The 104,969-nt window shown below is 49.2% G+C and overlaps 1 protein-coding gene across 1 annotated transcript; it reads right to left on the bottom strand.

Annotated features, from left to right (window-relative positions):
- Positions 1–4,316: 4,316 nt before the first annotated feature.
- Positions 4,317–96,784, bottom strand: tlcd2 (TLC domain containing 2). The gene is made up of 4 exons (XM_038813609.1): positions 96,308–96,784; positions 95,748–95,830; positions 65,912–65,994; positions 4,317–4,838 (listed from the first exon to the last, which is right to left on the bottom strand). The coding sequence occupies exons 1-4, from the start codon at positions 96,592–96,594 to the stop codon at positions 4,467–4,469; spliced, it is 825 nt and encodes a 274-aa protein (XP_038669537.1). The 5' UTR covers positions 96,595–96,784; the 3' UTR covers positions 4,317–4,466.
- Between the last annotated feature and the right edge of the window lie 8,185 nt (positions 96,785–104,969).

Raw genomic sequence — 104,969 nt, 5'->3', positions numbered from 1 at the left:
CACTGTGGCCTCACAGACTGCAGACTCCAGGCATAGTTATCGCCCCTTTCCCACTCTCTGGCACAAACAGATATGCACCTGTGGGTCCTCTGCTTTCCTAGTGCTAGTTTCCAGTGCCACAGTGCCAGAATTCTTCCCTCCTCACACTTCCACAATGTATGGGTGCTTTCTAGTCACCAATGTCTCAGACAATTTGGACAGCTGCTATCAAATAGTCAGGCGCCTACCAAAAAACTCTGCTTCTTCACATTCTAGGGCCCTCTCAAAATTCCACTCTGCCTAGTTCTAGATTGGAGTGCCCACCCATCTTTTTACAACTCCTTGCCTCGCGCCCAGTTTATCTAAATTTCCATGGTTACATTAGGTTGAATAGTCTTAATTACTTACATTACAGAATACCACGAGAGGTCCCAAATTAACTTACGCTAAAAAAATATTCTGCTATTGGGGGTAGTATTTCCCAGCTCTAGGTCCTGTTAGTAATCTCATAGGAAATATGCTCAATATTGCATTTGCATTATTTCCCTGCTTAAACTATAATAGTTCTCTGTCTAAGAATTTAATCCCGCAAGAAGACAATTCATGTATCCTTGAAACATTAAGGCAAAGATTTATAAAACGCTTATCTTCTAAAAGCGTCGAAAATTGATTAAGTAAGGTGGTGCTGAGGACAATTCCGTTTTACCAGTTTATCCTGATTTATCTGAACTGAAATTCACCAAATATCAAAGGCTTGTGACGCTTGTCTTAGTGTAAAAGGTAGCATTTAATTAAACAGTTAACTGAATTGCAAAACGTATTATAGTCAGTTCAATAAAGATAGGAATTTATTTTATTTATTCCGGTTTCCTTGTCTTTGTCCAATTGCATTCTTTGCACTTGCGTCATCATTGGGCTGATTAAATGAATACATTTTACTACTTGACCTCACATATGCATGGGTGCTTTTTTGACATATTCTGATTCAGAATGACACAAGATACAAGTTCATTTTTTAAAAAAAACCTTTGCGAAAGAATTTTGCTTGAAGGGTTTGGGAGCTTGTTCGTGTACACCAATCCCCAGAAGTGAATTTTCACAATATGTCTAAGGCTGAGATACATTACCCTCAATCTATATTGTCTCCATAAGACTGCCTCTGGGAATTGTACAACAATTGTAGTTCAAAAACATTGCAGGAGGGATGTAGAGGCAATACAGGGAACAGCACAGGTTTAGTATGGCAGTTAAATTGAGGCAGGTGCCAACTGCGCTACCTTCATATCCACCTCTGAGCTCACCCCCCTATAATATGTTGGGGTTGAGGGGAGGGGGGTGCCAGTGGTTGAGCGGAAGCCACCATATTCAAATAAATCATCATGGGTCAATTGAAGTTGTTAACAATCCAATTGACTATGATAATAATCTGCCCATACCATAATATAGCAGCGTGACAGTCATGTGGGAGTGGGCACATTATCTTCAAATGGGCACATAGACTGTTATCTTCAAATAATTAAAAAAGGCCCGGAAGAAACAGGTACTATCTTCGGGTGATTCCCTTTGTGGGTTGGGAGGTTATCCCCTCCCATTTTTACTATTCCACCTGTTCTATAAAACACAGAACACCCAACTTCAACCCTCCCTGCCCAAGACCCTGGACTTAGCTGGCTCTAGGCTCTATGGGCCTTCTTATTGGGCCTGTTTGCAGTTCCTGACAGCCCCCACTAATGCGGTCTTGGCACTGCCTGGACTGGTGGAGCTGCCAGCCAATCCGACTGGCTTTCCTCAGTGAGGAGCAGAAGCCCCACTGTCAGGCAATTTAGCCCGCTCATAGCGGGTTATAAGAACATAGGAATTAGGAACAGAAGTAGGCAATTCAGCTCTTTGAGCCTGCTCCGCCATTCAATCAGATCATGGCTGATCTCTTCCTGGTCTCACCTGTTGCCCATATCCCTTTAACCCGTTATGGCTGCAGGATGGGTTGGCATGGACTGAGTCAGCTCCATGATGACTGCTTCCAGGGGTAAGCCATCTCCCCCCAACCCCGCGTTCCCTGTAATATGCTATCCCATGTCAACTTTTTTTAGGTTAGGTAGGTGGTTAAAGGAAACAGGAATGTAGGATATGGAGGATAGACATGAACACAAACTGGCGGAGTCAAAGAGTCATCGGACTCGAAACGTTAGCTCTTTTCTCTCCCTACAGATGCTGCCAGACCTGCTGAGATTTTCCAGCATTTTCTCTTTCGTTTCAGATTCCAGCATCCGCAGTAATTTGCTTTTAGCTTGTTTCGGTATAGTAGTTTCTATGTAACTTAATGCAATCATATGGAGGATCTGTTATACCTTGAAAACTTTCTCCCTCTCCCACATTAATTTCAGCCTGAAATATGAATTGGCTCCACACAAACCCACATCTGAAACAGAATAGATTTCTTTTTTCTTAATTTAAATTTTAGAGTACACAATTCTTTTTTCCAATTAAGGGGCAATTTAGCGTGGCCAACTCACCTACCTTGCACGTCTTTTTGGGTTGTGGGAGTGAGACCCACGCAGACATTGGGAGACTGTGCAAACTCCACACAGTCAATGACCTGGGGCCGGGAACGAACCCGGGTCCTCGGCCTCGTGAGGCAACGGTGCTAACCACTGCGCCACCGCCCTGCCCCAAGTAGATTTCAATTCTGTAGATTTGGGCCCAAAGTTTAGATAACCATAAAACAGGAAGCAGTCTTTCATCACTCCAACAGCATCTTTTCTGCAACATTTTAAAATCAATAAACAGGGACCCTGAAATAGAAGAGAAGTGGACCTGACAAGATTTTCAGACTTGATACATTGAGAAAAAAAAATCAGAACTGCACCCAATCTCTATAACTTCAATGACATTACCCTCAAATGATCAGATTCGATGTTAACAAAACACGCAGCCACGTTCAGGAGATATGCAAACTGGTCTGACCAGGAGAGACCTCCCAGCCAATATCATAATAAGTACTTTCAAATTAACCGACAAAGTTTCTCAAATAAATGTTACACGCTTAATACTCTTGATTATGTCCTACACATTGTAAATTAGTCAAAATATCAAAATATAAAGTTCAAAAAGTGGTCTCAGAATTTTAAAATATATGAACATTTAGCACAACAAGGTTACTTTGTAAAAGGAAAACTGACAATATTTCTGTAACATTAAAAAGTAATCATTCTCCCAATACTGAAAGCTCTGTGTTGTCTGAGCCTGAATACTGTATAACAGTTTTAAAACTACTGAACAAATTATATCATGAAACCAGTCCAAAGAAAGAGTTGTGTGGTTATTAACATTATTTCAGTTTAACTGTATATGTAGATTATAAATATTTTAACAGCTCTTGAAGTTATGGATATTCAAGATGAAACTCTATTTTTACATATACCTGAACTTTGTATCTGCTTAGACTGTGTCCCATAGTGAATTGTCAGTAACATAGGATGTCTGTTTGACTACTTAAAATATGCCATCAGTTTATATAAAATTAAGTAACCCTCTATCAAATTTTTATATAAAATGAAGACATTTAGTAAATGAACACTGCACTTGGCTAGAACATTCAAACATTTCATTATTTTCAGAATACCTCTGCAGTTTCAATCCCCAGTTCTTCATTATTTAACGTGATTATGTTTAATTCAGCACATTTTGGAATCTCGCTGAGTCACTGGCATATGGAGGCATCTGAATTTATAACTGAGCAAATTGATTTTTCAGCATCAAACAAAGCCAATAAGGAACTATTTGGAATGTATCCCCTTGGGATGTGTTTCATAACAATCACTGTGACATTGCCCGATGCATGTGAACAGATGTAGGCCACTCTGCCCTCCAGCCTGCTCTGCCATTCAATACCATCACGACTGATCTGCTTGTACCTGCAACTCCACATTCCTGCTGACCCCCTCTTTTGAAATCAAACAGTTGCCCAAATAATTTGAAGGGAGGTAGTGGAAGATTACAAAATCTCCTGTAGCATTAAACGAGCAGTTAGAAAAAAAAATTAAAAATTTAGTTTCATTTTTTTCACATCGTCCGCAACATCATTAGAAATTACAAATATTAGGTACAGATTTCCAAAATATGAATGCATTTGAGCCCATCAAGCTATCGAGAATTCCACATGAATTGAATGGGACCAGTTAAATTCATAGAAGCGAACGGTCCCTCTTCTGCTTTTTGTTCAGTAAGAAGTCTTACAACACCAGGTTAAAGTCCAACATGTTTGTTTCAAACACTAGCTTTCGGAACACTGCTTCTTCCATAGGTGAATCACCTGAGGAAGGAGCAGTGCTCCGAAAGCTAGTGTTTGAAACAAACATGTTGGACTTTAACCTGGTGTTGTAAGACTTCTTACTGTGCTCACCCCAGTCCAACGCCGGCATCTCCACATCATGCTTTTCATTCAGAAATCCAAGCACCACGTTTGTGGATGGAATGCCATTGCAATTTTACTTTTCGCTCTTGCCTTCCCTGCTAGATTTCAGAAAATCGCTTCTTAGTAGCCGGTAAAAAAGCACAATATTCATCAGAGTCATGATGGCCATCCCCACGCTGCCAATGGTGTAGGTCACTAGGGGGACATTGTTGCGATTTAGGACCAGCCAGCGTGTCATCCAGGCCAGCGTGTTGATGCGGAAGATAACATACGTTCCAAGGTTGATTATGCTGTTGATGCGGAAGCAAGTGGTTTGGCACATATTGGCCATCAGAAGAATTTGCCGCAGGTGGAGGAAGATTGAGTTGATTTCGACCAGTAGGGCCACAACTGCAAACCCAATGTAGCTGCAGAGGCTTACAGAAGTTCCAAAGCAGGTGATTACCTAAGGAAATAAACAACAGTTCAGCATTTCAGGAAACAAGGAGTTCAGAATTCTGGAAGACTTCAGAAAATCCAAGAGTACAGGCCTTTCAAATCAATGGTTTGCTCACAACTCACATAAGTAATTTCTGCAATTTTTCCTCATTGTATTCATCGGAAAGATCAGTCCCGACAGTTGATTAAAAGGGAAGTCGTGAGATGTACAAGTTATTTCAAAATATATTATAGATAAGGGACTTTGAATTAAGCCGTGAATGTAGGAGCACTAGACTAAACTGGATTAACGTGAAATAGAAATCCAAATCAGAGATTTTAAAGCAGAAATTAAGAAGGAATTCTTGAAACAATTGATCTGGCAGGCTAATAGTAAAACTCATTGATGTTGTCCAAAAAGCCACATGTTACTTTGGGAAAGTACCGGAGAGACCAGGGCAGCGATCGAATGGCCTTGTCGTACCCGACTCAGGACCTCTCGCAAGATTTGTGACATGGGGATGCCTCGCTAGATTACAATAGGTCTCGTGAGACTTCATGACTTGGATCTCACCCTCATTTGGTGGTATCCAGAATTGTCTATTTAAGTGAGCAGTTAGGCTGACTTAAATATATCTGTTGGATTCTCGCAAGACCCATGGGTGAACACCCGTGCCTGTGAGAACTCGCCATGACACTATTTATCACTGGTCCACACAAATGTGGACAACATAGAACATTACAGCGCAGTACAGGCTCTTCGGCCCACGATGTTGCACCGTCCTGTGAAACCCTTCTAAAGTCCCTCTACACTATTCCCTTATCGTCCATATGCCTATCCAATGACCATTTGAATGCGTTTAGAGTTGGCGAGTCCACTACTGTTGCAGGTAGGGCATTCCACCCCCTTACTACTCTCTGAGTAAAGAACCTACCTCTGACATCTGTCCTATATCTATCTCCCCTTAATTTAAAGCTATGTCCCCTCGTGCTGGACATCACCATCCGAGGAAAAAGGCTCTCGATGTCCACCCTATCTAATCCTCTGATCATCTTGTATGCCTCAATTAAGTCCCCTCTTAACCTTCTTCTCTCTAACGAAAACAGCCTCAAGTCCTTCAGCCTTTCCTCATATGATCTTCCCTCCATACCAGGCAATATTCGTGTAAATCTCCTCTGTACCCTTTCCAATGCTTCCACATCCTTCCTATAATGTGGCGACCAGAACTGCACACAATACTCCAAATGCGGCCGCACCAGAGTTTTGTACAACTGCAACATGACCTCATGGTTCCGAAACTCAATTCCTCTACCAATAAAAGCTAACATACCGTACACCTTCTTAACAACCCTCTCAACCTGTGTGGCAACTTTCAGGGATCTATGGACATGGACACCGAGATCTCTCTGCTCGTCCACACTACCAAGAATCTTACCATTAGCCCAGTACTCTGCCTTTCTGTTATTCCTTCCAAAATGAATCACCTCACACTTTTCTGCATTAAACTCCATTTGTCACCTGTCAGCCCAGCTCTGCAGCTTATCTATGTCCCTCTGTAACTTGTAACATCCTTCTGCACTGTCCACAACTCCACTGACTTTAGTGTCATCTGCAAATTTACTCACCCATCCTTCTACGCCCTCCTCCAGGTCATTTATAAAAATGACAAACAGCAACGGTCCCAAAACAGATCCTTGTGGCACACCACTAGTAACTGGACACCAGTCAGAGCATTTCCCATCAACCATTACTCTTTGTCTTCTATCAGCTAGCCAATTTCTGATCCAAACTGCTAAATCACCCTGAATCCCATGCCTCTGTATTTTCTGCAATAGCCTACTGTGGGGAACCTTATCAAACGCTTTACTGAAATCCATATACACCACATCAACTGCTTTACCCTCATCTACCTGTTTGGTCACCTTCTCGAAGAACTCAATGAGGTTTGTGAGGCACGACCTACCCTTCACAAAACCATGTTGACTATCTCTAATCAAATTATTCCTTTCCAGATGATTATACATCCTATCTCTTATAAACCTTTCCAAGACTTTTCCCACAACAGAAGTAAGGCTCACTGGTCTATAGTTACCGGGGTTATCTCTACTCCCCTTCTTGTACAAGGGGACAACATTTGCTATCCTCCAGTCCTCTGGCACTATTTCTGTAGACAAAGATGATTTAAAGATCAAAGCCAAAGGCTCAGCAATCTCCTCCCTAGCTTCCCAGAGAATCCTAGGATAAATCCCATCCGGCCCAGGGGACTTAGCTATTTTCACACTTTCCAGAATCGCTAACACCTCCTCCTTATGAACCTCAAGCCCTTCTAGTCTAGTAGCCTGTATCTCAGTTTTCTCCTCGACAATTTTGTCTTTTTCCTGTGTGAATACCGACGAAAAGGCGAAATGGCACCTAGAGGGATCCCCTAGGCCATCAGAGGGCCTAGGGTGGTTGAGCTCTGGGCAAGGTGGTACCCTGGCACTCCCACCCAGCACCTTGAACTGCCATCTGGACCCCCTTGCAGTGCATTGAGGCAGGCGTCAATGTACTATCACAGCCGGTGCAGAGATTCAACCACCATCCTTCATCACCTCACGCTAGCCATCTAGCCAGCTGAGCTAACCAATCCTGATCACAAGATTAACCTTTGGAATTAACTACAACAGAAAGTGCTGGAGGCTGGGTTTTGGCATCTAACCAAGGCTGATGCACAGATTTTTGACCTACAACAGTCAAGGGTTATGAGAGCAGACAGAAAGTGAAGTTAAAACCACAATCAGACTGCCAGGCAATGACGATCTTCAACAAGAGAGAATCTAACTATTGCCCCATGACAATCAATGGTATTACCACTGATACTGTTACTATCAACATACTGGGGTTACCATTGACCAGAACCTGAACTGGACAAGCCATATAGATATGGTGGCTACAAGAGCAGATCAGAGGCTGGGTATTCTGCGGCGAATAACCCACCTGCCTCTCCTGGATGAGTGCAGCTCCAACAACACTCAAGAAGCTCAACATCATCTAAGAAGGCATGCCCGCTTGATTGGCACCCCATCCACACGCATTCACTCCCTCCAACACTGACGCACAGTAGCAGATGTGTCCACAATCTACACAAGGTACACTGCAGGAACTTACCAACTTAGACAGCACCTCCTAAACCCCCATATGTTCGTCGAGATAAAAAGACCAACAACGGTAGAAATCAAACATAAAATGCCAGAAAGACACAGCACAGTTAGCCTCCAAAGGAAACAGAAATGCTTGGAAATCTACATCCTTAACTTTTAAACTACTTTTCTCTTTCAGATTTCAATTCATTTTTCTGATTCCAACTAATTATTTTCCCCCAGTGTAATTTGCATCTGTCTTATTCCCTCGGGTGCAGCCTTGTCCCCCATATGTTTAAATAATTCCTGCATGTCTAACAAGCTCAGCTGTTGAATGGTAATTGTGTAGCAGTAGTACCGCTGTAGTCAATTAATTACAATATAACATTGGATCTCAGGGTATTTGCTGTGGGTTAACCTTTAACCTCCGAACCGTCCACAGCCCCTCCTTGCAGCAGCTGTGCAAGCCATTAAACGTTAGTTTGCGCCAACAATATGCTATGCATGAGAAATAAAACTAGTCATTTTAAACAGCCGCACAGCACTGTGACACAAGGGCGGTGGGTTCACGTTATTGTAGAGTATTCACTCTTAAAAAGCGTGGAACGTGCCCCCAAGCGTGGAGGCCTGGATCAATGATATGGCGGGGTTCATTAAATTGGAGAAGGTGAAATTTGCCCTGAGGGGATCAGTACAAGGGTTCTTTAGGCGGTGGCAGCCCTTCCTGGTGGAACGGTAGGGAAATAGGCCGGCAGCAGCAGCAACGGGGGGGTTTGGATCGGTGGGAGGGAGAACTGTGTACATGGATTTGTGGGATGTGGCGGGTGTTATCTCTTTCCCTTTTGTTGTTTGGGTGTTCTTTTGTTTTTTTTTCTTTTGTTTGTAGTTGCTTTTGAAGTTGGGTGGGTATTGTTCTTGGGGTGTTACCGCGGTTGTTTTGTTAATAGAGTTGAGATGTTTAGATTTTGTAAAGATTTCAATAAAAATTTTTTTTTTTTTTAAAAAGCGTGGAACGTAAATGTTAAAAAATTTCTAGAATGCGAATGGGTTTTATTTAATTAATTCATTAATAGCAGAAGTTAGCATTACACATTTCCCAACGAGGGGCCAGTCATTTTGCTGCACACACCCCAGATGAAGGTACCACTGGTTCAGCAGAAGGAAAATGGGTACTCAACAGCAGGAGAAATGAGGGAAGATTTATCTGGCTCCACACCCAAATGGAGTGGGTCACCTGGGCAAGGTAAATATCAGAAAACCGGACAGGTCAGATCAGTGGTCTATAAAGAAACTTGTCTGATGCTTCCAAACATTTCCTTCGACACATTATGAAATAATGGGCAGGAATTCCAGCTGTTTACGTCGGCAGGAAATTCCGGTCCCACACCGGCGCACGGGTTTCCCAGCGACGAGGGGTGCAGTCAACGGGACATCCTGCTGGAGGGCCGCTTCCGTCGGCGAATGAATGTACAGACCCTTTGGAACTAGTTTCTGAGGTCATACCGTCACAAAGCCAATGATTTCAGAATAAATCGACTTGTTCTGTTAGTCTGTGCGTGCAGCTTTTATTTAGCTGCAGATGTTCTACTTCAGCAGCGAATAGAGACAGCGGTTTGAATTTACAAAATCGATGGTGGTAGTGGGAGTTGGGAACATTCCCGGCGTGGCCCGCCTGCCACGGGAGAAAATGCATGCAAAGTTGCCATTTTCATTGCCACGGAAGGATGTGGGCTGGAGTCGGGCCAGCTGAAAAAAGTTTGGAGATAGCCACTGCTATGCCGGGTGTGGGGATGGGCTGTTTAAAAAGGCCTACCTCGGTGAAGAGGAACTTTGTTCAGGTTAAAATAAAAATTCAAAGGCCCTCCAGCCCTCACCCTCTAAATACCCCTCATCCAAACCACCAACCCCGTCTGGCCCCTCTTACTTGCTCGGCCAAACTCTGCACTTCCATCCAACCCCCATTGCTCCACAAACCACCTATGCCATGCAATGGCACTTCTACTTTCATTGGTCCACTACATAGAGTATAGAACCAATGAATTCGCTAAGACTGTAGGCTATGTTAAAAAAAAACATTAATATAGTAATACATTCATATCTTTCTACTATGTTAAAAAGTCATTTCACTTGGAAGGCAATAAAATTGTCAATCATCCAGACCCTTTACAGTATCAATAACAAAAAACGCAAACTTTTGAAACCATCTAACCTTGTGATAATAAATAATATGAAAATTACAGCAGAGATCAGAGAGTCTGAACTGTCAACCAAGCAATGACTTTCCTGGGGCGTAGGCATTTTTGACAGGAATTGGCCCGCACTCTTAAACGGTGCTCCGAAAATCCGACAGCCCAGGAATGGGGCTGGGAATCCCGGAATCTGTACCTGCCTGCTATTTTTGCAGGGTTCCCGAGTCATGTCGACTCAGTGGAAATCCAGGCCAGTGTTTCATACCAGCAGGCTTTCTATTATGACAGTAAGTATAGGTCTTTGGAAATTGTCACTGACCGGGTTATTATGGCCGTTATCAATACAAGTTTGACACTGAGCCACAGGACGAGGTATCAGGACAGATTAGGCAGAGTTGGTCAAAGAAGTAGGTTATAAGGAGCATCTCAACAGGAAAAAGAAGAGGGGGAGAGGTTTAAGAAATGAAGTCCAGAGCTGAAGGCCAAGCAGCTGAGAGCATGGCTGCCAGTGGGGGAGCAATTAAAATTGAGGATGTGCAAGAATTGGAACAGTGCAACAACTGTAACTCCAGACTCTTCATTACTGTAAAAGACTACGTAGGGCGAGATCTTCCAGCTGTTCATGCCGGTGGGATCTTATGGCCCCACCATTGGCGTACCCCCGCTGTGAGTTTCCTGGCAGTGTGGGGTGGATTCAATAAGAAATCCCACAGGGGATTTTCACTGTAACTTCATTGCAGTGTTAATGTAAGCCGACTTGTAAAGATTATTGACTGCCACAGGAGCAGAAGATCCCGTCGCTGGCCAACGGTGTGTCATCTCCCACTGCCGAGAAACCGCAGGAGGCCAGAGAACGTCATCCCATGACTGTATTACAGGTCACTGTGCTATCTGGCTGCGGGTGCAATGTTAGTTCATTAAGGTTTGGAGCTTTATTAAATGGGACCTCACTCCCCTTCCAAAACGAAACAGTGTGGAGCAAGGGAGAACAATACGAGGGACATTTGTTAAAGGAACATTTAAAAAATATATATTTTTATTCAACGTTTTTTGTGAATGAATCTTAAAGACAAAAGGGTAACTCAAAAATCCTGTGCTTCCAACATGAATATCCTGCTCCAAAGAAAAATGGGTCACCGGTTGGATCACAAAGTTGTGGTCCCACCTTCATGCACAGTGCCCTGTAGGGAGCAGGGAAACACTGGATGATTTTTTGAAGACACAGAGCCCACTACTTCTTCAGTACCTGCCTGCAAATCTCAGTTAAATCAAAATCAAAATCCGATACATCATTTCATGAATATAAGAAAAGGCTGCAGTTTTCCTGGAGGTTCCGCTAGCCCATTATGTGGAAAAATGAACGTTTCTTTTTTAGGCAGCAGTATGGTGAAGACCAAAATTGAAATAACTCAATTAACACATTAAGAAAAAACCTTTTAGACTGAAAAAGATCAACAAAGCAGTAAAAAGTGGTTACAAAGAAGGACAATTCTGACTGGAAAACACTTTAGGATATTCTAATGTTGTGAAAGATGCTATATAAATGCACGTCTTTCTTTACTTTCCAAATTCAGACCATTGTGTTAAATGGATTCAAGCCAGATTGCAAAGTATATGCAATAAGGCACAGATACTTTCTTTGTCCTCTGATCTCTTCACAGGATGCAGCATTAGAGATCGCTGCCTCCTAACTACTAATCCAGGGTTCCAGTGGATTCTCTTTACAATGTGATCTCAGTCTTTAATGAAACAATGCCCATCGCCACGGCATAATTAGCCAACCACAATCAACACTGTGTGAGGTCAACAGTGAAAGACAGTTGGTTCATACAACATGGTTGTCAGAGGGCAAGAATTTTCCTTGGAAAATGTTTTTAAACCTTTGGGGGAAAAGTCTGCATATTTCACACATATTGAGCACACATTGTTCATACACATCTGAAAGGCTTGAGTTGTTTCAACATAGCAAGGCGGTGAGGGTTTATACAAAGTAAACAGTGAAAATCAAAATCTTACTGAAGTTCTTGGAAAAAATATCACAGTCAAGTAGGAGGCACCAAGCGATGTTACAGTTTCTATTGGCGTTGCCATCCTAGGGTCATAGAAGCTGGAAGTGCCAATCCTTTTGGCTCATCCAATATTTTGGTACTTTTTAACAGAGCTAATGCAGAGAAGGCAAGCGTTGGGCTCAGCCTTATGGTGAAAGAAATCATTGAGATCGAAAAATGTCATTCAGAAACTGAGATTACAGTAAATCGAGTAGTGGTCAAGAGATGTTAAAGTCAAACATTAGAGATTGTAGGAGAAAGGCAAGACTGAGGGGAGGAGTTTCATAGTTTGGAAGCTCAGGAAAGGAGGATAAACTGCACAAGGAGACAATCAACAACCCTCAATTTCAACACAGACTTGTGCATGGAAATGCTACTAATTGCAGTAATCACCAAGAAAGCACAACAGCGCCTATACTTCCTCAGGAAACTAAGGAAATTCAGCATGTCCACCTTAACCCTTACCAACTTTTACAGATGCACCATAGAAAGCATCTTTTCTGGCTGCATCACAGCCTGGTATGGCAACTGCTCAGCCCAGGACCGCAAGGAACTTCAGAGAGTCGTGAACACCGCCCAGTCCATCACACGAACCTGCCTCCCATCCATTGATTCCATCTACACCTCCCGCTGCCGGGGGAAAGCGGGCAGCATAATCAAAGACCCCTCCTACCCGGCTGACTCACTCTTCCAGCTTCTTCCATCGGGCAGGAGATACAGAAGTCTGAGAACACGCACAAACAGACTCAAAAACGGCTTCTTCCCCACTGTCACCAGACTCCTAAATGACCCTCTTATGGACTGACCTCATTAACACTACACCCTATATGCTTCATCCAATGCCAATGCTTATGTAGTTATATTGTATACCTTGTGTTGCCCTATTATGTATTTTCTTTTATTCCCTTTTCTTCCCATGTACTTAATGATCTGTTGAGCTGCTTGCAGAAAAATACTTTTCACTGTACCTTGGTACACGTGACAATAAACAAATCCAATCCAATCCAATAAACATCACTGCATCTGAAGACAAAGTCAATGTGATTATGGTATGGCTCTCCTCGTGATCTTCAGCAGATAGGATACATCAGATTGATCATGTGAGTGGTACTACATGTTAGGCTTTTGCAACACTCATGACAAGGTTACTAATTTCACTATGTAGAATGTAGTGGCATGAATATACAATCAAGGACGGAAGAATAAATGCCTGTTGGAAAGCTCAGCACATACTTCTCGTAATGACAGTAACTTGACACAAAGTCAAATTCTCAATGATTTAGAACAATTCATTGCGCAATGTAGACATCTTCATTACATCACTTAAACTTCCAATCCAAGAAAATGAGATTCAATGAAACATTCTTATAATTTAGCCCATTTTCTCTCTTCCTCCCCTCAATGTGTTAACACTGCGTTGGGGCCACAGCCGAATCTGGTTGAAAGCAACTATCAGCTCTATACCTCAGACCTTGTTGCCGAATAATATCACCAACTCCCGGACTTCCGGTTGCGGCTATGCGGAGCTAAGCCGCACATTCGACAGCTCCCGCCAGGAACGGACTTTTGGGCTCTTTTAAGGGCCCCCAGCGGTACTTGCTCGACAGTTCCCGATGTGGGAAGGTGTCTGCAGCGGATCCCCAGTGGTCTATGGTCTTGACCAGGAGTGGGGCCAGTAAAATAGCGGTGGCAGCGCCCAAGAAAAAGCGGGGGAAGAGAATCAAGATGGCGGCCGGCGGAGGCCTCGAGGAATGGAGGCAGTGGGCACAGGTGCAGCAGGAGACTCTCCAGCGATGTTTTCAGGAGCTAAAGGTGGAGCTGCTAGACTCGCTGAAGGCGAATGCGGACAAGCTGATGGCGACGCAGGCAGCCCAGGGGGTGGAGATCAAGGAGCTCCGACAACAAGCCTCCGAAAGAGAGGATGAGGCCACGGCCCTCGCGGTAAAGGTGGAGATGCACGAGGCACTCCATAAGAAGTGGCAGGAGCGGTTCGAGGAGATGGAGAACCGGTCGAGGCGGAAACATTTGCGGATCCTGCGCCTCACGGAGGGGCTGGAGGGGTCAGACCTGGGGGCCTATGTGGTCGTTTTTCTGAACTCGCTGATGGGAGCTGGGTCCTTCCAGGGGCCCCTGGAGCTGGAGGGGGCCCACAGAATACTGGCCAGGAGGCCCAAGCCGAATGAGCCGCCACGGGCTGACCAAGAGTGCGTGCTTAGGTGGGCCAAGAAGGAGCGGAGCAGCAAGTGGGAGAACACAGTGGGAGTGTTCTACCAGGACTGGAGTGCGGAGGTGGCTAAGCGGAGGGCCGGGTACAACCGGACGAAGACGGTGCTCCACAGAAAGAGCGTGAAGTTTGGCATGTTACAGCCGGCGCATCTGTGAGTCACATTCAAGGACCGGCACTTTTATTTTGAGTCCCTGGAGGATGCGTGGGCCTTTGTGCAGGCCGAGAAGTTGGACTCTGACTGAGGGTCGGGGGTTTGTAAATAACTGTGTTATCTTTTGGTGGGAAGGGTCTCTGTGTTATACTGTTTTATGCTGTTTTAAGCTGGTTGTGTGTTGGTTCTTGGGCGGGTGGGGTACTGTCTTTAATTTGCGTGGGAGGGGTCAGGCAGAGGGAAAGCGCGGGCTTTGCTTCTGTTTCCCGCGCTGAGTGTGGATGGGGGCGGTGCCGGAGCTGAGAAGCGCGGGCTTTTTTCCCGCGTGAGAGCGGGAGGGGGAGGAGGAGGGTCTGCTGATGGGTCTGGGGGAGGAGACGTAGTCCCATGTTGGGGGGGGGTCGGAGGTGTGGTGGGAGTTGCCGGGGTCAGCAGAAGTTAGCTGGCTCACGGTAGTGCTATGGAGGGGGTGACGTGGCTGGGAGGGGGTCCTAGCCTTTTTTTTTGGGGGGGGGGGGGTAACCAGGTTGCTGCTGAAATGGCCAGGAAGGAGCTGGAGTATGCAGGGGGGTCCGGGGTGGGGGTTTGCCGCCGTGGGGAACGCGCCGAGCGGGGACGCTGGCCTGGGGCGGGCAGGGGATGGGTTATGGCTAGTCGGCAGGGGAGGGGGCAGGGAGCCCTCTGATCCGGCTGATAACTTGGAATGTGAGGGGGCTGAATGGGCCGGTCAAACGGGCCCGGGTGTTTACGCACCTGAAGGGGCTGAAGGCAGACTTGGCTATGCTCCAGGAGATGCATCTGAAGGTGGCAGACCAGGTTAGACTGAGGAAGGGTTGGGTAGGCCAGGTGATTCATTCGGGGCTGGATGCAAAAAATGGGGGGTGGCGATTCTGGTGGGAAAAAGGGTGTTGTTTGAGGTGTCAAAGGTGGTGGCTGAAAGTGGAGGGAGGTATGTGATGGTGAGCGGCAAGTTGCAAGGGGAGCGGGTGGTGCTGGTGAATGTCTATGCCCAAATTGGGACGATATCGATTTTTTAGTCCTGAGCAGGGGGCTGATTTTGAGGGTGGAGGATACCGAGTATTTGGCCATAGTCATTTCGGACCATGCCCCGCACTGGGTAGACCTTGAGCTGGGGGAGGAGAGGGACCAGCGCCCGCTCTGGCGCCTGGAGGTGGGACTGCTGGCAGATGAGAAGGTGGGCGGGCGGGTTCGGGGTGTATCAAGAGGTACTCAGAGGCCAATGATAATGGGGAGGTCCGGGTGGGGACGGTTTGGGAGGCATTGAAGGCGGTGATTAGAGGGGAGTTGATTTCCATCCGAGCCCATAGGGAGAGGGGAGAGCAAAGAGAGAGGGAGAGGTTGGTGGGGGAGATGGTGAGGGTGGACAGGAGATATGCGGAGGCTCCGTAGGAGGGACTGTTGAGGGAGCGACGTAACCTTCAGGCCAAGTTTGACTTGCTGACGACCGGAAAGGCGGAAGCTCAGTGGAGGAAGGCACAGGGAGCGGTGTACGAATATGGGGAGAAGGCGAGTAGGATGCTGGCGCATCAGCTACGTAAGCAAGACGCGGCCAGGGAGATTGGTGGAGTGACGGATAGGGGAGATAATGTGGTGCGAAGGGGGGTGGACATTAATGGGGTCTTCAGGGACTTTTATGGGGAATTGTATCGGTCCGAGGCTGGGGGCGCCGATTGAGCTGGAGGAGCTGGTCAAAGGGATAGGCAGCATGCAGTCGGGGAAGGCGCCGGGGCCGGATGGGTTTCCGGTCGAATTTTACAAAATGTATGCAGACCTGTTGGGCCCCCTGCCTTTAACGAGGCAAGGAGGGGGGGGCTTTGCCCCCGACAGTGTCACGGGCGCTGATTTCCTTGATCCTTAAATGGGACAAGGACCCCCTGCAGTGTGGATCATATAGGCCGATCTTGTTATTAAATGTGGATGCCAAGCTGTTTGCGAAGATCTTGGCCACAAGGATAGAGGACTGTGTGCCGGGGGTCATTCATGAGGGCCAGACGGGGTTTGTGAAGAGAAGGCAGCTGAACACCAATATACGTAGGCTTCTGAATGTTATAATGATGCCGGCAGTAGAAGGGGAGGCGGAGATAGTGGTAGCATTAGACGCGGAGAAGGCCTTTGATAGGGTTGAGTGGGGGTACTTGTGGGAGGTGCTGGAAAGGTTTGGGGAGGGGTTTGTCAGTTGGGTGAGGCTGTTATATGAGGCCACGATGGCGAGCGTAGCCACGAATAGGAGGAGATCGGAGTACTTTCAGTTGTACCGGGGGACGAGGCAGGGGTGTTCCCTGTTCCCTTTGCTCTTTGCGTTGGCGATTGAGCCCCTGGCCATGGCGTTGAGGGAGTCGAGGCATTGGAGGGGTCTGGTGCAGGGTGGGGAGGAGCATCGAGTGCCATTATATGCAGATGACTTGTTGCTTTATGTGGCGGTCCCAGTGGGGGGAATGCCGGAGGTGATGCAGATCCTTAGGGAATTTGGGGGCTTTTCTGGGTACAAGCTCAACCTGGGTAAGAGTGAGCTATTCGTCGTGCACCCGGGGGATCAAGAGGCGGGGATTGATAGGCTTCCGCAGAAAAGGGCAGGGAGGAGCTTTCGGTACCTGGGAGTCCAGGTGGCTAGGAGCTGGGGGACCCTACACAAACTTAACCTCACTAGGCTGGTGGAGCAAATGGAGGAGGTGTTTAAAAGATGGGACATGTTGCCGCTGTCGCTGGCGGGCAGGGTGCAGTCCGTCAAGATGACGGTGCTCCCAAGGTTTTTGTTTCTGTTCCAGTGCCTCCCCATCCTTATCCCGAAGGCCTTTTTTAGGAGGGTCAACAGGAGTATTACGGGATTTGTATGGGCGCATGGGACTCCGAGGTTGAGAAGGATGTTTTCGGAGTGGGGCAGGGATGGGGGGGGGGGGGGGGGCTGGCGCTGCCCAACCTCTGTGGGTACTACTGGGCAGCCAACGCAGTAAGATGGTGTGTAAGTGGGTAATGGACGGGGCAGGGGCAGCATGGAAGAGGATGGAGATGGTGTCCTGTGTGGACACGAGCCTGGAGGTGCTGGTAACGGCGCCGTTGCCGCTCCCTCCAACGAGGTATACCACAAGCCCGGTGGTGGCGGCTACCCTCAAAATTTGGGGGCAATGGAGACGGCATAGGGGGGAGGTGGGGGGCTCGATGGAGTCCTCGATACGGGGGAACCACCGGTTCATACCAGGGAGCATCGATGGCGGGTTTCTTGGCTGGCACAGGGTAGGTATTAGGAGGTTGAGGGACCTGTTTGTGGATGGGAGTTTTGCAAGCCTGGGGGAGTTAGAGGGGAAGTTTGGGCTCCCCCCGGGGAACATGTTTAGGTACATGCAGGTTAGGGCGTTTGCCAGGCGGCAGGTGGAGGGGTTCCCTCTGCTGCCCCCACGTGGTGTATGGGACAGGATGCTCTCGGGGGTGTGGGTTGGAGGGGGGAGGATTTAGGACGTGTACCACGTCATGCAGGAGGTGGATGAGACCTCGTTGGAGGAGCTGAAGGGTAAATGGGAGGAGGAACTGGGTGAGGACATGGAGGAGGGGACGTGGGTGGATGCCCTGGAGAGAGTGAATTCCTCCTCCTCTTGTGCGAGGCTCAGCCTCATACAGTTCAAGGTGCTGCACAGGGCCCACATGACCGGGACGAGGATGAGTAGGTTTTTTGGGGGTGAAGACAGGTGTGCTAGGTGCTCGGGGAGCCCAGCGAACCATGCCCATATGTTTTGGGCATGCCCAGCGCTGGGAGAGTTCTGGAAGGGGGTAGCAAGGACGATGTCGAGGGTGGTAGGATCCAGGGTCAAGCCAGGCTGGGGACTCGCAATTTTTGGGGTTGCCTGGAGCCGGGAGTGCAGGAGACGAAAGAGGCCGGTGTTCTGGCCTTTGCGTCCCTAGTAGCCAGGCGGAGGATCTTGCTTCAATGGAAGGATTCAAGGCCCCCAAGTGTGGAGTCCTGGATCAACGATATGGCGGGGTTCATCAAATTGGAGAGGGTGAAATTTGCCCTGAGGGGATCAGTACAGGGGTTCTTTCGGCGGTGGCAGCCTTTCCTGGACTTCCTGGCAGAACGGTAGGAAAATAGGCCGGCAGCAGCAGCAACCCAGGGGTGGGGGGGGGGGGGGGGGGGGGGGGGGGGGGGGAGGGGGGGGGGGGGGGAAGGGGGGAGGGGGGGTTTGTTTCGGGGGAAGGGAGAAATGTGTATATGTGTCTATTGACTATGCCGGGTGTTTATCTATTTCTTTTTTTTGTAGTTACTGGGGACGGGGGGCGTGGTTTGGTTTTGGGGGTTAGTGTGTTTTTCTGTTTGTTGTTGTTAATACTGGTTTCTTGTTATTTTTTGTTTTTGATATGTTTTGGAAAATCTCAATAAAAATTAGTTAAAAAAAAAAATCACCAACTCCCTGGAGAAACTCACTGAATCATCAGAGGAGGAGCGCTTCAACAAAACAAAGTTTTATTTGAAGCCTAACACTAACAACCCGCATGAATGTCAACTGCAATTCTCTATTACAATAACGGTTGTGGGCTTAAAGAGGGATCAGAATATCAAATTAAATTGGGATGCTAAATAAGGAATTCGACAACAAGTAGGTGGAATTTTCCCCAAATTGCAGAGTGTTGGGTCAGGCGAGAAAAGCTGTGAAACTAGTTGATTTCACGGATGCCTTTTCTCGCCCGATTAAACAGCACTCTGTGCAATTTAAAGGTGCTGCTGAGGATCACACTGCCAGCTGGGGAGGCGAGGCCTATACATGCCGGCAAAGCTGGAATTCTGAGATCAGGGGGCTATTTTTAAAAGGCGCCTAAATCTCAAAGTAAAACTAAAGGCCCCCCCCCCTCCTACCCTTACAGGCACCAGGACTCCATCTTCCCACAGATGTGCCCCACGCCCTTACGGCCCTCCATGAGGGATCAGAAACCCGCTGGTGATTGGCGAGGAACTGATTTGCATCCCGCTAGTGAGATGCGGATGAAGGTCCAACTGTCACCTTCCCTCCCTGTCTGAACCTCTGTGATGCCAGCAGGAAAACACAATGGTCCAGAACACGTCTCGAACAATGTGGTGAGCAGAAACTTACCAGTAGACTGTCTGGGGATTCCTCAGGAGTTTGCCTGGACCCTGGAATACCACATCAGTGGGTGAAGGGAGCATCTATCAGGTTGATTGAGTGCCATCGAGGAGGTCTATCTTCCAACCCCAGAATGTTCCCGCGGTCTATCTTCTTTCACAGGGGTTCCATCCTCTTTCTTCAATGGTGGGTCAGTGATGTTGGGCGCAATTTCAATATGCACCTAGATATGACGGCAGGATGTGCGTAATCAAGCCCACCCTGCCACGGAATATCGCAATAAATCTCTGGACGCATATTAATGAGGTTGACAATGATGGCAAGATCCACATCGCCACATCTTGCGAGATTCAACGGCCTCGTCCAGACACCAGGTCAGGTGCGAAGAGACCACTAAACTGTGCCCCTGGTACGATCTGGCCTCCGCTGTGGGAAATGGGATTTCCAGCACCTGCAGTATTTTGCTTTTATATTTAGTGACAAAAAGCAATCTTGTGAACCTTGGCCTCGGTTTATACTCTGGGCCTACTGACATTTGTCCCAGAATAACAGAAAACTGTGGCCCTTCAACTCAGTGGAATTACTGATATGTGGTCGGTTGTCAATTTGGCAGAACGGGCATGATGGGCACCACACAGACGAAAAAGTCTGCCAGCAGCTAAAAGTAACATCTCAAGAAATTTCACTATTCATTGGAGCTAATAATAACCGGGGACTTTTGATTGTCAGTAGTCTTGTTCATAGTTTTGGAATCTGGACTGTGTAGCCACACCTTCGGACAGTTTGCACTGCTGAAGGATATTTACGAGATTGGTCACATCGATTAACGAGAATAAAGGTTCTGGTTACGGTTACTATAGCAATCCTCAAACAGCTATTGGTTATGAACCTCAGCGATATATCACTTTGGAATCAAAGGTCACTCGATCATGGTAAATGATGCTTTCTTAATGATTTTGGCACCATAAAATGAAAAAGACAAAACCCAGACATTGTATGTAGCACTCATTGGCTCTGGTCCAGTACATGAAAACATTATAATGCACTAAAGCTTGTGATGCAGCTTTGATTGTAATTTCTTGGCAGATAGCTAACATTACCCAAACAAGCATTTTAAGTATTCATTGGCAACCAGAACTCTGCTCAAAAAATTGGGCGTCTTATTGCGCTAAACAGGCGGCAAAACTGAACACCAACGCAAAGGACATTGAGTTATTTGCTATCTATAATTTCTATTTCAAGTAATATCTTCGCATTCATGAGTCAAATACCTCAAACCCAGCCTCCCCCACCCATTCGTTGAACAGCCATTACAATGAGCATGATTCATAAACATGTCAATGTTGGACTTCCATCTTAAATTCCTTTGACGGAACAGGCTGAACAGCAGCACCTAGCGCCTGACTGCCTAATGGGGGTCACTCATAATTTATGCTGCGAGTTCACAAAAGTACTTTTGATGAAATTACAATGCGGAAATAAAATCACCACTGCTCCAAGAGAACGGAGATTTTTAAAAAAATCACTGTGGCCCTTATGTTGTTAAAATTACGTACCTGATAAAAATGTAAATGTACGGAGTAGACTTTCTGCAGCTTTTCACTGGTAAGGTCCGTGGAATCAGCTGAACCAACGCCACAGATTGTGGGACTGCTAAGACACGCGCGGGTTAGCCTCAAAACCAGTTACATCTGCGTTTGCTGTGATCTTTTACACTGGAGCTGGCCTGAAGTTAATGGCCTGAACTTTAGGCTTTTCGGGTGACCGTGATTGGCAGAACTGAAAGTGGACGTGGAATCCACTCCTGCCCGCAATTGTTCCCAACAGCGAATTCACGCTGGCTGGTCCATTAACTGCCAACCAGTGTGAAACGTGCGCTGAGAGAGGCTCAGCGCTCATAGAGAAGTGGGCACAGGAAACGGGGAGATGTTTAGCAGACTGCAGGTGCTGGGATGAATGAGGGTGGGGGCAGAGGTTTTCAATGGGGCCCCCTGAAGGCCGACCGTCGTTGTACAGATGCTTTCAGGGAGCTGCTATCATTTTCCAGATCTTGTGCTGCCCATTGTGTCTGCCCGTGGTGTCATCGACAGCTGGAGCCCCAGCCAGGCGGGGATGCAAATGGCCGGAGCCACCCGCTTTTCTGATGAGTGCCGGCGGGTTCTGCCGGAGGCCCGGCAGGAGAAACCCCTGCCATGAGGTGGAAAGAGCAGGCCGTAACAAGTTACAAAGGTGGCTGGGATGGAGGTGGGCGAGTCAGGTCAGCAGGCCTGGTGTAGTGTGAAGGAACTGGATACTGTGCGGGAAGAGGTTCAGTGGCCTTTGGCACTCAGCCTGGGTGAGTAGTGATTCCAGTTGTAACCGTGGGGAGGTGTTTTTGTGGGTGGTAGCACTTGATTGGTGCTCACGAGTGTGAAATACGGAGGACAAACTGGCACATATTCTTGTGCCTTGGAGGACTATAGGTGATTATACCCGATGGCTGGAATGTATCTATGATATGACCATCAATTCACTCGAGACACAATAGGAAGTAAACTGTGGCTTTAATCGACTTACAACTGAGCCTGCCTGCGACCAGAAGAACTGAGGGCAGACTCACAAGACTTATACTTCCGGTAGTGGGAGGAGCCATGGACGGAGCCAAGGGTGGAGCCCTGTACAAGCTCCTCATCTCCCCCTGTGGGCAGAGCCGCGCAATGGCTCACAGATGGAGCCCACAGGGGCACAGTGATACACAGTGTGAATTATACGGATTATACATTCACCACATTCACCCCCTGTAAAAAAATCAAGTCCGGCGGGGGTAACGGGTCTACAGATTGAGTCGGTCCGGTGGCCGAGTCGTCCGCTGGGATTGGCGGAGCACCGGGGTTGCAGCCGCTTCGGATGGCTGTGTGCTGACGGGCGGTGTGGATCTGAGGGTGGACTCCGGGGGTGGTTCGTTCAGAGCTTCGTTCCTGACCGGTGCGACGTGCGAAAGGGGGCGCAGGAAACCTGTAGGCGTGGGGGCGCAGGGCGTGGGGGGTCGGGTGGGGTGTAGTGTGAGGGGTACCTCGGCGGTGGTGGTGGATCCTGCAGGCGCCAGGTCCCGTAGGGAAACGGTGTCCTGCCGGCCGCCGGGGTGTTCTATAAAGGCGTAGTGGGGGTTTGAGTGTAGCAGTAGTACCCTCTCTACCAGTGGGTCCGTTTTATGTGTCCGGACGTGCTTCCGGAGGAGAACCGGGCCCGGTGTCCTCAACCAAGATGGAAGCGAGGCCCCCGTGGTAGTGCCCCAGGTCTGGATGAACGAAGCTCTCGGTGCTCCCGGAGTCGAAGAGGCACGGTGTCTTGTATCCGTTGACCTGAACGGACATCATTGAGCTTCTGAGGTGCTTTGGCCGCGTCTGGTCCAAAGTGACTGCGTTGAGTTGCGGGTAGTCGGTGGCTTGATCAGCGGTGCTGGAGTGGTCCCGTGATGACTGTCCGCGGAGGTCGTAGTCGTCGATATGAACATCAGGTGTTGGCCAAGATGGCCGCCCCCGTGGTCGCACGTGGCGGGCGGCGAGGAAGATGACGCCCAAGATGGCGACCCCCATGACTCGCAAATGGCCGGCCGCGTGGGGGAGGATTGCCAAGATGGCGACCCCCATGAGTCGGGGCTGGCCGCAGAAATGGCACGATGGCGCTCCGTGGTGCGCGGGTGGCCGCGCGGCGCAGGCCTGGGGCAGTCTCTGGTCGGGGGTCCACGATGGGGTCGTGTTGTCGGCGGGGAACAATTTCAAATGTTGAAAAGTGACCTCCAGCGAGGTTGCTAGCATTAGTGTCCTCCAGGTTCTGGGCCCCTTTTTCGAGGAGACGCTGGTGCACGTAGTTGGACCGTACCCCTGCAACATACACATCACGGACAGCGAGTTCCATATGCTGGGAGGCAGTTACAGCCTGAAAGTTACATTCCCGTGCAAGAGCTTTTAGGTCACGCAGGTAGTCCTCTAGTGACTCTGCGGGGCGCTGGCGGCGGGTAGTGAAAATATGCCACGCGTAAACTTCATTTACAGGCCGCACGTATAGGCGGTCGAGTACAGTGAGGGGTTCGGTGTACGAGTCGGTACTATCGAGTTGAGTAGAAATGCGATGGCTCACCCGTGCGTGTAGGAGACTGAGTTTCTGCTCTTCAGTAACGGCGGAGGTAGTCGACGCAGCCAGGTAGGCCTTGAAGCACCGAAGCCAATGTAGAAAGATTTCCTTCGCTTCTGCGGCCTGCGGGTCGAGTTCTTGTCGATCAGGTTTGAGGGCTGATTCAATGGTGGTTTTTAAGTCGATTAAGTTGATGCGCCCATCAATTCACTCAAGACACGAGAGGAAGTAAACTGTGGCTTTAATCGACTTACAACTGAGCCTGCCTGCGACCAGAAGAACTGAGGGCAGACTCACAAGACCGCAGCACTTTATACTTCCGGTAGTGGGAGGAGCCATGGGCAGAGCCGTGGGCGGAGCCAAGGGTGGAGCCCTGTACAAGCTCCTCATCTCCCCCTGTGGGCAGAGCCGCGCAACGGCTCACAGATGGAGCCCACAGGGGCACAGTGTGAATTATACACATTATACATTCACCACAATCTAAGGGTAAGCTCCGGCAATGTGATGGGCACCTGAACCCGCAGCTTTGGTGGGGGAGGCTGGTAGGACGGCACAGTAGCACAGTGGTGAACACTGTTGCTTCACATTGGCAGGGACCCTGGTTCAATTCCCCGCTTGGGTCATTGACTGTGTGGAGTCCACACGTTCTCCTCATGTCTCCGTGGGTTTCCTCCGGGTACTCTGGTTTCCTCCCACAAGTCCTGAAAGGTGTGCTGTTTGGTGAATTGGACATATAGAATTATCCCTCAGTGTACCCGAACAGGCGCCGGAATGTGGCGACTAGGGGATTTTCACAGTAACTTCATTGCAGTGTTAATGTAAGCCTACTTGTGACACTAATAAAGACTTATTATTATGTTCTGTATGGGGGGGGGAGCTCAGGAAAGCGTTTTTGTCCTTACTGGAGAAGAGGAGTCACCATGCGCAGGAGAGAGGACGCATGTGTCATAGTGTCCCATATCTTCTGATTTTCAGTTAGGCGGAGAAACAGATACTCAAGAAGGTGTGTCAACATGGAGATAGGTCCACTGAATGCGGAGAAGCAGGCATCTCAGAGGAGGGTCAGAGTCCAGTGGACAACAAAGAGATTGGGGGTGGGTATGAGAAATGTAGGGTAGTGGTTATAAGGCTGACAGTTGTAATCCACTGAACCCTCTTGCCCCTCCATTCAGAAGTCTTTGCTCAGCCAGATGTTCGTTCTGAGAAGCAACCAGACTACATGCACTCTGAGTTCGTAATGCTGAGACTTAATATTTCTTTCCCCACCCTCAAATGGAACATTATCCAGACCCCAGAGACACACTGAGGACCCTCCCTTGACATCAGAAGTTGATCAGCTGCCAGATGCATCCATGCCACATCCTCCCTCTACATCATGCACCAGTACAGATACAGGGATGCCAGTGGGCAGATGGTAATGCCCACTGGGGAAAGCACAGCACATCTGCTTGAGGGTCTGGTGAAGGCAGCGTGTCCCCAGTGTGCCAGCAGTCTGAGGATTGCTGGAGATCAGGCCCATGCTGGACCCGAGGCAGATGATGGGCCTCTGAAGTGAGCAGTGAGGCAGCAAATGCTGGATGGCCAGCAGGAAGCTCGTGAATATCTGACAAAAGGGTCTGCGTGCCATGGTCTCCATGGCAGTGGTGGCCACGTGGATTGTGAGCACTGTGTTGGTCCAGTGCTCCGAACACTCCTTCCTCCACAGAGATAGTGGTGACTCTCATGGGGCAGCAGCTGCAGGAACTCAATCAGGACTTTCTGGGGTTGTGCGCCGACGAGCAAGCCCATACACTGGCAGTGATGGCATCAGGGATGTATCAGGCACCCAGTGACTCTGCTGGCATCCCATCCATCTCTGGTGAGCAGGGAGATCCAAAAGAACTTCATGTTGGTGGACCAGCTGCAGCTCACAGCGAGGGTCTCATATCAGAGCGTGCTTGATGATGGCAGCAGCTCCTCCAACCCTCTGCCATTGACTATTGGATCCGAGAAAACCATGACAGCTGAGGAGTGCCCAGCCATGGCGCTGGACTCTCCCACCCAATGGGGGCCTACACAGGCCCAGGCAACCAAAGAACTGCTGCCAAATTAATCAAAGCCGACAGCCTGCCAGCAAGGGTGGGCGCGGGGAGCAAGGGTGGGCACGGGGGACCGGGGGGGTGGGGGGGGGGGGGGGGGAGACGTAACAATCGTAAATAGAAATTTATGTCGCTATTTTCACGATCCGTTGGGCTAGTGAGTGATCAATTCCAGCCCCACTTGACCGGCAGTCACGACCGTGGTGGATTGGCTATGCTAAAATTGTCTCTTAGTGTGCATACTTGCGTAGGTTAGGTGGGTTACGGTGATAGGGTGGGGAGTGAGCCTAGGTAGGGTGTTCTTTCAAAAGGTCGGTGCAGGCTCGATGGGCCAAATGGGCTCCTTCTGCACTGTAGGAAATATTTTCTATGTTCTACAAGCGAAATTAGATGTTATTTTGAAATACCTGCGGACCTTGGCTGAGCCCAATAAACAGCTGTCACCAGGTTTGTAAAATTTAAACAGAAGTAATCTTTTATTATGTACAGTATCGTAATGAAACTGACAAAAATGCAACTGACTGTCTAATACACTTTTACCAACCCCCCACCCTCCCCACCCCCCACCCCCATTCTAACTACCTCCGCTCTCTACACACATACAGACAAACAACAGAGGGAAATGGGTGGATGAGGGAAAGAAAATATCAATAGAAATAAAGTATAAAGGCTAATTGATGCACTAGGATGGCTTCCAGTTAATGTCTTTCTGGGGGTCAAGCTTTCGCTTCAGTACCTCTTCCTTCTGGACTTGAGACGGTTTATCTGGCAAGCTTGTCTACTTTTTCTATAGATTCAAAATCTTTGCAAGCTTATCGTGAAGATGGGCCAGGCACAAGCTTGTTTTAGAACAATAAAGTAGTCGCTTACTTCAGCAGCAAGAGAGAGAGAGATTATACCTTCCCCTTTCAAGGTCTAATCCCTTCTGCGTTGCTTTCTCAGAAGCATCCCCCAGGAACCAAGCACTGACTGTTGTCAGGCAGAACACTGTCCGTGGCAAACCCACAGGTTACCAGCCAGCCAATTGAACCAACTTCCTCCAAAGATGGCCCTTAAGATTCCCTCGGCGCCAACATGTCTGTTTTCTCCTCTCCAAAAGACAAAACCTGGAACACACTGTCCTGACTAACAGGCTGCTTCAGCTTAAATCCACTGCTTAAAGGAACATTCCGATTATGGGTCCAAGGACCAAAATTAATAAAATAAAATGAGAACAAAGGAAGGTAGCAGGAAGGACTCTTATACAATGATCGCATAAGGGGGCTCACAGGTGAATCATTTTTCACTGAAATGTGTGTAAAATAAATTATGCATTTCGCCACTGTTGAAATTTAAGATCATCTCCAATGGCTTCAGTGTGCTTCAAGCATCTATTAGGGAAAAGGCCTGGGAGTTGTGTGCCACAGATATGCTGGGCTGCAAAGTTTATTCCAGAGCGGGCGGGGGGGGGGGGGGGGGGGGGGGGATGTGACAATGTGGTGACAGAAAGACCTCATCAGCACTGATCAGCAAGGTGATAATTGAAAATCCTCTGAATCAAGGCTTCCCTGATCTCTCTGCCCCCCCCATAAACATCCTCAATTTGAGGTCTTGCTCCTCACCCGGTGGTAGTTCAGGTTCCTCCTCAGACTCAGCACTGGAATCATCCTCTACGGACTCTGGAACAGTGTCACTGTCTTCATCCTGCAACGGGACCCCTTTGAGAGAGCCTGTTGTGCAGGGTGCAGCAAACTATATAATAAAGGAGATATATTCTGGAGGATATTGCAATGACCCCCCCCCGCCGAGCGGTCCAGGCAGTGAAGCCTCATATTAAGCAGGCCTATTATCCTCTCAATTATTTACTGCAGTTGAGACCCTCCTCGGCTGGAGTTCTTGGGTGCATTCACGGCATCATCAGCCACCTTGTTAGTGATTAGCCTTTGTCTCCCAGGAGCCAACCATCCAACCCCGTTGGTGCAAAGTACAGCTTTGGCACCTGGGAGTGACGCAGGATGTAGGCATCATGGCATCTTCCTGGATACCTGACACAAAGCTGCAGTATATGACTCTTGTGGTCACACACAATCTGGACCTTTAAGGGAGCAGAAGCCCTTTCTATCAGCAAAGGCACCTGGCTCCCCACTGGTGCCATTATGGGCACATACGCGCAGTTAATGGCTCCCTGAATCATGGAAAACCTGAAATTGCAGCAAGTTCTCTGGCTTGCTCTACCCATCTAGCCTTATCTATCCTGAAGTAATTGAAAGGGTTGACCTTTTTGTAACCAACTTGATGCAGCAGTGGGCAGAGGATTGCGAGACTCCACAGAGATCTCCCACTCTCCCTTAGAACGAACATGAGGCATAAATGTTCAGGGCCACTGTTACCTTCAGAGGCAGTGGAATAGTTATATCGCCAATTGAGGTAGGTGCCGGTTTCCCACTGAACTTCTGTCATGTCCAGGAAGCATGATCGATGCCTGCGTACTCTACCTGCTGGGTATAGGCACCGTCTCTGAACCCTACTCACTTGCAGAAAGTCGGTGCAAATGTTTAGAGTTGTCCAAATCAACCAGAAAGTGCCAGAAATGATCTCTAAACGCATTACAAACACCTCACAGCGAAATCCCTCACTCCTCACCGTATCAACCTCTTCCTGGCCTCGCATCCTACCATGGACATAGAATGAATGAAAAACCATGAAAGGCCACTTGGTCGATTGTTTATGTGCCAAGTATAAAATTGCATGGGACATTCAAAAGTGCAGTCAATTAGGGATTAAATAGGCTTAAGTGACCCGTTAACTGGTGGCGGGTTGTTCCTGATTTCCGCGTGCGCCCGCCAACTGAAATATCGCGAGGAGGTGCCATGGTGTCGGGTTGCCCTCCCGATGTCATCGTGCCCCATTTTGCGAAGGTTTGAGCCTGCCACGAGCCCACATGGCGAAGGTAAAATTCTGGCCACTGCCTTTCCACTTTCACATAAATCAAGTAAGCATCATTAGCCTCAATCATTCTGCATGGAAAATCTGGCCCTGCTTCTTTATTTGTAAATCAGTGATAAACGTCCTCATTAAGCTGAACATTAGAAAATAAAGAATTGCTGCCAGGTCACAGAGCAGCCAGCAAAGATGGTTAGCAGCCAGAATTGAAATCCTCCAATGCATTCAACACCATTGGCCTATCAGAAATAGCAACATGAACTTATGAAAAATTAATTCTCGAAATCAAAGAGGTACACTACTGTCATGTTTATTTGCCCCAGCTATTTCAGGTGTCAATCAACAAAATACTACTGACACCGCAGCAACAAATATCAAGGGCCTGAATTTTCCATTTCGGAGACTAAGTGCTGACGCCGGGATTGAATCGTGTCAGGTCTCCGGCTTCGAAAGCGGAGCCGGTCCCGGAGCGATTCAGGACATCTTAGTGCGCTAGCTGAGGTGCCACATGGAACTAGTGCGATTCCAACAAACGCTGGCATGTGATTCCCCGGGTCGGAATTGACATTCGAGAGCCTGACAAGCTGCAGCTGTATAAAGGCACTCCACTCCCCACAACACTCTCATTCCAGCCAAGAAGATGCCACCCCAAAGAGCGGCACTGAGGTTTGCTGATGCCGAGCTGAAGACGCTACTGGCTGCACGGAGAGGAGGTGGATTGTTCCCCAGGATGGGAAGGAGGCTGCCAACCGTGGACGTTAACCAGGCCTGGGCGCAGGTGGCAGAGGCCGTGGGCGCCATGGGCCCAACGCCAGGACTGGTCAGCAGTGCAGAAAGAAGCGGCATGACCTCCTCAGGGTGGTCAGGCTGAGTCACCGCCACCGTGCCTCTGCCCTCCCCCAATGCGGCCCTCACCAGATGGAGCGGTAGGCAACACTGGGCAAAGGTGAGAAAACCCCCAGGCCAGCTAGGGTGTGCCAACTCCACTACCGCGCCCCTGTACAAACCCCCGTCCTACACAACCACAGGACTAGCCCTCCCTCCCCCGAGGTCAATTGAACCCCCCCCCCCCCCCCGCCCGCTGTGAGTCCGCTTGCACCCCTCCCTGCATCACATGCCAGCTGACATTCTGTACACACTGTCTGAGAAAAGTGTCCAATCACACATATTACACTTTCTGGTTAGCCATACGCCATGCCCAAGTGATTCAAATCTCCAGGGTAAGAGTCAAATATCAAAGCAAAGAGCGAAGCTGCATGTATATGCAGTATATCATGACCTTATGGTGTCCCAAAATGCTTTACAACCAATGAAGTACCTTTTCAGTGGAGTCACTGTGATAAAGCGGGGCCCAATTTGCAAAATATGTTTTAAAACATGATCTTCATGAATAGGCCCCAGATGCTTCTTGGAGCTACAGCAATCAGGTTTCAAGTTGCATCATTGTCTAATACAGCAGGATGTGATCCTGCTTAAAGCTGCTTTGCCTTAAGGTGCCTCAGTCCAATGTGCTCCTCTGGAAGGATGCCCATAAGAGTCATGCGAGAGGAAAGAGCCAATGTGAGCCCGTCAGACAAAAACATCTCAGCCGTCAGTGAAACCGCTGTTGATGCAAATTAAAGACAAAACCCCCATCTGATCAATCAATCAGGAAGTACATCACTCTATAATGAAAGCATATTTTCCAAGAAAAGCTGCATGGCCAATATGACTACGAATAAAAATAGATAAAGAATATTTGTACTTTGCACAGTAACGGGAAGATTGTCTTGAAGAATTCGCAGTGCACAGTGCCTGGTTCGGATAGCCTGTGCTTTTCCTGAATGTGACATTTTGTTCCGGAACTCAATTTGCTCATAATGAAATGATAATTTCATTACATGTTAACTATAAAACTGTCCACTGGCCCAATACTAAAATGCACCATCAGCTTTACAGCCAATGCAATACTTTGGAAGTGCAGCCTCTACCGTAAGCTTGGGAACAAAAGGCAGAAGAGCAATATCAAAGCCAAACCATTCATTCACACTGTTGACAATCATGTCAAATATCGAGCGAAGCTTCTACTGGGAAGATTTGGTTTACAGTCAATAAAAGCACATTTAACAGAGACAAATAGGAAGACCGTAAATTCGTACAAGTTAATTTAGCATCAAGCCAAGCTTAGTAGTGAAACTGCTTTTTTCTTTTCTTTTCATTTCTATAGCTATTTATCATCAGATGTCTTGGTCAGTGATGTTCCCATTATTCTTTGAATTTCGCTATTGAGATAGAGGATGATTGTGGAAGGTGAGACTGCAAACTGATTTGAACATGATAGTGGGGCGGGTGGGGGGGGGGTTTCAATCCGTGATCGGCGTCAGACAGAACTGCGACGCAGGCAGAAAAAACAAAGAGAAGCGGGTTTTTCCAGATTCTCGCAGCGCCTGGGAACTAGTGGCTTCCCCAGCGAGGCCTTGGGCAGGCGCTGTTTAGAGCTGGTCCACACAAAGGTGGACCAGCTCGAACGGCACCTAGGGGTGCCTCCCAGGCCGTTTGGGAGCCCTGGGTGGTCAGGAACAGGGCTGGGTTCTGTTACGGCTCTCTGTCTGGCACCCGGGCATCTTAGTACTGCTAGCCTGGCACCTTGACACTGCCACCCGGGCACTTCCAGAGTTTCCAGGTGGCACTGCCAGACTGGCAGGGGCACTTACACTGGCCGGGTGCCATGGTGACACTGCCATGCGTCAGGGCCGGAGCGAGGCCATGTCCATGAAAGGGGAGATGAGGGTGGGTATGAAGGGGCATAACCGTTGGGGAGGTGAAGGGTGGGAGTCCTGAAAAAGGGGGGGTGGGAGGCATGAATGGGGAGGATCCTCAGTGACCCCATTGTGGAATGTCCTCACTTGGGGATGCGTGGGTGTTTTTTAAATTCATTTATGGGATTTTGGCATCGCTGGTTGGACCAGTATTTATTGCCCATCCCTAGTTGCCCTTCAGAAGATGGTGGTAAGTTGCCATCTTGAACTGCTGCAGTCCTTGAGGTGTAGTACATCCACTGTGCTGCTAGGGAGGGAGTTTCAGGATGTTGCCCCAGTGACAGTGAAGGAATGGCGATATATTTCCAAGTCAGGATGGTGAGTGACTTGGGGGGAGGGGAACCTCCAACTGCTGGGGTTCCCAAGGTATCTGCTGCCCTTGTCCTTCTAGATGGTAGAAGTCGTGGATTTGGAAGGTGCTGTCTAAGGAACCGTAGTTAGTTCCTGCAGTGCGTCTTGTAGATGGTACACACAGCTGCCACTGTTCATGGGTGATGGAGGGTTTGAATGTTTGTGGAAGGGGGAGCAATCAAGTGGGCTGCTTTGTCCTGGATGGTGTTGAGCTTCTTGAGTGATGTTGGAGCTGCACTCATCCAGGCAAGTGGAGAGTATGCCATTACACTCCTGACTTGTGTCTTGTAGATGGTGGACAGACTTTGGTGGGGTCAGGAGGTGAGTTACTCGCCGGAGGATTTCTAACCTTTTGACCTGCCCTGGTAGCCATAGTGTTAATATGGCTAGCCCAGTTCAGTTTCTGATCAATGGTAACCCCCAGGATGTTGATTGTGGGGGATTCAGCGATGGCAATGCCTTTAAATGTCAAGGGGCGGTGGTTAGACCCTCTTTTGTAGGAGATGGTCATTGTCTGGCACTTGTGTGGTGCGAATGTAAGTTGCCACTTGTCAACCCAAGCCTGGATATGGTCCAGGCATTTGGACATGGACTGCTTCATTATCCAAGGAGTTGCAAATGGTGCTGAACATTGTGCAGTCATCTGCAAACATCCCTGGAGGTTCATTGATGAAGCAGCTGAAGATGGTTAGGCCTAGGACACTACACTGAGGAACTCCTGCAGTGATGTCCTGGAGTTGAGATAATTGACCTCCAACCATCACAACCATCTTCCTTTGAGCTAGGTATGACTCCAACCAGCGGAGAATTTTCCCCCTGATACCCATTGACTCCTTTAGCCAGGTGCCATACTCGGTCAACTGCTGTCTTGATGTCAAGAGCAGCCACTCTCACCTCACATATATTAAAATCAAATTTTTGCAAATGCTGGAATCTGAAAGCAAAGAGAAAATGCTGGATAATCTCAGCAGGTCTGGTAGCATCTGTAAAGAGAGATAAGAGCTAATGTTTCGAGTCCAGATGACCCTTTGTCAAAGCTCACCTCACCTCTGGCAATCAGCTCTTTTTTTTAAATATTTTTATTCTCCTCCTTTTTCACATTTTCTCCAAATTTATACTTACCAACAACAAACAATAATCAGTAACAAATATGTCAATCCCCATATCAATAACAACGATCCCATTCTCCCACCAAAACCCAAACATTAGCCCGCATGTTCACATAAACAAATAACATGTATTTTCTTGAATTTTGTTTAATTCCCTTTTCTTCCATGTACTGAATGATCTGTTGAGCTGCTTGCAGAAAAATACTTTTCACTGTACCTCGGTACACGTGACAATAAACAAATCCAATCCAACAAAAAGGAATCAGGAATCACCCATAGTCACCATTAACACATACAGTCCCTCTCCCCACAAGCCTCCCAGTGCCCCCCCCCATGTTCGATGTGATCCAATTCTTGAAAGTGCATAATCAATAATGCCCATGAATTGTAGAACCCCTCCATCCTTCCCCTCAGTTCAAACTTAACCTTCTCAAGAGTCAAGAATTCCAACAGGTGCCCCCGCCACGCCAGGGCACAGGGTGGAGAGGTTGCTCTCCAACCCATCAGGATCCGCCTTCGGGCGATCAACGAGACGAAGACTACAACATCTGCCCCCAACCCAGGCTGGTCTGACACCCCGAATATGGCCTCCCAGGGGCCCGGGTCCAGTGCAATCAGCTCTTTTGTCCATGTTTGAACCAAGGCTGTAATGAGGTCAGGGTTAACACCCATGTGTGTGGGAGTGGGGGAGGGGGGTGACATTGTCCGTGGGTGGGGATGTGGGGGACCCCCAAGCTCACCCAGAGATTGGGGCACCCTTTCAAAATGGTGACCCGATCTCCGAGAAGCCGGTCTGGCAAGCGAGTTCAGCTCTCCATTGCTGAAAATATTTCTGTGTAGGCTAGACAGTTTAGAAACTCCCTAAGGCCTGTGGGTGAATACCAGTGTGGATCGCACCCAAACAGCCGGCGGGTGTCACAATATACACCAGTATATCATGGTGCAGACACACACTGATGGACACACACAGGGACCAATCAACATTTACAAACACCGCAGCCAATCACCAGTTAGAATACACACACTATAAAGGCAGAGGGCACCACGGTTCCCGCTCATTCTGGGTGCTGCCTCTGAGTGTAACAGGAACTCATCCAGCCCAGCACAGACTCACAACACGTGCTGAGAGAATCAACTGGTTCGGACAAGGCTTAGGTCTCTAGTTTAAGTCAGCATCATTTAGACCCACAGTCATCGTGTGTTAGTTAGTTAGAAGTAGTTAATAAAATTGAGTTGAACCTTCATCAGTGTTGGAAGTGTCTGTTCATCTCTCAAGTCTACACAAGCCAACACTTCAGCGGGGAACACACCGCCAAACTCGCCCAAAATGACACTTAGAAATTCTTTGGTTAAATTCTGCCCACCATTACGCCCATTGCGTAACATATTTTTCTGACTCATAGAAACCGTACAATTTAAGTTTTGTTCATTAAAAGCAATTAACCAGTCTGAGCTGGAGATCACATTCTCCAGCTTCTTGCCTGTAATGGTAGGAGTAGGAAGTAAACAATTGATATTTTAGGTTCTCATTTGACTTAAACAATGCCAGTTGCTCCAAGTGTCCCATTGCTCCTGTGCTAATGATAGACCTACTCTGCCCTCTATTAAAAAGTCCCCTTTGCACTGCCCACATTCATGTTCAGTCTCCATCATAGTTTCCTACATTGTGCAATTAAATTTGTCTAAAAATTCCCAGCCGCAAAAGGGGAAACAATTACCATCTGAAAACAAGCCTAATAGTAGGTTTATTTAACATCCTGTAACACTGGCAGCCTGACAACCAACAGCAGGAAGCAAAGTCAATAGTGCAGCATTTACTGTGGCAAAGGATTGGTATAGTTGTCATTCATCATACTGAGAGGCGTGCCTTGTGAACGGATTAATAATTGGTTGATAGCTGCTCAAAACAAATTCCTTTTCTGTGCCGGCAGATTTTAGAAAACATTTGCTCGCCTGGCTGCATTGAATCCTAGGGCGTGATCCAATGGTCCCGCTGAGCTGGAAAAGCAGCTCGCCGCAGCGCAGCGTGGCTGACAAAACCCGGGAGACCCCACTCCTGGGATCTATCCAGCTCGTAACGTATCGCGAGATCTTACGATGTAAATCCCACCCATTGTGGGCGGGATCATTTTTTGACAAATCTGCACTTTAGAGCGAGACAGTTAGTCTCAGTCTAACGTGCAGATTCCCAAAGTACCTGAGTCTTTGGGATTCATCCCCTTTGCCTCAAGAGACTTTGGGCCACTGCCGTTCAGCACCGGTCTCCACAAACAGGGACCAGACGCAGTGGCACTTCTGAAAGTCTCTGAGGGGATCGGAGGCCCCCTGATGCTTGGCCTTTGGGAAGGATGGTGCCCTGGCACTGCTGGTGCCACCTGGGAACGCAGGCAATGCCAACCTGGCACCCAGGTGGTACTGCCAGGGTGTCCAGGTGGCACTGCCAGGTTGGCACTGCCAAGGTACCAAGCTGGCATTTTTTGTGTGTGCGCATGATTCGGTTGGGGATGCCTGGTGTTGGGGGTGGCGACTGTCCCACAGTGTGTTTAGGCTGGGAGAGAGGGCAGAGATTGCCTTGGGGGCCTAAGAGATTGGGACACCATTCAGAAATGGCGTCCTTAGCTCTCGGTACACTGGGGAGTTTCAGCGAGCGCAGCTCCCCCCTGTACAAAACGGGGCTATGTGCGACCTTCGCCTGTGCGTTCCCTGTTCAGGCCCCTTATACGATGGGAGTCATGTTGAATAGCCATGTGTTCTCAGCACTGTGAGCGCTGGGAAACATGCGGCTAAATGCGCTCGCTATTGGACTTTGTTCCTTTTTGGGAAAATTGTGCCCTAACCTAATCTTTTCTTCACAGAAGTTAAATGGAACATTATCTTTGCCTAGAAACACCTGTAAGTTGGAGCTAAGACTTCCCCATGGCGAAAATGCATCCGGCAGGTTACCAATTAGACTTATTATTGAGCCAATTTACATCAATTATCCCTGAGCCAATTGCAAGTTAATGGTGACTCAGCAGATAATTGTGAACGGCATGGCCTCCCAATTTCTGTGCCTCCCACCTCATTCAAAGACACTTAGCGCTCAATCAGGGGGCTTGGCAATGGGAAGGGGGTTGGCCGCTGAAAGCCACCACTCGCTCTTGCCTCTGACCACCACCCACAGTAAAGCCCTCCTCTGACCCCCATCCCGCTCTCACTCACCTGAGTCTAGGGATGCAACAGCAATCTCTGCTGCAGCATCAGAGATCAGCATCAGGTGTTGTAAGACTTCTTACAGGTTTCTGGGGCAGCAGCACACTGCTGATGATGTACATCAGGTGGAGGCAGGAACCCCCAGAAGAGACAGCAGTCGGAGGGCTGCTGGATCCCAATACCCAGCTGGGTCCCAGCCTGGTGCTGAGCCTATGGAACAGGGTTACCCGGAGCTGATGGCGACATTAGAGAACAGTTGGGACATTCAGCGGGAGATGTCAGCGACACTCCGGCAGATCCATAGCTGCTAGGAGGAGTCCCAGAGGCTATGTGCACAGGAGATGATGCCAACAATGCATGGCACCGAGCACAACACTGCTCGGGTGGTGACCGTGATGGAAAGCCTGGTGCACGACGTTGACACCATTACTGAAGGTATCGCGCAGGCGGTGATGGCCATGGCTGTGGGTCTAGGCAGAATGTCCGCTTCGCTGGAGGATGTGATCCAGTACCAGGCTGACCTTGATGAGGTTCTGCGGGGCATGCCCCACTCCCAGGTGGACAAGGTTGAGGCACTGCTCAGCTTGTCCCCGTCGCAGATGGGCATTGCCGAGGCGCTGCGGTGTTTGGCCCAGTCGTAGGTGGGCATTGCCTAGGCGCTGCAGAGTATGTCCCAGTTACTGAGGACGTACTAATCGGCGCGGTCGTGAGCACTTGCTGGGGACGCCGCTGAATGACGGGAGGCTGTTGGATATGAGGTGGCTCTTGTTAGTTGTATGGAAATGCGGTATAAGTGGTGATAATTGTTTTCTTGCCATGCTACGCCGAGATCCCAACGGCAGTGGGCTGGTAGCGTCGCAAACTGTTTAGTGTCTGGCACAGTTCTCGTTTCTGGCCTCTCCCGCTATTCACCGGCCTCATTTCGCTTGAGCGAGAGCGCAATAGAACCAGAGAATCGCGTCCACAGAAAATAGGAGCAGGAAGAGGCCACTCGGCCCTTCGAGCCTGTGCTGCCATTTATTATGATTGTGGCTGATCATCCAACTCAATAGTCTAACCTCGCCTTCCCCCCCCCCCATATCCTTTGATCCCCTTCACCCTGCTTCTTGAAACCATACAATGTTTTGATCTCAACTACTTTCTGTGGTTAGGGTGAAGAAATTTCTCCTCGTCTTTGTTCTGAATCATCTACGCCATATGCTCAGACTGTATCAGCAAGTGCTTACTTTGACAATTATAATGTTAAGCTAATTGCCTTATTAAAGAACAGGTAATGGTTATTGGCTCAAGCTCCAAAAGAGTATAAATGGACACAGCTGGAACTGTGGGGAGTTTATATGGGGTTGCTTTCTCTGCTGAGTTGGCAGCAGAATAAACTTTTGATGGTAAAAGACAAGTTGCTGTATTATTCCCCTCAATAAACTAACACATTATGCTCATATATTAATGCAGCCCTGATTTTGCTGAACTTCTTGTAATTGAATACTGCTTGCCTTTGTACAAAGCTGTTGTTCTGGCACAAAATGGATTCTCATATAAACAATGTTATCAATGGAAAAAGCATGTTGCGTGTAATGATCCAGCAAGTTCCTTTAATTCAACGCTCAAAATTGTGTCATTTCTGTACTGCCACTAGAGACCCTGCATGGGGGAACAGTGCTCTGTTTATTGCCAAAGGATTGCAATATGCATTTGCTAGACCTTTAATAACAGGGTAACATTGGGAACTTTTGCAGACCATTCAGTGGTGCACTGTCATTCATTTAGATCGCTGAATGGTCTGCATTATAGTTAAATTTTCTCACCTCTACTTTATACCCCTTGATAACCACACCGAATGAAGGTCCATCTCTCTCTGTCATGGAAATTCCAATTGTTCCCCTGCATCCATAACCTTTTAGAGAAGCACTCTGAATCTCCATTGCCACTTTGTATCCTGATTTCAATCTTGAATATCTTAGCTCCGAAGTTAAAGATAATTTTATACCATTATTCAAGAAAGAGATGGCACAGTTTCAATGGCTGGCCAGTATTTCCTTCTCAATCAACATCCCCAAACAAATTATCTGGACATTATCACATTGCTGTTTGTGGCAGCTTACTCTGTAAATTGGCTGTAAAGCACTTAGAGACATCTGGTTGTTGTGAAAAGTGTTACACAAAGACAAATGATCGAGTTTTACAGCACAGAAAGAGGGTAATCGGCCCATTGTGTCTGTGCGGCCATCAAAAACCAATCTATTATTCTAATCCCATTTTCCAGCACTTGGGCCGTAGCCTTACAGGCTTCGGCAAGTGCTCATCTAAATGCTTCTTAAATGTGGCCTGGGTTCCCACCTCAAACACTCTTTCAGGCAGTGAGTTCCAGAGTCCCACCACCCTCTTGTTGAAAACATTTTCGCTCAATTCACCTCAATCTCCTGATCCTTGCCTTAAAATTATGCTCCCTGGTTATTGACTAATGTACTGATGGGAATGGTTTCTTCCTAACTACCCCATCTATGTCCCACATAGGGCAAAATTGCCCAGCTGTTCACACTGACGGGATCTTCCTGTGCTGCTAATGCGCATCCAAACCCGTGACGTGGAGGTGGATTCAATGGGAAATCCCATTGATAGTCGTGGTACCAGAAAATCCCACTGTGGGCCTTTGGGAAGGCCGGCTCCTGCCGCTGGGAAACACTTTGTGGGGAGGCCATAGAATTCTGCCCATAATTCTGGACATCTTGATGATGTCCCCCCCTTCAGCTTTCTGTTCTCTGAGGGAAACAACTACAGACTATCCAGCCTCTCTTCATAGCTGAAACGCTCTAGCCGAGGCAACATCCTGATGCCTTTCTAGGACATAGAATATAGAACAGTACAGCACAGAACAGGCCCTTCGGCCCTCAATGTTGTGCCGAGCCATGATCACCCTACTCAAACCCACGTATCCACCCTATACCCGTAACCCAACAACCCCCCCCTTAACCTTACTTTTTAGGACACTACGGGCAATTTAGCATGGCCAATCCACCTAACCCGCACATCTTTGGACTGTGGGAGGAAACCGGAGCACCCGGAGGAAACCCACGCACACACGGGGAGGACGTGCAGACTCCGCACAGACAGTGACCCAGCCGGGAATCGAACCTGGGACCCTGGAGCTGTGAAGCATTTATGCTAACCACCATGCTACCGTGCTGCCCTTCTAGTTTTCCTTTTCTTAAAAAACAGGAAACTACAAGTCATTTAGCCCATTGGTGATGGTGGGTAGATTATTGGAAATTATTACGAAGGACAAAATAAACTTTGATTTGGAAAGGCATGGGTTAATCAAGAAGAGACAGCAGGGATTTGTTAAAGGCAAATCTGTCTGGCTAACTTGATTTTATTCTTTGATGAGGTTACAGACAGGGGGTTTGATTCAACTAAATGGGAACAAAGTCCCACAGCGAGTGCATTTAGCTGCCTGTTTCCCGGTGCGTGTAGCGCCGAGAAACACATGTCTATTCAATGTGACTCACATTGTATAAGGGGCCCAGAGGGGAACATGCAGCTGAGGCCACGCACAGCCCCGTGTTGTACATTGGAGGGCTCTGCTCGCTGGAACTCGCCAGTGTAGAGAGAGATCGGGACGCCATTTAAAAATGGCGTACCGATCTCAGAGGCCCCAAAGCAATCCCCGGCTCCACCCCCACCGGTCCCCCCCAACACCCACACAGGGCACCCCATTATCTGATCACATGCAAAAAATGCCAACCTGGCACCACCTATGCCAGCTGGCAGTACCACCTGGGCACCTTAGCAGTGCCAGGCTGGCACCCAGGTGACACTGCCAGTGTTTCCAGTTGGCACCAGCAGTGCCAGGGCACTACCCTGCCCAAAGGGCATGCAGCTAGGGGCCACCCACCTCCTGGGATACCCCCCATGGGTACCATTCTGTCTGGTCCCTATTTGTGGGGACCAGTGCTGAACAGCATTCGCCCGAAGTCTCCAAGGCGAAACGGGTGAATCCCAAAGCCTCAGGTACCTTGAGAATCTGAACATTAGAGTGAGACCAGCTGTCTCGCTCTAATATGCAGATTTGCCAAAAAGTGATCCTGCCCACAATGGGCAGGGTTTACATCGCAATGTCTCGCGAGATCGCATTGGGTCTCAATGTGTTGCGAGCCGGGTAGATCCCGGGACGGGGGGGGTCTCCCGGCTTTTATTGGTCACACTGCGCCGCGACGAGCTGCATTTTGGGCGCAGCTTGGCCGTTAGATCACGCCCGGGGTTAATCAAGGTAGCACAGTAAATGCATCTATGAATTTTCGGAAGATAGTCGATGAAGTGCCCCACAGGAGGCTCATTAATAATAATAATAATAATAATCATTATTGTCACAAGTAGGCTTACATTAACAACTGCAATTAAGTTACTGTGAAAATACCCTAGTCGCCACATTCCAGCGCCTGTTTGGGTACACAGAGGGAGAATTTCAGAATGTCCAAATTACCTAACAGCATATCTTTCGGGACTTGTGGGAGGAAACCGGAGCACCCGGAGGAAACCCACGCAGTCACAGGGAGAACGTGAAGATTCCGCACAGTAACCCAAGCCAGGAATTGAACCTGGGACCCTGGTGCTGTGAAGGAACAGTACTAACCACTGTGCTACCATGTCAATAATATGTTGTGCATTGAGTTAAGAGGAAAATAGGGATAAAAACACAAAGATGAGATGTAAAGCTCAGTGGTGTATGGTTATGTTTCAGACCGGGATGTGATTTACAGTGGTTTTCCATTAAAGCCTTTTGGGTTCATTAATCATTGCGATTTTAAAACAAATGACCTAAACTTGGATGTACGGAGCAGCATTATCCATAGAATCCCGATAGTGCTGAAGGACGCTTTTTGGCCAATTGAGTCTGCACCAACCTTCCAAAAGCACACTCTACTTAGGTCCACGCCTCCACCCTATCCCTGTAACCCTGTGCATTGATCATGTCCAATCTACCTAACATGCACATATTTGTTTAAGATAGCACAGAATGTTGATAAGGTTTGACCAAGGTATCAAAGTTTTTCTTTTTTATGAATTTAGAATACCCATTTCATTTTGTTTTCATTTAAGGGGCAATTTAGCGTGGCCAATCTGTCTACACTGCACCTCTTTGGGTTGTGGGAGTGAGACCCACACAGACACGGGGAGAATGTGGAAACTCCACACGGACATTGACCCGGGGCCGGGATCGACCCCGGGTCCTCGGCGCTAAGTGGCAGCAGTGCTAACCACTGCGCCACCGTGCCATCCTCCAAGATACCAAAGTTACTTGATCTTCTAAATAGAGGATGCTATTATTCACAAAATCACTGGTTAACCTCAGCTGGATTATTCTGGTTACCACACTTCAAACATAAAAAGGGTACAGAGGAGACTTACTTGGGATGAGGGACTTTCATTATTAGGAGATATTGGAAAAATTAGATTTCTTCTTGGGCCAGGATCAGGGTGAAGGTCAGAGGAGTTTGAAGCAGAGGTGATGGGCTGAATGGCTTGTTCTGTGCTGTAACTATTCTATGATTCTCAAGGGTTAAAGGATCACTTAATAGAGGTTTTCAATATGATGAGAGGTTTTGCCATTTCGGAGAAAAACTATTCCCTCTGGTAAGTGAGTCAATAACCTGAGGTTAAAGATTTAAAAAGTCTAGAGGTGAGATGGGAAAGTTTTTTTTAAACTATCCAGTTATCAAGATCTGTAATGCTCTACTTGTAAAAATAGTGGGTGCTAATTTCATAAATTATTTTAAAAGGGTGTTGGACTGGTACCTGAGCTTATGACAAAAAGTGTGGATGTGGGTCTAACAATGGATCAAGTAGTCTTTGCCTATTCTGTTTTTCCATTATTTTACATTCCCTAATTTTTGATTCCCCCAGAGGATACGGTTTCTCCTTGAAAGTGAAACATTTCAATCAGATCATTTCTCAATCTACGAAACTCAAGGGAATATAGGCCATGCTTAGGCCAACCCTCAGCTTAACCCAATTTAATTCTGACGATTGAGGCTATGGTGTTCTTAAGCACTAGAATAAAACACCATCTTTACAGAAGTTAAAAGTGATTGCTTCCTTTCCTCTTGGATAGCGACTGATGCTTGGCACTGCTTTGGTCATGTTCTATGCTTTGGATTGGTATAAAAATCACACATTGCGCGCAGTTACTCATGTATGGCCAGACATGGGCCTCACACCCCAGTCTCCTCCCCTCACCTTGAACCCCATTAATTTATTTTATTTTGTTTCCTAACCCAGAGACGCTGAAGCATAACCTAATGCTCTCACCTTTGTCAGTCAGTAACTTGGCCAGGGTGGGAGATCTTTCAAGCATTGTTGTTTCCATATCCCATGTCTGCAATCATTTCAGAATGAGTGGGCGAGGAAGGATAATTATAAACATAATCAGATGTCATTAAAGCTAAAAGGACGACTGTGGAGGTACTCTGATATGGATTTCTGCACAATTATACAATGCAACTATGAAAATTCCTGTCTGTGTTGATTTGGCTGTGTGATTTGGCTGTTCCAGTCACCCACATAATAAGTGGCTACAATTGAAAAGTTATTCAAAAGATTTGAAGTGCTGAAAATGTGCAAGTTTATTCGCTCATGAATCCTTTATTAATTACCAAATAGCTACCCAGGGGAAGAGATGTTAGTGCTGTGTTCGTCCTGTTCCCAAAAGAGAACACTGGCCTAGTAACTACAGAAGGTAACAATGCAATGTAGACATTATGTTTGGTGTTCTACAAACACAATGTTCTTCCAAATTTCTCTTTGATATTTTAATATAATAACTGATTAGGCTTATGGCATATGCTTCCATTAAAGTCGACTTGGTTTGGGCTAGGCTCTCAAGTGAGAACAGCACCGATCATCCTTTTCTCTGTTTTCCTACCAGGCCTAATACATTTTCCTACAATTACAGGTCAGTAACTAAGGAGCTAAAGCAGAAATACGTAGAGATTTTTAAACAGAATAATTTGCTTAATTTGCACAGGAAGTTTCCAACTTGGCAGGTGTCTCTAGTAGGAGGAGAAGTTGTATTAAGTCCATTAATCTGGCGACTGGGAATCATATCCGGATCTTGTAACCAATAGTTAGCAATCATATTTGGAGGTCAGGCAGAATCAATTTTCTGCTCTGGTCAAATGATTGAGGGATATTCCGCCACACTGCAATGTTATTGACTCTTCTGTAGGACATGGACAGACATTTTTTTAAATTGCAGGTGTAAGATGCTTTTATTCAAAATTCTTGAGACGTAAGTATCAAATGCAGTTTTACATTGGTGTTGGCTTGATTTGGATCCCAAGAAGTGAAGGAGGGAGCAGAGTGGGCGGTGAGGGGTCACAGAATTTGTGTGTGAGCTCCCATCATCACACTTTTTGGAATTAAGACAGACCTACCTAAGCCCATCCTTCCTCCAGGAAAATGGCCTGGGGATGGAATTGCACCCAACTCCATACTCAACCCCATATAGCCTTATATCTACATTGCTTTTTGTTAGAAATGTGGAGAATTAATTGGATTAGCAGTGAATGTGAGATGAAAATAAAATAGCAGACAAGTAACAAGGCAAACAGGCATCTAAAAGAATAATGAGATGCGATTTGCCCTGTAACAAGGTTAGCAAAAGTCCAGAGACATTGAGGTGTGAATGGCCATATCAGAAACATTGTTTCCCAGAGATCAGTGGGGCTATACAAATGATAACTTCTTTTTTTTTTTTTTTTTAAATAATTTTTATTGAAAGAGTTTTTCCATACAGACATTTACCCCTACTAATTTTTAAATTATTTACAACACAATCCCTCTAGGCAAATGTCCCTCCCTCGCCCGCCCTCTCGCGCGCACCAGTCCTCCCCCCCCCCCCCCCCCCCCCCCCCGGCAACCTTAACAACCAAGGCAGCCTACAGTTTCAGACATGAGCAGCGAGCAGGCTTGCCCGCGTTACAGTCGTGCGTGTCCCCCCACGACCCTTGCTGCCCCTCCCCTCCCCTCCCCTCCCCCCCCCCCCCTCGGGTTGCTGCTGCCACGACCCCGAACGTCTATCTCTGATCTAAAAAGTCAAGGAAAGGTTGCCACCGCCTGGCGAATCCCTGTACCGACCCTCTCAGGGCAAATTTGATCCTTTCTAGCTGAATATAGCTAGCCATATCGTTAATCCAAGTTTCAACGCTTGGAGGCCTCGCGTCCTTCCATTGAATTAATATCCTTCGTCGAGCCACTAGGGACGCAAAGGCCAGTATTCCGGCCTCCCTAGCCTCCTGTACCCCCGGTTCTACCCCGACCCCAAAGATCGCAAGCCCCCATCCTGGTTTGACCCTGGACCCCACCACCTTCGACACCGTCCTTGCCACCCCCTTCCAGAACCCTTCCAGCACCGGACATGCCCAGAACATATGCACATGGTTCGCTGGGCTTCCCAGACATCTGACACACCTGTCCTCACCCCCAAAGAACCGGCTCATCCTTGTCCCCGTCATGTGAGCTCTATGCAGCACCTTAAATTGAATGAGGCTCAGCCTCGCACACGAGGAGGAAGAATTGACCTTCTCCAGTGCATCCGCCCACGTCCCGTCTTCTATCTGCTCTCCCAGCTCCCCTTCCCACTTGGCTTTCAGCTCCTCCCCTGATGCTTCTTCCGCCTCCTGCATTATCTTGTAGATGTCTGATATCTTCCCCCCTCCGACCCAGACCCCCGAGAGCACCCTATCACTCGCCCCCTTACTGGGGAGCAGGGGAAACCCCTCCACCTGCCGCCTAGCAAATGCCTTCACTTGTAGATATCTGAACATGTTTCCCGGGGGGAGCTCAAACTTCTCCTCCAGCCCTCCCAGGCTCGCAAACCTCCCCTCTATAAACAGGTCCTTCAGCTGCCGTATGCCCACCCTGTACCAGCTCTGAAATCCCCCGTCGATGTTCCCCGGGATGAATCTATGGTTCCCTCTTATTGGCGCCGCCAACAGACCTCCCATTTCCCCCCTATGTCGCCTCCACTGCCCCCATATCTTGAGGGTGGCCGCCACCACCGGGCTCGTGGTGTACCTCGTGGGGGGGAGCGGCCATGGTGCCGTTACTAGGGCCCCCAGGCTTGTGTTGCCACAGGACGCCCTCTCCATTCGTTTCCAAGCTGCCCCCTCCCCTTCCATCATCCACTTGCGCACCATTGACACATTTGCCGCCCAGTAGTACCCCGAAAGATTGGGTAGTGCCAGCCCTCCACTGTCCCTACTCCGCTCCAAAAAGACCCTCCTCACCCTTGGGGTGCCATGCGCCCACACGTAGCTCATGATGCTACTCGTCACCTTTTTGAAGAAGGCCCTAGGGAGGAAGATGGGCAAGCACTGAAATAAAAACAAGAACCTTGGGAGGACCGTCATTTTGATTGACTGCACCCTCCCCGCCAGCGACAACGGTACCATGTCCCACCTCTTAAACTCCTCCTCCATCTGTTCCACCAGCCTGGAAAAGTTCAACTTGTGGAGGGTCCCCCAGTTCCTTGCCACCTGCACCCCTAAGTACCTAAAGCTCTTTCCTGCTCGCTTGAAGGGGAGTCTCCCAATACCCTCTCCCTGGTCCCCCGGGTGTATCACAAAAACCTCGCTTTTGCCCAAATTTAATTTGTACCCCGAAAAGTCCCCAAACTCTGCTAATAGTTCCATTATCTCCGGCATTCCCCCTTCTGGGTCTGCCACGTACAGCAGTAGATCATCCGCATACAGCGATACTCGATGTTCCTCCCCTCCCCTAGTCAGTCCTCTCCACCCCCCTGAACCCCTCAGTGCCATCGCCAACGGTTCAATCGCCAGTGCGAAAAGTAGGGGGGATAGGGGACATCCCTGCCTGGTCCCTCGGTGGAGCCCGAAATACTCCGACCTCCTCCCGTTTGTCACTACACTCGCCGTCGGGGCCGAGTAGAGCAACTTCACCCACTTAATAAACCCTTCCCCAAACCCAAACCGTTTCAACGTCTCCCACAGGTACTCCCACTCCACCCTATCGAATGCCTTCTCCGCGTCCAGCGCTACCACTATCTCAGCCTCCCCCTCCACTGCCGGCATCATAATTACATTCAGCAATCTCCGCACGTTCGTGTTGAGCTGCCGCCCCTTCACGAACCCCGTCTGGTCCTCATGGATTACCCCTGGCACACAATCCTCTATTCTAGCTGCCAGGATCTTTGCCAGCAACTTGGCATCCACGTTCAGAAGCGAGATAGGCCTGTAGGACCCGCACTGCACGGGGTCTTTATCCCGCTTCAATATCAGGGAGATCAGAGCCTGCGACATTGTCGGGGCCAGAACCCCCCCCTCTCGCGCCTCATTAAAGGCTCGTACCAGTACCGGTCCCACCAAGTCCACATTTTTCTTATAGAATTCCACCGGGAACCCATCTGGCCCCGGCGCCTTCCCCGCTTGCATCTGACCTATTCCCTTGACTAGCTCCTCTAGCCCTATTGGCGCCCCCAGCCCTTCTACCAGCCCCTCCTGGACCCTTGGGAACCTCAATTTGTTTAGGAAGTCCTCCATTCCCCCTCTCCTTGTCGGCGGCTCAGACCGATACAACTCCTTGTAAAAATCCCTGAAGACCCCGTTCACTTCTTGCCCCTTCTGCACTAACTTCCCGCCCCTCTCCTTCACTCCCCCAATCTCCCTAGCCGCATCTCGTTTGCGAAGCTGGTGTGCCAGCATCCTGCTCGCCTTTTCCCCATACTCATAGACCGCGCCCTGTGCCCTTCTCCACTGCGTCTCTGCCTTCCTGGTGGTCAGCAGGTCGAACTTGACCTGCAGGCTGCGCCGTTCTTCCAGCAGCCCCTCCTCTGGTGCCTCCGCATATCTCCTATCCACTTCCAATAGCTCCCCCACCAGCCTCTTCCTCTCCTGCCTCTCCTTTCTTTCTCTATGCGCCCTTATGGAGATCAGCTCTCCCCTGATCACTGCCTTCAGGGCCTCCCAGACCATCCCCACCTGCACCTCACCCGTGTCATTCAAGTCCAGATAGCTCTCAATGCTCTTCCGGACCCTTTTACACACCTCGTCGTCCGCTAACAGCCCCACATCCAGCCGCCACAGCGGGCGCTGGTCCCGCGCCTCCCCCATTTCCACATCCACCCAATGCGGTGCATGATCAGAGATCGCAATGGCCGAGTACTCAGCTTCCCGTACCCTCGGGATCAGCCCCCTGCTCAACACGAAGAAATCGATTCTGGAGTACACTCTATGGACGTGGGAGAAAAAGGAATACTCCCTCGCCCTCGGCCTACCAAACCTCCATGGGTCTACTCCTCCCATCTGCTCCATGTACCCCCTCAGCACTTCTGCCGCTGCCGGCCTCCTATTGGTCCTTGCGCTCGATCTGTCTAGCCCGGGGTCCAGCACTGTGTTAAAGTCCCCCCCCATGATCAAGCCCCCTGCCTCCAGTCCCGGAATGAGGCCCAATAGGCGCCTCATAAAACCCGCGTCATCCCAGTTCGGGGCATATACGTTGACCATCACCACTTTCTCCCCCTGCAGCTTACCCTTCACCATCACATACCTACCCTCCTTATCCGCCACCACCTCCTCCGCCACGAACGACACCCTCTTTCCCACCAGAATCGCCACCCCCCGGTTCTTTGCGTCCAATCCAGAGTGGAACACCTGTCCCACCCACCCCCTTCTCAGGCGAACCTGGTCCACTACCTTCAAATGGGTCTCCTGTAACATTGCTACATCAGCCTTCAGTCCCTTCAGGTGTGAGAATACCCTTGATCTCTTGACCGGCCCATTCAACCCCCTCACGTTCCAAGTGATCAGCCGGGTCGCGGGACGACCCGCCCCCTTCCCCTGCCGATTAGCCATGTCCTGTTCCCTGCTCGCCCCGGGTCGACCCTCCCCTTCTGACCCGCTCCCCATGGCGATGTCCCCCTCCCCCCACCTCTCCAGTCCTCCACTTCCCGTTTCTGGTCTTTTCAGCAGCAACCCGGTGTCCCTCCCTAACCCCCCTCCCCCCCCCCCCCCAGGCTAGGACCCCTCCTAGCCGCGATGTACCCTCCATCGTACTCCCGTAAGTCAGCTGGTTCACGCTGACCCGGCTGCTCCTGCCCCACTCCGACTCCCCCCGGCTCGGGGGGGGCCTCCCCCCCCCCTTGCCACTCCTCCCTGGCCCCGCTCCAGCGCGGGAAAGGTCGCCATTGCTAGCCACGCCCCGCACTCCTCCCCTCCCCCCTCCTCTGCCCCGCGCGCGGGAAAACAGAGGAAAGCCCGCGCTTTCGCCCTGCCACACCCCACCCCGCCATCTTCAGTTCCACCCCCGTCCCCGTCCATGCCTGTAAAAGAACCCCCCCTAGGAGCCCAAATCCCCGATCTGCTCTCCCCCCCGTCCCACCTCCCCAACTTAACATTATAAATAACAGATAAATAACAAATAACAATGTACTTAACAGTCGCCCTCTACCAAACAGCATAAATAACCATAAATAACCATGAATAACCACAATAACAATAACTAAGGGAAGTTGGCAAAGGGGGAAAAAACATCAGAAGAAAAACCACAGCAAGAGTTCAAAATCCAAACAAAGAATTCAGCTGAAAGTACCCGAGCGGCTACGGCCGCCAAGTATCCCCTGGGTCTAATTCGAGTCCAGTTTCTCTTCCTGTACAAAGGCCCACGCCTCCTCTGGGGACTCAAAATAGTGGTGTTGGTTCCTGTAGGTGACCCACAAGCGCGCTGGCTGCAGCATTCCGAACCTGATCCGTTTTGCATGTAGCACCGCCTTCGTCCGGTTGTACCGGGCCCGCCGCTTTGCCACCTCCGCACTCCAGTCCTGGTAGACCCTCACCGTCGAATTCTCCCACTTGCTGCTCCTTTCCCTCTTGGCCCACTCCAGCACTCTCTCACGGTCGCTGAGTCGCTGGAACCGCACCAGCACCGCCCTCGGGGGCTCATTTGCTCTTGGCCTCCTAGCCATGACCCTGTAGGCCTCTTCCAGCTCCAGGGGCGAAGGGACGGCCCCTGCCCCCATCAGGGAGCTCAGCATTTCTGCTACATATCCCGGGAGGTCTGACCCCTCCAGGCCTTCTGCCAGGCCCAAGATCCTCAGGTTCTTCCGCCTCATTCGGGTATCCAGCTCCTCAAAACGGCTCTGCCATTTCAGGTGGAGTGCCTCGTGCACCTCTACCTTTCCCACGAGGACCGTGGCCTCCTCCTCCCTCACAGTCATCTCCTGTTGCAGCTCCCGAATCGACGCCTCTTGGGTCGCCTGGGCTCCCATCAGCCTGGTGGTCGTCGCATTCATTGACTCCAAGAGCTCCATTTTCAGCTCCGTAAAGAAGCGCAGGAGAGCGGCCTGCTGCTCCTCCGCCCATTTCCTCCATTCCTCGGGTGCTCCACCGGCCGCCATTTTGGTCTTCTTCCCCCGCTTTTTTTTGGGAGCTGCTGTTGCTTTCTTTACCACCCCACTCCGGGTACCGACCATAAAGTTGGTCTGGTTCTCTTCAGGGAGCCTTCCCCCACCGGGATTTGTCCTTACAGCGCCGTTGGGGCCCTCCAATCGGCCCGAAAACACCTTTGTAGCAGGAGCAGCCAAACGTGCGACTTAGCTGGTCATAGCCGCAACCGGAAGTCACAAATGATAACTTCTAACGGCAAGGAATTTGAGAGAGGTAGACAGCAGAATCCACAGGGTGGGATACCAGAGACTGAACAGTATAACCGCTAACGCATTCATTGGGGCGTAGGCTAGTTTTACATCCAACAGTCAGACTTGCCAATTCCATCTGTGATCCGAGCCATGGAGGCCTGTTCCATCTAACATTTTGAGCCACAGCAGATTGCAGATATTCTCCTCCAGAAGATGCAGTTTTGTGCCTTCGCTGAACCAGGAAGAGACGTTTTCCCAAACTTGGTCGCCTAAGCCTATCGTGTAGTAACTATTAGTTGGATTTGACCTATAGAGTTACTAACATTGGATGTTACTTGGGAAAAGGGGTGTCTCGGTGAATAAGAAGTAACTACAGATAAAAGTGTGTTTAGTTATACACAATTTCACCTAAGTATATGAATATTAGTTTTTTGTCATGTGTTTTTGTTTATATAAGAACTGGACTGATTCCTCATTGGGTTGTACAAAGTTCCTCCCATTATTCCATACAAAAAGAAACAGTGAGAAACAGTGTTTCAAGTTCTCCTTTGGGGTTTTGAGACACTCTCGCAGGTAATATCAGCAGGGTTCTTAACCATGCTAATTACAAGAGGGAGTTCTGCACTATAGAGCACAAATGTCATCATTTAACTATTAAAATATACAGGACGTGCAATATGATTAATGTCATAAGTACTTCTGCCAACTTGGAATTACTCAACATTTTCCCTATCGAGGCCCCAGCTCAGCTTAATCTCCTTGTTTTTTTATCCATGTAGTTTGTGAATTTTATTATGCTATACGGAGTTTAATGTAGGATCCCGAACAGAAGCTAAAGTTACAGTGAAGGCTTCCATTTTAGAAATCAGAGTTGCTGCAGTGGCTTTTCAATGTATCTACAGACAAAGTCTGACATTTGGCACTTGTGAATGCCTTGCCATTATCATACAAGTAATCTATTAAACAATGTCTGCCCAGCAGCCATTTACCATATATATACTCATGTAAAAGTTAAATTTCTATGAGCAATTTTTTGGGGACTGAAAAGTCATGGAGTCGACTTTTACACGAATGATGTTTCTGAGGAATTAACATGCCTACTTAACTTGGGCCCAAAAACGTTGCTACAGTGGAAAAAAGTAAAAACCAACACGAAAGAACGAATCTTTATGCTCTCGTTTATTTATTTCATAACATACAAACTATATACATTTCATCCAAAATAGACTATAATTAATTAACTGCAGCACTTCATACGGTAGCACAGTGGTTAGCACTGCTGCCTCACAGCACCAGAGACCTGGGTTCAATTCCGGCCTTGGGTCACTGTCTGTGTGGAGTAGGCATTTTCTCCCCGTGTCTGCATGGATTTCCTCCGGGTGCTCCAGCTTTCGCCCACAGTCCAAAGATGTGCAGGTTAGGTGGATTGGCCACACTAAATTTCCCCATTAGTGTCCAAAAGGTTAGGTGGGGTTACGGGGATAGGGTGGAGGTGTGGGCTTACCAAGGGCCAGTGCAGACCCGATGAGCCGAATGGCCTCCTTCTGCACTGTAAATTCTATGATTCTGTGATATTGAAGTCCTTTGAAATCATCTGATCACTATCTGAATCACCAAACAATTTTTCCCAATGGCCTGGTTGTGTAACATCATATGGCTCTTCCTAGTCTTCAAAGTCAACATCGTTTTCGTATCATCGGTAGTACTGGTAACTTCCGTATCATAATTCTGCAAGTAGTCATCCCCAGTACCACCGAACATTTGATATCCCACAGGTTAAAAATGATATTTTGATGATATTGAATAAAGTTCATTTCATGCACCTATTACCCACTGGCACAATGTTACTTGTGAGGGCATTTGCATGTTTCTGCTTTTAGTGAATAATTTTTCACCTTACATCAAATTGTTCCACAACTTTCAGATATTGACCTTGCAAAGTTTATTTGTACACTCATCATTGGGCTGAACAACATTTGAGGCTGCCAGTAACAACTACCATGTCTGTGTTGGCCAATCTCACATCATGGATTATATCATCAACAAGGTGGGATTTGAATATGTTCCAGACGAACAAAGTTTTTCTTTCTGTAACCCTCCTGGCCTCAAATTCCACATTTCTTTAATCCATGTCTTGCAACTGTTTTCAACAATGTAGCCTGTCTTGTGAACATGGATGATGATGCCTTTCTGAAATTTATCTTCGAGGAGTGCTTTGTGCTTGAATATCATCATCAGTTGTAGTTTTGTGCCATCTACCATACAAGGTGGAAGCAGCTGTGAGCCACACCTTCTCCTGGTCAAGCCTCTTTAAAAGGATGGTTTCTTCACCAATATTGGTAATGGTCTTATTTGTTAACATGTTGAAGTTCATCGGTATTTCGTCCATAATTCCAATGCTGGCCAATCGATACGCACTTTTCTCTCAATGACGGATGATGAAACAATGAATTTGATGAGTTTATTGTTGAGTTCAGATGGCTGACACTGTGAAATTTTCATTTTTTGATGGGGTACTAAATTGCTCCTTTTCATGAATCTTTTGCACCATCAGGTACGGGCCTTAAATTCTTGGACAGAATCTTTCTTCACCTCTGTGAGGGCAGACAGACAGATGGCTCTGCGGGTGATAATGTGACAATTTTGCTAATGCTCGTTCACCCATTCTTCCATTTTTTTTCTTCAGCTTGAATTAACTCCGCATTTATTCTTTCTTATTTTTTCATAATAGATAATTTGTTATACATTAGTCTTCTCAGTTGGCTTGGAGACTGCTGCTAGAATTGGTGAGGTTTCTTTAAATGAAGGAACTGTGGATCACGTGCTATTAGCTTGGGTATAGCTACTTTCCTTTTTTAAAAATAAATTTAGAGTACCCAATTTGTTTTTCCAATTAGCGTGGCCAATCCACCTAACCTCCACATCCTTTTTTGGGTTGTGGGGGTGCAATCCACACAGACAAGGGGAGAATGTGCAAACTCCACACGGACAGTGATCTGGGGCCGTGAGGTAGCAGTGCTAACCATCGTGCTGCCCATGAGTAGATGTTTTCCTGTGGGCTCCGGCACTACTCGCTTATAATCCATCATTTATCTTGATTGCCTGACATTTATCTACCTAATCCTTGAATTAATATTTGCTTTTATATCCCTGGAAGACTTTGGGATTAATATTGGTAAGAGTCATCTGTAAAATATCAAACTCTGTCGATAAAAGGGGGCAGCCGGTTCAGCAGGAGTGGAGCCGCCCTTTCAATATGCAGCCTGTCCACCATCTACAAGGCACAAGTCGTGAGTGTAATAGAATACCCTCCACTTACCTGGGTCCGTGCAGCTCCAACAACAAGCTCAACACCATCCAGGATAAAGTAACCTGCTCATTTGGCACCCAATTGGCACCTTAAACATTCATTGTCTCCACCACCAATACAGGGTGGCAGTGTGTACCATCGACAGGACGCATGCACTGCAGCAACTCATCAAGGCTGCTCCGACAGCACCTTACAAAGCATCGCCCTCTACCACCTCAAAGGACAATGGCAATAGATACATAGGAAGACCATCACCAGTAAATTCCCTCCCAATCCATACACCATCCTGAGTTAGGACTATATTGACATTCCTTCACTGTCGCTGGGTCAAAATCCTGAACTTGCTTCCTAACAGCACCAGAGGTGTAGCTACACCACATGGACTACAGCAGTTCAAGTAGGCGGCTCAATACCACCTTCTGAAGAGCAACTAGGGATGGCGATAAATGTTGGCCCAGCCAGCGATACCCATCTCCCATGAACAAACAAAAACACTCTTGGCTGCATTTGATACTGGCACCAACTGATCATTGTAAATAGGAATCTATTGCCGTGAGGTTGTGCTGCTCTCGTTTTGTGGAAACTTTGGAGAAATGAAAGAGAGCTTTTGTCCTTTTTAAAGAAACAGCAACATCCCTGGAGGGGGAATGAATAGGAGATACTGCTCCAACAAAGGACGCCATGCCATCTGGATGGTATGACCCTAATGGGGGGATCCAGGGCAGTTTCCTCGGTCCATCCAAAGTAAGCCAACTTACAGATTTTATGGGCATGCAGGAGCTGAACAAAGGACTGGAACTGCCAAAGACAATAATAATAATAATCTTTAGTGTCACAAGTAGGCTTATATTAACACTGCAATGAAGTTACTAAGCCCCTAGTCACCACATTCCCGCGCCTGTTCGGGTACACAGAGGGAGAATTCAGAATGCCTAAATTAACTAACAGCACGTCTTTCAGCACTTGTGGGAGGAAACCGGAGCACCTAGAAAAAACCCACGCAGACACAGGGAGAACGTGCAGACTCCACACAGACAGTGACCCAAGCTGGGAATCAAACCTGGGACCTGACCGCTGTGAAGCAACAGTGCTCACCATCCAGATGTCGTGGCGTTCTTTGTTGGAACAGTCTCTCCTATTCATCCCCCTCCAGGGATGTTGCTGTTCCTGACGTCCCAGAGCTGGGATGTGCACGTCCCCCTCACTTTGGAGTTAAAGTGCTACCGTGCTGGGTCTGGTAAGCAAGGAAACATATTAAAAAGGGGTTAAAGATCACTTCCATTATGTGCATGGTGTTAAGTTCACTACACGATTTGTTGCCACCTTGGATTATGGACTCGGCGAATCCCGCACCGTTTCTCATTGGAATTGTTTGTGTTCTACGTGGCGCCGGTGCTAGCCCCTCCATGTTTGCTGACTCGGTCCAGGTGCGGCGCCAGGTTTGTTGTCTGGAAGTCCGGGATCTACTTGACTCTCAATGCCTCACGAGATTCAACGCAATCTCATGAGACGTTGCAATGTAAATTCCAACCGCAATGAGCAGGATCATATTTAGCAAATCTACATATCAGAGCAAGGCAGCTAGTCTCACTCTTATGTGCAGGTTCCCGAGGTACCTGAGGCTTTGGGATTCAACTCCTTTGCCTCAGAGACCTTGGGCAAGTGTTGTTCTTCACTGGTCCCCACAAATTAGGACCAGATGGAACAGCACTCATGGGGTTGCCAAGGGAATTGGAGGCAGCCAGCTGCATGCACTTTGGGCAGGATGGTGCCCTGGCACTGTTGGTGCCACCGGGGTGTCAAACTGAAAAGAGCCGAGTCCCGCCGGCGCCGTTCTAACCTGCTCTGAGCTGGCGGAATCTCAGCGTTGGAGGGTTGGGTGGCGCCCTGGGTTGGGGGGCTTCTGATGTGGCCTGGCCCACGATCGGGGCCCACCTGGCTGGGGCCTCCTTTCCTACGCGCTGGCCCCTGCGCCATGTTGCGTCGGGGCCGACAGGTTGAATCCTACGGTGCACGGTTCGCACCGGGATTGGCAGCTGGAGCGACGAGAACCGCTCCAGCGCCGCGCTGGCCCCCTGTTGGGGGTAGAATTAGTCCTGGGAGCGGCCCGTTCACGCCGTCGTAAAACGCGATGACGTTTACAACGGCGTAGACACTGCTGCAGGATTGGAAAGTCCCGCCCCATGTGAACATTGAATTTTAAATGTTGGATTTTAACCTCTTGACTGCAAATGGTGTATTTATCTTAAATTGCTCATTCTGGCTTAGAATGACTCATGTAAGGACAGGTTGAACTGCCTGTACCACATACAAGATGTACTGCAGTAACTCACCACGGTTCCTTAGGCAGCACCTTCCAAACCCATGACCACTACCATCTAGAAGACAAAAGCAGCAGATACCTGGGAACCCCGCCACCTGTAGGTTCCCCTCCAAATCACTCACAATCCAGACTTAGAAACATATCGGGCGAAATTCTCCCCCCCCCACGACGGGTGGGAGAATAGCGGGAGGGCCTTCCCGACTTTTTTGACGCCCTCCCGCTATTCTCCCCCCCCCCGCCGAAATCCCGACACGAATCGCTGCCGCCGTTTTTTTACGGCCGGCAGCGATTCTCAGCTGTTAGAAGGGCCGAAGTCCCAGCCCTTTACGACCTTTTTACGAACGGCAAACACACCTGGTCCTGCCGTTCGTAAAAACGTCGTGACCACCTGGAAAAAAATAACCATGGCACCGATTGGCACGGCAGTACCACGGCCGTGCCAAGGGTGCCATGGGCCCGCGATCGGTGCCCACCGATCGCGGGCAGCGGGCCCGATGCCCGCGCACTATTTGTCCTTCCGCCGCCCCGCAGTATCAATACGCGGGGCGGCTGAGGGGCAACCCGGACCGCGCATGCGCGGGTTTCGCGCAAAAACGCGATGACGTCACCTGCGCATGCGCGGCTGACGTCATATGACGCGTCAGCCGGCGCTAAGTCCGACAAGCGGGCTTAACGATTTTCGTTAAGCCCGACTTGTCGGAGCCTCCGACGTCGGGCTGCTAGCCCCGACGGGGGACCAGAATCGGTCCCCCGTCGGGAAGGGGCGCGATGCCGTAAAACCCGCCCGGGTTTTACGGCAGTTTGACGATTTCTCCCGTTTTGGGAGAATTTCGCCCATCAAGTCTTACAACACCAGGTTAAAGTCCAACAGGTTTGTTTCAAACACGAGCTTTCGGAGCACGGCTCCTTCTTCAGGAGATTCAGGAGATTCACCTGAAGAAGGAGCCGTGCTCCGAAAGCTCGTGTTTGAAACAAACCTGTTGGACTTTAACCTGGTGTTGTAAGACTTCTTACTGTGCTCACCCCAGTCCAACGCCGGCATCTCCACATCATAGAAACATATCGCCACTCCTTCACTGTCCCTGGATCAAAACCCTGGAACTCCCTCCCTAATAGCACTGTGGGAGTACCTACACCTCGGGGACTGCAGCGGTTCAAGAAGGCAGCTCACTTCCACCTTCTGATGGGGAATAAATACTGTCCTAGCCAGCAACGCCCACATCCCCTAAAGGAATTTTTTAAAAATGATCCATAACTGATAGTATGTATGAATCACATCACCCCTGGAAGGGGCAAGGACAAATTTAATCACAGCAAGTACAAACCATGTCACCGCAAGAAGACCCAGGCACTGGAAAGGCGTGAACCAAAAATCCTCATCACAGCACAGAAGGAGACCATCACAAAGGATAACGTCACAAGAAGACCTTGTGATAAATACTCGTGTGCTCCACCGTCCAAAGTCAAAGTAGGAAGTAAAGCCTAAAAACTGCTGCCGGGTTTGCTAAATGCTGTTATATATTAACACTTAATAAATTCTCCATAACTACTGAACAAAGTATTTCTCGGTTGCTTTTTTGTTTCGTCCACAAAGGCTGTCTAAAAAGTACACTATTGGAAGTCCATTCAATTCTGCTTGGAAGATGGAGTGGGCGAGAATTTTTTAAAAGGGCATTGGAAAATTCCCGTTAAAGCTTGCTGGAGTTTGGGACCTTTAACACAAGACTACATTGCTGCTGAAAGTATGTATGCAGGAACATGAATGGGCGTTTCCAGTTGTGTAAAGAAGTGAATTTGAAATACCTTTTCTGTGGTTTAGTGCATTAGTCAATCATTGTTGTTAATTTTAGTTTGTTGGTTAGTTCCAATGAAAGTTTTACAACATGATATTTTGTCATGCAATTTACATTGAAAATCTTAAAACATGATGCGTGCGATCTAACAGCCGTCTCCGACTCGCGACAGGTAAATCAGTCAGGCTTACTTGAATATGCTCTCGCTGGAGTTACCCAACGCACGGGAACTAGCCCCCACGCCTCGGAGACCCTGACCAAGTGCCGTTTAGCAGGGTGCCTGGGTGGCACTGCCAGGGTGCCAAAGTGCCCGGGTGGCATTTCGCCCGTAAGACATAGGAGCAGAATTAGGCCATTCAGCCCATCGAGTCTGCTCCGCTATTCAATCGTGGCGATATTTGTCTCATCCCCCTTCTCCTCATAACCCCTGATCCCCTTATTAATCAAGAAACGATGGGGATTGGGTCCAGCGGTGCCCTACCCTTACGAGTTAGATTGCAGGGGGCTCGGTGAACCCCTATATATTTGATTTGTGGCATTGGGGGCCTGGAGGCCATGGTGAGGGATCTAGAAAACGGAGCTCGTTAGTGCAGGAAATGGGACCAAGTGCAGCCTCGTCAGGGTGTGCCTCGCTGAGGCCCCGAAATGAAGGAGTCCTGTTTAATATCGGAGTTGTCCTCCGTGCTGCCAGCGCCAGGAAACAGCCGGCTAAACGCACTTGACACGGGACTCATTCCGTTAAATTGCACCCGCTATCTTGTCGTGTGATTCCTATGTGTTGGTCACTGGAAAATTCATACCTATTTTTGAAAGGTGCTGGTCCCCACGGGGATCTTGACAAGCACCTTTCATAACCTTCGAACACCCCAATGCACTTTACAGCTTATGCGAAACATTTGAAATGTATACACTTGTTGTGAGGTCGGAAACGTGACAAGCAAGTTGTACACAGCAAGGTTCCATGAATGGTAAAGTGCTCCTGATGAGGAAATCTGATTTTAATGATATTGATTGACGGAGCACCAGTAAGAGTTCTCCAATTCTACTTTTGAACAGTGCCACGGCATTGTTTATGTGTACCTGAGACGCCAGAGAGAGGCTCCGTTTAAAGATGACACCAACATTGCAACACCAGGGCAGCACAGTGGCCTAGTGGTTAGCACAGCTGCCTCACGGCGCTGAGGTCCCTGGTTCGATCCCGGCTCTGGGTCACTGTCCGTGTGGAGTTTGCACATTCTCCCCGTGTCTGTGTGGGTTTCGCCCCACAACCCAAAAATGTGCAGAGTAGGTGGATTGGCCACACTAAATTGCCCCTTAATTGGAAAAAATAATTGGGTAATCTAAATTTATAAAAAAAAACATTGCAACACTTCCTCAATACTGTGTCAGCATGCCAACCTGGATTTTGTGATCAGCTTTCTGGATTGAGTCTTGAACACACCACCTTGTGACTCAGAAGCAAAACACGAGCATGACCCAAGTTGTTACTACAATAATGGTTTTGAACAAGTGAAATGAAAAATGAAAATCGCTTATTGTCACAAGTAGGCTTCAATGAAGTTACTGTGAAAAGCCCCTAGTCGCCACATTCCGGCGCCTGTCCGGGGAGGCTGGTACGGGAATCGAACCGTGCTGCTGGCCTGCTTGGTCTGCTTTAAAAGCCAGCGATTTAGCCTTGTGAGCTAAACCAGCCCCTACAATTGCTCAGAAGTCAGAAGCTGGTATGTGCTTGTGGTGGTATGGATAGGAGCAGAGCACTGGTTTCCCATTGGCTCTGGCAGGTCATGTGCCTCTCGGTTGATTGGCTGGGACTAGTCATGTGACTGCTCACCAATTGGTCGAGAGGCAAGTAGACCCCGCCTCCGAGGCGGGGTATAATACCCAGTGTTTCCGGCGGTCGGCCTTTCTCTGTAGTCGACCACCGGGCTAACAACTAGCTGATTAAAGCCTAAGTTTGGACCTTCATCGTGCCTCGCGTCCAATTGATGGTACATCAGTGCTCCTCCAATTTCCAGCGATATTATTTCATTACTTTTCTCCCCTTTTCTAAATTATGCTGTTATACATGTTAAATTCATGAGAGTGTCGAAAGAAGATTAACCGGAATCCCAGTGAGGTGCGGTTGCAGTTATTTAGAGGGGCTGGAGTAGCTGGGATCATTCTCCTTGGAGCGGAGCAAGGTGGTGTTCAAAAGCACGACTGTGTTGATTACGAATAAGTAAAGGGAAATTTCCCTGCGGCTGAAAATGGTCAGTGACCAGAAGACACAGAGTTAAAGGTGACCAGCAAAACAAACAAAGGCAGCATGAAGGAATTTTCCCTTTTTTAAAAAGCAGTCGCATTTTGTTCAGGAATGCACAGCCTGAAAGCGTGATGGATCTAGATCAAAAATAAACTGGACAAATATCTGAAGGGAAGAAAATATTGACGGGAAAAGCAGGTTGATCAGGATGAATTGGATAGCTCTACCATAGCTCTACCATCGAGCCGGCACAGGCACAATATGGCAAATGGCCACTTTCTGAGCTGTATCATCCTAAATAGTATTAACATAATGGCCTTTATTACCTCACCAAGAAGCTCATTTAAAAAATACCTATTTACATTTGCACGACAACACCAGGATGTTGTTTAGATAAGATATTCCTAGCACCACAGGACTCAGCTGCAGCAACCTGTACAAATTACCAATGACACCATTCCAATTACCTTTTCTACTCATGCTGCGTACTAATGACTAAAACACATGACCAAGCTTCGTTTAGGTGGAATCCCAGTGGACCTTGTTTAAAACAACTTTGCTCCTTCTGCATCAGAGAGCTTTCCTGCAAATGACGTCGACAAGACCGGTCGAGCAGTTGTATTACTCTGTATATAAAGTTCTTCTTAGTGAAATAAATCACTGTTGTGATTTAACACTGCCTCGTTGCTTGCCTTGTATACAACAGATTCAATATTATGTTATATGTTCCCAGTACACGCATTTAAGATCTTTTTCAATTGCATGCACACTGAAGTAAAAATGACTGAATAAATGATTAGTGATGCCACATGTGTCAAATCAGTAGCAATGAGAATCAGTCAACATTTGAAAAAGGAGACAGGCTGACCTGTTGAAGTTCATTTGTGATGTTGACTCAAAACGTTAATTGTACTCAAATGTCACTAAAATATATTGACCTACATAGCCATTCTCAATGGCCAGCTTTGCTATCCTCAAGGTTTGGCAGTGTGATTCTAATCTGGAACACCACCATCTGATAGTTCCCCTTCAAGCCGCACACTATCCTGACTTAGAACTATTTCCCCGGTGTCGCTGGGTCAAAATCCTGGAACTCCCTTCCTAACAGCACTATAGGTGTACCTGCACCACATGGACTGCAGAGGTTCAAAAAAGCAGCTCATCATCACCTCCTCGAGAGCAATTAGGGATGGGCGATATATCTGGGTATGTCACCAGTACCCAAATCCTGTGAAAGAATAAAATTCCCATGCTTTCACTTCCACGCTCGGTTTCCCCATAAAATATCACCCTAATTACTCTTGGGCATCTTACTTTGTTTCTGTCCCCATCTCCTCCTCCTCTAATCCAGCTCCAATCCAGTGGCTCTGTATTCATGGTAGTCTGAAAGTCTTTAAAAATGACATCTGGGAGCAATTTTTCACAAAAAGAACCATGGAAATCTGGAACTCACCCTGAGAACGCTGAGAATATTGGGAAGTATTTTCTTTTGCAAGGATTTCAAGGGATATAGAGAAAGGCAGGTCTGAGGTACAGATCAGCCACGGGGTGCGATTTAACCAAAGAATTTCAGAGTCTGATTTTGGGCGCATTTATCGGGGTGTTTCTCTGCACTTTTCAACGGCACTTTGCCGTTTTTATTTGTCCTTGGCGAATAACTTCCCTCGAGGAAGTGTACTGACGAGCTCAGCTCGCCAATGCAGGAACAGTACATGCAGATCGAGGTGCCATTTTTAAAAGCAGCCCTGCTGTTTTGAACCCCCACCCCCCAACCCCCGCCCTCAATGTTCCCACCGCAGCCTCCGGACCTGCCAACATCACCAAAAGCTACCTCTTCTGGGGTCTTCAAGCACCCCCCCCCCCCCCCCCCCCCCACCCCACCTCTGATGGGTAAGGCACCCTGCCACTGCCAGCCTGGCAACGTGGCAGTGCCTCTGCGTGTGCAACCCAGGCACCCTGGCAGTGCATGGTGGCAGGATGCCAGGCTAGCTGTGCCAAGGCGCCCGGGTGCCAGCCGAAGTACCAGGGTACCATCCTGCCTTGTCCCCGAATGTGGCGACTAGGTCCCGTAGGGAGACCGTATCTTGCCGTCCGTCCTGCTGCACGATCTAAGCGTACTGGGGGTTAACGTGGAGCAGCTGGACCCTCTCGACCAGGGGGTCGGTCTTATGGCTCCTCATGTGCCTCCGGAGAAGGACTGGTCCCGGAGTTTTCAGCCAAGATGGAAGCGAGACCCCGGAGATGGACACTTCCTGGGGAAGATAAACAAACGATCATGAGGAGTCTGGTTCGTGGCCATGCGGAGGAGCGATCTGATGGAGTGGAGGGCGTCAGGGAGGACCTCCTGCCAGCGGGGGATTGGGAGACTTCTAGACCTAAGGGCCAGAAGAACGGCCTTCCATACCGTTGCGGTCTCCCTCTCCACCTGCCCATTTCCCTGTGGGTTATAGTTCGTAGTCCTGCTCGAGGCGATGCCTTTGTTGAGCAGGTACTGACGCAGCTCATTGCTCATGAACAATGTGCCCCGGTTGCTGTGGGCGTAGGCAGGGAAACCGAACAGTGTGAAGATGCTGTTCAGTGCCTTTATTACGGTGGCTGAGGTCATGTCAGGTCAGGGGACGGCGAAGGGGAAGCCTTCGATGAGGGGAACTCATCGATGACGGTGAGAAAGTATATATTGCAGTTGGTGAAGGGGAGGGGCCCTTTGAAGTCAATGCTTAAGCACTCAAAGGGCCCGGAGGCCTTTACCAGATGGGCCTTGCCTGGCCAGTAGAAGTGCATTTTGCACTCCGCGCAGACTTGGCAGTCCCTGGTCATGGCCTTGACCTCCTCGGTTCAGAAGGGCAGATTGCGGGCCTTCATGAAATGGGTAAGCCAGGTGACTCCCGGGTAGCAGAGGCCATTGTGGATGGCCGGAGGTTGGTCATCTTCCGCCCTTTTGCATGTGCCACGGGACAGGGCATCTGGGGGCTCATTGAGCTTCCCAGGACGATACTTGATATCGTAGTTGTAGGGAGAGTCGATCCTCCACCTCAAGATTTTACCATTTTTTATTTTGCCCCGTTGTGCGTTGTCAAACATGAAGGCTACCGATCGTTGGTCGGTGACGAGGGTGAACCTCCTATCGGCTAGGTAGTGCCCCCAGTGCCGCACGGCTTCCACTATGGCTTCTGCTTCCTTCTCGACCGAGGGGTGTCGAATTTCGGAAGCGTGGAGGGTCCTAGAGAAGAATGCTACTGGCCTGCCCGCCTGGTTGAGTGTGGTGGCCAGTGCGACATCTGACGCGTCGCTCTCTACCTGAAGGGATGGACTCATCCACCGCGTGCATTGCGGCCTTGGTGATATCGGCCTTGATGCGGCTGAAGGCCGCGCGTGCCTTATCCGCCAGGGGAAAAGTGGTTGTTTGAATAAGTGGGCGGGCTTTGTCCGCATGGTTGGGGACCCACTGAGCGTAGTGGGAGAACAGCCCCAGGCATCGTTTTAGGGCCTTGAGGCTGTGGGGAGGGGGGAGGTCTATGAGGGGGCGCACACAGTCAGGGTCGGGCCCTAGGACTCCGTTCTCTACGACATAGCCGAGGATGGCTAGTCGGGTAGTATGGAAGACGCATTTTTCTTTGTTGTATGTGAGATTGAAGGATTGGGCGGCCTGGAGGAACCTCTGGAGGTTGGTGTCATGGTCCTGCTGGTCATGGCCGCAGATGGTCACATTGTTCAAGTACGGGTATGTAGCCCGCAAACCGTACTGGTCCACCATTCGGTCCATCGTTCTCTGAAAGACCGAGACTCCGTTAGTGACGCCGAAGGGGACTCAGAGGAAGTGGAAGAGTCGGCCGGCTGCCTCAAAAGCAGTGTAGTGGCGCTCTTCCGGGCAGATTGGGAGCTGGTGGTAGGCCGACTTCAGACTGACCGTGAAGAACACACGGTACTGCACGATCTGGTTGACCATCTCTGCTATGCGGGGGAGGGGGTACGCATCGAGTTGCATGAATCGGTTAATTATCTGGCTGTAGTCCACAACCATCCGATTCTTTTCCCCGGTACGGACGACCACCACTTGCGCTCTCCAGGGGCTGTTGCTGGCCTCGATGATCCCTTCACTCAACAGTCACTGGTCCTCCGACTTGATAAACGTCATGTCCAGCGAACTGTACAGTCTGCTCCTGGTGGCGATGGGCTTACAGTTAGGAGTGAGATTCGCAAAGAGTGAGGGGGGTAGACCTTGAGGGTCACGAGGCTGCACACAGTAAGGGGGGGGGGGGGCAAGGGTCCGCCGAACTGTAAGGTCAGGCTTCGGTGATTACATTGAAAGTCCAATTCGAGCAATAGGTGGGGGGGGGGGGGGGGGGGGGGGGCGCAGAGGTGGGGGAGGACGTAGAGCTTAAAACGAACGTACTCTCCGCCCTGCATCGCGAGATTGGCGATACGGTATCCCCGGATCTGAACCAAATGGGACCTGGAGGCAAGGGAGATTGTTTGGAAGGCTGGGTAGGTGTGGAGGGAGCAGCGCCTTCCCGTGTCGGGGTGGACAAAGCTCTCCGTGTTCCCAGAGTTGAAAAGACAGGGGGCCTCGTGCCCATTGACCCTGACGACCACCATGGAGTTCTTCAGCTGTTTTGGCTGTGACTGGTCGAGGGTGACTGCGCCCAGCTGCGGGTAGTCTGTGTGGTCGGTGCAGTCACAAGATGGCGGCCCCCATGAGTCGCACGTGTCGGCCTGTGCAGGGGCCGGCGGCCAAGATGGTGGCCCCCATGAGTCACACGTGTTGGTCGGTGTTGGGGCCGGCGACCAAGATGGCAGCCCCCACGCATCGCACAATGTCGATGACGCATTTGACGGGGGCGTTCCAGGCAGGCACGCAGCCGTATTGCGGAGTCTGTGGGGCTGCGAGTCCATGGGTCGGGCCTGGTGTGTTTTCAATTTCTGGGCCTTAGGCCGGCCCAGACAGACTCATAGCAAAGTGCCCCATTTTCCCACAATCGCTACATGTCGCTGTGCGGGCTGGGCAACGCTGCCGGGGGTGTTGGCCCTGGCCGCAGAAATAGCACTGCGGTTCCCCGGGCTGGACTGGCAGACGCGCGGCACAGGCCTGCCACGTAGTCGGGTCCGACGGGCGCCACGATGAGGATGTCCACGAGGGGTTCGCCAGGCCCGCGGGGAACACGCTGAGGTTCTGGTAGGCCACCTCTAGCGAGGTCGCTAGCTTTACCGTGTCCCGCTAGTCGGAGGTCCTGTTTTCCAGCAGGCGCTGCCTGATATAGTTCGAGCGGACCCCCGCCACGTAGGTGTCCCGGATCTGTGAGTTCATGTGTTCCTCCGCCGTCACATCTCGATAGCTGCAGTTCGTCGCGAGTAGGGTCAGGATTTTGAGACACTCGTCCAGTGATTCTCCGGCGCGTTGATGGCGAGTAGTGAGGAGGTGTCTGGCAAACACCTAATTTATGGGCTTCACGAAGTGTGCCTTGAGTGTTGCGACTGCCGCCTCGTACATGGCCGCTTTCTCGATCATTACTGAGATTCGATGGCTCACCCGGGCGTGGAGGAGTCGCAGCTTGAGAGTCTCTGAGGGAGGCATTGTGGAGGAGTTGAGGTAGGCCTCGAAGCATCGGAGCCAATGTTCGAATATTTCCTTGGCTTCGGACGCGATGGCGTCGAGTTCGAGCCCGTCTGGCTTTAGAGCGGCTTCCATAGTGCTGTCTATGACTAATAAATTGATATACCTTCAATTCACAGTGAGGCAGAGAGAGCGAGTGAACAGTAGGCTTTATTAGTCATGAACATGCCTAGCCAGAGTCAGTAGTACAGATGAATGCCGCCCACAAGAGGCCGGCCTATATATGACACCGGTGTGGGCGGAGCCAGAGGCGGAGCCATACCAGTGTTACAGTACAGTACCTGGAAGCAGTTCAGATCACCACTTCCAGGTCATAAGTCACAGGTTATGGTATCATGCATGCATTATGGTGAATGCATTCACCACCCTGTGCTTAACCATAATTTCAATAACTTCTCCATCACAGATGTGAGGCTAACAGCCATTTCTTGATTTCGCTTTCTTATCTTCCTTAACAGTGCACATACATATTGAACAGTCATCCCACATTCAAAGAACAGCTACTCAAGTAGATATTTGCTGCAAATTAGGAATCATTAGTTCTATTAAACGGAGGTACTTAGGAGAACACACCATAAGCAAACAACTGACTTGGTAAATACAAAATGGATGTAAAGGTGTCTATTGATGTGGTTCACGATGTAGTTTGGGATGGATGTTATCAATCATGTTGCAGTGATAATAGGGGCTGCAGCACCGGGCAGATTGGGTTGTGAACAAGGTCTGAGGCAAAGGAGAATTGAGGTTGTTGAAAGCAACCATACAGCAGTTTAAAAAACAACTTACCACAGCATGGTGGAAAAGCAGTTCCCAGGAATTCTGAAATTTCTGGTTCCACAGTAGGTCTGTAAAATCATGGATGAAATAACCTGCAAGACGAGAATTAAAAAAAAGGTTTTTAAGGTTTAAATCTTTAGGGCATTGCTCCCCTTGGCACAAAGTGAATTTGCTCATTGATAAAGGAATGTTAGTGCTTGAGGTATCTGATCTCACCAAACAATCCCTGAGCAGGTGCCGCACTGGAATTCCCTCAGTTCTCCAGTTATTTACATTTTTTTTTTAAAGAGTACCCGATTATTTTTTTTCCAATTAAGGGCAATTTAGCACGGCCAATCCACCTATGCTGCACAACCCCCTGTGCTGTGGGGGTGAGACCCAAGCAGACATGGGGAGATCGTGTAAACTCTACACGGACAGTGACCCGGGGCCGGGATCGAACCTGGTTCCTCGGCACCATGACGCATCATTGCTAACCACTGCGCCACCATATGCCCGCTGGTTTTCGACCCGCGGCTCTCCTAGTTATGACCCACACGGGTCTTACAGGGTGGAAATGATTAACTACCCAGTGAACCTTGTAAAATACGAGCTCCCCCAATGAGGGGGCAGGGGCCCTCTAACAATGTCAGGCTATGTATAAATACAGTCGGCCAGTAAGGAAGCGACAATGAAGACCCTGTAGGGAATTACTGGAGCTGCACATAATAATAGTTGCAAAACAAAGTAAGTTTTTGTTTCTACAAACTCGGTGTGGACTCTTTGTGGTCTTATGAAATCTCCCCGACAACATACCTGTGGGTTTCAGCAAAATAATTGCAGAACTAAAAATTCAGGGAAAAGGAATTTTAGAAGTCCATTTCGATATAAAACAGATCGCAATGTCACACCCAAATTTCTGGAAGACAATACTAAAAGACAATACTACATTAGTAAACGGAGTGCAACAGACCCATTACAAACCAACGCATATTGGAAATTTCAGCATCATTTCCAGATCTGAGGCAACAGAAATGAGTAAACTACTGAAATTGATATGTAGGACAGTGTCAGAGTATACATGTATCAGTAATGATAGGAGCTTTATACACCATTTACAAAGGTTCTAACACCAGACCTTGTTTATTGGCACAGGCACAGGACTGGATTTCCCAGCCATTCACACTGGCGGGATCTTGCAGTCACGCTAACGGCGACTCCCTGCCTTGGTGCGATAAATAGGAAACCCCACTGACAGTGGCGGGAGTGGAAGATCTTGCACCAGCCAATAACGGGCCCTCTCTGCCACCGCAAAACACGCAGCGGGGCGAATGGGGTAATTCGGCCCACTAGGTACGTACATCATTTTAAATTAAATTAAACTCTAAAACGTTTTCATTAAATTTAATTTGATTGTGTTCTGGGCGGGGGGTGCGGTGGGTGGGTGTATTGTGTTTTTGGTAGGCTGTAAGGGGCAAATTTACAAACTGCTTTGGCTTTGACCTCAGCCATTGTGGGGACACACAGTCATTGGATTATGGTGGATAACAACCTGTTCAGAGATAACAGTGGCAAAAAAGGTTCATGAAGGATGATGGAGAAAGGGAGAAAGAAGACAAACTTGTATTAATCTAGCACTTTTTTTCACAACCCCATGATGTCCCTTATGACCAACAAAGTACTTTTAAAAAGTGGCTGTTAATGTAGAAAATGCAATTGCCGATTTGCACAGCAATGTACTGCAAACAGCAATGTGATAATAAATAGATCATTTTAATTTATGTTGCCAGGACACCAGGAAAATTCCTTGCTCTAGGGGCAGCAGGGTAGCATGGTGGTTAGCATAAATGCTTCACAGCTCCAGGGTCCCAGGTTCGATTCCCGGCTGGGTCACTGTCTGTGTGGAGTCTGCACATCCTCCCCCTGTGTGCGTGGGTTTCCTCCGGGTGCTCCGGTTTCCTCCCACAGTCCAAAGATGTGCGGGTTGGGTGGATTGGCCATGCTAAATTGCCCGTAGTGTCCTAATAAAATTAAGGTTAAGGGGGGGGTTGTTGGGTTACAGGTATAGGGTGGATACGTGGGTTTGAGTAGGGTGATCATGGCTCGGCACAACATTGAGGGCCGAAGGGCCTGTTCTGTGCTGTACTGTTCTATGTTCTATGTTCTTTGAAGTGGGGCTGTAGCAACTTAGCTCCACCCGGTTTATTAACACAACAGGGTGGTGCAAATCCGGTGCTTCCTGATTCTATGTCTCTAGGATCCAGCTGATAGAACAAGCCCACACTCTGCTTGGGTGATCCTGCACACTAATTACTGATTGGACCAGTGGGTCACATGACCCTTCAGAAGATCGCGACCGTAAAGGGCTGCCAACTGCATCCCTCTCCATCTAAGTTCCTTACCACACACAATGATAGTTAACTTATACAGTTCCCCATAATTTACAAACATGTACATTTCTAATCAGTCCATCAAATACTCAGTCTATCAGACGGCTTGCGTAACTCCACTGGGGTACTTCTGTTGGGGTACTTTCTACAGAAACTGTCACACTAATTCTCTCTTCTGGATCTGTGCTTCAACCTCCCTCTGATTCAGTTGGATCAATCACAGGCTGATTGGGCGTTTCATTTCTCGGGCAGCCAACAACACTTCCAACTGCCAACAACAAATCATGCTGTAGCACTGGCTCATGGGATGACTCTCGTCCACGTTGATGGTCCACACGGCTGTCTTGGCCACAGCAATTTCTGGAACCCAGCTCGGGCCACTCCTGAAGTTCCTCACACAAACTGGGTCATCGATTTCAAACAATCTTACATCTTTAGTTGAATCATGGTTCCTCTTTTGGTTGCACTATCTTGCCTCTATCCTCCCCAGCTAAATTTGAGAATACCAGTCTTAGACTGGTCCGTAAACGTCGACCCATCAATAGTTCTGCTGCAGGTATGCCTGTGGTCGAATGCAGCGTGGTCCTGTACGCGAAGAGGAACAGGGCTATTTTGGTTTCTAAAGATGCAGTGATTGTTTAAGCTGGCTTTGAAAGTGTGCACTGCCGCTCAGGCAGTTCATTGAATGAGTGATGATACGGTGCAAAGACAAATGGGTGGCTTGTATTAGAGGCAGCTGATGACATACCTCCGGTTCCCAATCCCCTCCAAAGTTGAAAACGGTTTCCTATGCAATTATGAACAGTGTTTGCTGTTAAATAGGAACATAGGACTTGGAGTAGGCCATTCAGCCCTTCGAGCCTGTCCCACCATTCAATAAGATCATGGCTGATCTGTGACCTAACTCCATTTGGCCCATATCCCTCAATAGTTTTGCATACCAAAAACATATCTTTCTCAGGTTTAGAATTGACAAGTGATCTAGCTTGAACTGATGTTTGTGGGAGAGAGTTCCAAACCTCTACCTCTATCCCTTTGAGTGAAGAAATTCTTCCTAATATCTGTCCTGAAACGTATGTCATAATTTTTAGACTATGCCCTCTAGATTTAGAATCTGAATCTTAAAATTTAGAACTTGGGTGGCACAGTGCTTAGCACTGCTGCCTCACAGCGCCAGGGACATGGGTTCCATTCCGACCTTGGGTGACTATCCATGTGGAGCTTGCATGTTCTCCCCGTGTCTGCATGGGTTTCCTCCAGGTGTTCTGGTTTCCTCCCACGTTCCGAAGATGTGCAGGTTAGGTGAATTCGCCATGCTGAATTGCTCCTTAGTGTCCAATGGTTATGGGGTTACGGGGATAGGGCTGGGGGGTGGCTCGAGGTAGGGTGCTCTTTCGGAGATTCGGTGCAGGCTTGATGAGTCAACTGGCATCCTTCGACACTGTAGGCATTCTATGATTCTATGAATCTCCAACCAGCGGAAATAGTTTATCTTTATCTACCCTGTCTTTCCTTGTTAATACCTTGAATGCTTTGATCAGATCACCCCTTTACTTTCTAAATTCTAGTTAAAACAGATCCAATTTGAGTAATCTCCCATTGTAACTCAACCCCTGTAATCCAGGTATAATTTTTGTAACCCTACGTTGCACTTCCTCCAAGGCCAAAATATCCCTCCTAAGGTGCGGTGCCCAGAACTGCTCACAGTACTCCAAGTGGGGTCTAACCAGGGTTTTGTATAGCTGCAGCATAACTCTTGTGCCTTTCTATTCCAATCCTCTGGACAGAAAGGCCAGAATTCCATTATCGTTTTTGGTTATTTTCTGCATTTGTTCCTGGCTTCTAAAGGAACTATGCACCTGAACTGCCAAGTCTCCATTAAGAAAATACTCTGCTCCGTCCTTTTTTTGGTCCAAAATGGGCAATCTTACACTTGCTTACATTGAATTCCATCTGCCACAATTTTGCTCGTTCATCTAGTCTGTCAATATTTCTTTGCAATTTTATGCTACCATATAGGCTGTCTACAATGCCTCTTAACTATGTACCATCTCGGCGCTGAGGTCCCAGGTTCGATCCCGGCTCTGGGTCACTGTCTGTGTGGAGTTTGCACATTCTCCCCGTGTTTGCGTGGGTTTCGCCCCCACAACCCAAAAATGTGCAGAGTAGGTGGATTGGCCATGCTAAATTGCCCCTTAATTGGAAAAAAAATAATTGGGTAATCTAAATTTATAAAAAAAAAAAGAACTATGTACCATCTGCAAATTTGGATATACGACTTTCTATGCCATTCTCCAAGTCATTAATGATTAGTGTGAATAATTGAGGCCCCAACACAGCTCCCTGTGGTACACCACTAGTCACCTCCTGCTAATTAGAGTAATTACCCATTATCCCACTCTCTCTCCTGCCATTCAACCAATTTTCTCACCATGTCAATAATTTGCCCTCAGTTCCACCTTAGTTAACAGTCTCTTGTGTGGCACTTTATCAAATGCCTTCTGGGAGTCCATATAAATGACATCCATAGACACGCCCCTGTCCACTACCTTAGTCACATCTTCAAAAAAACTCAATAAAATCAATCAGGCGTGACCTTTCCTTCATGAAACCATTTGAGATTTTATAAAGACATGCAGGGGTATCCAGATTTGACAGGCAGAAAGGTCTGTCTCAATGGGTTGGATCAGCACTTTTTGGGCAGTTGGAGGAAAACAGCCTGAGGTCACACACACTGAGATGGATGGGGATCCGTGAAACAGAAAAGGGAAGAGTGCAGGTTTACCAGTCAGACCTTAAGTTTCAAAACAAGAGCAGAACAACATTCACAATATTGACAGCTTGGAGACTAGCCTGAGTTGTGGAGTAAGCAAGGACTGTTTGAGAAAAAAAAAAGTTCTCAAATTACAACACATCAGTTTCCTTTTGGAGCTGCTCAATCAAAACACTGTCAATCGATTAGCTAAAAAAACATTTTTTCAGAAATAAGATGGAATCACCCCCATTGCCTTTTGTGCAACAGAGGGTGAGGTCAGCAGTCTCAGCCGAGCATTGACAATGGCATTGCTGAGTCATAGACTTTATCAAGACCAAAATCAGTCACTGCATTCAGGAATTCCAATTCTGCACTGTGAAAGTCCAGTTTGGTCCCAATTCCACTTTCTTTACAGCGTACATAGCAGCCAACTCAGTAATGTACAAATTTTCCCACGTTATTACTCTGGATAAGTATGCAATATAAAATGAACAATTGAAATAAATAGTTCTGAAGAGTTAAATAATTGAGCCAGCTTCAACGGAAACATCTGGGAACAATTCTGTGGTGATCCACACACAGAAGTTTTAAACATTACAAGTTTTCAGTGGCATCCAAGATTTCAACCCACTTTCTGCCGTTGAAAGTTTCAGACAGCAATTGAATCATTTTTGCATATTGGGTAGGAGCCAACTTCTGTTCGTTTCTTTAACTGATTGAGTTCAAATGCCTTTGGATGGGGCAATGAAACATTTTTTTTAACTGAAATTTTTAAGCAATCATCTCCAGCCAAAAGTCCCAAGGGAACGATCCACCTTAGCCTCCTCCTGAGGTGCCCAGCATCACAGCTGTCAGTCTTCAGTCAATTTGAGTCACTCTGCGTCTTATCAAGAAATGACTGAAGGGACTGAATATCGCAAAGGCCATGGACCCTGACAATATTCCAGCAACTGTACTAAAGACTTGTACTCCAGAACTAGCCACCCCCTGGAAAAGCTGTTCTAGTACAGCTACAACACTGGCATCTATCCAGCAATGCGGAGAATTGCCCAGGTATAGCCTGTCCACAAAATGTAGAACAAATTCAACCTGGCCAATTACCACCCCCATTAGCCTCCTCGTCAGAGTACCCTTGTATTCAAAGCAGCATTTGACCAGGTGTGGCATCAAAGAGCCCTGGTAAAATTTAAGTAAATGGGAAATGGGTGGGGGGGGGGGGGGGGGGGGGGGGGGGGGGGGGAATCTCTCCACCAGTTGGAGACAGACCTAGCACAAAGGAAAGTGGTCATGGTTGTTGGAGGTCAATCATCTCAGTCCTGGGATAAGACTGCAGGAGTTTTTCAGAGTACTATCCTGGGCCCAATTGTCTCTAGTTGCTTCATCAATGACCTGCCCTTCATCATAAGGTTAGAAGTGAAGATGTTCACTGATAGCATAATGTTCAGTATCATCCAAAATTCCTCAGATAATGAAGCTGTCCATGGCAATATTAGCAAGACCTGGAAAACATTCAGATGAGCGGCAGATAACATTCGCACCACACAAGTGCAAGGCAATGACCTTCTCCAACAGGAGAGAATCTAACTATTTCCTGTTGACATTCAATGGCATTACCATCGCTGACAACCCCCACTATCAATATCCTGAGGGTTACCATTGGCCAGGATGGAAGCCGGCTTAGCTCTGTTGGCTGGATGGCTGGTTTATGATGCAGAACAAGGCTGTCAGAGCGGATTCAATTCCTGTACCAGCTGAGATTATTCATGGCGGCCTCACCTTCTCAACCTTGCCCCACCCCCCTAAGTGAGGTGTGGTGATTCTAAGGTTCAATCACCACCAGTCAGTTCTTCCCCTCAAAGGGGAAAGCAGCTTATGATCGTCAGGGACTACGGCGACTTTACCAATCATTGGCCAGGAACTGAACTGGACTACTGAAGCTACAAGAGCAGGTCAGGGGCTTGGAATAGCGTGGAGATTAACTCACTCCTTGACTTCCCAAAACATGTCTACCATCTACAAGGCGCAAAGCAGGAGCGTGATCAAACACTCTCCACTTACCTGGATATGTGTTACTCCAACAACACTCAAGAAGCTCAACACCATTCAGTCAAAGCAGGCCACTTGGTCACCACCACATACACCAACTTAAAGGGGGTTCCCAGGGTCTCGCCAAGGTTGGGGGGTTGAATGGGGGCAAAGTGCCATTGGATAGCGGGATGCTTCTCGGTTGCTGCAATCGCTGAGAAACAACTCCGCTGAGCGCGCCCGACAGCAGACTCAGTTTGAAGTCCGCTGAAATGTGCCCTAAAATGGAACTCCCTTGTACCTTCTGGTGCGTTCAAAAAGGTGGTTCACCACCACCTTCTCAAGGAAAATTATGGATGGGCAATAATTACTGGCCTTGCCAGCGTCACAAGCCAGGGCAGCAAAAATATAAATGCGATTGAGCCACTTACAATGCTCAGAAAAGATGATAAAATAATTAGGAACATTTCATGACACACTGGCCTAGTGTGCAGTCAATTCCAACGCCACCTGACCCAGAGTCACAACACAGGTAAATAGGATTTTATTTTAAAATACCCAAGGTCCTTGGTTGAGCCCAATAAACTGCAGTCACCATATTTGTAATTTTAACACGAGGAACATTTTATTATGTACAGTATTATAATTAAACAGTCAGGAGCTCTTAGCGGCTAAGACTTAGCCACTTCAGACCTCTTAATCTTGTGTAAATAATGCACACAGGCATTGAAAAACGCCTCCAGCACCTGTGAGTCTGATACTCCAAAAATGGCCACCAAAGGGCACAGCTCCAACTGAACGCCCCAAATCCCTGACAAAAAAGGAGACCCAGAAACTAACAAGCTTGGGGCAAGACCAAATCATATGTGTGTGTGGTTTGCTGCCCCCGAGAGCCCCGCTCCCTCTCTTTCAAACATTTCCTGCCTGCTGATTCTGAGTCTGCAGAGACGTTTTGAGATCTTGATGAATCTACAGTTAAAACCATTACAGGCTGAAAGAAAAAACCTCATCCAACTGGAGGTCTAGACCGAAAGAATCTAACTGGGAGACTTCCATCTGAAACAGAGGGCGGGATTCTCCTTTCCGGGGACTAAGTCCCCGAGCCGGCGAGAAAACTGGCGCGAACCATTCCGGCGCCAACAGCCCCCGAAAGCGCGGAATTCTCCGCACTTCCGGGGGCTAGGTAGATGCCGGAGGGGTTGGCGCCGTGCCAACCGACATCGAAGGGACAGCGTGCGTTCGCGCATGCGCCAAAGGGCCGGCATCATCTCGCGCATCCGCAGAACTGCCAGCATGTTTTGGCGCATGCGCGGGGGTTCTCTTCTCCGTGCCAGCCATGGCGGAGCCCTACAGGGGTCGGCGTGGAAGGAAGGAGTGCCCCGTGGCACAGGCCCACCCGCAGATCGGTGGGTCCCCTGCGCCCCCACCCCCTCCCGAGGACCGCACTGGTCGACTTACCTGCCAGGTCCCGCCGTGTGGGACCATGTCTAACCCATGTCGGCGGGACTGGCCAAAACCGGACGGACGCTCGGCCCGTCGGGGCCCGGAGAACTGCCAGGGAGGCCGCTCCCACACGAGAAACGGCGCTGGAGAATATGGCAGCTAGCGTCGGGGCGGGATCCGCGCCGCCCCAGGGGATTCTCCGACACGGCGGGGGTGTCAGAGAATCCCGCTGAGAGACTTTTGTGCTTTTACTTTTAATGTTACTTTAACACCCCTCTTTCCCCTCTGTGTTTGTCTGCCTTGTGTATGTGTATAGATGGTGGGGTGAGTTAAAGAAGGGGGTGTTACAAATTAGATAATAATTAACCTGTTGTATTTGCTGTCTTTTTAATTATAGTTATTGTTATTAATAAAAATTAATTGTGTTTAAATTTACATACCTGGTGATTGTAGTTATTGGGTAGCCACAAAGACTTTGGGTATTTCTTAAATTAAGAGTTCATTTCAATTGTGTTGTGACTCGTCAAATGAGGCTGGAATTGACAGTGCACTAGCCCAGGGTGCATCTAAGAAGGATTGGAAGATTAAGAACAATGGTTGTGTAATTTGATCTCTTGCTTCCCTCATTAGCCTCGTATGCATCCCATCCAGTCATAGGATCTTGAAATGGTTGCAGCACATGTGCCAGTTGTCATGTCCATCCCAATTTTCTGAAACAGCACCTTGTCCCACTTCATACATTTGCCCGAGGTACTGTGGATACTTATCCATACCCCTTCTGAAAGCTACAGTTCAAACTTCCTCCACCACACTCTCAGGCATTCCAGTTCCTAACCACTCCCTGCATGAAAAGAATTTCCTCACATCTCCACTGCTTCACTTGCCAAACAACTTAAATTGGTGACTTCTGTTCTTGACCTTTCTGCCAACAGAAACTTTCCTGGTGACTGATCAGCTTTTAAATACATCCGACCTTTTAGTATCTCCTCTTCATCATATTTTTAAACTCAACCAGTGCCTCAAGTCTACCTCAAGTACTCAATTAGTACTTTAGCCAGGCCCTTTGCCTCCAAGCAAAACCCTCTTTTTGATTCCTAATCAGCCCTACTCACCTTACTTTCACTATTTAAATGCGTATAGAAGACCTTTGTATTCCCTTTCATGTTAGGTGTCATATTCTCCTTTGCTTCTCTTATTTTCTTTTTCAATTCCCTCTGAACTTTCTAAATTCAGCTTGATTTGCCACTGCTTTTATCAGCCTGACGCCTGTCATATGCACCCTTTTTCTGCTTCATCTTACCCACTATCTCTTTCATCATCCAGCGAGCTCTGCTACCATTTCCCCTCATGGGAATGTACCTCAACCGTCCCTGAGCTAGCTCCTCTATAAAGGTAACCCATTATCCTGTTACAGTTTTGCCCGCAAATCTCTGATTCCAATCTACCTAGGCCGGATCTCTTCTCATCCCATTAAATTGGCCCTTCCCAAAACAAGTATTTTGTTCTAGATTGCTCCTCGTCTACAGCTAACCTAAACCTTACGATACTATGATCACTGTTTCCTAAATGTTCCCCGACTGAGATGGATTCTACTGACACTTGCTCCACCTCATTCACCAGAATCAGAACCAGCAATGCCTCTTTCCTCATTAAGCAAGAAATAAATTGATCAATCGAATCCTTGGGAGCACACTTCAAAAACTGTTCCCCTTCTCTGTTCTTTAAATTTTTACCAACCCAGTCTGTATTAGGATAATTGAAGTCCTCCATTATCATTACTTGTTGCAACTCTCTATAGTTTCACTGAACATTTGCTCTTGTGTAGCTTTTCGACCAATTGTGGCCTATAGAATTAATCCAGTTGTGTAACGGTACCTCAATTGTTTCTTAACTCAAACCACATAGATTCTGTCTTCAACTCATCTAGGACATCCTCTCTCCTTCCAGCACTGTAACATTACAGCCCTTAATCAATATTGTCCCCCACCTCCACCCCTTCTTTTGTTAATTTTTTAAAGTCTAAATCATTGATATTTACCACAAAAAGCAAGAAAGTTAGTACTGAGCCCTGCAGCATCCCATTAGAAACAAACTTTCAGTCACAGAAACACCTGTCAACAAATACCCTTTGTTTCCTGCCACTGAACTGTTTTTAGACCCACTTACCACCTGTCCTTGGATTGCATGGACTTTCATCGTTTTAATCAGTCTACCATGCGGGATCTTCTCAAAAGCTTTGCTAAAATTCAAGTAGCCTACATCAAATATGCTGCCTTCACCAATTTGCCTTGTTCCCTACTCAAATAATTCAATCATGTTAGTCAGACACTACCTTCACTTAGCAGATCTATACTGCTCCTTGGAATTCTTTCTAATAATTTTCCCACCAATGAAGTTAGGCTGCCTGGTTTGAAATCATTTGGTCTCTCCTTTTCTCCCTTTTTAAACAATGAAACAATGTTAGCAGTCTTCCACTCCTCAACATCATGCCTGTGGAAATTGGAAAATGACGGTCAATGATGTAGACTGAGTGATCAGGTGATGATGCGTTTACTGAAGAGCTCACGTGACGGAAGAGCGGGAGTTGTCCCTGGAGTATGGGCAGAGTACAAGCATGCAATAGCTGTCCAGCTAGTGAAAAACGTATTGTTTGTTATAAGTCCTTGGTTGCCGGCCTTTGGGAATCCAGCACTTCAACAAGTGCCTCCATTATTTCCTTCCTGGCTTCCCTTAACAATACATTTAATCCTGGCCTGGTAATTTATCCATTTTCCAAGATGCAGGTGCACTTAATGGCCTGTAACTTCCTGGTTCCCCAGTATCAGATTTGAGGGATACCCCAAAGATGTGCTGGGGAATCCCTCTTGGATTAATCCAGGTCTGGGTTTATGCGACAATTGTCCAGAAGCGTTAACTTCTCCTGGGCAATTGAGTTGGGAAACATCTGACAAAGCAATTTAAATCACTCACTTCAGATGGTTCTGCCAGTGTTATGCCAATAGTTTTCTGAAAAAGTTAGAAGAAATAAAAGCACTTTTAACTTCAGTGTAACAATTTAAAAATACCCAGATTGATCCCTGCACGGGGCTTCCCCCTCTCTTCTGACCCCATAGGAGTCTCTCCCACCGCCCCCCCCAGGGTATTCAATAACCCCCGATCCACATGGGATTCCTCCCCGAGCTCCAAGCTGATCCTCCCTCTCCCGATCCGACCAGACACCTGATGCATCCCCCCCCCCCCCCAGACCTGACCCCTTGGCCCTACCCGACCAGCCTGAACCCCCCACCCCTCCAACCTGTCCAGAAAGCCCCCAACACTAACTGACTGCCCCCCTCCCCAATGTCCGACCGCTCGCCGCCTGCCCTACCCCGTGTCTGACCCACCCCCAACCACTATCTGACCTCCCCATCCCGAAATCCAACCCCCAAGATATCCGATCCCCCGCCTGCCCATGTTTGATCCACCCCAATGTCTGACCCCCCCCATGTCCTAACACCGCCAATGTCTAACCACCACACACCCACCATGTCCAACACAGCCCCACCCCACAACATCCAATCCCCCAAGACATTTGAACCCCCATGTCTGATGCACCCCAATCCCTGTGCCTGACTTACTCCCCGATGTCCAACCCGCCCAATGTGAGACTAGCTATCTCACTCTAATGTGCAGATTTGCCAAAAGGTGATCCCGCCCATTACATTGCAACGTGTTGTGAACCGGGAGTAGGGTCTACGGCCACGTTGCGTTGTGGTGCGTGCTTTTCGGGCGCAGAGTGACCGTTGGATCACGCCCTAGAATTAAGAACCATACATATGTTTTCCACCTCCACACCCAAGTTGCCTTATTGGTGTCTAATCAGACTCTTCATTCCTTAGTATTCCTGTTACTCCTTAGTTCTTAATTATAATAACCTTTATTGTCACAAGTAGGCTTAGATTAACACTTCAATGAAGTTACTGTGAAAAGCCCCCAGTCGCCACATTCCGGCGCCTGTTCGGGTACAAGGAGGGAGATTTCAGAATGTCCAAATTACCTAACAGCACGTCTTTCGGGACTTCTGGAAGGAAACCGGAGCACCCAGAGGAAACCCACGTAGACGCCTTATAAAACACCTTTGGATTTTCCATGATTTTAAAATGTGAGGTTTTGAGGACAGTGGGCCAGTGTTGGTGAGTGAGCACAAGGTTGTTGGATGCATAGGATTTGAATCTCTGTAGTCTAACAAATGCATTGTAAAATAAGAAAAAAGCAGCTTTTCTATTTGTTTGCATGGAAAATGTGAATACAAATCACTTTTTTCACACCACTGATTTAACATGGTTTATCACCAAATTTTCCACACGCAGTTCATTTGTTGACTAGCAATTCATCTTTGGCTTTTTGCAAACTATTAAGTAATATCGAGAAAGACTGACAATGTGATTTTATTGCCATCTCTGGAAAATATTCCTTGGGAACTCTCAAATCTATTTATTGTTGACACTAGTTCAGAAACTGCGATTTCCTCCGTGTTGATAGGTGACAGGCTGGTTACAGCAAGTGCGCTAAAGTAGGTACTGCAACGTGCAGAATTTACTGCATTTAACTTGATATGACAAAGACAAAACGGAAAGTTCAAACAACAGGTAACCCAAAAAGAATGTCTTGCAGCACCATTCCAATATCTGGGTGAACAGTGACATTTGTAAAAATCTGTGAGAAAGTGAAGTGATTACTCAAAGAGCGACAACTACATAAGAAGAGAAGAGGAAGGTAAGGTGATTTACAAGTACAGCCTCATAACGACAAAGCTATTTAAAATCAGAGGTTATGACAAATTAAATGGGGAGATGGACGTTGTACTCCACACAGAAGTACTGAAGGTTCTTTTCTATTTCACTGTGTGGACATCCATTCAAACATTTTAACAGTTCAAAAAGAACTTGCTGACAGAGAATTGATACTTCAGGAACAGAATGACAGCATTAATACCAATACCGAGCATTCCGAAACAAACTAAATATAAACTGGCCTTCCTTATTGAAATAGTCACTTGCACAATGTCATGATTCAGCAATATGGACCTATGCAGTCTAATTTCTGAATGGACACTTAAAAAGAAAATGGTGCTGAAAGATGTGGAGGTGAGGGGGTGGGGGTGATCTTTTCTTTCCTGCCAATACACACAAAACTGCAGAAGACCCCTTGAACTAACTTTCAGTTCTGGATAAGCCATTAAAGTGCAAGCCAACTTTCAGAACACATCTTTGAAAAGTCATTAAAATGCGACAGACCTTTCCTGACATTAATAGTCGCCCTTCTCCAAATAATTAAATATTAAATTTCCCCAAATAATAATTTTTTCACAATACTGCATGCAGACCTTCTGGTTTAGAAATTGAAAATCAGGGCGTGGCCGTGAAAAAATGTGATTCTCATGCTGGTTTGTGAGTCAATTGTTTGACAATGGCTTGTGAGGAAGCACTCTGGTCACATAATGGAAACAAGGTTTTTAATAACAACATTTAATAAGACACATTTTTGAGCCTCCACTTGTGGAACCAATCCAGGGTTTGGTGGCACGGTGGCACAGTGGTTAGCACTGCTGCCTCACCGCGCCAGGACCCTAAGTTTGATTCTGACCTCGGGTGACTGTGTGAAGTTTGCACGTTTTCCCCGTGTCTGCGTGGTTTTCCTCCGGGTGCTCCCACAGTCCAAAGATGTGCAGGTTAGGTGGATTAGCCATGATAAATTGCCCTTAGTGTTCAAAAAGGTTAGGTGGGGTTACTGGGTTACGGGGATAGGGTGAAGGCGTGGGCTTAAGTGGGGTGCTCTTTCCAAGGGTCGAATGGCCTCCTTCTGTACTGTAAATTCTATGATTCCATGATCAGGAAGGGGAGTGAGCCTGGGTAAGGTGCGCTTTCAGGGGGGGGGGGGGTCGATGCAGACTCGATGGGCCGAATGGCCTCCTTCTGCACTGTCGGGATTCTGGAAAAGGTTTTGCGACAGGGCTTTTCCTTGTACATCGGCAGGAGTGGATCTAGAGAAATCTGCTCCTGCAAGCAATAGACCACAGTAAATGTGTCTTCCTGAATCTTCTGACTCTCTTTGTCAGTGGATTAATAAATGGACTAAAGACTTTCAACATTTTAAGGCTTCATCTCAGGAAAAGCACTGTTGAACTTTTTTTTTGGAAAATATTTTTATTCAAGTTTTTAAAATAATTTAACATTTTAAATACACAACATAACAAAGCAAAAGCAACACAAACCCCAACAGCCTCCTCCACCCCCCCATTAACCTAAAACAAAAGTCCCACTTTACCCCCTCCTCTCTCTTCAGTTTTTTTTTGAATAATTTTTATTCAAATTTTCAACAACAAATTTATCATAACAGAGAAAAACAGTAACCCCTCCCCTCCAATACAAAAACAATAAATTAACAAGAAAAAGAAATAAGCATAAAACCATGAGAACAAACCCCCATAACAAACCCAGAGCCCCCCCCCCCTCCCCCCCCCCGGCTACCTTCCCCCGATTCCCGTCCATTTTCCCCTGAATACTTGGCCACCCGGCTATTCTTCCTCTTGTTCGTTGGCCACAAACAAGTCCCGGAACAATTGCATGAATGGTTCCCACGTTCTGTGGAAGCTGTCGTCTGACCCTCGGATGGCGAATTTGATTTTCTCCATTTGGAGAGATTCCGAGAGGTCAGACAGCCAGTCTGCAGCTCTGGGTGGTGCTGCTGACCGCCAGTCAAACAGGATTCTATGGCGGGCGATCAGGGAGGCAAAGGCAAGGGCGTCCGCCCTCCTCCCCAGGAATAGATCTGGCTGGTCTGAAACCCCGAAGACCGCCACTATCGGGCATGGCTTCACCCTCACCACTTTGGACATAGCCTCGAAGAAGGCTGTCCAGTACTCCACAAGTCTGGGGCAAGACCAGAACATGTGGGCGTGGTTGGCCGGACCTCTTTGACACCGTTCACATCTGTCCTCCACCTCCGGGAAGAACCTACTCATACGGTTTCTTGTTAAGTGGGCTCTATGTACCACTTTTAGTTGCGTCAGGCTGAGCCTTGCGCATGTGGCGGTGGAGTTGACCCTATGCAGTGCTTCGCTCCAGAGTCCCCACCCTATCTCCATCCCCAGGTCGTCCTCCCATTTCATTCTTGTTGCGTCCAGTACGGTGTCGGCCCTTTCTACCAGTCGGTCATACATGTCGCTACAGTTCCCTTTCTCTAGGATACTTGCGTCCAGTAGGTCTTCCAGTAGTGTCTGTCGTGGCGGTTGTGGGTACGTCCTTGTCTCCTTTCGTAAGAAGTTTTTGAGCTTCAGATACCGTAGCTCGTTCCTCCTGGCTAGCCAAAATTTCTCTGTCAGTTCGTCCAGTGTTGCGATCCTGCCGTCCGTGTATAGGTCCCTGACTGTCAGTGTCCCTCCGTCCTGCCTCCACCTTTTGAAGGTGGCGTCAGTCAGTGCTGGTGTGAACCTATGGTTGTTGCAGATGGGAGCCTTGTCCGACATTTTGGTCAGGCCAAATTGCTGCCGCAGTTGGTTCCAGGATTGGAGGGTGGCTGTCACCACTGGGCTGCTGGAGTGTTTTTTGGGTGGGGATGGGAGTGCTGCCGTGGCGAGGGCCCGGAGGGAGGTCCCCATGCAGGAGGCCTCCTCCGCACGCACCCACTCTGGCTCCTGGATCCATCCCCTTACTCGCTCGGCTGTTGCCGCCCAGTGGTAGAATTGTAGGTTTGGGAGGGCTAGCCCCCCCGCTGGATTTTGTTTTTTGTAGGACCTTCTTTGGGATCCTAGCATTTTTACCCGCCCCCGCCCCCCCCCCCCCCCCCCCATACGAACGCCATGATTAGTTTGTCCAGCGCTTTGAAAAAGGCCTTGGGGATGTAGATCGGAATGGATTTAAACAGGAAGAGGAACCTGGGCAGTACGTTCATTTTGATCGTCTGGACTCTCCCCGCGAGGGAGAGTGGGAGTGTGTTCCATCTTTGCAGGTCCTTTTTTACTTCCTCCGTCAGACTGGTGAGGTTCCATTTGTGGATCCCTTTCCAGTCATGGGCTATTTGGATCCCCAGGTAGCGGAATTTGTGTTACGCTTGTTTAAACGGCAGCCCCTTTAGTGCTGCCCCCCCCCCCCCCCCCCCACCCCTTGCGGGTGTACTGGGAAGATCTCGCTTTTGCTCATGAAAATGAAAATGAAAATCGCTTATTGTCACGAGTAGGCTTCAATGAAGTTACTGTGAAAAGCCCCTAGTCGCCACATTCCGGCGCCTGTCCGGGGAGGCTGGTACGGGAATCGAACCGTGCTGCTGGCCTGCTTGGTCTGCTTTAAAAGCCAGCGATTTAGCCTTGTGAGCTAAACCAGCCCCTCATGTTTGTTGAGTTTGTAGCCCGAGAAGGCTCCAAACTCTTTCAGGAGCGCAATGATTCCGTCCATGCTGCTCTGTGGGTCTGAGATGTAGAGGAGCAGGTCATCTGCATAGAGTGAAACTCTGTGCTCTTTGCCTCCCCTTCGGATCCCCCTCCAATTTTTTGCTGCCCTGAGCGAGATTGCTAGCGGTTCGATTGTTAGTGCAAACAGCAGCGGGGACAGTGGGCATCCTTGTCTGGTGCCCCTGTGCAGCTGGAAGTATTGGGAGTTGGTATTGTTGGTCCGTATGCTCGCCATGGGAGCGTTGTACAGGAGCTTTACCCAAGCGGTGAACCCTGTTCCAAGCCCGAACCGCTCCAGTACCTCTATGAGGTTTTTCTATTCGACTCTGTCGAAGGCCTTTTCCGTGTCCAGGGAGACGATCACCTCTTAGAACATAGAACAGTACAGCACAGAACAGGCCCTTCGGCCCTCGATGTTGTGCCGAGCAATGATCACCCTACTTAAACCCACGTAACCCGTATACCCGTAACCCAACAATCCCCCCATTAACCTTACACTACGGGCAATTTAGCATGGCCAATCCACCTAACCCGCACATCTTTGGACTGTGGGAGGAAACCGGAGCACCCGGAGGAAACCCACGCACACACGGGGAGGACGTGCAGACTCCACACAGACAGTGACCCAGCCGGGAATCGAACCTGGGACCCTGGAGCTGTGAAGCATTGATGCTAACCACCATGCTACCGTGAGGCCCCCCACCATGCTACCGTGAGGCCCCCTCTTGTGTTCTCTCCGCGGAGGGGGCCATTATCACATTCAGCAGGCGCCTGATGTTCGAGGTAAGCTGTCTACCTTTGACGAAGCCCATCTGGTCCTCTGTGACCACTTCGGATACACAGTCTTCTAGCCTTTTGGCTAGGATTTTGGCCAGTATTTTGGCGTCTGCGTTCAGCAGAGAGATGGGTCTGTATGACCCACATTCCGTTGGGTCTTTGTTTTTCTTAGGTATCAGCGAGATTGAGGCCTGTGCTAACGTGGGTGGCAGTGTGCCCCTAGCTAGCGAGTCTGTGAACATCTCCCGCAGGTGCGGGGCCAGCGCTGTCGCGAATTTTTGTAGAAGTCCGCCGGGAATCCGTCCGGTCCCGGCGACTTCCCCGTCTGCATGGAGCTAATGCTGTCCATGATCTCTCCCAGTGCTAGTGGTGCTTCCAGGTCCCGTTTTCTACCCTCTCCCACGACTGGTATGTCCAGTCCATCAAGGAACCGGTTCATCCCAGCCTTCCCCGTTGGGGGCTCTGAGGTGTACAGCTCTTGGTAGAAGGCCTTGAAGGTTTTGTTAATCCTCTCTGGTTCTGTTTCTAACGTGCCTCCGGTACCCCTGATTTGCGCAATTTCTCTGGTGGCTGCCTGCTTTCTCAGCTGGTGTGCCAACAGGCGGCTGGCTTTGTCTCCGTGTTCGTACAGGGTCCCGCGTGCCTGGCGGAGTTGGTGCACTGCTTTCCTGGTGAAGAGCAGGTCAAAGTTCCTTTGTAGTTCCTTTCTCTCCGCCAGGAGCTCTACGGTCGGGGCCTCGGAGTATTTACGGTCTACCTCCAGTATGGAGTCGACCAGCTTCTGCCTAGCCACCCTTTCCTCCCTATCTCTTTGTGCTTTGAAGGCAATGATTTCCACTCTTAGTACGGCCTTAAGCGCTTCCCAGAATGTGGAGGGTAAGACCTCCCCGTTTTGGTTGTTCTCCGTGTACTCTGCTATGGCCCGCGCTATCCTTTCGCTGAAGGCCTTGTCAGCTAGTAAGGCACCGTCCAACCTCCATGTGGGGCGCTGGGCCCTTCCCGTCTCTAGCTGCACATCCATGTGTGTGGAGCGTTGTCTGATATCACAATTGCGGAGTATTCCACCTTGTCTATCCCTGGAAGCACCGTTTTCCCCACCACAAAGAAGTCAATTCTGGTGTACACGTTGTGTACTGGGGAGAAGAAGGAGAATTCTTTCTCCCCCGGGTGGGCGAATCTCCAGGGGTCCACAGCTCCCATCAGCTCCATAAAGTGACTGAGTTCCCTTGCCATGCTTGAGGTTTTCCCTGTTTTGGGGTTTGATCTGTCCGTCTTTGGATCCTGTACACAGTTGAAGTCCCCCCCATGATTAGTCGATGCGTCGCTATGTCCGGGATTTCTGCCATGGTCTTTTTGATGAAACTTGTGTCGTCCCAGTTGGGCGCGTACACGTTGACTAGAACTACCGGCGCCCCATCCAGGGCCCCGCTGACCATGACATACCGCCCCTCTGGGTCTGTAACCGTCTTTGTCGCCCTAAACATTATCCTCTTGCCGATCAGGATCGCCACCCCCCTGGCCCTTGTCTCATAGCAGGAATGGTAGGTTTGTCCCACCCAACCCTTTCTTACCCGCAGTTGGTCCTGTTCCGTCAGGTGCGTCTCTTGGAGGAAGACTACGTCGGCCCCCATATTTCTGAGGTGGGTGAGGACTCTGGATCTCTTCACTGGGCCGTTAAGTCCCCTTACGTTCCAGGTGATTATCCTGGTGGGGGGCTTCTGCACCCTCATTCCTGTGGGATTAACCATACTTATCTGGTGGATGCGCCCCTGCCCTCTGGGGTTTCCCTTTGTTAGGGGGCCGTACAGGATGGCCGCTGTCACTGCTCTCCCCATGCGGTTGGGTCTCTGCGCTCCGGGGTTTCCCCTTGTCCCGGGGGCACCCGCCATGGCCGTCCACTGTGTGTCCGCCACGCGGGTAGTCCCCTGCACTCTGGGGCCCCCTTCGCCCACAGACCGTACTGGGTGGGTGCTTGCAGCGGTTCCGTGTCTCGAGCCCTTGGTTGTGGCACTTTGTAGCCCTGTTCCTTTTCTGGCCTCTTTTGTCCCTCCGTCCCTGCATTTCCCCTCCCCGGTCTCTCGCTCCCTGTGTGCCCGCCCCTCCCCCGGTCTCTCCCTTTTCCCTCCTCCCCCGTATACCCCTCCTTTGCCCCTCTATCCCCTATTCCTGTCCCCGTTTGCTCCCCCGACTTTGACGGGTGTTTCCCCCCCCCCACTGCCTGGCGCCTTCCCTGCTGTTGGGGGTGTGCTGCGGCCCTGCTTTGTTGCGTGCCCCCGTCGCTAGCTTTCCTGCTAGTACAGTGGCTCCCCTCTCGGGGGTTGTTGTCTCGCTTCTCCCCTACTTGGCCTCTATGGTTTTCTGCCCGCTCCTTCCCCCATCCTACCCTGCACCCCTCTCGCCTGCTCTCCCTTCTCCAATACTCTCGTTCTCGTGCTGGGGCCTGGCCTCCCACCTGGAGCGGTCCCTCGGGCAGTGGTTTGTTCGTCTCCTCGTTATATCTGCCCCAAGATCCTCAGAAATTCGGATGGTGTGCCCTTCCCATTTGCAGGCTCTATTTTCCTTGGCCCAGCGCAGGATTGTCTCCCTATCCCGGTACCGGTGCAGTTTGGCTATGACTGCTCTCGGTTGTTCCCCTGCCTTGGGCTTCGGGCGCAGCGACCGATATGCTCTGTCCATTTCCGGTGGGTTGGGTAAGTTTCCTCCCCACTAAGTTTTTTTTTTTATAAATGTTTTTATTCAGTTTTCGTATTTTATATTGAACAAATTACAAATTGTTAGGAGAGAGAAACAAAAAAAAACAAACAAAAACAAACACGCAAAAATTAACATACATATTTACAGGTAAGCATCTTCGTAGTAGTAACTGCGCCCCCCCCCCCCCCCCCTCAACATGTTTATTTAGCTTGGTTTTGGGCCTTAGCTAGCCATCGAACCCCCGTAACGAACCTGTAGCCCCCCCCCCCCCCCCCGCTACCTTCCCCCGACTATTCTTCCTCTTGTACATTGGCCACAAATAGGTCCCGGAACAGTTGCATGAATGGCTCCCACGTTCTGTGGAAGCCGTCGTCTGACCCTCGGATGGCAAATTTGATTTTCTCCATTTGGAGAGATTCCGAGAGGTCGGACAGCCAGTCCGCAGCTCTGGGCGGTGCTGCTGACCGCCAGCCAAACAGGATTCTACGGCGGGCGATCAGGGAGGCAAAGGCAAGGGCGTCCGCCCTCCTCCCCAGGAATAGATCTGGCTGGTCTGAAACCCCGAAGACCGCCACTATCGGGCATGGCTCCACCCTCACCCCCACCACTTTGGACATAGCCTCGAAGAAGGCTGTCCAGTACTCCACAAGTCTGGGGCAAGACCAGAACATGTGGGCGTGGTTGGCCGGGCCTCTTTGGCACCGCTCACATCTGTCTTCCACCTCCGGGAAGAACCTACTCATACGGGTTCTTGTTAGGTGGGCTCTATGTACCACTTTTAGTTGCGTCAGGCTGAGCCTTGCGCACGTGGAGGTGGAGTTGACCCTATGCAGTGCTTCGCTCCAGAGTCCCCACCCTATCTCCATCCCCAGGTCGTCCTCCCATTTCCTCCTTGTTGCGTCCAGTACGGTGTCGTCCCTATCTACCAGTCGGTCATACATGTCACTACAGTTCCCTTTCTCTAGGATACTTGCGTCCAGTAGGTCTTCCAGTAGTGTCTGTCGTGGCGGTTGTGGGTACGTCCTTGTCTCCTTTCGTAGGAAGTTTTTGAGCTGCAGGTACCGTAGCTCGTTCCCCCCAGCTAGCTGAAATTTCTCTGTCAGTTCGTCCAGTGTTGCGATCCTGTCGTCCGTGTATAGGTCCCTGACTGTCAATGTTCCCCCGTCCTGCCTCCACCTTTTGAAGGTGGCGTCGGTCAGTGCTGGTTTGAACCTATGGTTGTTGCAGATGGGAGCCCTGTTCGACATTTTGGTCAGGCCAAGTTGCTGCCGCAGTTGGTTCCAGGATTGGAGGGTGGCTGTCACCACTGGGCTGCTGGAGTGTTTTTTGGGTGGGGATGGGAGTGCTGCCGTGGCGAGGGCCCGGAGGGAGGTTCCCATGCAGGAGGCCTCCTCCGCGCGCACCCACTCAGCTTCTGGCTCCTGGATCCATCCCCTTACTCGCTCGGCTGTTGCTGCCCAGTGGTAGAATTGTAGATTCGGGAGGGCTAACCCTCCCCTGGTTTTTGTTTTTTGTAAGACCTTCTTTGGGATCCTAGCATTTTTACCCCCCCATACGAGCGCCATGATGAGTTTGTCCAGCGCTTTGAAAAAGGCCTTGGGGATGTAGATCGGAATGGATCTAAACAGGAAGAGGAACCTGGGCAGTACGTTCATTTTGATCGTCTGAACTCTCCCCGCGAGGGAGAGCGGGAGTGTGTTCCATCTTTGCAGGTCCTTTTTAACTTCCTCCGTCAGGCTGGTGAGGTTCCATTTGTGGATCCCTTTCCAGTCATGGGCTATTTGGATCCCCAGGTAGCGGAATTTATGTCGGGCTTGTTTGAACGGCAGCCCCTTTAGTGCTGCCCCCCCCCTTGCGGGTGTAATGGGAAGATCTCACTTTTGCTCATGTTGAGTTTGTAGCCCGAGAAGGCTCCAAACTCTTTCAGGAGCGCGATGATTCCGTCCATGCTGCTTTGTGGGTCCGAGATATAGAGGAGCAGATCATCCGCATAGAGTGAGACTCTGTGCTCTCTACCTCCCCTTCGGATCCCCCTCCAATTTTTTGCTGCCCTGAGCGCGATTGCTAGCGGTTCAATTGCTAGTGCGAACAGCAGCGGGGACAGTGGGCATCCTTGTCTGGTGCCCCTGTGCAGCTGGAAGTATTGGGAGTTGGTATTGTTGGTCTGTACACTCGCCATGGGAGCGTTGTACAGGAGCTTTACCTAAGCGGTGAACCCTGTTCCAAGCCCGAACCGCTCCAGTACCTCTATGAGGTATTTCCACTCGACTCTGTCGAAGGCCTTTTCTGCGTCCAGGGAGACGATCACCTCTTGTGTTCTCTCCCCGGAGGGGGTCATTATCACGTTCAGCAGGTGCCTGATGTTCGCGGTCAGCTGTCTACCTTTGACAAAGCCCGTCTGGTCCTCTGTGACCACCTCAGGTACACAGTCTTCTAGCCTTTTGGCTAGGATTTTGGCCAGTATTTTGGCGTCTGCATTCAGCAGAGATATGGGTCTGTATGACCCACATTCCGTTGGGTCTTTGTCTTTCTTAGGTATCAGCGAGATTGAGGCCTGTGCTAACGTGGGTGGCAACGTGCCCCTAGCTAGCGAGTCTGTGAACATCTCCCGCAGGTGCGGGGCCAGCGCTGTCGCAAATTTTTTGTAGAAGTCCGCCGGGAATCCGTCCGGTCCCGGCGCCTTCCCCGCCTGCATGGAGCTAATGCTCTCCATGATCTCTCCCAGTGCTAGTGGTGCTTCCAGATCCCGTTTTCTGCCCTCTCCCACAACTGGTATGTTCAGTCCGTCAAGAAACCGGTTCATCCCAGCCTTCCCCGTTGGGGGCTCTGAGGTGTACAGCTCTTGGTAGAAGGCCTTGAAGGTTTTGTTAATCCTCTCTGGTTCTGTTTCCAACGTGCCTCTGGTATCTCTGATTTGCGCAATTTCTCTGCTGGCTGCCTGCTTTCTCAGCTGGTGGGCCAACAGGCGGCTGGCTTTGTCTCCGTGTTCGTACAGGGTCCCGCGTGCCTGGCGGAGTTGGTGTACTGCTTTCCTGGTGGAGAGCAGGTCAAAGTTCCTTTGTAATTCTTTTCTCTCCGCCAGGAGTTCTACAGTCGGGGCCTCGGAGTATTTATGGTCTACCTCCAGTATGGAGTCGACCAGCTTCTGCCTAGCCACCCTTTCCTCCCTATTCCTCCCCACTAAGTTGCCCAGCATCGCAGCCACGTATGCTGTGGGGTTTCTACCCTCGCTCCCCTCTGGCAGGCCCACTATCCTGACATTTTGCCTCCTTGAGCGGTTTTCCTGGTCGTCTACTCTGCCCTTCAGGTTCCCCTGTGTTGCACCCAGTCTCGCCACCTCCTTCTCCAGGGCTGTGACCCGGTCGCTCGCGTCAGTCGCTGCTTTCTCCAGCTCCTTAATGGTCGCCTCCTGGGCTTGCAGTTTCTCCCCTTGGGCATCCAATTTCTCCTCTAGTCTGGTCAGGGCCTGCTGCACCCCTGACATGGCCCTGGCCACTGCTGCCTGCACTGCGGCCTCTATTTCTGCCTTCACCTCTGCCTTGAGTACCTGCAGCTGCTCCCTCAGCACCTCGGTAAAGTGTGCCTTCCAGTTCCCTCTCCCCCCTGGCCCCGGGGGAGAGGGCACCTGTCGGTCCAGCTCTTTTCGATGCGGCGATACTTTCGTTCCGCCGCTTCGCTCGCCTGAGCTGGCTCGCCCCTTGCCCGGTCTGTATCTGGTGACCCTTCTCCCTCTGCTCTGGCTCTCTTCTGGCATTTTGTCCTCCCACTTCCCTTTCTTCTTCCCTTGTTTTTCCGCCGCCGAGCTGTTGATGCCGCCGCCGCCGCCACCGAGGATCCTCTGCCGGCCGTATCGGGGGGGGGGGGGGGGGGGGGGGGGGGGGGGGGGGAGGTCCCCGCTGCCCCGTTTGGGTTGCCGCTGGTCGCACCCCGCGCTCTCCCGGTGGGGGTGGGGGGGGGTACCCTTTCCTGCCCTGCTCTCCACACTGCGGAGATAAACGCCCCGGCCTCTTCACTCTGCGGGAGCCCCCCTTTTAGCGCGACCGCTCAGCTCGCTGCCCGGAAGTCGAATCCCACTGTTGAACTTTTAAGGGCTCAGTGCAAGTTACCTCTTTCTAATCACATTTGTATAAAGTTTCCACTGCATGGAAACATTTTTCATAGAATTTACAGTGCAGAAGGAGGCCATTCGGCCCATTGAGTCTGCACCGGCTCTTGGAAAGAGCACCCTACCCGAGGTCAACACCTCCACCCTATCCCCATAACCCAGTAACCCCACCCAACACTAAGAGCAATTTTGGACACTAAGGGCAATTTATCATGGCCAATCCACCTAACCTGCACATTTTTGGACTGTGGGAGGAAACCGGAACACCCGGAGGAAACCCACGCACACACGGGGAGGATGTCCAGACTCCGCACAGACAGTGACCCAAGCCGGAATCGAACCTGGGATACCTGGAGCTGTGAAGCAATTGTGCTATCCACAATGCTACCGTGCTGCCCTTTTGATTGGAAAATTTAAAGATCTCAACATTTCCTTTCACTAAAATTAATGTAACCTAATGATGGCACTTTCCTGTCCCCTACACCCATCCTTTCTTCCTTCAAAGGGATAAGTAAAATTCATTGCTCCTCCCTGCTCCAACCTCTTGTGTAACCCCAGCTTCTTTCATCCCACAATTTACAGCTGTACTGTCAGCTGCCTTGGTCCACTATATGGAAATACCTTCTCAGAAGCTTACCCTTCCCCACCTTTCTCGTCCTTAATACCCAGCTTGTTTACCAAAATTGTGGTCACCCTGCTTCCTTACATTGGTCTTGCATCTGATCTTTGTCCGATTAAACATCAATGAAATACCTCGAGCTGTGTTGCTATGTTATTTGAGCTATATAAACATGGGATTATGTTGCTATTGACTCCTTTACCTAGAATCTATCATTGGAATAATGCTGTACATTCCATTAACTAGATCCTCAGGCCCTTTGATATCCTCTCAACAGTGCAGCACCGATTTTATGAATGAACACTCTCAGTGTGCAACATCACCCACTGGAGAACATAATTGGGTGCTTGATGGTTGACTTTCCAGTGTTTCCCATCCAATTATTTTAAATGGTGGGGAATCATGAAGAAATATTGGGTGGAGAGCAGTAGATGACTCCCCACTTCAAAACACATCGGGCACAAATGCATCTTTGACGGCAGCCAATGTGTTTGAGTAATAATCTAACTGCCATTCAATTAGTCCATGGACATGGAAATTAAAATATCGGGCAGAATGAAAAACCGGCCGCTAATTGATATTGCTTGTTGTACATTATTACCCAAGGCCAATGTCTACCATATTGGTTATAATGCATTCCCTATACAGTGTATGGGACGTCAGATCTAACGTTAGAAACATAAAGGTTTATAGTACAGCAGGAGGCCATTTGGGCCAATATGTCTGTGACAGTTAAAAGTAGGTATTGAATCTAATTCCACCTTCCAGTTCGTGGTTTGTAGTCCGATAGGTTCCAGCACCTCAAGTTTTGCCGCTAGATTTATCCATTAGGAGGTATGAAGACGGCACGGTAGCACAGTGGTTCGCACTGTGGCTTCAGAGTGCCAGGGACCTAGGTTCAATTCCCGGCTTGGTTCTCTGTCTGTGTGGAGTCTGCACATTCTCCCCATGCCTACGTGGGTTTCCTCCAGACTCTCTGGTTTCCACCCACAAGTCCCAAAGGTGTGCTGTTCAGTGAATTGGACATTCTGAATTCTCCCTGTGTAGCCCAACAGGCGCCGAAGTGTGGCGACTTGGGGATTTTCACAGTAACTTCATTGCAGTGTTAATGTAAGCCTACTTGTGACATTAATAAAGTTATGTCAATTATTATGTACTCTATCCATCACTGATTTCTGCCGGAAAAGCATTTCTGAGTACAAGCCATGCCACCATGGAGCGTAGATGAAGGGCATACCCTTCATAACCAAATAACAGACCATGTAGCTTCAGTTCCAAATCTATCTCCTCTGAATATTTGCGTGTGCTCTGCTTTTCAACTAAGATGCTACATAGGCAGCTTGTCTGCCCACTCAGTTGGAGGAAGGGCAAAGGAGTTCTCCCCAGCACCCTGGCCAATGATTATCCCTCAATCAATATTGCTCGGACAGATTACTTAATCATTAATCTCATTCTGTTTGCTGGGCCTTGCTGTGTACAAGTGCTGCAGTGTTCCCTACATTCTAATACCGTACAGTTATGTAATGTCCTTAACACAGTAAAACATCTGAAATGCATTGTGAACATAACTTGACATCAAAAAATACAATCAAAGAAGTAGGTTTAAAAAAAAATTTAGTGTACCCAATTAATTTTTTCCAATTAAGGGGCAATTTAGCATGACCAATCCACCTAGCCTGTACATCTTTGGGTTGTGGGGGCGAAACCCACGCAAACACAGGGAGAATGTGTAAACTCCACACGGTCAGTGACCCAGAGCCGGGATCGAACCTGGGACCTCGGCGCCGTGAGGCTGCAGGGCTAACTCACTGCGCCAACGTGCTGCCCCAAAGAAGTAGGTTTTAAGGAGGGTCCTAAATGAGAAAGAATTAGAAAGGTGATGATGCACAGGGATAGAATTCTAAAGTTTAGTCTCCAGGTAGTTGGAAGGCAATGGAGGAGTGAAAAAAGAAGGTATGCATCAAAGGCCAAAATTGGTGGAGTGCAGAGATCTGTGGGTTGCAGGAATGGAGGGGGTTACAAAGGAGGATTGAGGGCACCGAAGGATTTTAAAACAAAGTTGAGAATTTTAAAAATGTAAGTATTGTTAGTGCCAGAACCTATGCAGGTCAGTGATAATAATAATCTTTATTAGTGATACAAGTAGGTTTACATTAACACTACAATGAAGTTACTATGAAAATCCCCCACACCTGTTCGGGTACACTGAGGGAGAATTCAGAATGCCCAATTCACCTCACAAGCACATCTTTTGGGACTCGTGGGAGAACCTGGAGGAAACCCACGCAGACACGGGCCGAACGTGCAGACTCCGCATAGACAGTGACCCAAGCTGGGAATCGAACCTGGGACCTTGGTGCTGTGCTAAGCATCAATGCTAACCACTGTGCTACCATGTCACCCAGTACAGTATTGAACAGGACTTGGTACCAATTAGGATATGGGCAGCAGGAGTTTAGATTGTTCAACTTCACAGAAGGTACAAGGCGTGTGGGCAGCCTGGACAACTATAATAATAATAATTACTTATTGTCACAAGTAGGCTTCAATGAAGTTACTGTGAAAAGCCCCTAGTTGCCACATTCCGGCACCTGTTCGGGGAGGCTGTTATGGGAATTGAACCCGCGGTGCTGGCATTGCAAGCCAGCTATTTAGCCCACTGTGCTAAACCAGCCCCTCCACTGTGGATAGTCAAGTCCAGAGGTAAGAAAGATATGAATCTTTCTTACCTCAACAACAGGTCCGCAATAAATGAGCTCAACTGGGTAGTGTCCTGCAATGTTATACAGGTGGAAGTAGGTGGTCTTGGTAATGGAGGGAATATGTGATCGTATCTCATCTGAGGAAAAATATGACACCAAGGTTACTGTTTTGTTCTGCCTCAGGCAGCAGTCAGTAAAGGAATGGAGTTAATGGTGGGGACTGAAGATCTTCCAGGTATTTAAGTGGAAGAAATGTTTGCTCATGCAATACAAGCATGTTGCTGGTGGGGAGTAGCCATCTCCCAAAGTGGGGGATGCAGTCACCAAAGGATGCCCCATGGCCCCTACAATCCAAGCAGTAAGGTTTCACATTTAACCCAATGAGCCTACCACTTCTCTCCATCTTTAGGTTTAGGGGTTGGTTTAGCTCACTGAGCTAAATCACTGGCTTTTAAAGCAGACCGGCAGGCCAGCAGCACGGTTCGATTCCCGTACCAGCCTCCCCGGACAGGCGCCGGAATGTGGCGACTAGGGGCTTTTCACAGTAACTTCATTGAAGCCTACTTGTGACAATAAGCTATTTTCATTTAATTTGATTTTTCATTTCTTAAATTATGAACCTTTTAGATTCTGAGGGTACCTCCATTTTGAGGGGCCGTCACATTCTCTGAGATTTTTCAGCTGTGTCAGGGAGTAGGGTGGGTAAGGGAGTAGGGTGGATAAGGGGGCAGGGTTGGTAAGGGATAGGATCAGTGAAAGATTTGGATGGCAGCTGCAAAGGGTGGTGAGGTTGGGCTGGGGTGGGGAGTCACGGTGTCGGGGGGGGGGAGTCGGTTTTTGGGGGCTAGTCAGGTTGGGGTGTGGGGAGGGTGTTGGAGGGGGAGTTGGGGTATCAAGTGCATCGTAACACAGGAGTCAGATTAATATTGTTCTTTCTAACATATTTTGGGTAACTATCCAGGTAAGTAATTTGGAACTGTCCAAAATGTTGAAGACTTTTTCAGACAGTCCCAGGCAATTCCCACATTGGGACTTCCAAGGTGTTCCATAGCGCATCCTGGGGGATACGTCCAATCTCCAATTGTTAAACTGTGACCGCACGGTGGCACGGTGGTTAGCACTGCTGCCTCATAGCACCAGGGACCCAGGTTCGATCCTGGCCTTGGGTGACTGTTTGCACGTTCTCCTGTGTCTGCGCAGGTTTCCTCGGAATGCTCCGGGTTCCTCCCACATTCCAAAGATGAGCAGGTTAGGTGGTTTGGCCGTTCTAAAGATTGCCCCTTCGTGTCCAAAGATGTGCAGATTAGGTGGGGTTATGTGGATAGGGCGGGACAGTGGGCCTAAGTAGGGTGCTCTTTCTTAAACCCGCTGCAGACTCGATGGGCCGAATGCACTATAGGGATTCTATGGACCGAAAGATCCTTTGGTTGCGGGACTGATTTGCACCCAGATTGCATCTGTGTCTCTGGGCGCAAAAGCACAGGAAATTCCAAGAATCCACCATGCAATAAGGGGCTCATTCAGATACAAACACTCATGACTTAGTGGGTGACTGGGGTGGGCAACATTAGTTACATTCTGGGAATTTTTGTAATTGCTCATTTAAAAAAAAGTGAACAGAACATTCTGAGGATTCGGCACCAGGAGAATTATGAAAATCCCAACCGAGGACCCAGAGCTTCACTTCAACTTGAAAAAAAATCAACATTATCAGCTAACGGTGCACGTGCATGAAACCACACAGTAAAATCCTTGCCCCATTCCCAGTTAATATCTCAGCAAGGTAAACACATGGATAGTGAGTAGTATAATCTGATGAAAATCTCGGTGTTGCACAAACACTTGGATTACATCAGCGGACTGCCCCAGAGGAAAGCCTTGACACCCAGTCCGTGCCCGAACCTGTCTCCCCATGTTTGCAGACTTACCGATGGAAAGTGAGACGAGACCGTGTGAGGAGGGAGAATGAGTATCGATCAGGTCCTCCGCCATCCGCGGGTGCAAATAAAAGCTGGAAAGTAGGAGAAGGAGTTAGAGCATTCACTGGCAGACCCGGGCTTTGCATTCAGGGAGGGAGGGGCACAGTGAACCTAGTGAGAAACTTCAATGCGTTGATATAGTGTGATGTTGAGATGCCGGCGTTGGACTGGGGTGAGCACAGTAAGGAGTCTTACAACACCAGGTTAAAGTCCAACATGTTTGTTTCAAACACTAGCTTTCGGAGCACTGCGGAGCACTCCATTCACCTGTGGAAGAAGCAGTGCTCCAAAAGCTAGTGTTTGAAACAAACATGTTAGACTTTAACCTGGTGTTGTAAGACTTCTTACTTGATTTAGTGTGGAAGGTGAATTGAGTGATTTCCAAAACAAATTCAAGACACCGGCCAAGCCCCATACAATCCAAAGAGACAAAAGGAATCCAAGAAAACGCATGGTGGTGTTTTATTTTTAAAATAAACCTGACAGACCTGATTGATTTTGGCACTCACCATAGGACAGCCCAGATCCCTGTCACCACACTGTGCAGCATGGAGGTACAGATGTTCCTCCATTTCCAGGTGTTCCTCAGGGCGGATTCCGGGGCTGGAAGATACCCCAGACCCCGATTGATCAGCTTGAAACCCCCGAAGGAGACCCCCACGATTAAAGCTCCCGGGTTCCACTCCATGGGCACCTTGGAAGAAACGAGCGCACCAAACTGACTGCCCGAAGCGAAGAGAAAGCGGCACACGGTGTGTCTCTTGTTGTTGGGTCTTTTTGTTGCTTGAAGTTGCATTCGACGTGACGGCGCCAAAGTGTTTCCCAGTCCTTCCTCCCAGGGTTTGAGGAGAGGGAAGGGGGAAAGGCGGGGGGGGGGGTGGTTGTGAGGTGGCGGGTTGGTTGTGGAAGGTTTTTTGGAGCTGGCTTTTGACAACCAGTGGCGCCCCCCGCGCAGACTGGCGGAATGCACACACTGGGCGGGGGTTGGCGCCCTCTCCTCTCCTGTGGGAAGTGCTGCGAGTAAATGATGAGCGCCCCTCGGTGCCCCAAGGCTCCTATTTCGCCGTCAACCATACATTTAACACTGGTTCTGATGAGGCCAACTGTTGCTCTCAGTAATGTGTTACACTGACACCTGGTGACAGCAGCCGGCTATTAAATTATTCGGGATCCCCGACCCAAAGCTGCTTCCTTGGCCGCTTCGAATTTTACATCTCATTCAGCTTCCTGCATAGTTTTCCATTTAAAGCGTTGCCATTGTGGGAAATAAAACTCCAGCTGGATGCATTCCTGGAGGTTTGATCAAATTATTATTTGGTTATGCCCAGAGAGATCATCACACCTAATGATCTGCAATTTACTGGCAAGCCATTTCAGGAGTGCCTGTGAAATGAAATGAAAATTGCTTATTGTCGCAAGTAGGCTTCAAATGAAGTTGTTGTGAAAAGCCCCTAGTCGCCACATTCCAGAACCTGTTCGGGGAGGCTGGTATGGGAATCGAACTGTGCTGCTGGCCTGCCTTGGTCTACTTTAAAAGCCAGCAATTTAGCCCTGTGTGCTAAACCAGCCCCTGTGTGTGAGAAGTGGAATATCGATCGCACTACAACTTCTCCTGATTACCCCAGATGGAAAAGTCTAGCTGAACAAATGATTTGCACGATTAATTCCCTAATTCTCAAATGTAGACAGGCCAAGCAAGATCTACGCATTGCAATGTTGCATCTGAGAGCAACTCTTTTAAGTGCAAGTCTCATGTACATGATTCCGACAAGATACTGAATTGTCATTCTTATTGTTTGAAGGTACTCATTGTGTATGGTCTGTGTTGGAGGGAAGAAAAAACCTCAAAGTCTGTTCTCGACCGCACGGTGTTGGTAAAACTTTGTTTAATTTGGAATTGCTGTGAGCACACAGGAGAGGCAAATTCTGCTGCTAGCTTTAGCTCGCAAAAGCCAGCTCTGCCTGTCCTCAGAATGACATGCATATATATTTAAAGCTCTTCGGGGCAGCACGGTGGCGCAGTGGGTTAGCATTGCGGCCTCACGGCGCCGAGGTCCCAGATTTGCTCCTGACTCTGGGTCACTGTCCGTGTGGAGTTTGCACATTCTCCCCATGTTTGCGTGGGGTTCGCCCCCACAACCCAAAAGATGTGTAGGCTAGTTGGATTGGCCATGCTAAATTACCCCTTAATTGGAAAAAATGAATTGGGTACTCTAAATTTTTTTTAAAAGTCCTTCGGAGTCACAAGCAGGTATTGACGTCACTGAATCATTAGGAACAATACAAAGTGATCAGTATGCATATTTTCTGGTTCCCGTAATGGGAAAATGATTAAAGAATACAATGTTTCCTTACAATCTCATGGGTTTGTTCTTGGCGTATTTAACTTATAGAAGAGGTGCGAATGTGTTGGATCCCTTAGACTTACTGGGGCCTCCTGTGTTTCCCTTTTCATATTCAAAAGCTCTGTGAGATGGTTGAATCATTTCCAATGTGGGTGACTTTAACCCCTAGCTTGCTGGTTTTCCCTTGACCTGTGCTATTACAATACTTTGAGACATCTTTATTACACCAATCCTGACACATATAACAATTTTTTCCGCTAACAGTCTGGATCAGTGCGTGGCTCTTTGTAGCTGCATCAGCCTTTGCTCTCGTGCACGGCCATTGCCAAACAGCCCTTTCTGCCACATGTCTCACCGAATTGGGGAAAAGCTGGGCATTTCCTTGGTGCAGGGCCTCACATTCCACATGTCTTGCTAGATTTTGGTTTTCTAGTTCAGTGTTTTTCAAAGTTTTTTCTCAGGGACCCATTTTTACCAACCGGCCAACTTCGGGACCCATGCCGGCCGACCATTGTGACCCATGCCAGCCGACCGCCGCGACCCATGCCAGCCGACCGCCGTGACCCATGCCAGCCGACCGCCATGACCCATGCCAGCTGACCGCTGTGACCCATGCCAGCCAGCCATTGGGACCCATGCCAGCCGACCGCCATGACCCATGCCAGCCGATCGCCGTGACCCATGCCAGCCGACTGTCTGACCCATACCAGCCGACCGTTGTGACCCATGCCAGCCAGCCATTGGGACCCATGCCAGCCGACTGTCATGACCCATGCCAGCCAACTGTCGTGACCCATGCTAGCCGACCATCGTGACCTATGCCAGCCAACCGTCGGTACCCATTCCAGCCGACCGTCGTGACCCATGCCAGCCAACTGTCGTGACCCATGCTAGCCGACCATCGTGACCTATGCCAGCCAACCGTCGGTACCCATTCCAGCCGACCGTCGTGACCCATGCCAGCCGACCATCGTGACCCATGCCAGCCAACCGTCGGTACCCATTCCAGCCGACTGTCTGACCCATGCCGGCCGACCGTTGCGACCCACCATTTTCGCTTACCTTTAATGCAACAGGTGAGCCTGCTTGGTCCTCATGATCTCACTTGCTTTGTCATTCAATGTTACATTTCTGTCTGGGTTGTTCATCAGAGGTCCTGGAGCTCACACCAGCACTGCTTTGTCCTATAGTGGGCTCTCCTGAACAGCTCGCACCACCACAGCTTTGTCCTGCTGTGGGTCCTCCTGAGCTACTCTCTCTCGAGCCGGTTTAGTTGTGAGATCCTGGACTGTTTGTGTCTCCGGACCTCTCTTCCTTATTACGTCTCTTCCTTATCACAAGGATCCATTTTTAAATTTTACAGTCCTGTTGCTTGTTTTGCTGCTGACAAAATGGACGAATCACAAACACGCCCAGAGCACGTGACGTCGCTGTTCAGGCACGTGACCTGTTCTCTGCCGTCGCTTCAGGCAGGACGACTGCATTGAATTATAAAACAATCTTCTGCTGGGTCGGCGCGATGATGTCAGGACAAGGCGGTGTTTCTTGCTGGACTCCAGGCATGTGCACTGATGGGCGGGCACATATTGCAGTGCGCCCATATTCTGAAAGCTGGTCGTGGCCGTTATTTTTAAAGCCGGTCGCAGCCGACGTTTTTATAGACGGCTGCTGCGGCCATTGCGCATTAATTCCCGCGATCGGGAATGCCACGATGGATGGCGTTGCAACATCCTGACACATGCCCGTGACCAACCTGCAGGCCGCAACCCCGACTTTGAAAATGACTGTTCTAGTTAATGCATCACCAATCGTTTTTTATACTTCGGACCTGCAAGCTTCATCGACCTGAAGGATCACTTTGTACTTATGTCCATTCTTGAGTAGCTCTTTGATGCAATACGTTTTGGGTTTGAATAGCAGATCTTGCTAGAATGCTTCCATGGGGGTGGATGTGATCACCAACTCTACAATTCTGTCTGCTAGTTCTGTGTTCAAAAGGACCCTTTTCTCAGCATCTGATGACAATGTGGTCTATGGATTCTGTAGGCTGTAGCACAGACTTGCGACAAACAGTTAGTGCAGCAGCCCCTTGCTGTACTGTATGTTCCCGGGAATTCAAGTGAAACCTTTCCTTCTGTTATTTGTTGCAAAAAGTGTGTCTACAAAGATAAAATAATCCTGGTTTCACAAAAGAGAACGTACCGACTGTCATTAGGCACAAATCTATGCTGTGATATTGTGAATTACCACACAATTGTTACAGTGGCTGCACTTTTCAAAGTACTGAATTGGCTCTAACATCTGAGATTGTGAAAGGTGCTACAGCGATCCAAGCCTTTGTATAGGTTACATTAGTAGGAGTGAAGTGGAATCTAATCATCCAACATACAGCCCAGCCCTTAAAATTTCTTGTCTCATATTATGTCAGGAGCAGGACTGAGATAGTGAGAAATTATTTCACTTAAAGGGTTTTGAATTTTTTGAATTCTCTACACCAGAGGGTTGTGGATGCTCCATCATTAAATACATTTAAGGCTGGAATAGACAGATTTTTGTCTTTCAGAGAGTTAGGGGATGTGGGGAGCAGGTGGAATAATGGAGTAAGTTGGACCTTAGATCAGCCATGATATTATTGAATGGTGGAGTGGGCTCAGCAGGCCTTGGGGGCTATTACTCCTGGTGTTCTTGTGAAATGGCATGAACTCTAATTGATGAATATGGATTTAATGTGATACTGAACCATTCTTCCAATGCAGTCCACATTTTTGGGGGTTCCTTTAGCTTTTCTGCTATTAAATCTGATGTATTCAGTCTGCGCAGAATTTCATTCCCAATTGCAAGCCAAATTTGTATGGCTTGCATTTCGGGTTAGGATACACCTGAATTAAGTAAATTATAGCTCTGCATGTTGTTTGAACATTTTGAATTCTGATAGTAGGTCATTTGCATCACAATTTGGAAAGGGGAGCTTTCTGACAATATCCCTTTGGCCATCCTTCTCCTGCAGTAGCTGGGATCAGAGTCGTCGTAGACACTTTGGAATTCTCTTCCAAAGCTCCACCCATTATAATCACAACCTCCTCTGGCCCGATTTTTCGGACCCCCACCCCCACACTACCCTCACCCCCACACCACCCTCACCCCAAAACCACCCCCAAAACCACCCCCACACTACCCTCACCCCCTCACCACCCTCACCCCCACCTCCACCCTAACCCCCACACCACCCTCACACCACCCCACCACACCACCCCTATCCTCACCCCCAGCCCTACACCACCCCCACACCACACTCCCAACCACCCTCACACACCCCCATACCTCCCCACACCACCCCCCCACACCACCCTCACCCCCACACCACACTACCCTCACCCCCACACCACCCCCACCCTCACCCCCACCCTCACCACCTGTACTCCCCCGGCCCGCGGTCTGATCATGTGTCATGTCTTGTGTCTGACAGGACCTGCTGGAGATGGGGCGGTTCCACCCCCCCCGCCCCCAGCCAGTACCACAGCTGGAGCCCCCCACCCCCCGCCCCACCCCATGAGCCGAGCAGCGACCCTGAGAGCAGCTCTGACACAAGCCTTCCACCCAAGACATAGGACACCCCGGAGCTCGTCTGGGGATGACATTCCCATCACAGCTGTCTCCAAAACCCTCCAACATCCCAGAGACACTCACCTTGGTTGGACACTTTAGTGAATAGGCTCCTGGGACACTACCTGGTGCGCACCACACAGCTGCTCTGGTGCAGCAGGTGGAGTTAGGAACTCTCGAGGTGACGGACGGTCGGAGGGTGGGCCGACCCCAGGGATTAGCTGCCAAACAGACGGGCTTCGGGCTTCTTAAACTGACAGTCACATCCATAGAGGAGATGCAGTCGCTGAGCGAGGTTTCTACATGCAGGGTTGTCAGCGGGAATCCAGCAGCTGCGGGCGCAGTTGGAGGAGTCCAGCCCCATGCAGGAGCAGGTGGTAGTGCTGACCATGTGTGTCACCCAGGCCACATCGCACGGGTGGCGTCAGCAGTGGAGGCATTGGGGGCAACAATTCTGACTATGGATCAGCAGGTCCAAGGCCTGGAACATTCTGTGCAGGCGCTGGCCGAGACCAAGGACAGGGTTGCTGCCTCACAGGCAACCATGTGCAAGAGACACCGCAGAGAAATCGCAGCGCGCTCCTGAGTGTGGCCCAGTCACAGCGGGCCATGGCTGGGAATGTCAGCGGCATTGCCCAGACACTGGCTGATGTAGCGCAGACACAGAGGGAGGTGGCCCAGTCCCAGAGGGAGATGGCACAGTCAGTGGCTGATGTGACACAAACCCAGAAGGTGGCGGCACAGTCAATGCGTGATGTGCCGCTGTCCCAGATGGAAATGGTCCACTCCCTGAGTCCATGGCCGCAAGTATGCAGACCCTGGTCGAGACCAGAGGGGGTCTCCAGAACTGGCAGAGCCAGGTGACAGGGGAGCCTCAGGTGATAGCTCCACTCACAGCCCCATCCCATGGAGTAGCGGGAAGGCCCAATAGGCACCCCGAGGGAGGAGGAGGTGATGGGGCCTGTGCTGGTGACTCCGGCAGGGGAGGTGCCGGAACACTGAAGCATCTCGCACTTCTAGCCTCCTGTCTGTGGTGGTATGAATGGGAGCACTGCCATTGGTGCAGAGCATTGGTTTCCCATTGGCTCTGGCTGGTCATGTGCCTCTCGTCTGATTGGCTGGGACTAGTCATGTGACTGCTCACCAATTGGTCGAGAGGCAAGTAGACCCTGCCTCCGAGGCGGGGTATAATTACACAGAGTTCCCGGCAGTCGGCCTTTCTCTGTAGTCGACCACCGGGCTAACAACTAGCTGATTAAAGCCAAAGTTTGGATCTTCATCGTGCCTCGCGTCCAATTGATGGTACATCACTGTCCCTGGTTCATCAGGTGGGCAGTGGGCAGAATAGGGCAGCACCACGCCACCTGGGACACCCGAGCAGCAGCTCGGGCCCATCCAGGCCCGGTCGCCCCAGTCGACGGTTGCCAATGGGGACCCAGCTCGTAGGGTGACAATCGCAGCAGGCCGCCTTCACTCCTGCTCGGTGTAGCATTCGGGCCCATAAAGCCAGGAAGTCAGACACTAGTTAAGCTGTCATGGGTGCAGGGCACAGTTGAGATATAGGGGCAAGGGCACAAACCTGTATATATTTGTTCACAGTAAACACCTGTTATCAGTGTTACAACCTGCCTCAGTGCTCTTCCAGCTGAGAGTGAGGGGTGGGCTGGTCTGGGCTGACCAGGGGTGGGGGGGGAGTGGGTGGACGTTGTGGGTGGCCTGGGCTCCCCAACTACCTCCCCCCCCACCCGACTGTCCCCACCACTGTCACCCCAGGGATTTGTTGGCACCGTGTGATGGAATGACCAGCTCGCATGCAGGGATCACCCAAGAGGACAGCGCTACTGTGGGCAGGAGTCAGGCATTGTCAAATGATGAGGAGCATTGCAGAGCAGGTTGTCATCCTCCTCTATCCCATGGATCAGACTCGCTGTTACTGCCAACCCAGTGCCTGCACCCAGTCGTGCAGCAGGTATGTATCACAAAGGGGGTAGCAGGTGAGGGGGTGGCCGAGGGAGTGTGGGCATCGGGGAAGGTGTGTGGGGGTGATATGTGCTGTCCATGCCCCTGACCAGTCCGCCCCACCACCCGGTTGGTGAACCTGGAGGCGATCAGAGCGTCCCTTTCGCGTTGGCCCTGGCACACTTGTCGTGAGGCCTCCCTTGCCTGACTGGGCTCCATGTCCCCTTCCTATCCTCCCCCTCCCCTCTCCCGTATCCTCCTCTTTTTTTGAAAGTATTTTTATTAAGGTTTTGCAGAATTTTTCATCATAAAACAGCAGTAACAATAATAACAAAACAAACTAGAGTGAACATTAACATAGTGCAAAAAGAGAATATACAATAACAATTAAATAGACATTACTCCACACGACCCAGTCTTCCCACACCATCCCAATGAAGCACTCACGTCCGCCCCCCACAGATTGCTGCTGCTGCTGACATTCTAATTTTCCCCGAGAAAGTCGACAAACGGCTGCCACCTCCAAGAGAACCCTAGCGTAGACCCTCTCAAAGCAAACTTTATTTTCTCGAGGCTGAGAAACCCAGCCATGTCGTTAACCCAAGTCTCTACACTCGAGGGCTTTGAGTCCCTTCGCATTAATAAAATCCGTCTCTGGGCTACTAGGGAGGCATAGGCCAAGACGTCGGCTTCTTTCGCCTCCTGAACTCCCGGGTCTTCTGACACGCCAAAGATCGCTATCTCTGGACTCGGCACCACCCGTGTGTTAAGCACCTTGGACATTGCCCTCGCGAACCCCTGCCAGAACTCTCTAAGCTCCGGGCATGCCCAAAACATGTGGACATGGTTTGCAGGGCTGCCCTTGCACGTCATACAACTGTCTTCTACCCCCAAAAACTTGCTCATTCTCGCTGCCGTCATGTGTGCCTGGTGGACCTCCTTAAATTGAATTAGACTGAGCCTGGCACATGATGAGGAGGAATTAACCTTGCCCAGGACCCCTGCCCACAGACCCGCTTCCAACTCCTCACCTAGCTCCTCCTCCCACTTGAGCTCCTCCACCGGGGTTTCCTCCGCCTCCTGTAATTCCTGGTAGATATCCAACACCCTCTCCCCCACCCAGGTGCCGGAGACCACCCTGTCCTGTATCCTCAGTGGCGGCAGCGTCGGAAAGGCCACTACCTGTTTTTTCAGGAAGGCTCGGACTTTCAGATATTTAAAGGCGTTTCCTGGCAGCAGATTAAATTTGTCCTCTAGCGCCTTC

Source organism: Scyliorhinus canicula, chromosome 12, assembly GCF_902713615.1.
Source record: "Scyliorhinus canicula chromosome 12, sScyCan1.1, whole genome shotgun sequence".
Classification (NCBI taxonomy): Eukaryota; Metazoa; Chordata; class Chondrichthyes; order Carcharhiniformes; family Scyliorhinidae; genus Scyliorhinus; species Scyliorhinus canicula.
Note: the sequence above shows the minus strand (reverse complement) of the source record. Positions and strands in the feature narration are given on the sequence as shown.

What these genes read in the sequence shown, in the direction of transcription:
- tlcd2 (XM_038813609.1), bottom strand. Translation starts at nt 96,594, where the DNA reads ATGCAACTTCAAGCAACAAAAAGACCCAACAACAAGAGACACACCGTG. An exon ending in GGGATCTGGGCTGTCCTATG is followed by an intron (nt 95,831 to 96,307) that starts GTGAGTGCCAAA and finishes CCTACTTTCCAG; the next exon opens with CTTTTATTTGCACCCGCGGA. An exon ending in TCTCGTCTCACTTTCCATCG is followed by an intron (nt 65,995 to 95,747) that starts GTAAGTCTGCAA and finishes CTCGTCTTGCAG; the next exon opens with GTTATTTCATCCATGATTTT.